This window comes from Rhipicephalus microplus, chromosome 7 (assembly GCF_043290135.1).
Source record: "Rhipicephalus microplus isolate Deutch F79 chromosome 7, USDA_Rmic, whole genome shotgun sequence".
Lineage (NCBI taxonomy): Eukaryota > Metazoa > Arthropoda > Arachnida > Ixodida > Ixodidae > Rhipicephalus > Rhipicephalus microplus.
Window position 1 is genome coordinate 12,485,380 of NC_134706.1, and position 110,237 is coordinate 12,595,616.

Below are 110,237 nucleotides of genomic sequence, written 5' to 3' on the forward strand. Positions count from 1 at the left end.
CTATCTGACACGCTTTAGAAGTGCTGTGCTATTATTGGATGGAGCATTTATGCAAATCACCTGCGGGACGGATACTCATGGCTGCAGGCAGAGCTGACATTTGCTTTGCAGATTGCAGCCGAATATAGTACTCTAGGCTCAACATCCACAGTGAACTTTTTTTTTGCAGCTGTGGGCTTTATGCCAGCTGACTGACAGCATGCACGTGTGAAGAGGTACGGTGGAACTTTGATTATTCATCCCCCGGTTTCACAACGACCCGCATTTTTCGATTAATTGGCTTGGTCCCGGCAAAACCCCCTAAAAATAATGTATTAAAATTGGTTATAAGACGCAGTTTTATGCCGACTCCGCATCTTACGACGACTTTCAAGTTCCGCCCGAAAAAAAAACAACAACCTTCACTAGAATCAAATGTCGACCCAATATTCACGAGTGCGAAATTTGAACTTGCACTTTCCTCAGCTGACATTTGCAAAAGTAGCGAGTGAGACATCAGAATAGTAAGTCTATTCTTCTGGAAGCTCGTGTGCTTCTACATACGCCTCGATCGCGTGCATACTTATACGGGGTTGTTATCTTGAAGACTTTTATCCACATATATAGTAGCTTCAGCCAGCCGAAAGGCTGATATTTGCACATTTTCGGTTCGTGGAAACATTTACTGGTTGACATACAGCTGTTCTCCTGCCTTTGTCACACTCGCAGTCAGAGGCTTCCGCATGCATAAAGGCGCGGCGTAGCTGTTTTCACCGTGCAAAATGACTTTCACATGACGTGAACGTTCATAATAAAAGCGGGATACCACTAGTTGCACTTGACAAGGAAACAAATTACAATGCGCACAGCTGAGTTGCGCATGATGCCAATCAGTTACGCATGATGCGATCATGCCAACTCGTGGTCCGTTGCTATTATGTGATAGCGATGACACCGCGCCTGACTCTTCTGATGGGAGGCTACTTGCAATGCGGTTTCGTTTTCATTTTCACCTGCAGGCAATTTTTTAGACTATGTGTTGGTAAAAAAATGTGCATTAGATTCTTTTTTTTTTATGGTTGAGAAAAAAAGGTGAGCTCGCACCTCCTTCAACTAAGTAATGCTATCATTAGCTGCCACTGCCAAGAATAATTTAACCTGCCTTACTTGGAGAGACATAAGATTGTGCCGTGTGCTTATTCAGGCAGTTTGCGTTGTTTTTTGGCAAGGCTGAGAGTTCCTGCCCATACATTTAGTTTTTCAATTATATGACGCCTGAATTATACGAGGATTTTGCGTGGTTCCTTGAAAGTCGCATAATCAGGGCTCGCAAAGACTCGCAAAAGTACTCAACACTTGTGAAGAACAGGTGGCGAAGCGGGGAATACCATACCTTCGCAATTTTCAAACTTCTCCCTTACTCGGTTTCGACAGCACGGCTTGCAGAGAGCGTAGACACACTTTGTACACTGCAAGGGAATGAAAATTACCATTTCAAGATTGAGCGACTCTCACAACCTGCCTTATGAAACAAACACGCAATGAAGCAGGTATAGAGAAAGTAGCCTCTGCCTTGGGGTCATTGTCTACTGGCTATTTTTTTCTATCAAATAAAAATTTTTATCTCGTATTATAGATACAGAGAACTATAGCTTATTTATTTCATTAGGTTGTGTCTCACTTGTAACGAGCCTCCCATTAATCACCCCCCATTAATTCTGATGAACTGCGCTATATTTAATAGCAAAACTGTTCAAGGGGCCCAGCAACACTTTTTGAGCATGGTCAGAAAACGCTGCTGATCGGTAGTAGAGGCTCCCGAGAACACGTGAGCCAAATATAGAGCAGCACGCGACCTGCGATCCACAACAAACAATCGGTCAGCTAAAAATTACTTTCCCTTCTCTCGAAAAATGACGGAGCAAGCTCAAAAATCACTCATAAAATGCCTATCAGCCATTGGCTGACTTCAACATAGCGCACTTGGTCGTTACAGGGATCGCCACAAGAGGCCGCAACTTGTCCACACGCAATTGCACTAAACAAAGCTGTGTATTCGAAGAAAAAAAAGAGAAAGAAGTGCTCAAAGTCATGAGGCACACATCACTTATTTTCTTTGCCCCTGCCATCTCCCTCTGCTTAGCTTCCAGTGCTTTCGTCGGAACGAGAAAAGGGAGAATGCAATTGCAACGTGCGATAAATCTTTGCAACTTCGTTTGTACTGCACGGATTCCTAAAATTCTTGCAGCATTGAATTCGTGAGGCAATGAGCTCTTTCAGTGAATCCATTCCATGGTTACTTCGAAAAGTGTTTCAGGGCCCATTTAAAATTGGAGAAACCCTGTCAGTCGCGAACAAAAATTATCATTATGAATCAGCGCACTCTCTCTCAACCCTCTTCATCTTGCCAGAACACGTGCGCTAATATGTCCGGCGTGATGTGCTATTTTATTTATTCTCTGCAAACCTCGTTATTACAAAGTAGCATATTAGATAAAAATACATTCATTATATCTGAAAATTTGTTATAAAGGTATATTCCTGACATCACTATTTTAATACTATTTTCCATTTTGTTATAACCAATATTTCATTATATCCGAGTTCATTATATCAAGGTTGGAGCGTTACAATCAAACTTTGCTTTAACTAAGTCGCATCCAACTATTTTTTATGTATGTTCATGTGTGTGTGTAGATATGCTCATGCAAAATTGAAAAAAAATTTGAAGGTCGTTAAAACCCTGGAACCGAAAGACTGACACCGTCTTCCCATCTCCCAGAGTTCGGTGTCAATTCCAGTCAGCTCTAGTATGTACAAAGGAAAGGTTCCTGCCAATGCTTACCCTTGGGTTGGAGCACTTGGCACAGGGCACGAACTGCTCGCGATTGGCGAACGCCTTGCGAGGGTTCTTGCGCAGCCGCTTGAGCTGCTTCCGGGACAGGCTGAGCAAGTCCAAGTCGGCAGGGCGCTTGATGACCGCCGTCATCTCCAGCAGCTTCTGGTACTCCGCATTCAGGTCTCGCTTTGTCTCCTGCGACACCTCGGGGCTAGTGGAGCGAGAAAAGGAATGTGGAGGAAATCGAGGAGACTGTACAAAAATGCAGCACGCTTGCCGCTAACTTGTGCGAACGTCTTGGCACGAAGAAGATGGAGACCACTGTGAGCAGCACAAGAAGAACAGACAACCGAATGACTGTATTCTTTGCCAAAGCGAGTGCATATACACTTTGTGACTGGATGAGTCATGTCTCACAACCGTAACTCAAATATTCTCTCTGCTCCCTCTGATACTTATGTGTGGAAGGACAGCTGATTCTGGAGCTTGATCTGGAATGACCTAGATAGTCCACTTTACATCATAAGTACCGTAATTACTCGAATCTAACATGCACCTTTTTTTCCGGTTGAGCGAATTCATAAATCGCATGCGCGTTACAATGGAGTACGAAAAAAAAATGAATACGGTCATTTTATTGCCATCAGCATTTCAAAAATGGCTGCTCCCTACGTGCGTCGGCATGGCGCGTCGGCCATTTCTGCCTGTGTTTCCCATGTGCGGCACTTTGTACGTGTGCTGAGGAGTTCGTCATCTTGTAGTGCATTAGCATCGACGGCGTTGAAGGGCCGACTCCAAAAACTTGAGTGCACCACAATGCCGCTTTTAAAAGAAAAGTCATCGCGTGTCCAGAAACTGACGGAAATCGGGCCGCATCGTGGTCATTCGGAGTTTCCGAAACGTACGTGTGGGACCGGCGGAAACAAAAGCAGAAGATTGTCGACAGCAAAGCTTCACGCAAAGGCTTCAGTGGACCACAGCAGGGTCAGTTTTCGCAAATTAAAGAGCTGCTCGGCAAGTATGTGCTTGAGCAGCGAGCGGCACAGCGGTCCGTGACGACAGAACTGCTCCAAGTGCGGGCTATGCAATTAGTCTTGGAAAAAGGTCCAATGCAGAGCCAGTTTAAAGCGAGCAGGTGCTGGCTAACTAACTTTATTTAGAGGAAAGGCTTTTCCCTCCGAAGGGGAACATGCATATGCGAAAAGTTTTGCGGAAGAGTACAATGAAAAGCTTCACAGTTTTCAGAAGTTTGTCCTAAACTTGCGGCGCAACAACGGCTACCTGCTTGGGCAAATCGGGAAGGCCCATCAGACGCCTCTTTACTTCGACATGCCTGGCACCACAACCGTCGAGAAGAAGGGGGCGAAACAAGTTCGCGTGCTGACATCGGTCCACGGTAAAACTACCGTGACGGAAAGCTCTGTTACACGTCAGATGGGCACAAGCTTCGCCCGTACCTCATATTTAAATGGAATACGCTCCCGAAGAAGTCGTTTTTTCGAGTGGTGTGATCGTGCGGGCCGGCGAGAAAAATGGGTGCGCGTTGCAATCGATGTCTTACGTTGTTTTTTTTTCGTCATAGAAATCGGGTGCGCGTTACAATCGAATGCGCGCTAGAATCGAGTAAATACTGTAAGTTATCTTTCTATTGGCATTAGTTTTTTTTTATGTTGCCATTTTCTTTCTTAGGTTTAAAATCAGAGGGTAGATTGTCCTAAGCTTCCCTTGGCTTCATGTGATCGTTCTTTTCCAGCTGTCCCTTGAGTGGTCTCAACATAAACGCCCACATCTGTACTTTGGAACAACTGTGTGAACATCTCATGGCATGTGCACCTCACCTGGGCCTAACGTACGGCTGGCAGATCCACGGCGGGAAGGGAAGGTCGGCCTGAGGAGAGTCGGGATCCGGGTCCCACGTTTTGTCCTGCAATGAGGCAACACATTTGCAACGTTGAATGGTAGATCAGCATCAAAGAGCATCCAAAAACAGAAGGGCCGGTAGTGAGCCCTCAAATTATGCATAGAGATAGCTCCTCATGGTGCATGAGAATTGATGCCACGTTTAGATGCATCGCTTGTCCAGAATAAATCGGTATCTCCAAACTTCTGGAAGTTATGAACTTCTTGTCCAGAATAAAAATGTTGATGGATTGATATGTGGGGTTTAACGTCCCAAAACCACCATATGATCATGAGAGATGCCGTAGTGGAGGGCTCCGAAAATTATGACCACTTGGGGTTCTTTCACGTGCACCCAAATCTGAGCACACGGGCCTACAACATTTCCACCTCCGTCGGAAATGCAGCCGCCGCAGCCGGGATTCGATCCCGCGACCTGAGGGTCAGCAGCTGAGTACCTTAGCCACTAGACCACCACGGCGGGGCCAGAATAAAAATGTGCAAATTGTATATTTTATGTTCAAAGCGAATAATTTCAATAGTATAATGACATATTATAAATAAAGACCATATCTGTCATGACCCAGCTGACCTACACACCATTTTTTTTTATTGGAACAAGGCATGTGCGAATATTATCCTCCTTTGGTTTGAAGTGAAATGAATGCAGCACTTAACAGTAGCACGACAACTGGACGCAAGTGATAATCAGTGAACACTCAAGTTTTAAATTTAGCACACTTAGAGCATATATTTTCACATAACAAGCTTTTCAATTTCAAAAATATTAATCTATGTGAGGGCAATATTACAAGTATGCTTAAGTGACGATATAGTCAAGTAACATTGAAGTGACACATTGTGGAAGTGTGGATCTTTTTAACATGTGTTTTCTTGGCATAGCAATCTTGAGCTGCAGAGTAACCACCTTTACAAGCAGTTTTTATGTCTATTCATTTATTTCAAGTTACTTGAAATTTAGAATAGTTTAAATTCATGTCAAAGCAAATTCAAATGCTGTAATATTCATTCAAACAATAAAGTACTCAAATATTTGCACATGCCTAGTCCAAAATAAGCCAGAAATAGTGTGTTCAATCTGCAGCAGTGCCACACAGAACAATATTGATTCCTGCGGGACAAAGCAGTGGCACCTTCTTTCATGTTAGGGCAAAATATGATGGATGCAGTGTTTTGCTCTTACTGTGAGAAACTGCATTACTGCTGCATTACAGGAACATCCACGTTTATTACACTCCTTGTACAAGACTTGCCAAAAAAAAGGAGCTCAATAATTTGATGAGGTTTTATGTCCCACAACCAATAAGGGATGCCATTGTGGAAGGCTCCTAAAATTTTGACCACCTGATGTGTGCCCGTAAATTTAAGCACTAGTGCCTCAGGCATTTTCTCAAAAAAAAAAAAAGTGCTTTTACATAGCTGTGAGAAAAACAGGCAAGCATTGAGATAAAACATCATAGTAACTCAAATCTCATTATAACAGTTGCATCTTCTGGTAAAATAAGTTTGCTATATTCGAAAATTCAATATAGAGGTATATTCCTAACACTATACTGCAAGAGTTTGCTGTATCTGAAAATTCATCATTACAGAGTTATATTCCCAACACTATACTGCAAGACCATTCTTAATTCACTTCATTATTACGAATATTTTGTTGCATCCTGATTTGTCATGTCAAGGTATGAGTGTAAATACACTACAAAATATGCCAATTTGCAAAAACCCAAAAACTCTATGAAAACGAAATCAATGATAAGCTAGGAAAGTTGTGCGATGCTACTGCACATTACATAATTATGAATGTCAGTCATGATGTTCAGCAGGTTCAACACAGGACGTAACGTGCAATCGCCAGCAAGCAACACGTTAGGCCATGCTCTGGACGCACCTGAAAACGATCCCTCAGCACCTTGGCAACCTCTTCAAACGTCTCGACCAGGCTCGCCTTGGCGAGTTTCTCCCTCAAGTCGACGTTCTCAGGCATGGTCATGCTAAAGAGGACGGAGAACCACAGAGTAGCAGAGTTAGCTCTGCAAATTCGAACAATGCACCCGAGTGCAGATCGTGGCATCTCACATCACTGTCATCATCACCCGTGAAGAGTTATTTCCCACCTGCTACGAGCAGCCTCCGGTTCACCTGGCTCCACGCTTGTGTGGAGCGAGCTGCGTTCCCCAAACATTCTACAGAACGAGTGTCAGGCATTGTAACTTGGGTGACTGGTGCAACGTTCACGAAAACATTACACAGTATTCAGTAGTCTGAAAGCATTGCAGAGCATTTCCACTGCAAAGGTGCAGCCCTTCATAATAGGACGCATTGAGCCAGCCTCAATTAACTGCAATGGCACGTCTCGCCTAGCGACGACTACATGGCCAGCCATGAATCTAGTATTTGGAAATTGCATGATGCGATTTTTCTATTCAATTATTAAGACACTGTCAATACACTATGAGCTTATGTGATGCCTCAAATCCACAATCACATCTCGCAGGTACCTGCCAAAAACATTGCATTACGGCCTCCCAAAGTCAATACGACTGAGTGACCGCCCAAAAAATAAATTTTTTGAGCAGAAAAAAAAATGTGGTTTTTTATACATTTGTCGAAGATAACTCAAAGGCAAAAGCATTCTTTTTTTTTTTTCACGTTTCATGTGGTTTTGCAGTGTGTGCTGGATGAGCTGACCATTGAGCAAGCAACAATGACATCAGTTGGCATCATGATGCGACACCACATTATGGAATGTCATAATGACATTGCAGGGTGACCACATAACATCATGATGATTTTTCTCGTCACTCGTATTGATGTTGACACCACCTCAAGTCACTCTTTGCGTTTGATAAGGCATCTTGAACTTTTGACTCAATAATGAAGACAATCGCTGTCGGTTCAGAACTGACAGCCGGCTTACCAGTGGTGCAGTAGCTTGAAGCAGTGACCTCTGATGTACGAGGTTGGACACGGATATTGGCGGACCAGCTCTAAATATTCCAGTGCTGCGTCCCAGACAGGCCGTTGAGTGCCGGTGAACAAGTACGGATTGTGAAGGTTGCCCTCTGCAAAGGAAAAACGTTGCCATATGTAGGACATTTAAAATAGCTGCAATAGAAAACATACCAAGAGAGCAGCACTGAGAATGCACACACACACACACACACACTTGAAAAACTGCCAGGCCTGCAGGGAATGCGCAGCACAGTCATAGCATAAGCTGGAAGAGCACAACCTTTTAGAGCCTTTTCTTAAGAACTCTTTAGGTAACTACTGCAAGCAAACTTGCAGGGTATTTTTTGCAGTAAAGAGACATTCACTATGCCATCCTTCGACATTTTTCGAAGAAGTGTGGCACCCGCTACATACTTGCAAGAAATTTTGTGCAATCCTTGATGCTGTGGCCGACGAAGATGAAGAATCAAGCCTGAAGCTTCTGTAATAGGTTGGAGCATACGATGACCCACTCGTTGCGCAATTCCCATTGTGTGAGGTCTGGTTGTTCAATGCTGTCCTAAAACACCGTTACTCGTAGTAATGCGATTACTTTCCCTACATAAAGCCTGCCTAAGGCCAGTTTGCAACAGAGTTTGAAGCACAGGTGTGGCTCTGTGGTAGAATACTGGGCTGATACGTTGGGGACCTGGGTTCGTTTGAGTGCCATTGTGTCCTTGGTGTTTTGCCATTACATAGTAATTTTTTTCCTTATTTGGCGTGGTAGTGATTACGGACCCTGCCAACGGCAGTGGACAACTACGGCACACGTGACCCTTGTTGTAATCCCGTAACAGCTTTTGCTGTAGTATGAGCGCCTATATGAAAGAGCAACAGGTGTGGCTGGAAATGCTGCATAATTCTGGTACCGCATGTCAAAATGTCATCAGGTACCCCAGCCTCACAATGTGAGCAAGTAGTACTGCATTCAGCGATGCAAAAAACCATTCCAATGGAGCAGCAGATGATTTAAAGCTCCCAGAATGCCTCCATCGTTACAAAGGAAATTCTGCATAACTTTCGCCATTTCGGAACTGATACTACAGGCAAAAATGATGGCAGCCTGCAGATAAGATGAGTTGAAATAACCACTAAAGTGAATATCACTTTGCTCAAAACGTTACAAACCACCTAAGCATCCCTAAGTGCATTGAATGCCGTACAACATCGACATCAATGTCAAGCGACCTTACTTCAGATTCTTGTCCGGTCACTCCCTCACCTGATGTCATCGCTTGGTTATGTGACCCTTAAACTACGGTTCTTACATGATCACGTGACTAGGCCATCTGACATCACCACTTAGTAATGTGCTCAAATTGTATTAAATAAATTTTCGAATCGGGAGCCAAAACCCGCATGACGCCATCACTTAAGCACACGAGTTTTCTTGTTTTCGAGTGTCTACGCCAATGAATGCAGAATTTGTTGCTTCATGGGGCATGTAATGCTTTGGTATTAAGGTATATGCTACTTCCACCACAAGACGACCACTGCTCGAGCTCTAATTTGCTTGGCAAAGTTGATGCTTTGGGGAAAAATACAGAGCAAACCAATCAGAGGATCAACACCTCACCAGCTGACATGACTGCATCAACTCCGGTCTCCTCCAGGCATCGCAGAGCGTCCTCCAAATACTGGATGTTTCCATTGGCAATGACAGGGATCTTGACATTCTGCCTGAAATTACAAACAATCAGAATGTCACGAAAATTGCACAGGACGCTTATCGCCACTCAAACTAATGTCATTGAAGTGGCGCTCAGCCATTAACACAAAGGAGCCATGTCACAGCAGTCTCTCCTGGCAAGTGCACCTCTTTTATACAGTGGACTCTCAGTAAACGAGAATCTATTAAACGGAACAACTACCTCTGATACTAGGTGTGGTTCAATACTAGTATTATGCACCTTTTTTTCATCTCCCATTATATAGGACTCTTGTAATATGAAACATCTTTTCTGGGTCCCTTCAGGAACCATTAATTGAAAGGCTACTGTATTTGACATTCATTGTAAGCATCTGTTAGTAGAATGTTGACAAGGGGCAAAAATAATTTAGGGTTTAGTTTGTTAAATCCGATAATTTGTCATATGCGAGTTCACTTGATTTCGGGCCTGGAAATGTGGGGTCCTCCATCAGTGATGAGAGTGGACAGTTGGAACACGTCATAGTTACCACGTCATTTTATCACAGCTAGTTATCACAAACTTGCCTTAGCCACCGGAGGTGTCAAAGTTTATGAGCAACAATGTTAACAGAAGACTTTTCTACTAAGCTATATTCAGATCAAATTAACAAGTGCCATTTGAAAGTGGCATTTACGTGAGTAAGCTACTAGTGTGGCTCGGTAATTGATTTGCGGAGTTTCAACATCCGCATACTGTGACACCAATATTAAAAAGCACTGACACAAAAATTTTTTATCTCGTTTAATCTGTAGCAATAAGTAGCTAACGGCCCACGAGCAACTGAACTGGAACGCTCATTTGCTCGAGCACACAATGGTTGATTATTCTGAGACTGTTTGATAGTGCCCCATCGTAGTTTTGGTTTTAGAGAGGGCCGAGTGAGGTGGGACAACCCAGAACGGGTTTTATGTTAGCATAGCTGGCTACATGGGCCCACAAAGCCTCATTCACTAGAGCACATTGACAAATTTCTTCAACAAAGGCTCCCTCAAGGTATTGTAAATGTGTGTGAACGCTCAAAAGTGCACTTCTGAGCCAAGGACGTCAGATTTTGTACTGCCGTGCAATTCCACAAAGGAGGGGCCGCTCCGTCTTTCTGTTGACAAGATTTGCAAACAGAGAGAGTTCGCAATGATTGTGGCAGCCAACCCAAACTCATCATGCAGGAGGCTGGTGGCTATTTGCATTAAAATCAAGTTGGTGTCCATGTATTGACATGGAGTGTTTTGTGTACACTTGTGTGACGCACACTCGTAAAGTTGCCTTTACATATATTCAGCTAATTAGCCACTGATAACTTGTAGATGACGTGTGTCACAACAAATATATCCCAGAAGTTATATTGCCAACAAAATCTTTTGTCAGTACAAAAGACTGCAGTAGTGAGCTACGGATTATCTTTGATCACTTGTTTCCTTACAGAAGAACAGACACCAAAAGCTTCGAGAAAAAATTTCAGGTGCCCAAGCACTACCTGAGGAATGACGAAGCACAGGAAAATAGTGTTTGACAATCTTTTACTATGCTTCACCTTCTTTTGGTGGTGCTTAAGTGTATAAAATCTTTTTCCTCAGAGTTGTGGACCAACTAGCCCAACAAGTTTTTTTAAGACCAAAAGCTTAAGACGAAAATTTCAAAAACGCCTGCCAGGAGGCACAAAATCTCTGTGTGAAAACATATTTGAGTACTGAGGTAACAGTAACACCCCGAGGAATACGAAAGCGGTAACATGAGCAAACCAACAAGCCATTTAGTACACTTCACACATGCGCCTCCGTTTTCGGCACCAGTTGTGCCGAATTGTGTAGCTGCGTCGCCTCGTAGCAGGACCATGATGTCGTTGGTGTCGGCGTTGGCTGAATCCGACTATCAACATTCACTCGGATGCGAGCAAGTAAATATGTGGAAAACCGTTTCATTTATTACCCATTGGCATCGAACGTTGAAATGTTTTCTACACGAGGTCATAGTCATCATATTTGCTGCACCCTTCACCAGTGCCAAAGCTTTTTTAGCTCCTTTTGTAGGCTTCTGCGAGGGTTCGAAGCAAATAGTAATTTTGATGAAATAATTTTGAATTGAAAATCGAATTCGTATAGTACATATCACATACTATAAAAAAATGTACATATTTGTCAGGCCTGTGCAAATGCAGTTATTTTTAATTAAAAGAAAGTAGAAACAACTTTGAAATGTAGCAGCATTTTACTTTCAGTCGAATGTAAGTGATAATCTGTAAAATATTACGTTTTAAAATTTACTATACCTAACGCATATAATACTTAATGCATATAAACTGGTATGTTCAGCATATAAACTTGAAAACAATGAGTCGTCGTGATGGTAATATGTTTATTTAAACTTGAAGTGGAGCTTCCCGGCAGTGTAGATTTCCCCTGGATATGTGTTTTCACCAAATACTTTACTGGAAATACTTCGAAATATTTAAGGCAGGAAACCCGGGCAACGAAGCCGCCCACAGACAAGCTCGAGGACTCGTATGCCGAGCGGTGGGCCAGACTTCGGACCACGATATCGAAGCAACTGAAGCACTCATCACCTTTCACGACATCACACAGTACTACAAGCTATCAAGGCAAACCAGACCACCCCCGCACCCGGAACTAAACAAAGCTCAACAAATCACTTGGCGGCGGCTTCAAACGAACTCATTCCCTTCCCCGTACATATACAGGCACATATACCCTGCCTTATTCACATCTACGTGCACCCTTTGCAAGACCCAGACCGCAACCTTGGATCACATCATCTGGGGATGCAGCAAGGACCCTCCCCCACCAAACCTCCTAGGACAGTCACCTTCAAGTGAGGCCTGGGAGAGAATCCTCACGACCACAAGCCTGGACACCCAGCTCCGGGCCATCAAACGCGCTGACGAGGTGGCGACCAGGCATGGCCTGACAGCCCTCGCCACTTAGGAAACCGTCAGCTGCCTTAATAAAGTTGTTTACTACTACTACTTCGAAATATTTAACAATTTAAATTAAAGCAAGTTCAAATACAGCAATATTTGCTTTAATATTTGACACATTTGAATATTTGCACAAGCCTACTTCTCGACATTTCTGCTCATATTTATTGCGATAAGTCTGGAATAGGAGCCACGCCTATTTTATAGACAATGAAATTCAAATGAAGTATAGCATTAAAGTCATCTGTTCTCTGTCAAAATTGGTCACAGCATTTCTCGGAAGAAGGCAAAGCTCGCGCTACAGAGAGTTCTATTTCGACGTATCGACTTTTTTATCACGCACAGTACACGATTACTTTTGCCTTTCCTTTTTGTTAGGATGCAGTCACTGTGGCTGTGATCGAACGCATGGCCTCATGCTCAGGAGCACAACGCCGTGGGCACTGGGGCCACAGCAGTCGGCATCTTGCGCGAAAGAGAAGAACAAAGGCACTCACTTCACTGCCCTGATGTGTTCCCAGTTTGCAAGCCCCGTGAACGGCCCCTTCTGGTCTCTCGTTCGGCCGTGGACAGTCAGCACCTGAAACCGAGAACAGATATAATCACTTCACCACGACCACACTCCCATGTCGTGGCCTAGGGAAAATTTCAAGGGCTGAGGTTAGAGCCCTGCGAAATATTTTTTGTTGCTAACAATGGCATCCCACAAAAAAAAAAAAAGAAAAAAAGAAACAAATTCTAAGGGTCTCTTACATTGCCACTCAGATGACTCAAAGGGGGCAAGCATTAGTGGAGATGTATTGTATATATTCATTTATTTTATTTAGAAGTACTGCCAATCTCAAATGATATATAGGCAGAGAAAGGGGGGTTACAGCAGAATACATAGAAACAGTAAACAAATTACACTAAGCTGTACAACAATACACTAAAAATACATAAATGAAAACATACCTACAGGTTACACAATATAAAGATCATTCCAATGAAAAGAAGAGTAACAGAGAAAAAAAACAGTACATAAAAATAGTTATGTTCATAAATAAATGAGGTAATAACATAACTCAACCGTGCTGTGTTAGCAAAGCTTCCTTTATTGCCGTAGTAAGCCTGTTTAGTGAGTAAGTGTTAGAAGTTGATGGGTATAGTTCATTCCAGTCTGTTATCGCTTTCGGGAGCGGGAGGTAAGAGTATTTAAAGCAGTTAAAAGGGCGTGCATATTTGATTAGTGTCATGGAGTGCGTGTTATGTGTAGGTCTAGATGAGGTTACTGAAATATATGTAGTGGTGTCAATGTTGACTTGGTTGTGTAAAAGCTAATGCATGAATTTTTGATCAAGTTAGTCTGACTCTATTTTCAAGGCTAAGAAGGCAAGCCCTTTCCAGCAATTCAGTTGGTGAGTACGATGTTTAATTATCGCATAATTAGGGGGCGACACCGCGTCGCTTCTAAGGTCGCTCGTAAGCAACGTCTCTGTTATAGCAGCGAAGTTTGGTTTGAGGCGCAGAAGCAATGATTCAAGGGCATCCATTTTGTTGACAATACTGCGAGCATTGATGCAGCTTATTTGACCCGTCGTGGCCATTGCACCGATGCAGGGTTTTGCTGGTTCACCTGATGGGTGGACTCGTCCTTTAGTTGAACTGCATCATTTTAAAAGGGATGCAATGACAAAAGTGGACACACGGCTCATGCAGTCATGCGATACGTGCCGTGTTGCTTGCTTTCCTCACGCCAGTTTTTCATCCAGGGTCACATTTCCACGAGGCCCATACAAAGACTTCACCTTAATAACATTTCGAACTTGAGAACTGCCAGAACAATTGTTTTGTCGTAACAAAATACAGCAAGCAACGTATGCAACACATACCTGACACCCAGCAGCTTCCAGCATTTTGGCGTACTCAACGGTCTTGTCAACTTCGGGGAAGACCCGAACTTTGCACGTGATAGGAATCTCGAGCTCCGTGTGCAACTTGTTCACTGCAAGAGCAATTGAGGACAGAAGACACAACTTTGAGGCAAGCAAAAAAGACCATTTGTTATTCCCTAGGAAATAGCTGCAGCAAATGTAGAAGACAGTAATACTAGTGCTAACAGTGATTAGATCTGTGCAACAGGTGGAACCACAAAAAAAAAAAAAAAATGGCTGCAATCGCAACATGACTTGTTGAGAACTGTGAAATGTGAGAAAGCTTAGTGAGGGTGCGAAACGAAACTACCAATTTTCCGACTGGGTCTAATTGATAAATAGACAACCATGACTAACTGTTAAAGCAACCAGGTAGCAATGTTAATTTAATTCATCCTATCTAACGCTTAAAAATGGATAATATTGTACATACTCCTCGAAATTCATCATGTTTATCAACATTTCAAACTTGGAATAAATTTACTTTCTCGCTAGAAAGAGATCAGTACATCAGGGACAGTATGAAGTAATCGTAATGTTGTTTTTATTGCAACTTCACACCATTGACATTCTGTGAACGAGCCATAACTTTGAGGCCGTGCACATTTCGCTCGTCAATCACGTGGCGACTGAAAACCGCAAATACCTATGGCGTCAAAATGATGAGCATGTGGAGATTATGCTAAGTTATGCCAAGCAAACTTGAAAATGCAGAACAGCCATCCTTTAAGAAATGTAATAGAAAGCAGCGGTAAATTTCATTCCAGAAAAAAAATAAAACTTTTTTTTAAAATTTTAATGAGATTGTAATCACAGTTGCAATATATGTTATGGTGACGACAAAAAAATTATAAGCAAGCTACGCTGTACCCATCCTGGAGAGAAGATCCCACTCGTCCTGAAGGAAGGCCCCGTAATGGCCGGCACGGGCAATGGCCTGGGGGCAGCCAAGGTTGAGATCGACGGCGCAGCACTGTCCCACCACCATGCGGGATGCCTCGAACAGCACGTCCGGGTCGTTGGCACAAAACTGCGCAGAAGGCACGAGACTCAGATTCTAAAATGAATCTGAAATCAGAATCTAAAAGATGAAGACAACATTGTCGACAGAGGCCAAATGGAAGCCCTAGCAAAAGAAAGATTGGTTGCTAGAGGAAAGGGCCGTTTGGTAACTGCACTGTTGTCAAGCACTTGGCTGTGTGTTTAGTAAACACTAATGAGGCTAAAGAAACAGCACAAACACACCAGACACCCCACAAAGAAATGTTGTGCCTTCTTTGTGGGGTGTCTTGTGTGTTTGTGCTTCTTTGACATGGTGTCTTAATTGTTGTGGGGGGCCTCGCGTGTTTGCACTGTGACTTTAACCGCATAACTATAACGAATAGGCCTGAATGAAGTTTTACTAAAGGACATAATGCACACAAGGGTTAACGGCAGGCACGAAATGGGCAATGGCAACTGAGTAATGGAAGAGATAGAAACAGTGGAACTGCTTGAGAGAAGGAGCAAAGCCTATAACTCACAATGCACAGCATGTTTACGCTTGAACATTGGCTAGCAGTGTGAGGTGTGGAAGAAGGAGAGCAGACATAGAGATAAAAGAGCCAAAGTGTCTGAGGCTGACAGCTCGGCTGGCATATGGTGCTACGCAAATGCTAAACAAGCTCTTTAGGAATGCGCCAATTCATATTAAACGTTTCAACGAGGGTATTCGTATTCAACAAACGTGCTGCACAGCAAAGTGATGTGCAATGCACTAAAAACTTGCAGAAAATATAGACAAATAAACGAATTTGTCTTTCAAATGAATTGTTATTCTTTTTTATTGGTAAAGAATTGTGGATGTTATGTTTGTTACCACACTTGAGCTTAATCCACTAACTTGCGGTGCTGCATTGTCAAATAAATCTGACAGTAAAACTGATTTTTCATGATGACTACCAAAAAACTAACTGTTATTGCTAGAGGAATCAGCGATCTGACAACATTTCAATTGAGTCAGACTCAAGTACAATTTGTCTTTACCGATATCTGTGTACACAGCACGAATTTCCGAGACTGAATACTTATTGAAACAGAACTGTCAATAATGCTCACTCTTCCACGCCCAACCTCTACTCGCGGTGTTTCGTTAATGGTAACATATAGCACACATCAAACTGAAAATCAATGCGAATGAACATAGACCCACACAAATTGGCGGCAACGCAAATTGAACTTGACGATGACGAACGACACCGTGAAATGCTAAATATAGTCAACAAGTCGAAACCAAAGGACACGTTCAGGGTGGTTTTGGGAATTAACTGAACTACAAAAGATAAACATCAGCTTAGAGCGGCACTACGCACAAGACCGACGAACTGAATAGGATCGCGGCGTCGGCAAGGTTCCTTTTGGCGTTGCATAAGTCTCGCAACAACCACCCCAAAGTCTGGCAACAAACTTATGCAACGCCAAAAGGAACCTTGCCGCGGCGTCGTTTCCAGGTCATTCATTTTAGCGCGACGTCGTGGGAAGGGACGTTGCACGTTCTTCGCGCACCTGAACTATGAGCGGGCTGTCTTCGTCACAGGTGGCCAGGGTTTCCTTGCGGTACTTGGGGTCTTTCAGGAAGACGGCCGCGTGGAGCATGGGCGTGTAGCAGAGTTGGGCGCCGTGCCTTCGACTCAGCAGACGCCAGGCCAGCTCGCTCTGGTCCACCATCGGTGCGACGACGAACTTTGGGCTCTTCAGAACTTTCGTCCAAAACTCGTAGCCCGACAGTTTCTCGGGCATGGCGGCGGACTGCTGCGCTGTGACGAAACGAAAAGGCTAAAACTTCTAGGCGCGTGCGTTTACTTCGCAAGCATACACGTATGTACAAAGCACGAGCTTCCACACAAGTACAGTGAACTAGAAGGTTTATTCTAGTTCACTGTAACACAAGCGCGTCACGCCAAAGAGGTGCAGATGATGGGAAAGAGAAGTGGATTCCGATGACTGGATTGTACCGGATCGTTACTGGATCGCAAGAAATCTACTGCGTCACACTATAGTGGCCATTACGTCATTCGGTTTTCTGCGGTGTCTATCAAGCTGTATGCCAAACCGCATGACAAACTCATAAACTATACAACCTGTACAATATAACGTTAGTTGTACAGCAAGTATAACAGTAAAGTTGGCGTTTGTCTATTGGAATGCATGGGTGCAGTTGATGGTTCAGTGCAATGATTGCAACCTATTGAAACTCGTTTCGCTTTCGTAAAACAAGCCAGATCCAAAGTGATCCAAAGCTCTTTCTGGTCCACAGTAATGGCAGCGCACGTGGATGTCAAGCGGGTACGTGATGTTTACAACAAGATAACGCGTCGCTTTATTTCTGATGCTTCCATAACTGATCATTACTCAGGATCAGAAGTGTCGCCATACCTACAGTCAAAGCGATCGCGCTCTATTAGTCGCGTTCTGACGTTCTTTGCTGTCTTTTCAGGTGGTGGAGGCCATAAAGGCGCTTCGCACCGTAGAGCGCAAGCACCTCACCAAAAAGCCTGTCAAGAATATTCTGGACGAAGACACAGCGCTGGAGCACGACGTCTACCTCCAGTTCACCCTCAAGAAGATTCCCTACAACAAAAGTGCGCAATGGATCAAAATGTGAGTCCCATCAGGCAGGCTTTCGAGGGATCTGCGAAAGAGTTTTCAAACGGTGCCTACTTCGCGTGGAATGACAGCCTGCGAGAACAGCTGTGAACTTTTTTTTTTTTATTTCAGAAATCTGCCGCACAGCCTAACGAATGACAAGGCCGAGATCTGCCTCTTCACTGGTGACCTCGACAAAAAGGACAGGCGAGCCGACAGCGAGCTGACGGTCGATCACTACAAGGAAGTTCTGGCCGATGCTGGCGTCACTAGGAACATTGAAGTAAGCACTCTTCACCCCCCCCCCCCCCTCTTCCCGCCTTCTTTGACCAAAAAAAAAAGGGGGGGGGCTGAGTTCCACACACACAGACACACAAAAAATAGAGAATAGAAAGATGGAGACTTGGTCGCAGCACTCCAGCACGTTGCGCTTTTGCAGCAGCGCTTTGTACTTGTGTATGGCCGAAATTCTGCAGCTGATATTGCAGTTACTCATGGCTGCGTGATAAAGGCATGAAATAGCGCTCAGACACAGGACTCGCCTAATCTGCTTGTATGCTTAAGTGTTCTCTTGGCTGATACCTGTCGTATTTGTGTGTCAGGAAATAGTTTATTGATTGTATCAGTTTATAGTTTTTTTTCTCTTTTTTTTCATTTTTGTTGAGCCTTAATATAAAGCAGCCATCGCGTCCTCACCATAAATGTTATAGAGTTGGAGTACGTCTATGATATTGTACAAACTCGTTTCCTTTTCAGATCGTACCACTGCGTCAGCTTAGGACGGAGTACACTCCGTACGAGAGCAAACGCAACCTCTGCGCCAGCTATGATGTCTTTCTCGGTGACAGCAAGATCCTGCCCCTGTTGCACCGCCTGCTTGGAAAGACGTTTTTTGCCAAGAACAAGTATGTTTGATTTCTCGCTTCTCTGCTGGCCTGTTGCCAACGTGAACCTGGCTTGTCCACATATGCGCCCTGCACAAGGCTGCTCACTTATCCGAATAATGTGAGCAGGGACGGGGCTGTACTGTATAGAATTTAAGTTAATCAACTGTACACTCCCAGCTGCACTTGTAGTGCTTAAACCGTGCGAGTGTATGGCAGGGTGAAGCGAGTAGATCTTCAGCTACAACTGCTTCTGCTCCTTTAATATCCGTTTGTAAATGCATTTGTAAAGATATATATTAATAAATCCATTTGTAAAGCGCTCTAGTTTTGCAGTGCAACAGCATAGCCACCAAGCTGCAACAGTGAATAAATGAATCTTGGCAAGACATTATAGCACAACCACAAAATGAGTGGCACTCCCGTTTTCAGGCTACCAAGACGCGTCGACTTGTCCTCCAAGCACCTCAGGCGTGACATCGAGGCGGTATTGTCCTCCACCGAGCTTCCACTTCGGGGAGAGGGAACAGCGAGGTGGGTGTTCTAAATATTTGACGTAACTGAATTTGTTCAGTGTTTAGCCGCTTTCATCTTATCCCTTGACGCCGAAATCCTGCGCAGCACGGTGAAGGTGTGCAACCTGGCCATGAGCGACGCCGACGCAGCCGAGAATGTGATGGCCGCCTGCGAGGCGCTGGCTTGCCGCTTGCCCGGAGGTTGGCAGAATGTCCTCTCACTGCATATCAAGACCCAGAAGTCGCCCAGTGTTCCCCTCTATATGTCTTTCGGTAGGTCACCAATGCCGTCACATCTAGTGCAACCGACCACAACTATGTTTTCAGACAAGATCAGCAAAAAAAAAAAAAAACTGACAAGGACGAAGCAAGACTAGGACAAGTGCTGGACAAGCTTATCTTGTTTCGCTTCGTTGATTATTTCGTTTCATCCCTGTCTGTGGCGCTGGTGTTACTTGAAAAGGTTTACCTATGTGCTGAGCTTGCCACTTCAAACAGTTTTGTTCACCCAGTCGTGCATTGCACTTTCCAAGAATCTCAATTTTTGTCGCCTTCTTTAGAATGGTTGCAGCTTTGGCTCCCCATCTGACACTGGTGTCACATGGTGCATTTGCACCACGATCGAGCCAGTTTGGGACTGAGCGTCTCGTTTGTCATCGATTCATTTTGCACAAACTGCACGGATGAGATCCAATAATTGCACTTGAGAAGGTTGATCCAGATGAGCCCGGAATGCGACGAGAAGTGCACCGTGCAGCACACGTACGAGTTAGCTTTCGTGAGCACACTGCACTACCCACTTATTTGAGAGCGTAGAACTAATCAGCCCATCTTTACTCAGGTGTGTCTGGCATTACATACAACATTGCTTCTCGATATCATTTCAGTCTTTTTAACATCTGCCACCATTTTACTGCTGCCGTACAGGTTCGCGCAATGCGATTCGCCTACCCAAGCCGCGGGAGCCGGACGACGACGTCGAGGGCGACTTAACAACCATCCCGGGAGCTCGCGTCACGGTCAAGCGTTCGGGCCAAGTGACGCTTCACAAGGCGGCTAAGGACCTCACAGACGAGACGCTCGGCGATAGGAGACTGAGGCGCTTGCTCGAGATCCAAGAAAAGAGTGCCGAGGAGACCACACACAAGTGAGTGCTGCGTAAATGTTGCCAGTATGGCAATGTACTGGGAGAGATTAGTCTGACCTTGTTGAAAAAACTTTGGGACAATGAATTAGCTGTAACAGGTTGCCCAGCTAATTGCAGCCAGAGTTTAGAAATGTGCCGACACACTCAATGATGACGCAACCTAATGCAAGTTGCTGACTGTTGCCTAGAGTAAGCCAGACTGTTGTGATCTAATTAATTGCTTAATTAGGCCACTTAAAATTGACTTGCTTTTTTTTTCTCGTACATACATTGTGTCGAAGTAGTGTCGTAAAATTGTTTTGTCGACTTAAAAGAAAGAACGAATGCATTTCTCTGAAGTACGAAGCGAAAACAGGAAAGTCAACTTGCATCCATGACTCCATTCTGTTTAGGTCTGAGTGTATATATGTAATGTTGTGCTGGAAGGAACTGCTTTGTTCCGAGGAACTTTGAGTAAAATCGACACCTCTTCTATAGGTTCGACAAGAAGGCCAGGTGCCGCAAACTGCTCATTCAGAGCACCATGCGGAACAAGAAATCGCGCAAGAACAGACGACTCAAGGCTGTCAAACGTCTGGCACCTCAAACGAAAACCGCAAAGACGAAGAAGCAAGCCACAAAACCGAAGAAAAAGGCTCCCAAGCAGAAGTGACCGAGCAATAAAGATTCTATCTAGTTACAGTCGTGACTTCAGCTTCTATGTTCCGACACTGCATACATAGTGACCAGTAGGTGTTCTTGGTTGATACAGTGCATACAAGACAATGAAGAGAAACACAGACAGCGCCTGCCTTTGCTTGTTTTCTTTGTCGTCGTCTCGGTTGCACTCTTACCTACCAAGATGAATGCATAGCAACTCGCTCAAGCTTCCATTCTTATGCAGTATTTCTTGCACAAGTTCAAGCATCAACAAAATACGCTGGGACCTCTTCCCATGGCATCTAAATAGCATCAAGAAGTCATCGTCGAATGCACAATGAAAACTGCATGCTCCACGGCCATCCACCAATTTGCCGTCGGAGGTTATCAACAGGTTGTAAAAACGAAAATATTGTGAAAGAATAGTTCCTTTTTTCTTCTATTAAAGTCCACGTGTTCTTTCACATGTAAAGCATGTGAAAAAACCATTCTTAATTCACAGTAGTTTTATGCAACATGTGCAAGAGGGATCTGCAGTGTTTTTGGACACCTAAGTTCGTCAAAATATTTGTAATCTAGAACCACCAGCACTACAATTTTTACAGCGAACTTATACTAGGTTAGGAGGTGTGAAAATGTCGTCCGTAAGGACGCAGAAATTGCTGTCGACTGCCGATTATTCGGGCATGCTTGAAATTTTGACGTTTTCACGGCATCGTCACAAGTCCTGTAGATGACCAAAATTTTGGACGCGAAAAATCTTCGTGGTATGATTTCTCTTTTTTTTTCTTCCCAAACTGGAGGTCCAAAATGGCATTAGTTGATGCCCCCTACCTCTACTGTGTCTATGACTTCAGTTCAAACCAGCTCTTTCGAGAGTTGAATTTTCACGTAGCAGAGTTCGAAATGCAGCTTTGTTGCAGCTTCATAATGCAATGCATTTATGATTTACCGGACCAGACAATATTTTGCAATACTCTAGACTACAATAGCTAAAGATGAAGCCAAGACTGAAGCATGCATTTCTCAAATGCAGCAATAGAGAAATCAAGCTTTTGAATTTTTTTTATATACAATATGTGGTAGTTCTTTCTATTCTCTGTATTAATTCACCTAGAACAACAAATTTTGCAAGTTTTGAACTTGGCTGAAAAGCAATATGTACCTCCATCGTGCTTGGCACGGCTGCAAAGTTTAAGCTTCAAAAAATGCCTAAAGTAGACACTTCAGGAATTCACACAAAACTTTCACATGTGGAAGTTTTTCTAGATCATCATATAAAAAAGGGACACTGCACCATTGCTGTACAAGGTAATTGAAAGGGCCAAGACGGGAATGTCAACAGCATTGCAACTTTTTTTACTGCCAATTATTTTCTGTGACACAATGCAGGCATTAGATTAAAACACTCTGCATTTCTAAGCTCACATGTTCCCTGTGAAAATCGCAGCCACGTCAGGACACACGCTCACTCGACAAGCATGTCATCCGCCTATGTTTCTCTCAAGGTGCCGGGGTTGGAACTGTAGCCTTCACAAGTACACGCAGAAGTGTGTACAAAGAAAGAAAAAACTTGACACTGAGGCATGTAAAATCCTATAGTTGATTTTATTTACATAATTATGCCTAAATTTTAAGAAATATTTCAATTACACAAAGAATTTCTCATCACAAGAGAAATGAAACAGAAAACAAAACACAGAAGAAATAAAAGCCACAATAAAAACATCTAGACTATGATTTTTAGGTGAACACAAGAGTCGTGCACATTTTTTTTTTTTCCTTCTCTGTATGAATTTTTCGTTCAACTTTGATGTCAGAGTATGCACAAAATAAAATGACTCGACTCAAGAACAGTTGCACAGATGCGAGAAAGTTACACCAGAAAGAAAACGTTACCACAAAAGAGAAAGAACATTGTTTGCCTCGAGAAGCACGAAAACGAGTGGGCATCACATGTGCAAGAAATAAGTAACAACAATACACCAAAGACAAACAATCGACATTTTGAAACACGACTTGGTCAGCAACACAACAAAGCTGAAGCATACTGTGGGCTTTAATTAAACACTGGATACGTGGCATGGTTGAACACCTTCGTTTAAAAGAAAAAAAATTGTACTAAGGTTCATCGTAACCCAGGACACCATAAAAACAAGGTACGGGAGATTCGTAGAAACATTCGTCATCACCTCGTAAAATTTTTTTTCTTGAAAATGTGATAAAGGACAGAATGCCAACAACGAGCAGTAGCACTGTGTCCAGCAATTCTAAGCCCTCGAGCCTTTGTGTTCCCCTGTAACCTCACTCATTAATGATTGCGTGCAATCGTCCATCTCCATAGCAACAGCAGCTGCAGCCAATTGCAACATCTCACCGACCTGCCCCCACCGAAACATGTCGTAGCCCTTTGCATAGACCCTCTAAACACTATGAAATCCCAATTTCATGAGAAAAATAGTACTGCCCCAGCAAAAATATCTACCTATGACGAGGCAACGCATCTTTCCGCGCCCGCACCAGAAAAATTTGACTTGCCACACAAGACAGCCTAAGCACAAGGGTAATACGCCTACTCTTATGTACACATGTAAAAACGTCCATAAAACACTGGAGGTTGCGGTACTGGTTAGTTTATGTATTACAGAGAACGTCGCATCGGCCGTATCAAATCAAATCATCATCACAGTGCGTCGACCGGCTTGGAAAACAAGACCACACAACCAGCGACTTCCTTTTCCCAGCCACACGAAAAGGTCTCGCGACAGTTGAATTGCTCGACGGCTGTTTTTTTTTATTTATCATTATTATTATTATTCCTTAAAACCTATGGCTGAAGACTCCGCAATAAAGCTCCTCCAAAAATGTTTCACAAGAGAACACCGACATGTGAAGCTTCATCTGCACAAACGACACGTTGCCGTGAAAGGCCGCAGCTCCGTACACATTTCAGACGCACACGCATACAATCTGTGCATCTCCCAGTTACTTTTTTTCTTGTTTTCTTTTCATGTGCCCCACCAAATGGGGTACTTAGACTGCCATTAGACAGACTACATTCAATGGTCTGTAGACGATTGCCCCCTTACAAATGTATTTGCCACATGCAACAAACAAAGCTAACAGCTAGTCGTAAACAGGTTATAAATACTAATCATTAAAGCAACGAAACAAGCATTATAAGCTTTCTATAGTCCAGGTACAAGTAAACAAAACGTACAGAAAAATGAAAGTACGTCTCGGTTCATTCGCGACTGCCACAGCCGAATAAAACCCACTAGGGTGCAATAAAACTATTGTATAGCTTTGGCAGATAATCTTGACAAGATTTTAAAAAAAAAAACAGTGCCACAATCTCGAGCTCCGAAAACTTATGCGCCAATTGATCTCAATGCGAGCGATCAAGAAAAAAAAATAAAAGGCATTATCTTACACGTAGCACCCTATACGCATTTTATCACGTTGCCAACTCGGCCTTTGATATTCTCTTATGCCCGGAGAACTGCATTCACTGCAGGACGCGAACTCCTGAGCGAGTTGATGGACGCCCATGCGAGCAAAAAGAAAAAAACTAAACTAAAATATATTTGTTTAACCACACGTGCACCATACATACGCACACACACAAAGAATTTACAAGTTGCCAATGATTGCCCATTTTATAACGATTCTAATTTGCTTGAATATGGCAGCATATTTTTATATTAAAAACCCTAGTCAACTACTAACCAGTAAAGAGGAAACCTGAAAACGTTCGCTTTGCACCTTTCGAACGATTTGTGCTAAAATAAGCTTGAATTGGGCTTGGCACAAACAAAGCTGTTATGTGACATAAGCAGCGTTTTTAGGTTAAGATCAGTTCTTATTTCCATCATTTTCTTTAGTAAACACACATTTTAAGAAAGCATTTTGTCATATTGTGCTAAGCAGTCATTATAAAGGACACATTCCGAGTTAAGAACTACGAGTCAGAAAACAAAATACGACTGTTGACTGCACATGGTTCCGCCTACACATTTCAAAGTCCGGACGATGAATGGCGTGAAGCAAACAATCTCAAGTTTCCTCTCTCGATGCACTTAGAAAGCTTGCACAAGTAACTCTGATAAGGAGATAAAAGAAAAACACTGATGCACAAACAGAGACGCAATAATGCACAACAAAACACATACACGCAGCAACCGCCACCTAAACGTGATCAAGCGTGATGTAAAAAAAAATGTGATGGTCTAAAGAAAAAAAAAATGGGACAGGGGACAAAAATATAAAAAAGCCTAGAAAAACTACTACAAACGCGGCATTTGCAGATAACCGGTTTTGCACAACCAGACTGGCGCGTGCGAAAGAACCGCCCACAAAGGGGCGCAACAAAAAATGGCCTGTCGTCTACCTCAGCTTGGCACGACACAGGCCTGCCAGCGATGCTATCAACACTGTCTCGGCAGCGATGTCGCGGAGAAGATGCGGTTGGTTCTACAATGTTGAACTACTCAACAGCTCGTGCACAGCCAAAAAACAACTCTGACGGCACCTGGTTCAAAGTCCCGATGATGACTGGCGTGAAACGAACAACCTCGAGTTTCCACTGAGAGATTCTACCTGCAGAGCAGGGGGAGCCCCTCGCGTTATCAGAAAACATAAATTTCACACGAAGTTTGCTTATGTTAATTTCACACGGAGGATCGTTTCCACGTAAATTTTCCCGACAGCTTCGCCTACATGCATGTCCTGCATAGAGGTTTGCTTTCACACAAATCTTTCGTGATGACCCTATGCATACTATTTCTGCAGCAGCTCCCAATTGCACATAAATTTCACATGGGAGATTCACTTGCAACCAAAGTTTGCTTGTAGTTTTGCTTACACAATAATTTCGGTTTATACACAAATTTCACACAGATCTTAGCTGGCACACAAGCGCGCTACAGATTTTTACTTGGGAATTTAGACAACGGCCCGCTTAAAGAAAAATTTTACTAGGGGCACTGTTTACGCCAAAACTTTGCATGGAAGTTCGCTTACACAATATTCACTGCTGTTAGCTTACACACAAATTCATGGTACTTGCATATCAGATACCATGCTTCTATGCATAATAAGCCAGTTTCATCGAAAGTAGATCAGAAACATGCCTCTTCTGCGATGATGGCTTGGACAGAAAGTGCCGATTTTCCCACAATGCAGCAGTGATTCCAACTCGTTCTACTAATATGAGTGCAGGACAACGCTACCATTCCATTTCTATAAACCCTTGCGGCAAGAAAAGGGCTAGCAACGAACAATAAACATGGCGTCAGAGAAGACAGACGCGGCGATCTGCAATATCTACGTCAAATTTAAAGTAAGCCCGAGACTTGGCTGGAAAGGTTAACGTTTACCCAGCGTCATCATTCACACAACATTTGGTATCGTTAACGATGAGGAGACCAAGACGTACTGAACTCTGCTACAGTTGGCGAAGAACGCACCATGTTTCTATTTACACTTTCAGCAATCACATGCGGCAACGCAAGAATACGTCAGAATCTGCACGAGACTGTGTTGACGGCACGACCGGCAGGGCCATGCTGCGAAAAATACCGGTAGTTCAGAAGGGCATCATCCCCACCTCTTTTTTCTCCCCAACGAACACCAGACGAACACAGCCAATGCTAGATCTGCACTGGCTGTAAGCAACGCGCCTACCCATTTTACGATGCACAACAACCTGCCCCCTTTCTTAAAAAATTGAAAAAAAAACTTTTTCCCCTTTTATACGTTTGTTCCTACAAGATTACAATAATGACCTAGCTTGTGCGTAATGCCAGTGCGAGTGTCGCTACACTTGTTGCTTCTTTCAGAGAACATGCGCGCAAACATCGCGTGTTGTCGCGCATTCGTTCAAGCCTTGATGTTAGCAACAACAGGTTAATTTAGTGCGTTTGTTGTACGAAAGGATGTAGCAGTGTTGCGTCATTGTCACAAGAGGAAACGTCACGCTTGCTCTCCTATTTACAGCAATAACAATAATAATGGCAATGAAGTGGCAATGAAGAAAGAGCAAAACAGGAAGAATGAACTTGTCCACCCTTTGCTTCCGTTCAGACCGAAGGCACCACCTACACGCTCCGAGGGCAGCTCCTTTCGGTATGCAAATCTCTCGAACCACCTCGTATAGTCGATGCACGCGACACCCTCAACTTTGATCTTTCTTGCTTTCCTTGCCGTCCCCCCGAAATTGGGAGCCAGCCAGTCACTCCTTGTTCAGCAGAAGAACCAAGTGAAGCGTCAATCACTTTTGCCTTGGAGCCATTACCACATCCATAGAGGGCAGGCAATGCTGAACAAAACCGGACAAATTCAGACAAGAGAGAATTCGAGAAAGCCATGCAAGAGAAGACGCAGTGCGAAACCTCTTGTAGTTAGTTGTGCGTTTGGTAGTACGAAGTCGAAGCCTTCGAAAGTTCTTCGGGAGTCACAAGGGGCAAAACTGGAATAGAAAAATAGCTTGGAGAAGAAAAAACAAAGACGAACTCTATATAACGACGACAAAAAAAAAGTTTAGAAAGTGCGACTCCGCGCCACCGCGAGCAGTCGACCTCCGCGACCGGTTGTTCTCCATCTCCCCAATAAAGAGGGAAGAGACCATCGGCAATAAACGGAGCATGCACACACACGTGCAAGCACGTAGCATGTGAAAATAGCCTTTTGGACTCTCTCATGAATAAGACGCACACTGTTGATTATGAAAGGAAAAAAAATATATAGAGAAAATGACCTATTTGTGCATTCAATTTGTTAGTTTAAAATTTACACCTAAGCTTACCTGTTTTTTTTTTTTCCTTTTTCTCAGCTCTTGTGAAAATTCCTATAAATTTATTTTTTTTTTCCCACCAGGCATTACAAAGTTGTTCCTGCAGCCACAGAGTGACCACAACAGCAAGCCTCCGACGCAGTTTACGGGAGACCAGAGATATTATATATATATATATATATATAGAGAGAGAGAGAGAGGGCCTTGAAAGAAGAAAAAACACGACAGAAAACTACAACGACCTATTAACCCACCCACCAAGGCAGCCCGCTCTCCTTCTGTGGATAGTACATACAATAGATATACATAAATACGTCATACTACTATATAAACTATGAATATCTGGTTACAGCGCTAAGTCCCCCGGCTGCAAAGAAGAAAAACCCTCTACCCACTCAAGCACAACAACGGGAAGAATTTTTTCGCTATTCAACCTCCACTAAAAAAAAAACGTAAGGGAAGGAGGTGGCAAATGTGTACAAGACTAAAAAAACGTAAGGGAAGAAAGATTGAAGGAACTGGCTAATGCGCCTCACCCCACAGCCTCACTTCCACCTCACTCTGGGGAAAGAACCGAGCAAAAGTGCCGCCACGATGCAACCTGTCAGCATGACGTCACAGATGAACAGGTTTCAATGAAAGCCAGAGGGCGAGAGGTTTTCAGGAACCAGGCAACGCTAATCCTACGAAGCGAGAACAATAGCTATAGACAATACGTCAAAAAGACGGCACGAAACCTTCGCTAATGCTGGTTGCCGATGGGAGGGACGTCGCACTGCAGCATACAATGAACTACTCATAGCGTGAGGCGAGGTACATGACACACCTGCCAAGCAAAGGGTGAGAGCAGGAGAGTAAGGATGCGAGACGGCGTCGCACATGTCTTGGTATTTAGGCAGGAAGAGGCCGAGCTGTCCTGTCATTACTGAAGAAGGAAACAAAAACCGGTGTCTACACGAACTTCTACAGCGTCCCGAGGATGCCATGACCAAAAAGTAGTACAAGTAGCTGGTAGCCGTTGTATGTTTCATCCCCTACCTGCCTCAACCTCTCAAAACAACCACCACCTGGACCAAATGCACTAAGCATTCTGCCCCATGCACAAGTGCACACCTCAACACACACAACACAAACACCCCTGCTGTCCCACCAGTCGTACGTAGGCCTAGATGACAGCCATTTGAAAACCTCCTAACAGTCTCTTTGCATCTCGCATATTGCGACACACCAAAAGACTCTTCAGTCGCAGTGCCTACAAAGCGTTTCCGTTCGCCTTGCTTGTCTCACTGAAATCTCTTCACAAGAGCAGAAGTAGTGGTACAAAAAAAATTATAATAAAAGGAAATGCCTTGCGGAAAAGACACGCCACCCATTCAAATACTGCAGCCCTACTGAAAAAAAGTCGCAGCTATCAAACGAAAAAATAACGCCCGCGCTGCGACATCCAGTGGGTCCCTATTCATGCCAGCGAACATACAGAGGCGACATTTCTCGACGCTGCAGCGAACACCTTGTCGATCTGCCGTCTAACGTACACAACACTCAAAAGGTTCACTTCCGTCATGCTGCGACACGTACGCAGCAATGCAATCCACAGTTCCACCGTCTTTCACACAATGGTCTCGCCACAGCGACGAGGCCAACGGCCTCGCTACCGTTCACATCTCAACATCCTTCACACCTTCACATGCACGAGACAGATGCTGACACTTTCATTACAATCTAAGAGGACGGGGAGAACGGAAAAACTTGCTACACTCCCGAGTTATTAGACAACTGTAAACTGTCAAGCACGCAAATTACTGAAGCAAGACGCTACCAAGAAATGAGGAGAAAAAAAAATTTGGAAGAGGACCTGCTGAGACTGTTTCTCTATTTGAGAGCTCTGCTCATCCTACCACACACCTTGCCTGCACAGCAGCGGCACAGTTTCAGTCAGTACATAATATAGCAATTTTTACCTTGACGTACCATAGTCTTGCACAGTTAGCATGGAACACATTTGTGCAGAAAATTTTAAATAATAACAAAAAATTTAAAATGCACCAACGTCACTTCAACCCTGTAACACGCACTTCCTGGAGAACGGGGTCCATCAGACGTTTTGTACGCCGAACACTATTCCTCAATCTGAATCTCTGGGACAGCTACTTCTCATGAACTTGGCCTGGAAAGTTTTAAAACAAGTTGGCATTCACATTTTTTCGACTGTTGCCACACCATAAAAACACTCGAAATGCACAAACAGTATCAATACTGTTTCCAAATCTATACAGACACATTGAGACAGGGACATGCCTTGAGACTTGTCAGGAACCCACTCTTGAACGCACAATATGCATATAACACTAGGATCTGGAGTGAAAACGTCAAGGTCGTCATTTCACTGAAAATTGAGAGTAGCGTACCCAGCAGCACAACAGACTACTATCTTTAGTTTGCTGCCATGATTTAGCATGTAAGGAAAACAATGGACATAACGTTATACTTCCAATAAGTAAATGGCTGCTTGATTTTAACATTGTATAATGATAACACAATTTCTTACCTATAAACGGCTGCTTGATTTTAACATTGTATTATGATAACACAATTTTTTACCTAATGCGGCCAGCAGCGTACAACTAAAAAATAAATAAATAAGCGGTAACACAACATTTCACCAACGGCTGCTTGATTTTAACATTGTATAATGATAACACAATTTCTTACCTAATGCGGCCAGCAGCGTACAACTAAAAAATAAATAAACAAGCGGTAACACAATATTTCACCACAACGGTACCAGCACTCTACAGAAACAACTCAACAGCGGGAAAAACTTCTGGTGCTTTTAACACTGGTTAACAATAATAACAGTTTTCCCATCAGGCTAAAACCAGTGGACGTTCAAATGTTTTTTCTGCTGTTAAGTGTGATGACATCTACCTGAGACAACGAATGCAGGTAGGCATTGACTGACAGTGACGGAGTGCCAAATGAACAGCATTTTCCTTGCAGTGCCCTAACCGGCATGTCTTTAGATGTAACCGTCCACTTTTGAAAGAGCGTTCCTTGCTAGTCATCACCAGTCGCAGACACCGGCCCTGAACGCTTTTCATTTTTCCCTTTTAAGTTACCATCCCATACAAAGTTCGCTTTGTGCTTCAAATGACCAGACTTCGGCTGCGATGGCGGTTCAGATTCTAGAAGCACGTGACGCAGGCAGCGAGCCAAAGTGCACAGCAGTGGCAGTAGTCCCTCAAGTATGTCCTGTACATGATGGTTTGCACAACTTTGTGGGCAGTCAACTGTAACGCAAATTCGTCAACACGTCACCTACAGCACAACCTAAACGACGTCGGTTAACCAAATGCAGGCACGGTACCGCCACCGACAGCTCAGCGGACGTAGAAATAAACAGGGTCGGGGAGAAGTTACAGTTTGCGCCCAATGCGAAACAATGCCCGTTCACATACATCGTCGCAGTCGAGGGGCGGGCGTATCAAAACCTCAGCCAGAAGTGTGCATCGAATGTCGAGTTCTTCCATCATCTCCAGAAATGTACTGTCAAACTGCTTGGCACGGTCGACAGTCCCGCTACAGACTCCTGCAGGCTGCCCAGGGGGCGTGACTCGCCAGAAAAGCCCTCATCCCGATGGGGAACAAGGAGAGAAGAGAGAAAGGAAAAAAAAGTTCTATAAAATGGAGAGGAAGGAGCCAAAACGGATTGCACACCTCCCCCAACGACTACTCGTAAAGAGACCCTGTGCATTCTACAGGGACATGGGCAGGCTGTTGCGCGCGATGTCGCAGCTGCAGTAGGGGCACTTGGTCGTAACGGTGGCACACGTGCCGCACAGCACCAGGTGATTGCAGGGAAGCACCGCCACACTGCGGTTTTGCTGTTGGCATACCAGGCACTTGCTTTTGCACTGTTGCTGGTACAGAACCTGCAAAGAAGGCGCGACATGGCACCGGAAAGTGAAGAACACGCAGGAGTGAAAGGTGGGTAAAGTCTTTTAGCAAATAACAGAAAGACAATACGGTATTGCCGTACTGCTCCTTTTTTTCTCTCGGATTGTGCTTTCGCCACTGTTAGTGAGGCCGTCATTCAGGTGGTGCATTGTCACTGGAATTGGGAGTTGCTTAAGCACAACTAGTGACAAGGAGGTGCTCTGTGGTGATATGACACCACATCTCCATAACTTGCTAAAAGACTCCCGATATCAAGCAATGAGTGGGTTCAAGCAAGGAGAAGAGGCGCACCTTGTCGACGGCGTCCAAGTCGGCACGCAGCTGTTCCTGGAGCAGGCGCAGCTGGGAGGCCGGCAGCTTCTCGAGCTCCTGCAGCCGCAGGGGCCCGAAGCCAGTTGCCCGCCCAGACGCCAGGGCCTCCAGCTCCTTCTGCAGCAGAGCCATCTGACCAAGGGCCTGGGAGCACGCGATTGAGGGGAGTACCCAGTGTAAACATCCAGGACGCTTTAGGGGTTTACGCTGAGGCTATCCCCAATAGTTATGGGGGAAATCCTCATTTCGATTATCTGGGACTGTCTAGGCGAATACAACTGCAATCATTTAACACACTTGAGGAGAACGAACATCCAGTGTGATCCTCCAGCACAATTAAGGGAAACAATGCCACTGTCCATAATCATTAGCGAGAAAATCACGTTTTATCTTGAGTATCTAGGGGAATACCGTAAGCAAGCATCTAGGATGACTAAGGGAAATATTAGTATGAAATTCGAGACAATTAGGTAGAATATCCCATGTGAACATTGCAGACAATCAAGGAAGGTATATTACAATTATACACAATTGTTATAAGAAAAAATCCTGTTTTTGTTACCTTGACTGTCTGGGGGATTATCCCATGAGAACGTTCAACATGATCAAGGCGACTATTTAGCCTGACCACCCAGAATTATTCAAGTATTTTAATAAGAAAAAAAAACTCGGTGTGATTACCTTGAATCATCAAGGAGAATATAAGTGTGAATATATAGCATGGTAAAGAGGGATATACAAGATGATCATCCGGTCGATTAAAAAAACTTGAAAAAAGGCTCTCTTAGCCCCCTAACTGCTCTATTTTTTTGTAAAGTTTCCCGACCAAAAGGGCATATTTTTTATTGCCGATTTCGTATCCGATTGTACTAAAAAGTAGCTAGTCGATGTTGGAAAAATATTTGTACCACATACTTGGTCAAATCAACACAATGAAGTTTATTTCTGAACAATACATAGAAAACCAGCCACATGCTGCTAAATATATATAAACCTCATATTCAAAAAATGTTCCAGGCGCCACATCTCTTTTCCCTTGAGTAGGCTAAGCACCCTTGGGCTATCTCCCTCGTGAAGATTTGGGACTGGGTTGTAAATTTCACAATGTGGAATAACGCAAAGCGGCTTCACTGGCGGGCACTCGTGATGCTCACTTCCCAGCTGTCTTCATCATCACCAGAGAGGCCGCTCAGTTTGCCGTCATCGTTGTGTTTACTTGCGGACGCAAGATCTGTATTCGAATAATCACTGCTCGAGGAGTATGACGAAAATGAGAAGCTTCTTTCTAGTGTTCACGGGCCAGCTATGCATGGGTTGCTGCCACCGCATGCAGTCCTTCCGGACGAAAACCGCGTTCCTGCCACAGGAGAAAACTAAATCCATGAGCAAATGCTGCCATCTAGTGGATGGCATGCAATGTAAGCCGTAAGCATGCGCTTCTCGGCCTGACCACAAGGAGGAGTACCTATTCTGCAAGGATGAGTTCTGCTCATCTAAAGCATCTAACTCTTTCGCTACCGTGGGAAAAACGTTTTTACTAGGTGTAAAAAACATTTTTTTTAGGCTAGATACTAGTGCTTTATTTGAATTCTTGGATACTAAACTGTAGCTAAAAGAATGTTCTGTCCAAAAACATAAGCATTGCATATATATTTATTACACATATTAAGAAAAAAATGTTTATAGTGAAAAGTTTATACAGTAATTATACAATTAACACTTTAATGGGACCCTGAAACAGTTTTGACGATTTTTTTACAAACACATTGGGCCAGTTTAGAGACTGATTTGAGTTCTCTGCAGAAGCTGTGTAATTTATTACAACACTGCAAAGCTGCGAATTGCTTCGGATCGCTGCGATTCGGCCAAACACGTTTTCAACCGCCCATACACCAAGCGACAAGCTCTGCCCCACTGACGTGATCGTTTCCAGCTGATCCGATTGGCTGTGGAACACGCAGCAGACTGCCGGTATCGGATCGGCGGCGGGACTTACACGTATGCGGTCTCGCGCCACATCGTGACGCAGGCACCGTGAAGGCGGAGCTTAGCCCCCAGCGCTCAGAGGAAGAGTTGAGGGAAGTTGAGGGTGAAAGGTGGAGCGGAGGAGGAAGGTACTTTTTTAGTACTCGTAGCTCCGTTAATAATGAGTGTTTCGATTGAACTCTGGTGCCAATAATTTGTTCCAGTAGTGGTCTAATCAAAAACGGAATGTGAAAAAAACCGTTTCAGGGACCCTTTAAAAGGGAGGTCAACATAAAAATAGAGATGTTAAAAATAATTCCAGACATACAATTTGTATCTTCTTATGTTGGAAAAACGTAGTGCAAGTTAAAAAAATTATTGCCAAAAACTGTTCTTCCCACAAAAAAACAAAGTGAGGGTGCAGCAGTAGATGGGTAATCCTGTGCAGCTCGCCATCACAGACGGGGTCTGTCAGCTCAGAGCCCATGACACTTGAAAAAATAAAGAACGAAAAAAAAAATCGCTTCTGGGCATAATCTTCAAAGAAGTAAGGTATTCTACATTTTGTATTTTAGTCTTATTGATGTTTATTGTTATATTGTTTATCGTTTTCTCTTTACTTATGATACCCACCCCTCATGTAATGTCCCTCAGGACCCTTGAGGTACCAATAAATAAATAAATAAATAAATAAATAAATAAGTATTCAAGGCGAGATGAGGGTTCCAATGCACTTCATCACTTGATTGGAACTGAAGTTCCCCCACGAACCATCTTTATCCGTGTATGTCTGCCTCTCAAAAATACGCATCCACACATATTTGTTGGTGTAGTCGCAGATCATGCTAGTCAGCTGTGTAGTGAAAGACAGCTGGAAGAAATAAACGGCCCGAACAAAGCGCCGTGCGTTATGCTGGAGCGCACCTCCGACTTTGACCCCCGTGTTTCGTCTCGAAAGAAACTGCACACGCTTGATAGATGCCGGCAAGGAATGATGTCCGTAGGACGTCGAGACCCCCAAAATGAGTAAAATTGCTGTGAGTACACGCTCCATCACCTATTAATCAGACAACTACTAATTAGACAACAAAATGGGCACCACACATACAGTTGTCACTCAATCGCTCATAGTTGCAGTTTGACTTGCCACATCCTAGTCATCTGCGCGGAAATTTGATGTGTCAACATCTTTTCCCGGCTCCCTGCTGCCAATTTAATCTTCAAAATGTGCTGTTGATGCGCCTAACTCTCGAGATATGCGTTGTTTTTTAGGAACGTCGACAGGCAAAAACGATGCCATGATCGTGGCGCTCACACAACAACCCAAAACTTTAAGGGGGGGCGCGGCAAGTAAAGTGCCGATTTTGGTCAAAATATGCGATTTTCTGATTTATTTTTTTTCGTAATCTTCAGACCTTCAACTTCCTTGTTCTAAAATATTACAGCGAAACGTGCGCTACAAATCCCGCAAATAGTGTTTTTGCCGAGGCTAGTCGCCGAAAAGTGCGAAAAAAAAGCCCCTGAAACGGTGTTGTTCACGCCGCACAAACGCGCCAAGTTGTTGACCGTGGGCCGCCATTTTGGTAGCTTTGGAAAGAGGAGAGAGCCGGCTTCCCGATGGTCGCGGTCTCGTATTTCGCCGAGTGAAAATAAAAGCGCGAGGAGCAAGTAAAAAAACGAAAACGAAGAACGGCAATTGGCTGCGCGGGTCACGTGGTAGCAGGCGCGACCTCTTACTGGTCAAAGCTGCGCCGCGCACTTTGGCAACCTTGGAAGCGCGAGCGCATCTGCGGCCGCCGTGTCGAGAATCATCCGGCGTGCGCTTCGTTTTTTGCCAGTTTGCTGTTTTTGTGATAGTTCGCGTGCTTTTTTTACCAAGCTTTGTTTACATCGGTGGTCTCTTCTGAGTGCTTGCTCATACTGCGGTGCTATGTTGTCGCAAAAAAAGTTCCGGAGCGTCCACAAGTACGGCAAGCGTCGGAAAGCTTGGAACAAAGGGCAGACGACTGCGGCTGCCGTCCCAGTCGCAGTTCCGGACGGAGCATGCTCTTCAAGCGTCACGGAGCCTCTACTCAGACCCTTCGCTGATTGTTGTGAGGCCGAGAGTGTGGAAGGTGCCACATCGTCGTATGTCAGACCGCCGGATGCCGTCGACCGTGATGGACGCTCTCGCGAACCCGATTGCGGTGGCATCGCGTCGGCAGCCGTTGCAACTCCGGGCGTGCGCGCGTCGAACATTCTATCGCGAGTTTCGGCCCAGATTCCGAGCAGTGAAGAAATCGCGCAGCGGGCGCAGACAAGGCGGGATGTTTTGGATGCCGTAGCATCGAAGTCCGCTTCAAAGCGGAAGCTCGAGCTTCTGAACGAAGGCTGCGACGAAAATGACGGCGGTAAGGACTCCACATTCTTCATTGTAAATAAGAAGATGCTGAACGGTCTGCTTTCGTCAGTAAAGTGCAACAAGTGCGACGAAGGGTCGATACGCCTCGAGACTACGCACTGCCTTGGACTCGCGGCGAGGATGGAACTTTTTTGTGACAATTGTGACATAGTGAACAGTGCGTGGTCGTCCCCGAGGTGCTCCGGGCAACAAAAAACGAACCCCTTTGAGGTAAACGTGCGTGCTTTGAGGGCTGTGCAGTCAGTTGGCAGAAAACAATCTGCCATAAATGACATTTTTTCTGCGATGGACATTTCGCATCGAGCACTGCACCACAATCCTACCAGAGACTGCAAAGGAAGTACAGCCACCCTGCCACCACATCAGCTGCCACCCGCATTGAAGCAGAAAGTGCACAGAAGGTGCATGACATTTACAAGGACCTAGGAGGAGTGCCAGGCAACATTGACGTCATTTACGACGGCACGTGGATGACGAGGGGGCACAGAAGTCATATTGGCGTGGGCTGTGTAATCGAGTTGTACACAGGCTTGGTCTTGGACCACTGTGTCCTGTCCAACTACTGCCAAGGCTGTGCTGTTGGCCCCAAGCCTGGTGACGACAACTATGAGGAGTGGCTTGAGAAACACAAGCCACAGTGCCAAAAGAACACCGATGCTAATGCAGGCCAAATGGAAGTAGAAGCAGCGAGGATCATGTTTGAAAGATCGTTTACCAAGTACAAGCTTCGATACATCAATGTGCTCTGCGACGGTGACAGCCGTACGTACCTTGCCCTCACGCAAGACAAGGTGTATGGCTACATGTTGATTAAGAAACAGGAGTGTGTGAACCATGTGAAAAAAAGAATGGGCACTTCCTTGCGCAACCTTCTTGATGAGCACAAATCCAAAGGCCGAGGACTGAGCATGGGTGGCAAAGGCCGGCTGACGCAGGGCCTTATAAAGAAGTTGACGAATTATTATGGCTGGGCCATTAAGAGCCACCCCAACGATGTTCCTAGCATGGAGAGGGCCATCATGGCCACTTATTACCATGTAACATCCACAGACCAGGATCCACACCACGACCTGTGCCCAAGTGGGACTGACTCCTGGTGCCCGCACAATCAGGCATTGGCCAAGGGAGAGCCGCTGCCGCCTCACAAACATAAACTGCCCCCTCACGTGCGAGTGGCACTGCTGCCAATCTACAAGCGCCTCTCGAACAAAGAGCTCCTTGAAAGGTGTGCGCAGGGAAAAACCCAGAACGCTGTGGAGAGTATGAACAGCCTCATTTGGTCACTCCAGTCCAAGAGCCAGTTCGCCTCCCTTCGAAGTGTGGAAAGTGCAGTTGCAGATGCAGTCTGCCGTTTCAATGGTGGCTGCAAGAGTGCGCTGCAAGAGATCACTGCTCAACTGGGCTTCAATCCAGGAGACTGCTCTTTGCGGCGAGCAGCCGAAAAGGATGCCAAAAGGGTAAAGAGGGCTCAAAAGGCGCATTGTTCCACGACAAAGAAGCGCAAAACTGGGTTGCGCTCTACAGAGGCCAAGGCCACAGCATCTCAGGATTACTGCCCAGGAGGATTCTGAGTGTTTTAGGCATGTTGTGAACTTCCAAACAAGAGTGAACTTTCAAAGTCAGTTTTCTCAACTCTTGATTTTCGCCTATGTGCCTTCGCTAGAACATCTGTCATTTTCTAACAAAGACTGATAGAGTCGTTCCGTTTTTTGCACTAGGCTCAGGAGGCCTTTAGCAGTGCAATAAAGCTTTATCTCTCTTCTTACTCATCATTTAAAATTTTTAGAACACATTTTATAATTACTGCGATGTGTGCGCAAAACAACATCCATGTTTTGGAAATTTTATTTATGGTTACAAGAACTAGAAAAATCAACTAATAGCTTCTTTGCACAAGTTGATGCTTTGGGAACATAATAATATGAAAAAATAATTTCATTTAGCAATAATTATCTCTTTAAGTGTGAAGAGCATTAATTAGTATAATTATGCTTGTAACTCAAAAAGTACAAGAGGTATTTGAAAACGGTTTTCATATTTGGAATCCTCACAATCATCCACATACACACACCAAGTTTCATCACAAACAGTACATTAATAAAAAAATTAGTTTTACTTGCCACGTCCCCCCTTAAGCGACCAGGGACGAATCTCGTGCGTTTTGTACTTTCTTACCTAGATGGCGCTAGGAAACCCCAAACTCCGCAAGCATGCAAAATTAAACTTGAAATGCATCTTCCAATGTGAACAATTTGAATAGGTGCAGTAGCAAAAGAGTTAAGGGGTTAACATAAGCATTATGTTACTTGTATAGTTCTTTCACACTCTGAATGTTTTTGTTTATCATTGAAAATAGTACAGTGCTCAATGATTGAAATGTGAAAACTTGAGGGCTAAGTAATCAGCACAACTCGTTTTCAGCATGTACAGCTTGAGACTGATCAGTTTTGGCACGAACCTTACATCAGACCAGCATCACATATAGCAGTCAGATTTGCAGGGAAAAGACGCAGTTATCACTAGCAATAGCTCATAGCACTCAGTCACACTAATAAAAACCATGCTTAAGCCTCTGAATAGCGTACATCTGAAAGATTCTAAATGTTTACAGGTAAACGAGTTTGCTAGAAGCAGTTTGACTGACTTCACAAAAAAATAAACGCACCTCATCTCGCTGGCACTCGGCCATCTTTTCCCTATGCTTGGCCTCTTCCACTTCTCGCTTCCATGCCTCGTACACCTGCCAAGAAAACAAAGCAGGGGCAATAGGTTACACTGCGTCAAGACTGAAACATCTACCCCCACCAGCATTGAGTTCAGGATATTGACGTCTTAATCTCGAAAGAAGCCGCTAGTATAATACTGACCCACCCAAACCCCATTTAAAACGAACAGTGGGGCCCAGCACCTCACAAAGTGGTTCAGATGGCACAGGCAAACTGAACGAACCTGATTTTGTGCCGGCCTTTGATCACAAAGTACACTCACGGCTCGCGCCTGCACCAGGCCTTCCTCCCACGACCCCGGCATGGGCTGGTGCAGCCCCGGTGGCGCCTTGGGGGCCATGCGGTCATCCCAGAGCAAGTGTGACGACGATGGGGAGGACAGCGCCCCCTGGCTGAAGTCGTACATGCCCGGGAAGCCCGAGTATTTAGGTCCTGAAAAGGAGCCTGGTCCACCCGAGTGGCTGTAGAACGCAGCAGCCGCCTGCGCAAGAAAGTTTGGACCGTGTGATTGCATGATCGACCATGATACACGTATACAAACAGCAAGAGAAAGACAGAATGAAATTGATTGATGAGATATAGAAGGCTGATACTGACTGGTGGATAGACAGACTGAATGATAGACGTATAAACAGATGGACAAACAGTTTAGACAGGTTCGCTGAGATTGAAGCATAGATAAATGGCTAGATAGATCAACCAATAGCGACTAAAATATAATATTCAGATAAAATATAATATTCAGATAGATGAATAAATAGTGCAGGTACACAACAGCGGACCACAATTAAGAAAACACACACCAGCTGTTTTGTGAATCTTTGCGAATTCCCGGCCAAAACACATCTCTAGTAAGTTCTATGCGCTCTGTCCTATCTCTCTGCTTTTTCTTCCTTCTAAAACATTCCCTCGCACAAAGAAAGAATATTTGTTTCAAAAATTTCTAGAATAACATCACATATGGGATCTTTCGTGCACTTGGCCGTGATCTCTCCTACAAAATAGGCTGTGTCAAGCATTATCTTGGTCTTTGGTAGTCTCCTTTTTGACCAATCTGCAAACATTACTATCCGCTTCTTCCCATAAAATCTCTCACTTTCACTACACTCTTCCAGACTACCGTCGTATCTGCATCATATTCTCTTAACACAATTGCTCGTCGGCTATTTACTTTCCCTTCTACTATTGGCACATTGCTATCTGTCCACATGCCCCTCGCTATGCTAACGACCTCTACTTTCTCTTCCCACCTTACTCACATGCACTATTCTCTTTGCCGGACCTCGACTTGCATTAATTGGCTTTGTGTCCTCTTTTCTCGCATAGCTAGCAGATTGCAGCTGTTCCCTGTCGACTGCCACTCGTTCGGCAATTCATGGCTACATGCCCTAGTCGATTGCACAGGAAACATCACTGCTGTGCTCTTGCCTTACTCCTCGGAGCTTCAGTTACGTGCTCTCTTTCCTCAGGGTTGTCGCTCAACAATGGAACGTCCTTAGAGTTCGCCAGATTTCCGCGTCAACTCAGTGCCCTGTGCTGTGTCGACACTTGGTCGAGTTCTTCGACAACGTTCACCTTTGGATCCTAGAGTCATGTCCTTTTCTGCCGAACGAGCCGCTCGGCCTCATTGCCAGGATGGTTGTGGTCTTCGTCGTCTTCTACCGCTCAGTTAGGCTTCGCCTAACTCATCAATGGCGTCGTGACTGTGGTGCGGGTTGCATCCGTTCTGGCTCGAAGTGTAAGAGCTGTAGGCCCACGAGGAACTGCGGTGAAACGTTGCGGCAAGTCCAGGCAGCCTCACTGGAGTCTTCCAAGATAGACAGCCACTTCCCGAGCGTCTTCGCCGACGGCCTCGGAACCGGGCGGCACTACTGCTTCCATCACTGACCTTCCTGATCTTCACAGTTTCCACAGGGAGCGGGAGTGACGTTGACCTCTCAAGCCCGGATGTCGACTGTGGCGCTGCGCTCAAATCTCTTGGGACATTTCACGCGCGCGCGTTGGGAGTCGGAGATCTCTTCGGGACATCGAAGAGTGAGCACATGTTTTTTTTCGTCCGTCGGCTTCCTTTGTTTGGAGCTCCCTCGGACTAGTCAACGGCGCCTTGCGCTCGCGGCGAATGCTCACCTTTCGTTGCACGTTTCAAACGCTAGGCCAGAAAGCGGTGCGGTGTCTCCGCGCGTGGTCCTACTACGCTGACCCGTACCTCTCGAAGCCAGCGCGGGTGGATTTTACCCTCGCTCGAACGATCGGGCCCTGTTGCCCCCGATATTGAGAGCAACGCAGCATAGTCGCGAGGGTCCGGTTTCTCTCAGCGGCGTGTCACCATGAATCTATTTTGCCCGCGGAGACGTGCTCGCGGCACCGTTGGTGTTGTACTTTTCCCCCATGGCGGGGATAAGCCTCGTTTGCTTTCCCGCCGACTTTTGCAATGGGCGCTGTACTGCATTTTGGTGCTGCAACTTGTTTGAGAGCCGTACTGTGTACTTGCTAGCTGCGCTTGGCGCCTTGGCTGTTCGGACACTCGTGTGTAGCGGCGTTACGTCACGTGAGGCAATGGTGAACGCAGCCCTGCGGCTTGCTAAGACCGAACTCACGCTAGTGGCCGTACTCGTTTGGGATACGTGTACACTACAACCTCACCTTGTCCATCGTGTGGTCGTGACTGGACTGCAGGCCGAGGCTGTGGGGAAGGGATCCCACGGGGGGCGACAAGTTCCCCAATCTCCGATTGCAGTGCATGCCGCTCGCCCCCGGAATGTTCATAGGCGCTGAACTTCCCAGTAAACCTGCACAAATAAGATGAGGGGCCCATCGTTCCCTTGAAGTGAATGCTTTGAAAGAAATCCAGAAAGAAAACAAAAAATCAGTCTAGGGTATGAATGAAAATAGCATTGCTGTGCTGTACTAACAATAGGATTGCCAACACAGGAAAACACTAAACACTCCCCCAACATTGACCATCATTTAGCAAACACTAACAATAGTTATACACTTAGACCTCATAATAACAAAGTTGCATCTGATGCGAAAATAAGTTCGTTACATCCGAGAATTCGTAGTAATGAAATATTTCTAGTCCAATCTATTGCAAGAATATTCTTCATTTACTTCGATATAACCAATATTTCGTTACATCCAGATTCATTATATCAAGGCCTGAGTGTAGTGGTGCACTTTTAATGCACTTTTAATTGTGATAAGGGCCTGCTTTAATTGTGCTTTAATATTTGCCTACCTGAACTTGTAAGTCCTTGCGTTATCGACGTGCTCACAGGGTTGGAATCATTTTCTAAATCCTTGTCTATAGAGGCCTCGACGTTGATGTCTTCCAGACTAAGGTCGTCAAGTGCTACACCTGCAACGAGAACGAGAGAGACATTCTTGCATTCTTGGGTGAAGCCACGCGAGTGAAACGGTTCAACTGTCCAACAAACGATTCAACTCACCGACGACGGATTCTACAGTGTTTGTCGAGTGGTAGAAAGAGGACGAGGAAGAGGCTGTCGACGTCATCGGTGGCGGCGTGAGTCCGTGCACGAGCCAGACGTCCTGTTTGAGTCGCGCCTTTTCCAAGGGGTCCGCCATAGGCTCGTTGTCAATGGCCTTGAGCTGTTTCCGAATGCTCGCCTAGAAGGCAATAAGACACACCACTCAGAATATGGCCCGCGTTCCAACACTGGTATGAACCAAGAGATGGATTTAGAAATGCACATTGGTGCAATGTGCACTCTTAGTATCCATAGCCCACAAAACAAAAAGGCTCCTCATCTCTGCATCCTTGCTTTGTATGCGGGGCTCCGAGGTCAGTCTTCAGCAGCTCTCTCTACAGTAGGCTTTTCTTTCCATACAAGATTTCCACCATCAATAGCAATCTCACCAAAACTAATTACAGTCCTCGTCAGAGCTCGACAAAGCTAATGTTCAATTTCTGTTGGGCTCCATGCTGTCAAATGCCCGAAAACCTGGATAATCTGGATTTGGTATGCCATCTGAATGCACCATAACTGATGACAAATATCCAAGTGTATACTACTAATCCTAAATTAATTAGAGATTATGATCTGCTAATCCTAACAAATTAAGAAGTGTGTTCTCAACCAGTGATGGATTAGCGTGTGTGCCCTGCTAATAGATGATAGATTAACAAGTACATCCTGCAAATCAAGAATGAATCAGCAAGTATGCTCTGCTAATGCATGATGGATTAGCACGTGTGCCCTACTAATTTATAAGACTACCGCATATGCAGGAGAGTGGTAAATTGGGCCAGTTGGTGCTGGTTTGCGGTGTAACTGCATGAAAAACGGCCTTGTTCTTGTTTGTGATTTTTTTCCTACCGTGTTCTCACCTGTTTTTTGCACAGTTACACTATGTACAACAAGTATATCCTGCTAATACAGAATGAATTATCAAGTACACTTTGCTAATTCCCACTATATTAACAGGTTGTGCTAATCCGTGATGGACTAGCATCTTTGTCCTGCAAATCCAGAATAAATCGGACACTGGCAAACGTCCTCATCAGCAAAGAGAGGACTCACCTCGCGGTCCTCTCGTTCGGAGCCCGGCGCCTTCTGGTGCAGCGGTAACGACTCGGACGAGTGGTTAGTGGAAGAACTATACGAGCGCGGCCGGCCAATCGGGTTGGGCAATGGGTTGCTACAATCATTCGCTTGCGCGGCATACCAAGCCTTTTCCCCTAAAGATGCCTGAAAGAAAGAAAACGTCCTTGGCTAAGCACTCAGACCAGCCCATTGGCATATAATGTTGTCCAACTTCTCTTTCTTTTACAAAGGTACCTCTTACTGGCCAAGTGTGTGATCAAGGCACATTTACTAAGCTACATAACTCTACACAGCATTTCTTCTGCAATATGGTGCATCGTGCATTTGAATACAACTGCAGAGCTATAACATACAACGCTTGCGCGGCATACCAAGCCTTTTCCCCTAAAGATGTCTGAAAGAAAGAAAACGTCCTTGGCTAAGCACTCAGACCAGTCCATTGGCATATAATGTTGTCCAACTTTTCTTTCTTTTACAAAGGTACCTTTTACTGGCCAAGTGTGTGATCAAGGCACATTTACTAAGCTACATAACTTTACACAGCATTTCTTCTGCAATATGGTGCATCGTGCATTTGAATATAACTGCAGAGCTACAACATACAATTAATTTTTATAATAAGAGCATTAGGCACCATTTGCAGGCCATCTTACCCAAATTACTTAATATAAATATAATCACACTAACATACTATTCCTAACGTGTTTGCACACTTATTATGGTCTAGTGCAGCCTGAATTCCGTTACCATGTGCAGGGTCAAAATATGCCCCTGCAACATTACCCGGACCAACCAACACAAGAAAGCTCAACCATGAAAAGAACACGCATTCTCATCATAATGTTACCACCCCTTACAGAATGTTAACACTGTCAGGTTGGAGGACATTTCATCCCATGCCCCCATAAACCTAATTGCTTCCATGACGGAGTAATTACAGTTAGACGTGTCAAAATAGAAAAGCTGTCTTAACGTACCTTGAATATTTGAAACCTCTGTCCTATTCATATTGTCGATCAAGAACTACACTGTTACAAACACTGCTGCTTCTCTTTGCAGCCCGATAAAATTGGCTATGTTTTTTTCCCACCCGTGGCTTGATCGTTTCTACTGTCAGCGGTACGCACAAGTTGCGGCTGTCCCACATTTTCAAATCCAAGTTGACCGTCAGCTTCCCTCAACTTAATGTTTTTTTTAAGGCTGAAGGCAATTAAATAAACATTTATCCCTCTGCTGCAACATCAAATAAGAATGTGATGTTTTAATTATTATTTGCAAGGTTGCCATTAGGCCAGTTGCAGTTTACTACCCAAAACAAAGAATGCATCACATTTAACTAAACAGAAACATTGTCGACGAAGTATGGAAGCAAGTCAATGAGTATTGCAGAACCATTGATGATCAATACAGTCAATCATTCGATCATAGTGCGACAATGGAAAGTAAACAGTCATTTTCATAAGGTATCATACAGGGATTAAACAAACAAGCTTCTTTCATTCAATGAAGTGCAATAAAGATTAGTAGAGCAGTCCATGTATTGAACAGGGTAACTTGATAATGATAAAAGCGTACCAAGATACGTAAAACGAAACATCACCGTTTCCGTTATGTTACCAATTACGTAAGCAAGGCTTAGCCTCCCTACCAAGTACCGCTCCACGTTACTCCCACTTAGGAAATTGACTTGAAGGTGCACTCTCACGAGGTTTGCTACAAGGAAGGAGCAAGAAACAAAAAAAAGGAAGTCTGTTACTTTTAACGGGTCAGAGCTCTCAGCTCGCTGGGCATGCACGGTTCAACGGCAAAAGACGGCCGGACGACTGGGGGGAAGCGCTCGCTCACCGCGTGTTGTTGCTGCTGCTCAGCCATGTGGTCATGAGAGCCCACGTGCGAGAAAGGGTTGTCATTCTTGCAGGCTGGGGAACCGGAGCTTCCCTGCGAAACAGCCGAGTGCAAAAGGGGCTTCGCAAAGCGCTGCATTTCGCTACTCGGTTTGCACGACATTGCTTCAGTGCTCGGATGGGGACACAGGCTTACGGAGCACTGTGAACCAGGAAATTCCGGATAATTCAGAGTGCGATATTTGGTACTCTCGGTTAATCTAAGCAAACTTCACATTTTCAGTTGGCCTGTCAGGTTTGCATGGCTCACAGAATGTAACACAGCATGAGAAGTTTTAGTATAATGATTACCACACGCTAAAGGCAATGTTGGATCTGATGCAAGAGTCAAAACTGCGCTGATGTGACACAAACTGGAAATGATAAAAAAGAAAGTATGAGCACTACTTAGCTTAAGAATGATGCGTTGCAATCCATGAGCAGTGTGCTTAATAGCTGCTTAATTTAAGCTGCACCAATCAGTGACTCCTAATATTTTTTGCTCATGTTTACCGGAAATGGTAGCTACCCTCGTTCCTTTTTTATAACACTTGTACCCACATACGTGCAGCAAAAGAGAGAGTCGGACTAGTTGGCTTGTGTTCTTATCTCACCCACATATCCATCATAACGGCCAAAAAAATAAAACTAATTTCCTGCCTGAACTTGTGAAACCACTTAAAACCAGGAGCCGACATGGCAGCAATACATGCAATGATTGGCAGTCTCTGTAGTTCCCCATATGCTATACAGAGACATACTTATGCCGGCATCCAATGATTCATACTTCCCACAATTCAAACGAAATTCCGAGCGTACTCAAGCTTGAATTATCAAAAGTCTTCCATAGAAATACGGAGTTTCTAGACTAACCAGTGCTTGGTATAAGCAAAGAAATTTCCCTCAATGCACATTACGGGATGACGTTATCAAAACTTTCTAGAGCTCCTGTCTACCCAGTTACAGACACACAGTAGCACATTCAACTAGAATTCTCGCCATTCAAAGAAACATAAGAGAAAAAAGGTGTGAAACCAGCGTAGCTCTCACCTGGTGGTTCGCCGAGGACGAAGAGGAGGGCAGGGCGCTGGACAGGATGGCCGCCAGGTTGGTGGAGTAGTCTGGCCCGAGGTCCCGCACGGCCGAGATCTCCTTCTCGACGTGCGCGAACGCGCAGAACGGCCCCCGGGGGCAGTAGTTGGCCTGCTGCATGTCGTTGCACTTGGTGGACTTGTAGATCTCTGGGTGGAACTGCTGCTCGGTGCGCGTGTGGCAGTAGGAGCAGCTGTCGCCGTTCTCACAGTTGGCCGGGTCCCCCCACTCGTCCCCCTGCTTGACGTTGGGGCATGGCGTAGACCTGTCCAGGAAAGTGGGTCTTGATGGTTGCGGAGATGCTACCACTCCTTGAGTCGTCATGCACAGCCGTTAACTTATCACTTTCGTTAGTTCCGTCATCGTAGAAATTGGTGAATGTTCAGGCATTTCAAATATTAGAACAAATATTACAGTACTTTAATTAGCTTTGGCACTAATTTAGATTATTTGAAATTTCGTTGTTTGCAAAATGAGCGAATATGTGTAAACTAAAATCCTAATATATAAAGTAATAAATAATATAACAAACCTAAATATAATGAAACATTGTTTATGATGAAGTAAATTGAGTCTTGCAATAAATACAGTGTCTATATCTTTATAACAAGTTCCTGGATATAACAAACTTATTTTGCTGTAAGGTGCAACTTGTGGGAATTGAGGCTGGCCCGCTGCCTTTAAGCGGGCTTTCCCGCCTTTTCTGCCGTTCTCATGTCCCGACATGTCTGCCCTCCTTGCTGTCTGCCGCGCTGGGAAGGGCGGAGTGACGTTTAACTCCCTCACCCGGAAGCGGATGTGGACTGTGGCGCCGCGCGCGGGGACTCGCGAGAGGTTTTCGCGGGCTGCGCCGGGAGCGGTCAGATACTCTCCGGGACAGCAAACGGTGAGCCACGCTATCTTTTCGTCCGTCGACTCCCGTCAGTCGGGGGCTCGTCGGACTTCGCTGACGGCGCCTCGCGCCCGATGCGAACGCTCACCTTTTGTTGCCCCGCTGCGTACTCACGGCCGAAGGGCAGTACGGTGTCCTAGTGCGTGGCCTAGCTACGCCGACCCGTCTCCCTTCGAAGCCAACGCGAGCGCCTTTGCCCTCGCTCGAGCAACCGGGCCCCTTTGTCCCGGTGTCTCCGTGGATTACCTTTACCGCGGAGACGTGCTCGTGGCACCCTGTGTAGTACTTTGTGCCCGTGGCGTGGATAAGCCTACTTGCTTTCCCGCCGCGCCTGTTTGCAACGGGCTGTACTGCGTTTGGTGTTGCCACAATAAAGTGTTGCGACTTGAGCAGTAGCGTGTTTCCCGCCACGGCGACGGTTAACGCGTGCCCTGCGGCTCGCTAAGACCGGACCCACGCTGGTGGCCGTACTCCTTCGGGATACGTGTACACCACACTGGCGCCCAACGCGGTATCAAAAGCTCTAGCTTTTGATTGCTCTTAGCGAGTCAGTTCGTCTGCGCGATTCGGGCTCGTCGCAACATGGCTGCTTCGCGGGACTTTTGTCCGCTGTCCCTTTTAGCGGATGCCGCGTTGCACACGGAGGCCATTGCCTCTATGGACGGGAACCCTTCTGCACCCGTCCGTGTCGGCACCCCCTATTGCGGTGACGACACGAGGCGCCTAGCCGCTCCCTTTGGAGATGGCGTGTCGCTTCGGAATGGGCCTCTTGCCCTACCCGAACGTTACGCACAAGCGCCTCCGACACCCGTCCGTGTCGGCACCCCCTATTGCGGTGACGACACGAGGCGCCTAGCCGCTCCCTTTGGAGATGGCGCGTCGCTTCGGAATGGGCCTCTTGCCCTACCCGAACGTTACGCACAAGCGCCTCCGACTGCTAATGCGCCCTTTGGCATGCATGGCAGTTCGTCGGCGCAGCGCTCGCAGTCGGTTCCCTGCGGAATTGACGGGGCCCTCGCCGACTTTTGCCCGCTATCAGCCGTGCAACCGACACTTCGACCGCACGCTGAGCAGGCGCCTGAATTGTCGATGGTAGCCGCACCAAGTGCGCCTTTGGTTCGACAACAGGCAAATCCCACAAGGAGCCTATTTTGCTCTGGGAATGGCGCGCAGGGCGGTGGTCTGTTTGAAACCGCCCCACTGATCGAGCTGGGCGACTGCTCGCCTTCGCTCGACCGCGCCGCTAACGCACCAACGGTTTCCTACGAAGCCGGTGCGACGACGCAGACTTTGCTGCAAAACGCCGTGCAGATGATCCAAGCACTCTCGGGAGCTGTGCAAACGCTTTCGGCTGTTCCGAAAAGCGGTCACCCCGCTGTTATGTTGCCTATGCCAACCTACAGCGGATACGGTGATCAGCTCACCGCCCGAGATTACCTCGACTCTCTGTCACGTTATCAGAGAGCGATGGGTTTGGATGATAAGGTGGTGCTCGAACGTGTTGTTCCAGCTGCACTGACTGACACGGCGGCGAGATGGTATCGGCTTTCCGGTTACCGTGCAGCAAACCTCGAGGAATTTCGTGCGGTCTTTTTGCGCGAATTCCTACCCGCTGACTACGAAAGTAGGATGCGGCGAGAGCTCGAGCTCCGTACACAAGCTCCTGACGAGTCTTTACAGGAGTATGTACGGGCGATGGATGAACTTATTTCTATCGCTGAGCCCCGAGCCTCGAACGAGGAACGCGTCGAACGGGTGATACGGCAGGCACATCCGACTTTTTCGGCATACCTGCGCGGCGGCCGCTTCAGTGATTTGGAAGCGTTGGCCGCCGAGGCGAAGCGCATCCAAGGCGACATTCTCGCCGCGCGTGCCTATCGCCCGCCACCGCCAGCCAGCGACGCCCTTGAGCCGCGCTGCGCTTGGAGAGGGGCCATGACCCTTCCCCAACGGCAACAGCCTCTCGGCGCCGCCTTTGCGGCTGCAACCGGCTGTGCGTGGGAGTTGAGCGATCGCGCTCTTGACCCCTTTACGCATGAAAGGCGGGCAGCCTGCGCTGCTCCACCTGAAACCTCCATACAGGGACGCTTTTCGACCCAACGTAATGTTGGAGGTGCGGCTCGCAGAAACGTATCCTACGATAACGTAGCGAGCCGATCACGACAGCTCGAAGCTGCTCCGTCTGGGAATACAGACCGTGATGGAGTGCGCTGTTACCGCTGCCGTGAAAGAGGGCACATAGCAAGGGAATGCACCGGATCCAGGCCTCCTGCGAGGCAGGGAAACGGGCTTCCGGGTCGTTCGTGAATGCACGACCGACCCAACCTTTGCTTCTTCCCTCTGCGTGCAGGGCAAGCACTTTTCTTGCTGATACGCACGCGCCGTTCATTCCGGTCACCATTGCCGGCCGTGAATTTTCGGCTTTGCTGGACACGGGCGCTAGCGCCTCGTTGTTCGGCGAACAGGTGTTGTCCCACTTGCAGAAGCACTCGGTGCGCTTGCGGGACAGCCGAACGACATTCACCCTTGCGAAAGGCGTGGCCCATTCGGCAGGCGCTGCAAGGTTGACTGTCCGATGGGGAGATCGAATGAGACGCTGTCGTCTTATTCATCTTCCAGGGCTCAATGTTCCAGTGATTCTCGGTCGGGACTTTCTCCTTAAAACCGGTATCGTTGTGGACATTGCGAATGGCGGCTATCGTGATGGCCCATTTTGCCAACTCAAGCCGTTCATCAGCCCGCCGGCGCTTACCGTCGCCTTTGCGGCAGAAGCGTCGGAAACGTGCCTTGCGCAGAGTTCGGGGCCAAGCCCCCGCTCACCGCATTTGCCCTCTCACAGTCCCCTTCGGGAACGAGAGGCGCGGCACGAACCGTGTCGTGCGCCAACTCCGGGGTCGTACCCTGGCGTTCCGCGCTCGTCGGCTCGAAACCCCTGCTTGGATCGACCGGCACGACACGAAGAGGCACTACATCCTTTGGTCGCCTGCGCGACTCAGTTGGATGAAGCACAGAAGGCTCGTCTGTCGACACTGTTACGTCAGTACGACGAGCTCTTCACCGATCAACCTGGCTGCACCGATTTTGTGAGCCATGTGATCGAAACTGGTGACGCGCTTCCTTTGAAGTGTAACCCCAGGCCCGTCAGTCTCGCCAAAAGGCAGATTATCGATGGGTTGCTAGATGATATGCTTGCGGCTGGCATTATTCGCCGCTCGTCTAGCTCCTGGGCGTCTCCAATTGTGCTAGTGCATAGCCTCCTATATTTTTTTGTGCCCGCGCATTAGCGCTAAATACATACGCGCCATCCGTCCCTTATAGTTTTGGCGCTCGCCGCCAGATGCCGCACCGATCCCATAATAACAGCAGACGACGCGGCCTATGCACGCTTGCGTTTATGACGGTCTAGAAACCGTCTACATTGCATTGGATTATGCGTATACGTTAAGAAGTGCGCACACACCAAATTTTTAACACAAGCACTGTATGCAGAATGCAATGTGAGCTTTGTTATTTGATTTCGCGCTCAAAGCTTGAGCACTTTTCGAGACAATGGTTTGACATGAAAATCTTTTGCCAAGTCGTGTTTGTCAGTCACACTCGTCGCGAAGTTCAGAAAAAGTGGGCGGAGAAACTTCACGAGCACAACCTCCAAAAGTTTTTTATGATGTCCCGGGGTCGAGCACTTGAGTTTGTCACGTTTCTGTAGTATTTGCGCGGCGTTGTCAACGGCAGCCTTCAGTGGCTGATTCATCTTTCTCGCTCTTGCGAGGAAAACTTCCGCGTAATTCTTTAGAGAATTTAGAACCATTACGAGCTCAGTTGACGGATACAGGAGTCCACCTCTGTCCTGGTGCCTAATTAATGCATCCGATGGCGCAGAGGTGTTTGGTTTAGTCACCAAAGTGAAGCATTCATCACAGGAAATGGTTTCGTGGACTGTTCTTGCTTCAAACCCGATCTCGCTTCAAACAGTAAAGCGCTTCCCCTTGAATTATCGTAAAATGCCTCCCTCCTTATTTCATTTTTGCCCTTTCGGTAGTTACTCAAAGCCGGTTTTTTCTCCATAGCTGCCATCCATTCTCTCGTTTTGCGCCTCGGCGCTCCGCCAGGAGCGCTCGCATCCCATAATAGCTCGGGGGACGGCGCTGAGGGACCGACCGCTCGGGCACAAAGTTATAGAGGAGGCTATGGCTAGTGCCTAAGAAAGATGGCAGTCATCGCCTGTGCGTCGACTATCGCCGTCTGAATGGAGTGACTCGAAAGGATGCCTATCCGCTCCCCACGATAAACTCCATCGTAGGTAACCTGGGTGATGCACGGTACTTTACCACGCTTGACGCCTCTAAAGGTTATCTACAGGTCCGGATGGGTACCCGTGACCAGTGTAAAACTGCGTTCACGTCCCACAGAGGGTTGTTCGAGTTTACTCGTATGCCCTTTGGTCTTTGCAATGCTCCTGCGACGTTTCAAAGACTCATGGACCGCGTCCTCGGGGAAGCAAAGTGGTCATACTGCATGTGCTACCTCGACGACATCGTGATTTATTCACGAACCTTCGAAGAGCACTTGGCCCATGTTGCCGATGTACTCGAGAGGGTGAGGACCGCCGGGATGACACTTAACCCCGCTAAGGTCCAATTAGCGCAGACCCGTGTTCAGTTGCTCGGGTTTACGCTGGGCGAAGGCTCCATAGAGCCGGATCGGGAGAAACTTCGAGCTATTCTCGAATTTCCCGTGCCCAAGGACGTACGTGGCCTTCGCCGCTTTCTAGGAATGGTCAACTTTTACCGTTCCTTCATTCCGTCCTGTGCCCGACTGCAGGCGCCCTTGAGCAAACTCTTGGGTAAGTCCGCCGAGTGGCAATGGGGACTTGAGCAGCAGGAGGCGTTTTGCCGACTGTCTAACGCCATAGCGGAGACAGCGCAGCTCAAGCTCCCCGACCTGACCAGACCGTTCGTTGTACAGACTGATGCGAGCGATCTGGGTTTAGGAGCTGTTCTCCTACAGGAATACGATGGCGTGTTGCAGCCGTTGGCCTTTGCCAGCCGCTCCTTGGTCCCTGCGGAGAAAAATTATTCCGTGACCGAAAAGGAGTGCCTCGCCATCGTGTTTGCACTGCGGAAGTTTGACGTCTATCTTGATGGGACGAAATTCGTAGTGCAAACGGATCACAGTGCGCTCAGCTGGCTGATGCGGCTCCGTGAGCCTGCCGGCAGGCTGGCGCGCTGGGCTCTCCTGATACAGCACTATGACTTTTCGGTGCAGTATCGAAAGGGGAGCACCAACGTGGTAGCTGACGCGCTATCTCGTGCCCCACTGTCGACCGAGGACCTTGATCCCGGTGCGACCGCCGCTAGCGGTGCCTTAGCACTTGCAAGCGTCGGGGGCGAAACAGCAGCTTCGCCGCCGTTCGGCATGAAGGGTGAGTCCCCATGCGGACAAACCTTGGCTGCTAACCAGGTAAGCGGCGCACCGCGAAGCGGCCGAGCGGGGGAGCTCTCCGAAGGCCACGAGGCCGAGAGCGAACCCGTAACGCCGACTCAAGCGGTTGTTGCTGCGGTCCTGAGTGGGCGCGATACAAGACTCCCCCATTTTGGGAGAATGGGCATCGCTTTCAGCAGAGAAGAGCTTCTGAAGGCCCAGCAAAGTGACCCGTTTTGTCGCGAAATATGCGACGGTCTCAGAGAGATGGAGCGCCGTGACGCTGCTTGTCCTGCAGCGGGCGCCGATAACGACTGTCTCGACGAGACGGATCGCCGTGACGCTGCTTGCCCTGCAGCGGGCGCGAATAGGGGGCTCGAACAAGCGTGTGTCGCTGAGTCCCCGGCGGATTCATATTTGCTGGACCATGACGGGCTCCTGCTGAAGTATATAGCCACTGACGACGAGTCCATAGACCCGTTTAAGGTGGTTATGCCCAAATGTCTGAGAGCCGCACTGTTGCGATCCTCTCACGACGAACCCATCGCCGGTCACCTGAGTGGCTCGAAAGTTTTTGCAAAACTGAGCCGCGTTGTGACTTGGCCCGGCATGAAGCGAGACATTTTTCGCTATTGCCGTTCTTGCCGCGTCTGTCAAACGGTGAAATCAAGGGGTGGCAAACCGCCCGGTCTGATGAAACCGATTGTCAGTGAGCGTCCGTGGCAAGTGGCCACCTGCGATCTAATGGGACCATTTCCCAGAAGTAAGCAGGGGTTCATTCACCTGATGGTAGTCGCTGATCACTTTTCGAAATGGGTGGAACTTTTCCCACTTCGGAAGGTGACAGCGCGAGCGGTGCTTGAGAAGCTGCAGGAAGTGTTTTGCCGGTTCGGCTTCCCGGAAAGGCTCATCACTGACAATGCTTCGTATTTCACCGCTCGGGTGTTTGGTGTCACGTGCCGTTCCCTCGGAATTGATCACTGCACCACTTCACCCTACCATCCCCAGTCCAATTTGACGGAGCGCGTCAATCGTACGCTCAAACCGATGTTGGCGGCCTTTGCCGAAAGTCAAAGGGACTGGGCAGACCATTTGAGTGAGCTCGCGTTCGCTATTCGAACATCCGAGAGTCGCTCAACTGGTTTCTCGCCCGCCTTCTTAAATTTTGGAAGGGAGTTGGCAAATCCGGTGACCAGCGTCACTCAATGCCAGCTCGAGGACGAGGAGGCGCCGGCAGACTGCTCTGCTTATGCGTCGGCACTTCGGGACAGGCTTTGTCGAGCTTTCTGCAAAGCAAGGCAAAGTTTGGCATCGGCCAGGGCTCAGCAGAAGGCCCAATATGACCGCAAGCATCGCGACCTAGTTTTTGAGGTGGGCGATCTTGTCCTGAAGCGCAACCACGCCCTTAGCGATGCCAGTAAGGGGTTCTCAACCTCGCTCGCTCCTAAGTGGCTTGGTCCGTACCGAGTGGAGAAAGCTTGCACTCCACTCGCGTACTTGCTGAAAGATCCCCAGACGGGAAAACTCAGCCGTGCCCATATCGCAGACCTGAAACCCTTTGTATCACGGTCTGACGAGCTCGCGCCAGAGCCCTGCGGCACTGCGCGCCAGCAACGGGGCACACCCGGAGCGGCGGACCGCATTCGGACCCCGCGCCGGTATAATCTGAGGAAGCGGTCACCTTTGTGATCTCGCGCCGGACGGCGGACTTCTCCGCAACCGAAGGCCCTCAGTTTAGTCTAGCCTCAGTATAGGTTAGCTTCTTTACGGCCTTTTCTCGTAAAGAAGTTGACCCCGCCCTGTCTGCTGCCAGTGTTTATTTTTTTCAAGTGTTCATGTGTATTTTATGTTTCTTTTTCTAATATTGAGTGTTATCTGTGTTTTGTGTTTTTTTTTTGCCAGATCTTGAGTGTCATTTTGCTCTGTTTTTACTTTTTTTCTCGCGTTCGTTTCGTCTACCGCGAAGGGAGCTGTGTGTGACCTTGAGTGTCGGTGCTTGCCGAGAGAGAGAGAGAGACGAAGGACGCTTTGCGCCTACGCTCGCGCAGCTGTCGGCGGTGTGTGTGCGTGCGTGCTTCCGTGCGTGTGTAAGTGCGTGACGCTTCAGTGCGAGCCCGCGAAGAGTGCGTGATGGCTTCCCCCATCAATGCGGACGCTGGAGGTGCTGGGGGGTCATTGACCCACTGACGCCAGACCGTCTGGCTGTGCTCTGCTCTCGGCCGTCGCCGGAGAAGCCACGCTGCCTTTTCCCACCATGGCTCCTGCGCGAGGCCAGCTGAAAGCAGCTATATGCTGCCGGCCAACGCCAGGGCGCCTCGCAGCCACTTGTGGTTCGGCCTCCCTGACCGCTGGAGAGGCCCGGCTTCGTGCAACGTCCCAGCTCCATCATCGAGCCAGAAATGCGGGGCCTCCAAACAACCGAAGCGGCTTTCGTCGGACTCGCTGCTTATCAAAACCCGCAACGAGCCATCAGTGAGCCCCCTCCCGTACCTCTGACCTCGCACTCGGGCATCGCACCCAGCGGACACTGTTACGCCCTTTTCCGCCCCTCCGCGCAGTGGACGCTATTCCCGCTTCAGCACCACGAACACTAATCCCACTTTTCTGTGCTCCCTTTCGCAACTGTTTTATAGTGTTATGTGTTTATTTTGTTATTTATGTTTATGTTTCTCCTTTGCAATCATTTTTTTTAGCAGCAGTAGCAGGGCTGGACTGAGGTTAGCTGTCGCTCATAGCAGTGTCATTTTAACTGCATGGGTGACGCCCGGCTGCCTTTTGCAGACCGGTAAAGGGCAAATTTAGGAGAGGGGGATGTGGGAATTGAGGCTGGCCCGCTGCCTTTAAGCGGGCTTTCCCGCCTTTTCTGCCGTTCTCATGTCCCGACATGTCTGCCCTCCTTGCTGTCTGCCGCGCTGGGAAGGGCGGAGTGACGTTTAACTCCCTCACCCGGAAGCGGATGTGGACTGTGGCGCCGCGCGCGGGGACTCGCGAGAGGTTTTCGCGGGCTGCGCCGGGAGCGGTCAGATACTCTCCGGGACAGCAAACGGTGAGCCACGCTATCTTTTCGTCCGTCGACTCCCGTCAGTCGGGGGCTCGTCGGACTTCGCTGACGGCGCCTCGCGCCCGATGCGAACGCTCACCTTTTGTTGCCCCGCTGCGTACTCACGGCCGAAGGGCAGTACGGTGTCCTAGTGCGTGGCCTAGCTACGCCGACCCGTCTCCCTTCGAAGCCAACGCGAGCGCCTTTGCCCTCGCTCGAGCAACCGGGCCCCTTTGTCCCGGTGTCTCCGTGGATTACCTTTACCGCGGAGACGTGCTCGTGGTACCCTGTGTAGTACTTTGTGCCCGTGGCGTGGATAAGCCTACTTGCTTTCCCGCCGCGCCTGTTTGCAACGGGCTGTACTGCGTTTGGTGTTGCCACAATAAAGTGTTGCGACTTGAGCAGTAGCGTGTTTCCCGCCACGGCGACGGTTAACGCGTGCCCTGCGGCTCGCTAAGACCGGACCCACGCTGGTGGCCGTACTCCTTCGGGATACGTGTACACCACAAACTCCGTTATAACGAGCTCCGAGAGTATATTTGAGCCATATTGAAGGAAACAGGAAACATCACAAGACACGAGACAATGACAGAGACTGAACAAGCGCTGGCAGTTTGTAGTGAAAAGATGGTGCAGTATAGCACGTGGCGAAAACGAGTGGTTGTTGCAATGACGCTTCAGTTGTAAGTACCGCATTTACTTCGTCCTTGACTTCTTGTGCTGTATTTCCGCAGCTGAGCTTTTGCTGTACTCCACTTACTGCAAGAATGTCGCAGGCAAACGAGAACTCCCTATTGCAGGAATATGCTTATAGTGAAGCCTGTGTTGTCGAGCGACAAGTCGACGGAAACATCCCACATATTGACAAAGTACGACCAATTCACCCAATAAACGAAATTCCAAGCAGACTAAATTTCAACCAGCTTTTCTTTTTCGGCAATACACAAAGAGTCACGAACCCATCGTACCTGTATTTGTATTTCTTTGGGCTTCTTCGTTTATCTCGGCTGTTGTGGTACTGGGGGCACGCGTAACCTTGTCGGCAGAGTCGAGGTGGCCGCTTGCATGGCTCTGTCTTGTAGTTAGTCAAAACATACTTTGTATCTGAAAAAAAAAGAAGAAGAAGAAAGAAGGCATGGGTCAGCGAAGTTCTCAGAAAAACAAATCTCAGTTTAATAGCGAAGCTCTGATTTCAAGCAACCCTCAATTGAAGGGAAAAGTTTCCATTACCCAACACATTTTTATAGAGCAAAGTGAATCGAAAATGTTCGCGCAACTAACCGATTCTTGTGGCTGCAAGTTCTTATTGTCAATTCATTCATACATACGCTTTTATCTTTTTTTATTTTCAAGAAAATACCACTTCCTCAGTGTTGACTAAGACTGCAGTAGGGTTGACAGGCGGGCTAGTTGGTACAAATTCATAACGGAATAATTGGAAGAACAAACCAATGGGACACAAGAGAAGAGAAGAGTTTGTCTCTTCTCTTGTGTCCCGTTGGTTTGCGCTTCCAATTATTCCATTATGAATTTGACTAAGACTGTTTTTCTCGGCACAAGAAGGCACACTTGCAAAGTCATTGTGAACTGATGATGCAAATGAATGTGCAAATTCTCTTGAACAGAGAGACAGAGGTTATAAAAAAACTGCGCGATACCAAATATAACAATGTTTTAACTACACAGGTTTTGAACAATGTTCAAAACCTTTGCATACTACATAACGGAACTTCGAAACAATTGAGTAAGCTAGAACAAAGTTTTTTTTTTAACTTATGACAGCGAAGCTCAACATTGAAAATTGTAAATTTTTAACCAGATGCCCCCTTGCCAGAATAATAGCCAGTTTTAATGTCTAAATTTTAAAACTGGCCCTACCGGGCTATAACTTTAGGTGACAGTTTTATATTTACGAAAACTCTCAATGTTTTGGTGCCAGGCACGCAAGCGCCTAGGAATGATGATATTGTCATGATGAGCACAGTTGGCCGAGTATTAATCACTGTGACCCTTGGATGCCAGACACATATTGCGTTATGTCTGATATAACTTGACAATAAGTCTGGAAAGGCACAGCCCCCACAACCGAAGCGTGGCAGCGGATCGTTTCCGCAACTAAGAAAATAATCAATCTCGCGCACTCCGCAATGATCTCAGAAGGGGGGAGTCAACAGTTGCCCAGCTCAAGACGTTTGTCCAAAGCACAGTGCAGGCTTGTGTAAATACTGAAATTGTGAGAAATAAATGCTTCGGACTTGTGAAGCTGTGCCCAAGAATAGTCACGCGAAACATTGGGCAAATCAGAACACCTCAAAGCAATTGCCTAAGAAAGCCACCCCTTGATAACGAAGGCAAACAAGGGTGCAATCTTGTACACATCCTGTGATAGAAAGGAACGCATTGTCACAAAAGAACAGGAGGGAGCAAAGAGCCAGCATCTGTGAATCATCTGAGCGAGAATAGTATCACGAATTCAGAAATGCTTTCCACGCATCACTAAATATAGATTTATTATAAACGGATATCAATAGTCAGGGACATTGTTTTTCAAAGCATAAAACTGAAGACTACGACGAATAACAATTCACTTGCGGTATAGTCTTGGACTGGGCACTAGATTTTGTCGCAATTTCTCGAAATGTTTATTGGAGGCCACTGGCCATTTTGACAAGTGAAGCGGAACGCTCACCCTGCCAATGAGGGTCCTCATTGAGCGCGTTCCGCTCCTTGTCCAAGCTGTTGGGTCCGCCATTGGTGGCATCGTCGGGGCCATTGGCCGAGCTACCATCGCCGGCCAAGCACGCCTGCTGCTCCTTAGCGTCATAGACCGGCGAGCGCAGGTCGTGCAGGCCATGTGCAAAGGCGCAGTGTGGACCGTTCTTGACGCAGTTGCCCCGCGCGTCCGTGTCGTACACGCAGATGCCCGTCTTGTAGTAGCGTAAGTGGTAGCGACGTTCCGTGTCCCCCGCCGTGCGGTGCAGAAATCGGCACCTGTCAACGACACGTGCAGTCAGGTCAAGCGAGAGTTAAGGGGAGGCGAGTGCCTTGAAAAAAAAAGAGGTGTTTGTTTATTATCCTACCTAAACGAAATTGACCTTGCATGTGTATCACTGAATGGAGATTTCAAATACCTCGCTTGGAAAAGAAGAAATTACAAATTTCCACATTGTAATATAGTTAGATCATTTTAAGGGTCGTTGTGGTAACTTACAATACAAACCACAAAAAAATTTACAATAGAATAACCATGGGGTTTTTCCAAAAGGTCCACACCACAGGCTAAAGCTAATTATATGTCAAAACAGCATTTTCTCTGATCAATTATAATTTTCAAACTTGGAAGGTAAAAATGAGCTTCCAGTAATTAGCTGTTACTTATCAAATATTTGCAATTCCATCGTGGTTACAAAAAGCTTTGTTGCAAAAAAAATGATACCGAGTTTGTTTAAATATGTTTAAATCACTAACGATAATGATGTACAGCTGGCACTCACTATATATATATATATATATATATATATATATATATATATATATATATATATATATATATATATATATATATATATATATATACACACTTTTTTTTTAAGCTAAGCTTTTATGTGAATTGAGTCGTTTGGAAAATGCCGTTAAAATAAATTTTCGGACCCATGCAGGTAATTTTACAATTACAAATGCTTAGATACACTCTTGATCCTGCGAGTCAATTGACTTCCTCTGTAGCTACCAAGATACACAAAGCTGAAAAATATATTTCTTTCAGCACAGATATTACTCACATTAACCTTTCCTTAATGATTAAAAATAGTGCAAAATAACATAGAATGTGCACTTGTCCAGTATATTTCTTAGTCCATGCATTGCGAACTGGCCCTCCTTTTCTAAGTGACTTTTCACTGCAACACAAAAATTGCATGCTGTAGCCTAGTCGACAGTTTATGATTTTGTTTTTTGTTACTACAACACCACCAATACTTGTAGCTATGGCTGTCACAAGCTTGCAGCAATGCGTCGAACAAGCTCAATCGTTTGCAGCCATGCATATCGCAACCTCAATCATAAGTCGCTAAGTGTTTTGTAATGAGCCCAAACGAATAATGCAACCTGCTTGTTTGTGCTTGAAAAGCAAAGAAATAGGTGTTTTCCAAACATTCGTGATGCTAATAAGGCTTTAAAAAAAAATGTGTAGCACACTGTCAAGTTGTATCATCATTACCACCCGAGGTTCGAAGAAATAAGGATGAAGTGGGCGTTCTCGGTAGCACACACACACACATTCAAACACTCAATTCATGAAAAACAAAACAACAACTATGCATGTCACTCGTGTTCTATGCAAGAAGAGGTCAGTGTTACTAGTTATAAACTAATCACCAGTTCACATCAAAAGAAGCAAGAAAGTCAAGGACCGCACTTCACCATGGAGATTGGCTGGAGACATACTGAGTGTTCCAGATGTGACGCCTCGCAGCATCGAATGAGAATCGATGCTTCGCTGGGAGTCAAACGATGGGTCGCAAACGGTTGTCATCGGGGTACCTGTGGCGACACGTTCGGGTGGACTCTGGGGCGGCCCGTAGACTTGTTCTTCACGATGTCGAGGCACTAGGCGTCGACAGAAACCCCGGGAACTCTTCTACCAGTTGCTGCTTCTTCCGCTGAACTGCCTTCTCCAACGCACTGCTTCACCGCCCTCTCATTTTCTTCTCCCCAGTGCTCGTGCCACGAGGGTTTACCGCGTCTATCATCTTCTTCTTTTTTTTTCGTCTGTGTCACGGTGTCTTAACAGTCACTTGCGTTTCCTCTTCGGTCATCTGTTCACTAGGCCCAGGCTCAAAATCCCTTAGTTGTGCCGTATACTTGGCCGTGGAATCGGAGGTTTCGAAAAGACAAGACACCTCGTCCCTCGGTGACTCTTTCTCAGCGCGCTGTTTTACCTCATGACCAGGTCGGCGACATTTCACACAGCATGGTGCGTTTGTTTTGGCACAGCAGTTTGGAGCCGCATGCCCTGGTCTTCCAAATAAAAAGCACTTTACGGTGGCAGTTTCCCCATCTCTATCAGGTTTTCTGTTGAGAGTGTCGCTTGCCTCCAAATCTTCCTTAAAGAATAATAAATAATTCTGTTGCTGGGCATCCATAAAGATATCAGCTGCTTTTGTAGTAGCGCCCAACATGCAACGTTCTCTCCCGCGGAGGAAAGTAACTAATTTCCTGCTGCAATCAGATAAAAATTGCTGTTTAATGACCAACTCGACGAGGCCATCGTACGTGTGGGGCACCTCCGAGAGCTCAATCCACCTATCAAAATATCCTTTAATTCTAGCTACGAACTGTGTGGCTGTCTCTCCGTTCTCTAGTTGCAACGCTCGGAAACGCTCACGATACCCTTCAGCCATGAAACGGAAACACCGCAGAAGCACTCTCTTTACATTGGTATAATCAAGGCATTCATCAGAAGGCAGTCTTGCATATACCTTCAGAGCTTCTCCTGTGATGCGCCTGCTCAAGGCGATTGCCCATTGTGATTTGTCCCAGCCTTGGCTAGTCCCCACACATTCAAACCTCTTGAGGTATGCGCCTAGGTCGTCTCGGGCGTCCTCAAACTACGGCAGAAACTTTCACAAATTTATTGTAGGGGAGCATCCTGCTTGTACTTCAGTTGGTTCTCCCGGTGGCGTTTCGTACGCTCGAGCTGCATCTAGCTCAGCAAGCCTTATGCGTAGCTGAAGGCTGCGTTACTCTGCTTCGGCTCCAGCTCGCTCCGAGACCGCACATTCGACCGCTATTTTCTCCTGCTCAATTGCCAGCAGATAGCGTTCCTTCGCCGCTTCACCCTCAGCTTCCCTATCATCTCGCTGACGATTCTCCTGCACTCTCCTCCACTCTCTCAACTCTGCCTCTGACAAGCCTACATGCTCCTCAAGTTCCCTTGACGTCTGCGTTTCCATAGCGTCTAAGATGTGCCTGTGCCAAAGAGAACAACTTCGTCCTGTCCCGCGGATGCCAAAATGTCACGGTGTACTATCACCACCACCTGAGGTTCGAGAAATAAGGACAAAGCGGGAGTTCTCGGCAGCACACATACACAAATTCGTGAAAAACAATACAACTATACATGTCACTCGTGTTCTATGCAAGAAGAGGTCAGTGTCACTACTTATAAACTAATCACCAGTTCACATCAAAAGAAGCAAGAAAGTCAAGGACCGCACTTCACCGTGGAGATTGGCGAGAGACACACGGAGCATTCTAGATGCGATGCCACGCAGCGTCAAGTGAGGCTCGATGCTCTGCTGGGAGTCAAACTATGGGTCCCGAACGGTTGTCATTGGGGCACCTGCGGGGACTCGCGTTCGGGTGGACTCTGGGGCGCACCGTGGACCTCTTCGCGATGTCGAGCCACAGGTTACCAGGCACCAGGCGTCGACAGAAACCCCGGGAACTCTTTTACTCGTTGCTGCTTCCTCCGCCGAACTGCCTTTTCCAACGCGCTGCTCCACCGCCCTCTCGTTTTCTTCTCCCCAGTGCTCGTGCCACGAGGGTTTACCGCGTCTCTCATCTTCTTGTTTTGTTTTTTTTTGTCTGTGTCACGGTGGCTCAACAGCATTGTCGTCTTTGTCGACATCACTTCACCGGAGTCCTTACACTCAACACATGACACACACACATTGGTGCAGCCGGCCGCTTTCCTAGGAAAATGTCACAACTATAACACTATGCTGGGCGTAACACTGCTTATTTCCTTGCATTAAAATCTCTGCATACCAATTCTTTCTTTAGGGCACTGACCCAATATGAGGCGCACAGGACAAGAGCACTGACACACTGCAACACCAGTGTAGTTGCCACAATGGTTGAACAACTAATAGTTGGAACACATCAGCCTTATTGTAAACAGTATTAGTACATATTATTCTGGTGCAAGAGTTATATTGTGTGAACAATCAAGTGAAATAAGGAAAGTTTAAAGCTATGGGCTCGTTCCCTTTTGTTTCTTGAGGAATCTACCGGTTCCAGCTGACGGCCCCCACCTGATGACTTCGCGGTTATGGCACCGAGTTTTTTAGCATGCATTCGTGGGTGCCCAACCGTGACAGGTTGGACATGTGCTTGAAACCCAGTAGCTAGTTAAGAGCGCCAGCACAATTCCATAACCACTATTTCACTTAAGGATTGTGAAATCCAGGACGAATAAACTGAGAGACTATATTCCCGTTCAATGTCAATGAGCCACTCTTGCACAAAAAGGTGTCCTATATTACGTTTTAATATCTTTCACCTCATTCTGAATGTGCGTCAAAAACTACTTTGCTTACTTCTACGATTTACTACAATGTACTATGTACCGTCCTTTTCATAAATTAATGGACGATTTCAAGAAGCTTTGTACGAAGGAACAATAAACGCTCGCACTTGAAAGCCGACGAAGGCGTTAACAGATGCCGTCGGAACAAAAGCGTTAAATAAAACTACCGCAATCTTGTCTACAGCTACCCGTACCCACGTAGGCCCAAGCACGCGCGCCGTAAGTAAAAAAAAAAAAAAATCTGGGCGAAAACGAAACCGGAAGTAGTATTGCCACAGCGCTTACTTTCGGTCCAATCGCGCGCTTGCGCACTAATAAGATCACCAAATTCCACGCCGATATTTCGAATGACACATCTCACGATAGTTAAATCTCGGATTTAATCCGCGAACGATTAACCGAACATTCCGGGAGGCCCGGATGTGTGACGCAACCGGTCCCATCCTAGTCTCATCGGCAAGACATCTAAAGCACGCCGCCACTTTTTGTAACTTTGTTTCTTTCATGCAGCGCGCGTTCCAAGGGAACGATAAGCGACAGGACGTTAGTTGGCAACGCAGCATAGCAAGCGGGCGAAGTGGCGACGTAGCAGGGCTCGGTCGCCACTTTTTAACGACAGACCTCCGCGCGCGGCTCGACTGAAATCGTAACGCTGCCCGCCCCGCTTAGCAACAACAAAAAAAAAAAAAAAAAACGCCAGCGACAACCGACGCGGCGGCGTAGCGAAATGGATTTGTTTCGGAACAAATTCGCGTCCCATGTCGCACAAGCACAGCTTTTCCGTGCCCGCTAAGGCGGAACTAACAGGTGTTGTTGCCATGCGAATAGAGGCACCGCCGAATGAGCGGAAGGCGAAGCAAAATTAAGCAACGCCCGCAAAGAATACATAAAGCAACGCTACAACGGCGACGAAGCGCTCAGCCCGCCAACCAACATCTGAACAAAAAAAAATTAGAAAAAAAAAACACGATCGAGCGTTGGTTCGAACAAACCCAGGAGACTACCGTTTAACGCCAGCCCGCAGGCTTAACGACGAGGCGGCAAAATCGTAATTACTCTCGCGTAATATCAGGGTAAGCCAGCGTTTACGAAGTCGTCTTTTTTTAATTCTCGCATAAGAAAAAAAAAAGGATGTTTCCGGAGCACGAAAAACGGGGAGGGAAGGGCCCCCACGGATTTGGGCGCACTCGATTGGCCCGCCGCCACGTTACGTCACCGTTCGCGCCAACATGGCGTAGTCAAACAATATGGCCGACATTGTTTACAAGTGCTTTTAGTACGCACATGTCCACACTTAGGAGCGTTTTTAAGGCGACACGCGAGCGACGCGCGCGACCGATACTGACGCCCACGTGTCCCAGAAGAACCGCCCGAGCCGCTGCAAGCAAAACGTGTGCCGCGAGAGGCCGCGTCCGCGCGGCAATGCAACCGTCAAAACAAACTCGGCCCGAGCGAACGCTGCATAGATGGCCGCGCACGCGAAAAACGTCAGAACTCACCCGTCTCCGTCGGGGCATATCCCCGTCGTCTCGTCGTAGTTTGTGCAGTACACATCGGGGCTGTAGTTGAAGGTGCCGTCCCGCGCGAGCCGTATCGGTCTTCTGCGCCGTTGGTTCTTGAAGTGCCAGTGAAAGCATGTGAACGGCTTGTGCTGTGTGCACTTGTGCTGTACGAACAGCGGGCACTGCTCGACACGGAACTCCTTCAAGTAGCTGAAAACACCCGAGAGAGACGGCTCGGCGTGAACACACGGCGCTCCAGGGGTCGTGCGGACTCCGTCAGAGCCCTGACAAGGCGCGGAACTTACTTGTAATGGTTTGGCTTCTCCGTTTGTGTAGGCAGCGCAGCCTTCTGATCAGCAGTCGACGGCATTTTGGATGCCTCTTGCCAGCCCGCGCACTCGGGTTGCGCATGTGACGTCAGGCTCGAAAGTGCCGCCATTGGTCAGTTTGCGTCACGTGGGCGCGTTTATTCATATTTTTTGGTTGGTTTCGCATGGCATTTACACACATACTGGGTGGCAGTGGTTTTTCGCTGTGTTCCGCGTTGTCCCACGCAGAGGAAAAAGTGCACTGCCTGCGATGCCAGGCCCTCACGTCCCGTACGGAGTGGATTGGCACGTTGGTGGGGACACGTCACGCGCGTTGTGAAGGCGGCGTGCGTGCCTCGCCTCTGACGATGGCAAAACAGCGGCCGACATGTCACCTGTCAAGTCACCCAGCTGATTTCAAGTGCCCGGCCCATCGGCATGTTATGTGCGCCATCCCTGGAATTTCTCTCGAGCGACCTGTGCGAATGTCCGCAAGATCGATCGACGCGTATCGACTTTGCTGTCTGCGAGAGACTGGTAACGATGCTTAAGTACAATACGAAATGCATTACCTGCCGTTTTTACGTGGTCCCAAACGGGGCCACGACGCGGTAGCGTCCTAGCGAATGCATCTTGTACGAGCTGCAGATACAAGTACGTGTTTTCCATCCTGTTTTTCGTTTCGAGACCGATTTTGTGCAACAGGTAGCGTGTGGCATCTCGGCTCGATGTTAACCCCCCCCCCCCCCCCGGGGCTTCTAGTGCATGCAGAATATTTCGCTTTTGTTTTATTTTTTATTTGCCCCTCTAATTGACAGGGCAAGGCAGACTCTCGTGTTGACTCCCTCGTAATCCGCATCGATTCAGCTGCCGTTCGATGATCTTGCCAACTCCGAATTCTCAACATGACCTCCGAAAATCCTGTCACTTTCCGCTACAAATTTAATTTCCGTGGATTATGTTTTGTTTATCCAGTCAGCTTGCGCGAGATTGTCTGAACGCTGACGCATTGCTGATACGGATCAAATGTTGTTGCACCATTTCTGAAATAAAAAAAAAAAAGAACAGGATCGAATTTTACGGACTTGCCAAAACCACGACGCGATTACGCGAGGCACGTCGTAGTCGGGTGAACTTGGCTCCAGATTAATTTTTGACCCCCTGGGTTTCTTTAGCGTGCACCCAGTGCTCATTAAACGATTGGTCTTTTTGGTATTCCGTTGTGGCCTGGGAGCGTCAGGCATCGAACCCGCGACCTTCATCACACGTCATGGTTCGGCCATTGTACGTACATGAGCGAACTGGAATTTAAATACCTTGCTTTCGCTTTTTTTTTTGTGCCTAATAGCCTGTAGTTAAACATGTGAGTGGTGAAGTCGTTTGTTGCTGTGTGCCCATTGCATAAAGATGAAAAATTCTTGAATAACGCCTGTACCTGGGGCCATAGTTTCCCGATAATACACTAGAGGGAAATATGACAATGGGATCTGCACGGCATGGCGCTTCAGTCGCCATAGAAATCATGGGTAGTGCACAGATTTGTCCGATACCATTGTCACACAGTCATCTTTGTGATCACTATTGGTCCCGATCGCGGTTCGGCTTCTTTACGTGAGATGCGTATGGGAGCCGATCATTTGTTCATAGGTCTCGTCCCGATTTGGTTTAACTAGCATCGGCAGTGCATCATCAGACATTGGTACAAGGTTCGTTTGCTCGACTCCGCGTGGCCTAGAGCCAATTGGTCACAAGGCAACGTTCGGCAATTCTATTTTGCCACCTTAACCTTCTTAGGCTCAACGATGCTAATCCGCGCACGAAGTCCACAGTGATGCATTATTCTTTTATTTGAAACAAATGCCAAAACACAAACAAAGTCGTAAGCACGAAGATTAGGTAAATCTGTCTACAACCCGTCATTTCCATGTCCGCTCTACGATTGCAGCGCCAGAATTCTCTTTAGTAAGTATTGTAGGAAACTGTGGCTGAAGCCAACATTTGGAAAAGTGTTCTTGTCTCTTTCAAAGGTATCAGCTACTTGCTGTCTTGCAAAAAACAGGAGCACTAGTCAAAATGTTCGCTCTAGCAACAGCCTTTTTCAGGAACTTTTCATCTCTTAATTTAGCCTTCATTTTCTCGTGAACTTCCTTGTTTGAATTTCCATTGAAATAAAAGACATTACACATGTTTGTAGGTCGGTTGTATCGGCATTTATTTTACTTGTTCAAACATTTCCTAGTCAACATCATTTTTTTTTACATCTTGTACGTGAAGATGACGAAATAAGAAACACTGTCAACATACGATGTGTCAATAAAACAAATGTTCTGGTAACGCATCACATACACATCACGTATTCACTACACCTTATCTACACAGTTAAATTGATCATCGCTATTATGCAGACGTTTGGAGCTTAACGTCGGAGGAGTTCGTCGAGGCGTTGAGCAGAGCCTTTTGGCGTAGCTTCTTTGCCGTCTTCTCTTGCATCTCTTCGTAGTGTTCGGCGAATAGACTTTTCAATGCTGGGAAAAGCAGTGGAAGCACGGGCAAATCGCTCGGCCGCACCTGAAACAGTTAGCACGTCACGAAACATTTGCTGCGCCGGGTCTCGAACTTTACCCTTCAATGTGGCATCCTATAATCACAGCGATGAGCGGCGCAAGAAAAAGCCAGACAGAGACAAAACAGGAGAAGCGCGAGGAGTGTTGGAAGAGACACACACACGGAAGATTCTGGGAGCTTGAGTCGTGTGACTAGAAATCTGCGATATTGGTGGTGTTGTCACAGATGTTGGGTCACTTTGAATACTCTCTGGGCATCTTTGTCATCATCTTTTGTCGTGTGGCTCTTATTCACGACAATGGGTACATGTAATTATGCTTGCACCTTAAAACAAGCAATATTTTGCTTAGGAATAAGGTTTGTACTAAAGTCAGAAATGTCTCCCTGCCAGAATGGCTACGTGTAGCGCTGATCGGCATTTCCAAGTTTAAATGCGCACATATGCCCGATCAAGTGAACAGGAGCTTGACTGCCGCCATAGCTAGATCGGTAAAACATTGGACCGGTTACAGCTTTGATCCTTCCCGACGGCACGTTGCCTTTTCATCCACCATAATTTATTCACATTTATGTCACAATTATTATAACTAACATCCCCAATACTTTCCTTAATTACAAGTTGGTATTTATAATTACTAGTTAAAAAGAGCCAAAAATGTCAACCAAGTCTAGTCTAATGCAAACCTAAGCCACTACAATTCAGGAAGAGAGCGAAATACAGACATGCCCAGCACACAAGTGTTTCCTTTAACAGTAGACCTGTCTGCACATGCATTAAAATTGTGACAAATTTGAAAACAATGCTACGCTATTTAAATGACCATTCTCCGGTAGAGTGTTCCTGTCAATTTTCCCCCACATTTCACAAGTTTTATTGATTAAAACTGCCAGAACGGTTGGGTTTTTTCAAGTGTGAAAGGGCCTCAATGATTTCGTACGACTCCACAGTACTGATATTCGCAGTATCGTTATCAAACAAAAGAACATGATGCTTTAGTGAATTCATATTTTGCGTTCGTTCAGGTAGTAAGTTTCCTGATATCACTTCAAGGTGTACTGATGCAAAATTTCGTGGCCGAGATTGCCTGTGGGATCGATTTTTGTGAACATGAGTGTATAATCTGCAAAATATGAACAGTGAATATAGCTTAGAAAGTATTTTAAATTAATTTTGAAGTTTGCGGGAGCAGTTGTCTCCATTGCTTTGTTGACAGCCTCAAAGAGGACCCTTGGGAACCCCCTACTTCCCTCATGTGACCACGCTACATCAAGTTATGACGACGTCGTAAACGCCATTTTTCTTTGGTTGCGTTTGTTCCAGCAGATCATTACTCAGCAGCTGCTCGCGAGTCCGTGGCCGCAGTGCACGAGTTGAAAGTTTCGTGTTTGATGACTTTCCAGTCCAGTTTCCCGTCCGTAAAAGCTTCTTGATGCAATCCGCGCGGAATGCGTCATAGTTCTGTGTGCTGACATGGTCGAGCGCTGCACCCGCGAGGTGGCGATAGTTGCACCCACAGGCTTGTCGTTCTTGAAACCAGAACTGACACAGGTCAGTAATAACGAGCCTGTAATAATGATCTGCCACGCGCTGCAGAAAACGGTTGTGGGAATTGAGGCTGGCCCGCTGCCTTTAAGCGGGCTTTCCCGCCTTTTCTGCCGTTCTCATGTCCCGACATGTCTGCCCTCCTTGCTGTCTGCCGCGCTGGGAAGGGCGGAGTGACGTTTAACTCCCTCACCCGGAAGCGGATGTGGACTGTGGCGCCGCGCGCGGGGACTCGCGAGAGGTTTTCGCGGGCTGCGCCGGGAGCGGTCAGATACTCTCCGGGACAGCAAACGGTGAGCCACGCTATCTTTTCGTCCGTCGACTCCCGTCAGTCGGGGGCTCGTCGGACTTCGCTGACGGCGCCTCGCGCCCAAGGCGAACGCTCACCCGCTGTTTGCCCCGCTGCGTACGCACGGCCGAAGGGCGGTGCGGTGTCCTAGTGCGTGGCCTCGCTACGCCGACCCGTCTCCCTTCGAAGCCAACGCGAGCGCCTTTGCCCTCGCTCGAGCAACCGGGCCTTTGCTCCGGTGTCTCCGTGGATCAGCTTTACCGCGGAGACGTGCTCGTGGCACCCCTGTGTAGTACTTTGTGCCCGTGGCGTGGATAAGCCTACTTGCTTTCCCGCCGCGCCTATTTGCAACGGGCTGTACTGCGTTTGGTGTTGCCACAATAAAGTGTTGCGACTTGAGCAGTATCGTGTTTCCCGCCACGGCGACGGTTAACGCGTGCCCTGCGGCTCGCTAAGACCGGACCCACGCTGGTGGCCGTACTCCTTCGGGATACGTGTACACCACACTGGCGCCCAACGCGGTATCAAAAGCTCTAGCTTTTGATTGCTCTTAGCGAGTCAGTTCGCCTGCGCGATTCGGGCTCGTCGCAACATGGCTGCTTCGCGGGACTTTTGTCCGCTGTCCCTTTTAGCGGATGCCGCGTTGCACACGGAGGCCATTGCCTCTATTGACGGGAACCCTTCTGCACCCGTCCGTGTCGGCACCCCCTATTGCGGTGACGACACGAGGCGCCTAGCCGCTCCCTTTGGAGATGGCGCGTCGCTTCGGAATGGGCCTCTTGCCCTACCCGAACGTTATGTCTGCTTCGTGGCATGCCGCGTTGCACCAAGAGGCCACCGCCTCTATCGACGGGCGCCCTTCGGCGCTCGCCTGTGTCGTCACCCCTTTTTGTGGTGAATACACTCCTACGTGGTAGCCGACGCGCTATCTCGTGCCCCTTGTTGTCTGCCGAGAACCTGGATTTCGGTGCGACGGCCGCTCGCGGTGCCTTAGCACATGCAAGCGTCGGGGGCGAAACAGCAGCTTCGCCGCCATTCGGCGAGAAGGGTGAGTCCCCATGCGGACAAAACTTGGCTGCTAACCAGGTAAGCGGCGCACCGCGAAGCGGCCGAGCGGGGGAGCTTTCCGAAGGCCACGAGACCGAGAGCAAACCCGCAACGCCGACTCACGCGGCGGTTGCTGCGGTCCTGAGTGGGCGCGATACCAGACTCCCCCATTTGGGAGAATGGGAATTGCTTTCGGCAGCGAAGAGCTAGTGAAGGCCCAGCAAAGTGACCTGTTGTGTCGCGAAATATGCGACGGTCTCGGAGAGATGGAGCGCCGTGACGCTGCTTGTCCTGCAGCGGGCGCCGATAACGACTGTCTCGACGAGACGGAGCGCCGTGACGCTGCTTGCCCTGCAGCGGGCGCGAATAGGGGGCTCGAACCAGCGTGTGTCGCTGAGTCCCCGGCGGATTCATATTTGCTGGACCATGACGGGCTCCTGCTGAAATATATAGCCACTGACGACGAGTCCATAGACCCGTTTAAGGTGGTTATGCCCAAAAGTCTGAGAGCCGCACTGTTGCGATCCTCTCACGACGAACCCATGGCCGGTCACCTGAGTGGCTCGAAAGTTTTTGCAAACTGAGCGATGTTGTGACCTGGCCCGGCACGAAGCGTGGCTTTTATCGCTATTCCGTGCCTGCCACGTCTGACAAACGGTTGAGCCAAGGGTTGGAAAGCCGCCCGGTCTTATGAACCGATTGTCAGTGAGCGTCCGTGGCGCGTACTAGCTGAAAGATCCCCTTTGGGAAAACTCAGCCGTGCCCACCTCGCAGACCTGAAGCCCTTTGTCATGGTCTGACGAGCTTGCGCCAGTGCCCTGCGGCACTTCGCGCAAGCAACGGGCACACCCGGAGTGGCGGACCGCATTCGGACCCCGCACCGGTATAATCTGAGGAAGCGGTCACCTTTGTGATTTCGCGCCGGACGGCGGACTTCTCCGCAACCGAAGGCCCTCAGTTTACTGTCTAGCCTCAGTATACGTTAGCTTCTTTACGGCCTTTTCTCGTAAAGAAGTTGACCCCGCCATGTCTGCTGCCAGTGTTTCTTTTTTTTTTTAAGTGTTCATGTGTATTTTATGTTTCTTTTGTCTAATATTAAGTGTTATTTGTATTTTTTTTGCCAGATGTTTAGTGTCAGTATGCTCTGTGTTTACTTTTTTTTCGTGTTCGTTTCGTCTACCGCGAAGGGAGCTGTGTGTGACCTTGAGTGTCGGTGCTTGCCGGGAGAGAGAGAGAGACGAAGGACGCTTTGCGCCTACGCTCGCGCAGCTGTCGGCGGTGTGTGTGCGTGCGTGCTTCCGTGCGTGTGTAAGTGCGTGACGCTTCAGTGCGAGCCCGCGAAGAGTGCGTGATGGCATCCCCCATCAATGCGGACGCTGGAGGTGCTGGGGGGTCATTGACCCACTGACGTCAGACCGTCTGGCTGTGCTCTGCTCTCGGCCGTCGCCGGAGAAGCCACGCTGCCTTTTCCCACCATGGCTCCTGCGCGAGGCCAGCTGAAAGCAGCTATATGCTGCCGGCCAACGCCAGGGCGCCTCGCAGCCACTTGTGGTTCGGCCTCCCTGACCACTGGAGAGGCCCGGCTTCGTGCAACGTCCCAGCTCCATCATCGAGCCAGAAATGCGGGGCCTCCGAAGCACAGCCGACGCAGCGTTCGTCGGACTCGCTGCTTATCAAAACCCGCAACGAGCCATCAGTGAGCCCCCTCCCGTACCTCTGACCTCGCACTCGGGCATCGCACCCAGCGGACACTGTTACGCCCTTTTCCGCCCCTCCGCGCAGTGGACGCTATTCCCGCTTCAGCACCACGAACACTAATCCCACTTTTCTGTGCTCCCTTTCGCAACTGTTTTATAGTGTTATGTGTTTATTTTGTTATTTATGTTTATGTTTCTCCTTTGTAATCATTTTTTTTAGCAGCAGTAGCAGGGCTGGACTGAGGTTGGCTGTCGCTCATAGCAGTGTCATTTTAACTGCATGGGTGACGCCCGGCTGCCTTTTGCAGACCGGTAAAGGGCAAATTTAGGAGAGGGGGATGTGGGAATTGAGGCTGGCCCGCTGCCTTTAAGCGGGCTTTCCCGCCTTTTCTGCCGTTCTCATGTCCCGACATGTCTGCCCTCCTTGCTGTCTGCCGCGCTGGGAAGGGCGGAGTGACGTTTAACTCCCTCACCCGGAAGCGGATGTGGACTGTGGCGCCGCGCGCGGGGACTCGCGAGAGGTTTTCGCGGGCTGCGCCGGGAGCGGTCAGATACTCTCCGGGACAGCAAACGGTGAGCCACGCTATCTTTTCGTCCGTCGACTCCCGTCAGTCGGGGGCTCGTCGGACTTCGCTGACGGCGCCTCGCGCCCAAGGCGAACGCTCACCCGCTGTTTGCCCCGCTGCGTACGCACGGCCGAAGGGCGGTGCGGTGTCCTAGTGCGTGGCCTCGCTACGCCGACCCGTCTCCCTTCGAAGCCAACGCGAGCGCCTTTGCCCTCGCTCGAGCAACCGGGCCTTTGCTCCGGTGTCTCCGTGGATCAGCTTTACCGCGGAGACGTGCTCGTGGCACCCCTGTGTAGTACTTTGTGCCCGTGGCGTGGATAAGCCTACTTGCTTTCCCGCCGCGCCTATTTGCAACGGGCTGTACTGCGTTTGGTGTTGCCACAATAAAGTGTTGCGACTTGAGCAGTATCGTGTTTCCCGCCACGGCGACGGTTAACGCGTGCCCTGCGGCTCGCTAAGACCGGACCCACGCTGGTGGCCGTACTCCTTCGGGATACGTGTACACCACACGGTGTGCCATGTGATGACTGACAGGCTCCCAAGAACACATTGCAGCAAAAAAAAAACGCGAGGCGAAAATTTTTTGTGTCAGTACCTTAAGGGGCCTGGCTTGTTCATTCATATCGTGTGGCGTGATTAAACTCACAATAAAGCGCTCAACAGGCCATAACAGAGCTAGCGACGCTCAAACCTGAGTTAAAAGAAACGAACAAGGTCTAAGACTACAATTAACAGGAATAGCCAAGAAGTTATTGCACTAATTAACCTAAAATCGCTAAAATGTTTTGGAAACATGGGGCTGACTCAAGACAGGGTGCCACTGCCTAACCAAGCGAGCGAATGCCGCTCCCCCTGTGTTTCTTTGTGACTACTTTTGATAGGGGAACACAACCGGATAGAACATGCTGCAGACGATGCTTATCTCAACGGCCGTAACAAACAGAAAGTCGGTGAAGCGCAGCAGAAAGTCGCACACATGTTGCACTCCCAGTTTGTGAATCTGCCTAACAAGATACTACTTGTGCCAGGGAAAGATCGACGTCATTGGCACTTTGGTAAAGCGAGCAGTGGAAACTCTACGAACGAGAATTGCTGTGTGCCCGTGCAACGCAGTTCCTCGGGTTTCACAGTAGTCGAGCTACTATACGTTTTTTGTTGTTGTTTTTTTCTCTATTAACGCTTGTGGGAGTGCTGACACCCCCTGTAAAGTTGTTTGCGCTGCATGGCGCTTGTGTCTCGCACAGAAGCCGTATTTCGGGGGTGACAAACGGCCGGACAATAGATGGCGTTGTGTTCGCGTTGAGTACCACTGTTGGTAGAGTGGTAGCGCCGGTGGTGACCCCTGGCGGAAGCGAGCCTTGGGGGCGGGCGAGGGTTGAGCGAGTCTCTTCTGCGCATGGCAGTTGCCGCGAACGGTTGTCTCTAGTGTGGGTCCTCGGCGCGGGGCACCACGGGCCTACGCGCCCGGGGGGGGGGGGGGGGTCCACGTGGTAAGTCAAGCGTTGGCGACGCCGCCTTTTGTGTGCTATTGTGTTCTGTTGTTTGAGTGTTTGGTAATTTTGTGTAATGATGATTTAGCGTGTTGATAACGCTTTATGTACCGATTCGGCAGACGATATCATTGTCTAAGTTAGTTAAATAAATGTATGCATGCTATTTTGTTTGTACCGACCACGTCTTCTGTGTCCGTTCACTCCAAGAGCGTGGCGTGGCGCTCGCTCGCCAATTCGAGACCCCACATGCTTGAACGAGATTCTACTGCAACTTACATATGTGGAGCAGCCTTTCTAACTTTACAAGATGAAATGATGTTTTGAATTCAGGTGTGGAGTTCACTGCATTTTGCGGAGACAACTAGATGCAAAAGGACGAGCAGCCGACATTCTGAAACAATGAGCTCTGTCACTTGTGGAGATGATGCGACACTTCACTTCGTTATGGAATGCAAAAATTGGTGTGCTCACCAGCATATGGTCAAAAGCGCAGCCCACAGTGCCGTGGAACTTGTCTGAGATGAGGGGCAGCTTGGCGTAGCGCTGGCTGAAGTGGGTCAGCAGGGTGAACTTGGCTCCCATCCGCTCGCCAACCTCGATCGCCTGGCTCGTTGTGCTGCGTGAACAAAGCAACGTTCAGTCGGGTTTCGTAATAAGTAGCGCTCGTCATCATCCACAGTCTGCTCTTTGTCCCTTCCAAGACAGTGACCTCTCCGACAAATCTCATTCGGAGGGGCAGAAACTCGAAGCACGTGTGCCACGCGTGCCTCGACATGTCCACTCTTGTCTTGCTACTCTCGCGACACCGCCCATGTGGACAGAGCGCCGCTGCCTGCCGTGCGGAAGCTCCGACGAGTGAGATGCCTCCGTGGCAAGCTTTCCGCCAGTGCGCACGTACCTTATCTCTGCCACGGTGGTGCGGTGGTTATAGCGCCTAGCTTCGGACCCAAAGATCACAGGATCAAGTGCTGGCTGCGATGGCCGGATTTCAATGGAAGTGAAACTGCTAGCTGTGTGCTTAGATTTAGGTGTACATTGAAGAGCCCCAGGTAGAGGAAATTTTTGCAGCCCAACACCACGGTGTCTCTTATCGTGATATTGTGCTTTTGGGACGTAAAATCGCAACAATTATTATATTACGGATCCACTAACTATGCCTTGCAACCCATTCCATCACTCCAACTAACCAGCAGTTATCTGTTGTATGTACTAACTGACCGGCAAGCTTCATTTTCTTTTTTTTCTCTTTACATCAAATACAGTGTCAGCCACTCCTGGGCGCTCTCCACCCCCCCCCCCCCCCCCCACTGCTGTCTTAACGTCACGTAATCTTATACATACTATATTCCATTGCGTCATTTGCTGAGTAGTCCTTAGCATCTTCTGAGCTTTCTTTGCTACTCTCCAAGTTTGTGCCTCATCATGATCAACAACTTATCGCCATCCCTGAAAGAAAACTACAGTGCAATCTTGTTAAACAGAACCTGAAAACGGATTGTTTCCCACTGAACTGCGCGTAACGCAGTACTTGCAACTTCACAATGTGTCCTTTGTCTGCCTCGCTATTTTGCCATTATTCATGGACTCTCTTAAAGGGATGCATTACCAATTTTTATAGCACCCGTTTTCTTTAGCATAACCGAAAGCTTAATGGTCGGAGGCCTAATCATGGAACGGTATGCTCCGTGTTTCTTCCGTTTAATGCCAGTCCCATTTACTGAGAGATTACCGTGGTATCAGAATTCGTAGTCTGAAACCAATTCGTGTTATGAGAAATTTCTGTGCTAGCGATGCATGTAAACGCTGTTTGAGACATGTTAACATTTTTATTAAGGACTACCTCATCAAATAAAAGGTTGCACTCACTACAACCAAGGAAAGAATTACAAGCAATCAACAAAATCCTTAGCTGCAAATTCAGAGTGGCAGAGTCACTAATTATCCACTTTCTTTGGAGTCCAAACTCATTTAAAGCTCCTGAATCTCTTCACTTATCGAATAGTGCAAATGTGATACGTTGGCTTGTCATGGCTGCACTGCTCGGATGCTGGCAAAGAAAGGCAAACCGGCACACTCGTAAAAACACGCGTTCTGTTTCGCGTGATAGTTTTACTACAAGTTATTGTCATGCTTGCATGTTCAAACAAAGGTGTCCCTTTGAGCAGCAAGAAGCAATTTAATGAGGCAAAGCCAGTGTACCACGAATCGGCAGTTGTCGGGAGTGTGTGTCGCCGCTTCAGCTTTCTTGGGATTGGCAGCGAGAGAGTCGATTCCCTGTAGCTAAACCGCATTCCTTAAATCTGTGCAGTAAGTTCACCTGTGAGTCTTGATAACAGCTTCCTCGGCCAAGTCGTCCTCCATCGTTGCCTCGTGAATGAGAATGTCACTTCCCTTCCCTGCAAGAGCAGAACCAGAACACGAAAACAAACATGATAAACACATACGTAAAGCTAGCTTTCAGAACATCGGAAAGAAAACAGTGCATCAGCAAAAATGCTAAATGCGTCCACATGCATCGTGATTTGCCTTATCTTCAAAGGCATTCTCGTGCAAGCCACAAGACCTCTGCTGCGTGTGCTAAAAAATATAACGCCAATGTAATTCCACACAAGTACTCAACTTCTAACCATTTTTAATTATTAAGTATTTTACTCTCATGCGAGGGCTGCATGAAGTCACCGGCGCCACAGTTCAGTTGTTGGGACAATATGTTTGAATACGTTGACATCTGCAAATCGCATCCATGAGGGATAGGACAATACAAGATGGGCCATTTATATTTACCTACTTCTGACACCAAGTCTCTAATCATTTATCTGTTCCGGCTCCTGCCTGATCGGCCAGCAAGCCCGACGTGTTCTGGCCAAGTGGAAGATTACTTGTTTCATAAATTTACTGAATGATGTCAATGCTGCTGTTAAAGGTGTCCCACCTCACTTGTGTGAGATGGAAACAGTTCTGTTGATTGCCATCGTGCTCACCCACGGTTCAATTTCGCATCAGCAGTTGGCTACACATTCCAAAAACAGCAGAACCCAGCCCCGGTCATTGAATTTCATTTCGATCAGATTCGGTCACTAGATACTCTAACATGACCAGGGCAAGTGTCGAAAGCTAAGCTTCATGCTTCGTTTTTGTCACCGTCGTTCGGGGCTTCTCAATGTAACCATCAGATTTTCACAAAACGCAAAAAAAAGTGAGCCCACTGACCGGCTTCGATGAGGGCGTCGCATGGCATGGTGTCGCCGGAGTAGGTCAACTTCCAGCCCGTCTCTGCAGTGATTGTGACACCGTAGGCATTCTTGCAATGCAGAACCAACACAGTGCTGAACTGCACATGTGAACAAAGGAAGAGGCAAAAAAAATATAGTAAAAATCAAAAGTTAGCAAACCTCATCACGATAATATCCATCCGACACAAGAATAGCTTCAATGTAAACAAGTACTAAGGCGCACCGTGTCAGAGGGGTTATGAAGAGAAAACGATGCTGCCTGGTTATTATTTTTGCTGTTTCAGTAAGCATCGGGTATGTCAAGTCCTAAATATTTCTGCACAATATTTAGCCTTTATTTAATAATAGTCTATAGTTAATAACGCCCGTTTGAAATCCTAGCATTCTTGTGCTCCTAAAATGACAATGCAGCCCCACTTGCCACCATAAGCGCTAACAAGACATCATTTTAAGACATTTGAAATCGTAAGTGGATCATAAACCTTGGTTTGCACTCAAATAATAGATTTATATGAAATCCAGGAAGTAATACGCTCATACCTCGTTATAACGAAGATGCACCTTACACAAAAATAAGTTCATTGTATCTGACATTTTGTTTAAATGTATATTCCTAAAACAGCATCTATTACAAAAGTTACTCTTCATTTACTTCGTTATAACTAATATTTTATTGTTCACAGATTGTTATATCGAGGTTTGAGTGTACAGAAATTTTTTATTTCACAGTGGTGCTTAAAGTCCAAAAGCCGGTGGTATTTTAACCCTAATGGAGAAACATGAGAGGCGTGTGATGACAGCTTGTCTAGGCCCCTTCAATTGAGAGCAATATACGAGGAAAAATGCAACATATGCTCATTTGATAATTTTGTATCAAATAAAATTGTCCTCACATGTATTAGGACCCTGTGCACGCCATCTTTCGTCCTATTTCAAGGCAGAAAATTATGAATACTTTCCCCGACACAACTTATACATGGTTTGCAGAGCAGTGAAAAACTTCTCTTGCTCTTCACATGTTCAGAAATCTATTCATTCCACGAGAAACCACGCAAAAGCAATGCACATGCTCGAACAGAAAGAACAAAAGTTCTCGCAATCTACAAGCTGCCTTGGAAGGAAACACTTCCTGCATCACTGCAAGAAAAAAAAGGGGGGGGGGGGGGACTCACGTCCTTGAGCTTTAATTTCTGCAGCAACTCCAACTTCTCAGGAGACGGTGACTCTTGGTCGTAGAGCAGCGACGCGTTGTCCACATACCTTGGTGAAAAAGGACAGGAATGAAAAATAATGATGCACAGTACGTTGTAGCACCTCAGGAAGAATCTCATTACAGATCAAAATCATCTTCAACAAGAAAGACGCTACAATCAAACCTGCATATACTGAGCCCGCATATAATGAATCAATACTGTCATTATTACACAGTTGTCAAATTCTGTTGAAGATACTTTTAATACATAAAATACACATTGAATTACCTAATTATACAGAACTTTTTCATGATCCCCTTCAGATTTAACATATCTGGGTCCGACTGTAAAATACATCAAACAGCACTGACCGATATGCCTTTCCATACGTCGTATTCCCTACAACCATTTTCTAGCTCACGTGGTAAGTTTGCTCAGCTCCTACCATGCGTCCTTAAACTTGGATCTCCGCAATGTGAACCTGCTACAGACTGGGGTACCAGGAAGCAAACTTGAAAGCATAGCACGTTAAAACTTCTCCTGTCATATACTATAGCCACCCGCCAACCCAGCCAATGTAGCCAACTGCGCTTTCCCCAGTTTTCTTACATACTGCTAGTTGCTCCGAACGCTTACAATCGCATTTAGTATGTGAAATTTCGCATTCAGCCCATTTTGTAGCTGCACTATCATTGCATGGTGCTAAAATAGACGAGTTTATTTTAATGTCTACAGGTGCTTGTTACAATAGTTGTTTACGAAAATAACCAGCTAATAACCAAAATAAGCAGCTCACCTGAAGAGCTCCATCACCGTGTCGAAAGCCCGGCTGCAACGGCCCATCCATGGCACCATGAACCTAGGGGCCACCACGAGAAGAGGCTCGTACGGGACGCCCAGTATTTCAAAAGCAGATTGTCTTTCTTTCAATACCTTGACCAAACCCTGCAAAAGATTGTAGGAAAAGTGTTAGCTCACTTGCGTTTAATACTTCATGGTGACAATGTTACAAAACTCTAAATGTTCTTGTCACAATAACAGGCTCTTAGATCAGAGAATGACGTCAGTGGCGAATCCAGAGGGGAGGGCGGTGGGTGTAATTGCCCCCCCCCCCCTCCACCCTAAAGTCTGTCAGCACTCCTTCCTACTTCTGCGCGCTTGTAGTCACTCATTTCAAGAAGAGGGGGTAGAGGGTCGCCTGAAGTAATATTGGAGAGGAGGGTGTGCTGATGACTTTCTGTTTTTGCTAGCAAAAAAAGCATCTCAAAGCATAAATACTGTACCGGTGCACATCGTCGCCAGCTCTGTGCCAGCGAGAATAAAGACGACCATGTTCATGTGTCGCGCGCTCGGCGTCTTGTTTTCCCTGCTGCAGCTGTTTTGCTTGCCATCGCATGTCTCTTGCTGAAGCTCTTCCGATGAACACGCTCATTACAATACTCTCAATGTGTGCTCCCAGTGGCTTCGCTCATTAGTCCTAATTGGTGATAGTACGTTGTGGGGGTGGTGACACCCCTTGTAAAGTTGTTCGTGCCTCGTGGCGCACGTGTCTCGCGCAGAAGCCGCATTCAAGGGTCGCAACTATCGCGCACTAGGTGGCGTGTTTGCGAGCGTAGATCACCGCTATCATCATCAAGGTTGTTAGAGCGGTAGTGCCGGCAGCCAAGCCTTGGTGGTGGCAGAGAGAGTTGAGCGAGTCTCTCTCTCTGGTGGCGTCTGGCGCGAACGCTTGTCTTTGGCGGTGTGTCTACGATGCACAGCACCGCGGGCCATCTGCCAGGGGGCCACTGTGGTGAGTCAGGCATTAGCGACACCGCCATGTTTGTCATGTTGTTGTTGAGCGCTGTTTAATATTGTGTAAGGATGTTTTAGCATGGTAATCACAACTCATGTTAAATAATTCGGCTGACGATATCGTCGTTCTAGATGTAGTTAAATAAATGTGTATTGTTTGGCTTGGTTCGTTCTGACCACGTCTGCTTTGTCCGTTCACACCAAGAGCGTGGCGTTCTGTTTGCCATTTCGAGACTCCGCAACGTGGACTACAAGAGCTGAAGTGAAGGGAATGGGGGTGCTGACATAGACCTCGGGGAGGATCGCCCCTACAGTCCCCCTTCTGGATCCACCACTGTGATGAACACGCCCCCCTCTCCAATGTTACTCCAGGCGACCGCCCCCACTAAAATGAGGGGCTGGATCTGCCCCTGTATGACATGCCAAATGCATGCAAGCAAACAGCACTGTCAATGACACATTGTTGCGTAGCACACAGTAAACTATGGTTGATAGGTTTTGAGTTTGCATCGAAATCAATCGTAGCTTAACCCTGGGTAACAGTAAGAGCCTCTCTCATCAAGCCCCACTTCAATTTCGGTTTTTCACCGTAACTTGCAAGGTACTGTCTAGAAAACATCTCTCGAATAGAAGACAATGTTATGTTGTCATGACACCAGGAGGCACACTTCCCTCAATGTCAATGCTTTCATCTTCTACCTCAACTAGCTTTCCTTGGTAACATGGCATCCACAGCTACCACATCGCAGCTGAGAAAGCATATAATGTAATGTCACGACTAAGAAGCCCATGCTATCTATTTTTTTGCTTCCTCCGTTTGCAGTCCTTATGCAGACCACAACCCTGGTACTATTGCCCATTTTACGTGAGAAGATTCACCAAGGTCACATGATCTCACGGCCCACATCCCAGGCATCAAATCTTGCATAAGCTGCATAAGAACATCTGTGTGTGCAGTTATGGCTCTCTGGCTGGAATGGGACCACTAGAGAAGAAAGGCACATGGGCTTGTGCCATAAACTGCATTCAGCGCTCAGGAGGTAAGACAAGTATGGAATCGGACGAAACACCGGCTCTTGTGGTAGAGCATGCGCCTCCGTGCTTCCTTTTTCTTGAAAGTAGCACGGCCAGTCTGGCAGCGAGGACAAACCAGTCTCTTTGGAGAGGCCCTGTAGCCTCTTTCAGAGGGCTATTAACTATGCTGTTAGCATGCAATATCCCCCCCCCTCCCCAGCTCATGGGACAGGTTACTTTTCCTCGGCATGGAAAACAACCCCCGATTGGGAGAGGGAAACCGGAATTGTGGAACAAACTGACGAGTGGAAAGGGTGACAGTCTCTCTCGTACCAACCAGCGGCCACAGACGCTTCGCGTCCGAGACCTCCGTAAGCCACGACCGTCAACTAAAAGAGTAAGCCATGCCGTTTGTTCTCAGCGGACTATCCCTCTACGCAACGTTTACGCGTTCATGCCATCATAGCAATGAAGTGTTGTTTTGTTATCTAGCCTGTTGCCTTATTCGTCCAAACCCACCATAACTGCGATCACTCGAGCTACGGGAAGGGGCCGTTGATTACGCTCAATGGTGCGACTGTGAGCAGCTGGACCCGGAGCGAGGCTTCGGCATCAGTCGTGCATAGAGCGAACCCCCTTCGCTCTCAAATAAAAATTATTTTAAAAAGCAAGAAGAAAGAACAAAAACCAGATTATCATCAGTGCACTTTTTATATCTTGTTTTACAAAATAAACTTCACTTGAGAGCCCAAGCTGTTCTTGCTGTTTTTCCTACTTTGTCAGACTCGTGAGCACTACGGGAAATTTCGTCAACACCAACCAACTGGCTCTGCTCATTACCGTGATTTCGTTTGAAATTTTGGCTCTTTTTTTGCACGAAACTGTGCCAAGTGGTACTGACTGTGCTAATGGTGCGACAAGAAAGAGAAGGCGTTCCACTTTTATACCATGGATGAAAAGGCGGTTGGTTGACTCACCAAGTGATGGTCAGCGTGGAGGTGCGAGACAAAGACGCAGCTGAGTCGAGTCAGCACGTGCCTAGCCCGCTCGAGGCCGTAAAACCTAACCAGCTGATTATATGTGCCTTCGCCACAGTCGAGTAGCACGGTCATGTCTTCGCTGAAATCACAAACAAAAGAGAACATGGTAAATGAGGCAGAAGTTCAGGCAAAGATGGAAGCGTCAAGCAATGAAAAAACGTCAAATGCGAGACGTCACTGGAGAGAACGTTTCGACAAGCAGTCATGTCTTCTTGAAGCAGGGGTTTCTGCCTTGGAGAAGACATGATTGCATGTTCAAAGAACTCCAGCAACACCCTGTTGTTCAAGGATTATTCAACACAGAAATATAAGTTATTCAGCTCAATTTATTCAACATAAATTAACTGTAAGAACAGCATTACATAACTATAAAAACAGCTGCAGATCATCTACAAAAACGACATAACCGTAAAACTGTTCATTAACTGTAAAAAACAGTAACTGTATGAACGGAATAATAGTGTGAGGTGCATCTATGTGCTAGGAGCTTCCATAATGCATTTCATAGCACTATTAAAGCAAGTCATCTCTGCACGAACAGAGCACAATATTCTTCATCCCAGAACACGGACACACCTGACATTGATGAGAATGGCACTGACGTTGCGGTCTTTTCCGGGAATCGCAGACGCCGTGCCAAGGAACAGAATTTCCGGGTGAGAGGGCTTGCCTACGAAAAGAGCAGCAACATTTTCAGTTGTGTTTAACAGATGTTCGGTCATAGCTCATCGTCGGTTAACACTTGTGGAAGTGGCGTTAACCAACAAAAAGCACAATGAACGCAGTGGGAAAACTAATCAGCAACTACAAGAACTCCTATTAATTTTTGCAAGGAAACTTTCACTCCTAAACCCCATAAGAACCTGGGCTTGGCATTGAACCAAATATTGACAAACAGCGTACCGAATTCAACAGAAAGTCATTAGGCAATGGGATACGGATAACAACTGTTGTAAGAGAATGGCCCACCCATAAGACTGTCTAAAAATGATGCTTTATAAGAGGACATCAACAGATATTGTTAGGTGGTTGGGACAGTACAAAAATCTACAGCCAGGCTAGGAAATGCGGAACTATTTATCGGGCAAACTTATGCCTGAAGTAAAGGTAAGTAATGGTACAAGCCATTAATGCCGTACACTGATACTGACATCAACAGTTGTCGACTGTTGAGTAATCTGATCAGTGGTAAGGTGGGTCGATATTCATACAGGAAGCCTCGAAAACTTCAGCCTTATTACTGGTGGCCACGCTAGCTCCGGAATAATGTTTAGATTGTGCGCTCGAGCTCCGACCAGTTTTTAAAATATTCGGGAATGGTCAGCATCCCAACGCAACACACATAAGGCCACTGCACGTGTAGCTGTTTAGTTTCACGAAATGATAAAAGGAACAGCAAGGAAACGTCCGTCACGCGCTTGAGGCAACGGGCACGCACAACATGCGAAATTAAGAGCTGCGCCTAATAACATAACGCTTACCAGCTGCTTCGTCTTTCTTCAGTGCAGCAGCAGCCTTCAGCTCCTCTAGCTTCTCGGTGAAGCCATAACTCGAGTGGGCTTCCTGCACATAAGCCTCAGGGTCGACGCAGACGACAGAGTCCCTGAAGTCATGAATAACAAGGAACACAGAAGCCGTTCCAACAGATGTAGGCACCAAAAACAGAATGAGCAGCTTATGCCTGCTGCTGCTGAATTATGAAACACACTACACCAAAAATATCGCGGGAAATTTAAGTAGCTGCGACCATGTTTTTTCAAACCCTTAATCTAGCATTACTGCACTGATACTTCGTGCCTGCCACCTGTACAACCTTCATGTTTCAGTTTTGAGATCACGTATATTGTATTTATAAAAATGAAATTACCATTTTATAATAATAACCCTAGCATTCATCAACTATCGTTAATAATTACCATAGCATGCCTTAGCCCTCCCCCCTTAAGCAAAAGTACCCTGAAAGGGCTCTTTAAGGAACAATAAATGATGATGCTGTTCCACCTGTATTTATGTTATGACTGCGCACTGGACATTGCATTAGAGAAGTACGCCTTTACGGAAGTGCCTCAATCTTAAAGCAGTGGCAAGAAATCCAGCGAGATTGCCTCCTACTCCAAGGATGAATCAAACAATGTATGTGGATCGCAACAAAAAAATGGCAGCATATCTACGGAGTGAATGATGGAGAGTGGAGCGAAGCATTCGTCCGTCCATGCGTCCGTCTATGTGATCGTCCATGCGTCTGTTTGTGCACCCGTCCCTGCGTTCTTTCATGCATCCGCCCCTGCGTCCGTTCATGCGTCCATCCATGCATCTGTTTGTGTGTCCATTCGTTCATCTATTCAACACTCCAAGTCCCACCATCTCGCATCTTTTTATCATATATTCCCCATACAGAAGCACCGCCATCCAGCGGACATTCCAAGGACTAAACGAGAGGTGGCACACGCACACTTTCTAACGGCCTGCGCTTTGGGTCCACTTCCCACCTTTAACCACCTCGAGTTCATGGTATATTCTAGTTCACTGTATTCATGGCACTGCGACCAAACGCACGCTAAACCTTTCGAAAACCAAGGAGGTTATGCCCAGCGAGTATAACGTAGCAACCTTTCCCTGTCAGATAGGGCTCAATTTACATGCCAATGGCTGCTAATGAGAAATGAGAGACAGGAGAATTCGGCTTTTACTTTCTTACGGCTTGCGCTTCGTATCTACTTCTCATTTTTAACCACCTTGAGTTCATTCATGGTATATATTAGTTCATTGTATTCGAGGCACTGCGGCTCAACGCTCGCTAAACCTTTCTAAAACTAAGGAGGTTACACCCAGCGAGTATAACGTAGCAACCCTTTCTTGTCAGATAGTGCTCAATGTACATGCCAATGCCTACTAATGGAAATCGCAGCATGCGCGTTAACTAAAAGCCGAATGCTCATGTCTCTCATTCCCCATTAGCAGCCACTGGCATGTACATTGAGCACTATTTTTTATTGTTAAACAACGCACAGAAGAAATCTCTCACTGGCACCACCTTGGAGGTCAAGTGTTATACCTATTTCGGGTATGTGCCACTGGTGGTTACATACTAGGGATGCCCAAGCCACGCCATAAGGAGCTTCGCCCCTAAAAAAGCACTGTACAAATCGGGTAATTGTTCAAGGGAACACTCTAATGAGCAGGTGAAACAACACAGGCCGCATGTGCCGACTGTAAGTACATTAATTCACGATGCATTGTCGAAAAAAAAAAAAAGTGTCATTGCAGTAGGAACAATACAACTAGAGTGTTGAGACAGGAGAAAGAATGTTTGACATACAAAGACACAATGGCTTTGTCAGTTACAAGCACTTGATGGTTGCAAGACGACAAGAATTCATAAGAACAAACTGACAAGCTATTTGGTAGTGCATTGTTCAGAACAGTAGTACAAAGATGCAGGCAGCGACAGATCAAAATAGCACACAGTGACAAGAATTTACACTTCCATTTCAATTCTTGAACAAAAAATGAATGAGAATTGCAGGAAGCAAGGCTTCGTTCCCCTAATAAGCATTCACCGTTTTTCTCTAACCACTCTGTGACCTCAAATTTGGTTAGTAATCCACTTTTTACTGGTCTTGTACAATCCTAATTGGTTACCACGGTACCTAAAATACGTGCGAGGCTTACCTCTGAAGTCCGTGAAATGGTCGAAGCTTGTACCTTGACAACGTTTCACCTACAACGCAATTGAGTTCGGCAAGCTCCTTCGGGAGACCAGAAGACTCCTAAAAATAAAATAAATGAATTGTGAGATAGCCAACCCCTCGGAGTTTCTACACATGCCACATTGTACCGAGACAAAAAGATCCATCCAGACTCTCCTAGTCACGTCACGAAACCACGTCCCAGTCGGTCACAAAGCCACATATGATCATGTACAGCTAGTCAAGTGACACGTTCCTGCCGTTGACTAAGCAGCAATCACTCATGTGACTGAAACAGCTAGCCGCGTGACAAGTTCCAAAATATCGATCTAGAATCTCTGTGAAATGGCATGTAAACGCTCACGCTTGACTCTTTTGGGACCACCCTGCGGAGCGGGATCATATACGAACGACAACTTTTTGCACGCTGCCCAGTTAAAATTTTCATGCATTTCTACATGTACTGCTATTTCGGATGTAGTTTCGTCACTAGACCATCAGTTTCGGCATAGTTTGCGATTTTTGCAGACTATGGCAACACGTGAGGAATATTTGTAGGTTTTATTTATTATTTATAACACGGATTTTATATCCGAAAGCCATTCGGGGTAAAGGTCAATTGCAGGTTTCAGCCGGTACTAGTCGACGAGTGTAATTTCACATACGCTTCTCTCATCAGTAGCCAAAGGAGCTTGCTGTTTTAAAAATGATAGTCTTTCTTGGAATGCTTGAATGTATAAATTCTGATCTGTCTGTCTGTCTGCCACATGACTCAGCCACCCGGAAAAAGTTTAAGAACTTGCTCAACGCCCAGCCATCTTGATCGGGTGGCTGCGTCCATACTTGTGAACATTACAAATCAAAAAGCAAATATGACACATATCTGAGGCACAACATCAATACGTAAGTATTAGGTGGTGTGTTCCTTTACTAGAAAATTCAGAGATGCGTAATTCTAAAGATCCTAGTGTTTCTTTTACAGCGCTGACAATGCAATGCTATGCACAAAGAAGCGCTCTGCCGACAATACGGTGCTGCCACCTGCCAGTGGCTCTGGGTTCTGCACAAGCTCCTGTTTCCCGACAGTACTGCCAGATGGCATCCACATCTCGCACAGTGCCCCCAGACAGAATACTAGTATAGTCTTTGAAGCTATTTGCAGCGAAAAGCACGCAGATACATAGCCAATTTTTCATGTTGTTTTACATTTGTCTGGCAGTCTCAACAAGGCTTTAGGGAAGAGCTCATTCATCAGCTGCACTATCTCCATGATGCCAGGCCAGCTTGCATGCTCTGCCTCTTCCCCTTTCATCCACGTGGCACGCGCTCCAGAAGTTAGAAAATTAGACAGGCGCAAGAACTGACAGCTCTATTATGAGCACGAAAAAAACAGAGCTGGAAAAAAGCATTTTTTGCAGTACCTGTGGGGTAAATTTGTGTTTTACTAGTGCACAGAACTGTTCCACTGAGTAGCACAAGAGCCATGAAGCATGGGTACTGTACTTATTTAGAAGCACTCAAAATAAGTGTAGATATGTGCAACAAGCTTTTCAACAGCAAGAAAAGAGGCAATGCTTTGTATATATCAAATATTTTTAGTCATAGTATTTTTGCTCAAGTAGCTATGCTTATTCCAACTTTTTATGTTGTTCTTGCAGCAAATGTTTAACGAGAAGTAATTTTTATTATTATCTGTATACTTTAGGGGTAATATTTTAATTTGTATGAAAGACTATTTCATCAGATTCGTTTTGATGTACTTAACAGAAATATAGTGCTCCAACTTCATTTAATAAAAACAAGTATCTGGCACCACTCCCAATTGTGGTCCCCAAACAGTTAAACGTGGTCCCCAAACAGTTAAAGGGGCCTTGCAACACTTTTTGAGCATTCCCCAAAAAATGCTGCCTATCGGTAGTCGAGACGCCCGAGAACATGCGAGCTAAATGTAATAGCACGGCACACTGGCCTGGAATTCACAATAAATTCTCAAAGCCAGCTAAAGATCACTTTCTCTTCTCTCAACGGACGACGCTGCAGGCTCAAAAGTTGCATCGTCACGGGTCAAAGCGTCGCCGTTGGCTGATTTGAGCATGGCGCACTCGGGAGTTAGTGGGGCCACGACCTGCCTATGCGTTCTAAAGCTGCGCATTCAATGATAAGAAAAGAGAGATAAAGTTCTCAAGGTCAAAAGGCATGCGTGACGTATTTTCTTCCCCCACGCCATTCCTCCCCTGCTTAGATTCCAGCACTTTTGTTGGCACGATAGAAAAGAAAAAGCAATTGCAGCGTGCAAGAAATCTTCGTAACTGCGCTCGTACAGGACAGATTCTAAACATTTCTGTGGCGATCTATTAGTAGTCAGGCAATGAGTTCTTTTACTGAATCCATTCCACGGCTACTTGTAATGGTGTTGCAGGGCCCCTTTGAAAGGAAACGAGGTCTCACCTCTATGTTTAACAATGGGAATATGGAGGAGCTCAGAAGATGGAGACGATGCTGCGCTCGATGTAGTGCAACGCTACCCAGAGAGCTGGCGCTCTCATTCAAGACCAGGTGAGTCGTGCTTGCAGGAAACCTGTGATAAAGAATCGTGAACCACGGTTTGAGGTGCTCAAGTTCAAGCATCAGGCACAGCCACGGAGAAGGCAGATTCAAGAGAAGGCAACCGACCAATTGCAACAAAAATGTCAGCTGCTACTCCAAGACATACCAACAACATTCGATAGACACACTCAAAACTCTTGTCATATATTCATACGAGTGTCATTGGTCTGGCTTTTAAGGATAGGAACAAGAACCGAGTCAAGTTGCTACATAGCAGCTTTTCGTTCCTGTCCTGCACTCATCATGTCGCTAAGACAGTAATGAATGTGAAATAAATTGATTCATTGATCGATTGAGTCAGTGCTCAAACAAGTGAAAACTGCTGCTGCATATCTTTATTTGCAATGTCAAATGCTATGCTATAAAACTGCTTGTTCTAGGTCAAAATTCTACGCACAAATGGTGCCACAGCTCCGCAGTAGACAACACCTTTGACAAGAAAAGAATAAAAGGATTCCTTCAGAATTGGTGATGCTGCAGTTTACTTTTAAAAGCAAGTTATGCATAGTGTTCAGGTGGATCTGCTTCTTCGCTTTTGTTTCCTTAAAGACCCCCCCCCCCCCTCATCAGAGGGGCATTATGTTACATTTGTCTGAAGCCCCTAGTGTGTCGTGCGACTTTATGGTCTGAGGCTAAAGGTGCATAGATGACAACAACAACAAAAAATACACACACACCCACAGGCCACAGCTTCTAACAATGTTGCTGAATCGACACACCTATTTAACTATCTGATAATGACATAACTCAAAATGCAAGCAACAAAAGAAAAGAAGAGGAGGCAAAAGATGCAAAGACGCCCACTAAAATTTACACACTGATTGGCGATAGCTGTGATTCACCAGATGCACGCCAAACAACACCGCAATACCACGCAGCAGCAAATGCAAAAGCATCAAGAAAGCTTGTGTAGTATCCTCACCTTGCAATCAACATGCAACATCGATGTGCAAGTGCATCACTTGCGCCTAAGACTACGGTTGATAAACAACAAAAAGTATGTGGCGGCAACATGTCTACAAGGATATGAGAACACTGTCTCACAGCCGTATTCTAGAACGTCCCTTCACTCAACGCTTTTCTCCTTGACATGAAAAAGTCGATGCGAGTACCGTCTCTTGGCAGATCGAGTCACTGTATATCGGCAATAATCTGTAGCCATTCTTGAGAAGCGCAGTGTCTGTTTAAGTCGAGCAGTGGGGCAGTGCTCAACTCAGTCAAGTGAAGGACGAAATTCGAGTCGAGGAACGTTTGTGAATATGGGGGTCAGTTTCATGCAACAACCCTTCATTTTTCTTTCGTACTGCTGTTCAGCAGTATTAATAACCATCTTTGATTTGCAATGGTCGAATATAACATCATGTCGATACGACATTGGAAGAATTATTCTACAGAAGACAGTACAGCATGTTTTTAAATTTATTCCGTCAATAATTTGTCATATCCCTCAACACAAAGTCTCGAACACAAAGTCGGTGAACTTGACAATTCGGACAGATTCAAACACTTTTCCATCATTTAAAGGAACACTAAAGGAAAAACAATTATAAAGGGCCAGTCAACAGGTTTTGACTTTTATTTACACCCCTCAAAGAAGCTCGGCAATTCGTAGAGTAGACCGCAGCGGTCACTTTTACCGAATATCACAGCGCTCTGTGCCACGCAGAGCCTCCATTTCGGAAAACGATTCCCGCAATCCTTTTCCACGCCGTATCGACCTTCCTTTAGCACACAGTGACACAAAGTAGCAGATCGGCACCTTGACGTAGCACACAGCTCATCGATTGGTCTAAACCAGTCACGAAGACGTGCTAAGCCTTTCTCTTCTTCTGAAGAAGAAGGGTGGTGAGGCCGCACGAAAATTTCGAACCAACCGACACCGATGTTCTAGACCCTGTAACTTCCTTAATATAGCTCATGTTCCCAAAATTCTTGCGGCAGCATATTCACAAAGCAAAAGTGCACATATTTTTCTTGATAACAATTTTTGGACCTCGAGGTTCTTTACTGACCCTTTAAGGCACCTTTGCACCAGTAGTGTCATGCTTTAAAGAAGTGGGGAGCTGGGCAGCCCTATTTCTTACGGTTTTCTCTTTCTCTATTCACCTCTTTCTTTCTTTTTATTTTTAGATGTGTTCTTCGTTGCTGTTTACTTCTATTTCTTCCTTTTTATATACATTCCCTTCCATTTCTCATTCGTTCAATCCTTCTCTCTCTTTCATCTCTCGCTGTCTCTCTTTTTTTCTCACTTCTTCGTTTTACTAGGGGTGTGCAAATATTTGAAATTTCAAATATTTCTCAAATAGTTTTTGCTATTCAATTCGCACCGAAATTTTGCCATTCGAACTTCCCAAAGACAAACACAGTCAACGTGCGATTAACCGTGGCTCCATCAAATTATCAGTTTGCTTCACCCCATCACCCACTCGTACTGCGGCAAAGCGGCCTTTCAAGCTCTGCTACAGTGGCATATGAATTTAATCAGGGAAACGCTGGTCCTGACATGGAGATGATAGATGTGGCAGAGGTGGGGGGCTTAGGTAATGCTTTTTTTAACCTGGAATTTCAGCAGCAAGTACGAAGAGGTCGAACGCCGAAAGGTATTTCATGCAAGACTTCAGATGTTTTTATACATTGACGTACATGAAGCAGATTTAGGACTCTAAAACTCGAAGGCAGTAAGATCGCGATGGTGACAATGAATACCATCTGCGAGTCATTCAGCCCAGACGAGACTTGAACTGCACCTTTTGATCCATTCCATGTACAAAGGGTGCCTCATGACAGACGATGGTGTGAAGTGGACGACCACTTTGGCTGCGTGCTCTTCTCGGCTAGCCGTGACTTGGTGACCTTTGAACGGCTCCGCTTCCAGCAGTGACTGCAGGTAGTCTTCGGAAGGGACTTCGACCACTAGGAACAACGCACAGAGAATCGGTCAGTCAGATGCGAACTTAAGTCTAGCAACAAAATATGTACTCGACACTCTCTCAGGAACTCACCGATAAAGACAGGGCCCGCTTCTTCGGGCGACACCACGTCACGCGACTTGACCTGCGCGCAAAAAGCAAGTGCGTAGAATGGACGAAATGCGTTAGACAAAGCAGACCACCAGTTTACACTACAGTAACATCAGTGAACTTTCAAGAAAGCTGAAGTGGATGTTTGGATGGGCCAGTACGTATTTGAAATAGAAATGCCAGAATCGACAGAGGACTAGTAAAACTGAAGAACACAGCCATATAGGGCGAGGTTGCTGCAAATAACCAAGTTGGTAGGATCCGACGACCAGATAAAGAAGGAAGGAAGGACACTGCTAGGAACAGTACTGTGCTGCGTGAAGCACTGTTGTCAGTGCACTTTTGACAATCATCTGTCGCTTCTGCTGCTTTTATTGTGAGCTTTCAAGAAAGACTGCTCGACCTGGCACACAATATTCTCATAGAAACAACGTTCCTGTGACTATTAGCATTATGGTTGAACTCCATCGCATGCTGCTGTGCAATAAACAACACTGCAATACCACAAAATATACAATGGGCCGTCTTCGACCGTATGACACCATGCAAACGAGTTACAGCTTTCGTTTTTTTTTCTACAGCATTTCTGCTGCAATAAAAGTGTGACATCTAGTGATGCTCTTTTTTCCCCCGGTAAGTACAGATCACATTATACAAACACGTTCGAAATGCAACGCAGCCATAAGTGAATAACTGATATTGGAAGCGCTTACTCGGCACATTGCAATGTACGTGACATCAAAATTTCTTTCATGGCCATACAATGAGCAAGCAAGCTTAACTAGAGTACAAGTTTTGCAGACACTAACAAGATTAATCTCTGTGTGAATTACATCAAGAGACTACTTACGACTGTGCCATTGGGAAGCGTCACATCTCGGCCAGACTTCAGTTCTCCCAGCAGAGGGCCACTGGAGACAAATGAAAAATCAAAATAGCAGCAAATATATGCATAACTTGCCCATAATTGCCGATTGATTAAAGTTGGCAATTAGTAACAGTGTGCTGCTTTCTTTATTCTCTTTCTCTTTTAATCTCATGAGCATAGTCATCTTGCAAAGTAAATTGAATCCAAGAGATTGTCCTTTAAAAAGTGGCGACTTGGTGTGTTGATCTTGATACAGCGCGATGTGAAACTGACCAAGTTGGTTTTGACTCGTGACATAGAGGCACAAGAAAGGCGATGATACGTAACGAAAATTTTGTATCAACTTTTTTTTTTCGTGTCGTGAATCTAATAAAGTGAAACTCTGATTATACGACTTCGAGGAACCACGCGAAACAGTTGTATAATCCACGGGTCACATAATAAACAAACTAAGAATAAGGAAACTGGCGTTCTGTCTTGCGCATACTACGAGTAAAATCTGTCTGAATAAGCCTTTATAATGACCCCAGATTTCTCAAAAAAAAATGAATTATATTATATTTAGAAACGACAACTAAGCATTTATTATGAGGCGGTGCGAGCGAATGTTTATTCTCAACATTAAAGAAAAGTTTGAGTCTAACACACATCTTCCCAAAATAAGTCCGAAAATTGCATGCGCATAAAAAAAAAAAAACAAGGCGAAATCGTGTTTGCAACAGTCTCTTGTCAAAAGAATCCGATAGAGTGTCATTGCCATTGCATATAACAATGGAGTGCATTTCGTCGCCCGTTCTAGTAACATGATGTTGTACGCGACTGAGCTGCGCATGTCATATTTATTCCAATGTGAGGTGAAATTTGTGCTACGCCGCTTTTATTATGAACACTCACGTCGAGGGAAAGTTATTTTACACGCTGCAGATAATGGCTTCGCGTCCCTTTTGTGTGCTTGAAGCTTGTGACGATGAGTCCCGTAAAGAAAGGGGGATCTTCCACCGCATGTTGACTAGGAGAAGTTTCGGATGGATGAAAACATGAAAAAAATCCGGACCTTAAAGATGACCTTGTCAAAATAACAGCCCTGGGATACACCCATGATTGAGGTGTATCTTGGAGCAATCTTAAGGTAAGAAAAGCTGAATCACAAAAAAAATGAACTGCTAGGGAAATAAATATTCCATTTTAAGAAGGCATAATGTAACTGTCTTACTCCCCCCAACTCCCCCCCTTTTTTTTGTAAGCGTCAACCTAGGGACACCTAAGTCTCTCTTTTGCATTCGTAAATATTTTCTGGGAATTAGAATCAAATAAAAACACATTTTTTTTTTCTTGAGTGGTATCGAGGGGTCGACGTACAGCTTGTGTTCAACAGAAAACTTTCACGTATAATTTTTCGCTTATAATTGAGGTTTTTGATACATTATATGTATGGGAGTACTGTCGAAACCGAACATATTCATTATAAAATATGGGTCGTCGCAAAAACTAGCGACGTATAATTGAGGTCACAATGCACCTTGAGTGCACAATGCACGCTCGTGTGATAGTTTTCATGCTTGTAACTTCCTTGAGTTGCGGTGACAGCATGATGCTAACAAAGCTAGCCAAGAAGCATCACCATCAGCCTATTTCTGCTGGTCTTCGGGGAAGCCTATCACCATCATTCCACTATTTTGATCTATCACCTGGCATTAACAACACCTAATTCTTAGTTTCAAGTCGCTGTTAATAAAGACAACGGCAATGTCTTGTTGCTAAAGTTCTACCCATCTTCCCTAATGGGGCACGGCATCGATAATTTTGATAATTTCTGACCAAACTCGACTATTGCTAGTGCTACTTACTATACTAGGGTCTGCGGAATCGTGCTTAATTTCATCTAATTTTCACTACAGTTGTAACGTCAACATTTTTGTTTTTTCGTGCAACTTCAATCAAATAGTTGAGCTGTATTCATGAGCGCGAGACAGCTTGAAAAACGAGGCCACAAAAAAGAAACGTCAGGGATCAAAGTGCTGATGCATTAATTCATGCAAACATGAATAAATAAGCTTCTCACATGAGAGAAGAAGGACGGGTATTGAAAAATCCACGCATATCCATCAATAGAATGCTGGCAATGGCACGAAGCACCGGGCAACATACCTTGAATCAGCCGTGAAATGACAATGTTTGATAAATCGTGCCATCCTCCTTCATAAAATAGTTCACACCAGCTTGAATGTTCATTGCAGCTCCTGCGCGCCATACCCGGTGATTCGATCCCTTAAATATTACGCCCTTTAGAGGTAGTCTTATTTGTTTTATGTTTGTCTTTTTTCCGTGGACCATTGATCTATGAAATGAACTTGATGAAACTCTGCGCAGACTCTATGCTCAGCAATTTGAAAAATAGTTGTGTAATCATGTAGTATTTTGTTAAATGTTTTTTTTTTCTATGTTGAACTTATGTATCCACTCCTGCTATGTCTCAATTATTGAGACAGTAGTATTTGCAAATAAATAAATAAATAAAATGCTTCCACGCTTTCAGCTCCGGGTCTGCCTTTCTACATTGCTATATCGCTGCAACTTCTCGAGCTCTCAGCTTAGAGTTAGACTGGTGGTGTTGCCGCTGAGCCAATGCATGGAGCATCTTCCAATCACTTTCTTCCGTGGTGGCAATCACTCTTACATCAGTAACTCCTGGCGGCATTATTCTGTAACGAAGTCGGTCGAAGCGGTTGTTTTTCGCACGGCATCACACAAATGACGCACCTGCGCTACATCTGCTTTAGACGACAGCGGTTTACAGACAGACATTGCGGGATCTTAGGGTGCTTCGCCCCTAAAAGCATATGCATCCTACCTTACACAAAGCATCAGCTTAACGATGTAGATAGCTAATATCTTCGTTGGTTAACGCTATTGAAGGTGGACTGCCACATGCCGACTTAACGTTATGCATTATGAAGGCTTCATAGACTTCTCGAGCTCAGAAATCCCGGTATCAGGAAACGACGTGTCTCCGCTGAAAATAGTCCTGTCATTCCACCTGCGATAGCACTAACCAACGAAAAGCTTAGCTATCTGCATTGTTAATTTGATGCTCATAGATTAGGGCCCATATACTTTTATGAGCAAAGATTCTTAAGGTTTAGGGTTGTCCATTGGCAGCGTTGGCGTTCGCCGCAGTCGAGCACATGCAGAGTACCCGCTATACGCCATGACGATAACGCCAACGATGTTCATCAGAAACACTGACCGTGTTGTGCGGTATATGAAGTCTCGTTATACTCTACGATGCACTTCGTATGACTGGAAACAAAAGGAACGTGCACAGACCCCATATTTGCCAACTTCAGGCTATATACGATACCAGAATGCAGCAACAACGCAGGTAAAACGAAATTCACAACTCAACACAACATACCATTTACGACCAATAAATATTGTATGTTACTGTGCACCACTTTGTCACTCATTTACATGCGTGAGCGGTCAATGTCGTAAGTGATTTATGGCAACCCAGAATGATCTCGCCACTGCTTTGCCCACTCATCATCACTCACTTTATGGATATTCAATATTTTCTGCCCCTACTCTCGTGTGAAAAGCATCGTTTACTTGTGTTCACACAAACAAATGTATAATCGGTAGTTCAGAGCTCAGTCTTGCCTGTTTCTTTCTGTTACCCCGTTTTTCCAGCTGTTTCACACTCATGAAGCGTTACCAATAAGCTCAGGCCTCATACCATTTTTTTAAATTGAACTGTCTAACCATTTTTTTTTTCCACGGTGAAATCTCCACCCCTGGTCTGTATCAGCCTATCTCCCTCTGCTATCAAACTATCGTTTGTGTAGCAAAAGCTCATTTACGTAAATTCTGTTATCCTCAAGTTCTCTGCATTGGCTTTACAGGGACACATTTACGGTCAATGACTTACGGTGGAACGCCGAAGCTCACGCACTTCTCCAGGTTCAATTGGCCGGGTCTGCTGTGAGGCTGAAATGAAAAAACGACGTTGAAGGTACAGCCGTGCTAGCGGCAGAAATGCGCTCATCAAGTCCACGCGCATCATGAGCAAGCGCCATCGAGAAACAGCACTGTTTTCTGTTGGCCAGTCGAGTTTTTCTTGTGCAGCAAGATGTCTGGGCTTAAAACTTGGTGCAGAGCGGTGGCAGTCTGGTCACCGCGGCTACGCGACGTCGCCCTCATCATTACTGATAGGTCATTCGCCACACAGGACGCGTCATTTGCTGTAGAATTGGGTCTTCATCGATTTAATTCAGCATGCAACAAAACTCCCTATTTCTGCCGCTAGGCGCGCACTATGCCACTGTGGCATGTACACCATGATGAGTGCATTTCTTGCCCTTACAATCATCATCATCATCTGCCTGACTACATCCACTGCAGGACAAAAGCCTCTCCCATGTTCCGCCAGTCAACTCGGTCCTGTGCTTGCTGCTGCCATTTCATACCCGCAAGCTTCCTAATCTCATCTGCCATCTTAACTTTCTGTCTCGCCCTCACCTTTAGCATCGCCATACCCTAAACTTCAGTCAAATATATCAACAACAAAAATGTTATTTACAAAAGTTAAGTGAATAATAAATAATGAAGTTGGATATCTAAAACTAGTACTCACTAGTGACAATCATTCAATGTAAGAGGAACAGACTCAACCAGCAAGCTAGGTAATTCTGATTTTAGGCAACATTTCTTGGTGTGATAAATGCATAAACCTCAATCCATGCACTTATTCCGATTCAATCTGTTGAAGCGGTGAACTTGTTGTGCATAATGTTTTGGTCTTTCACAGCACATGCTACCATGAGTCAACACTGCCAAGTTACATGCAGTAAAACTTCACATGAAAGAACTTCAAGGGGCTTTGAGGGAAAAAGTCTGTTAAGAAGAAAGTTCGGTGAACTGAAACAGCTATGCTGAAACTCGTTATCAGAAGCTAATGAAAATACCAGTTGCTCAAATTAAATTTGAACCCTTTAATCTACAAGGCTGCTTATATGAATGTGAATTTCTGCTTATTTAGCATGTTCTGAAAAACATAGTAATTGTTTGCGACACTTGTACACTTAGAACTGCAGTGATTACACACCGAGTCATTGTGTCCAAGCTTCCATAAACCTTCTCCGGCACTACACTGCTAGGCAGCATAGATTTCACCTTTCCCAAGTACGCCAACATTTCTTTAGACTGAAACTCTCGGTGTTTCCTCCACAAAGGTTACGTCCTCCTGCTCCTCTTCTTCCCGAGATAGTGTGCTCGCTGCAGTCTCTTCGATAGACAGAGTGGTCCATGTGTCAATGCCAGAGTCACGGGTGACATATTCCTCAAAATGCAAACTGCTGTCTGTACCCAGTCTTCTAGAGGATTCTGATCAATATCACGTGATAGGCATTGGACCGTACTTTTGACGTGAGAGGCATTAGACGCACTAACTTTTACTGAACGGCATAAGCATTGGGTTGATGACACTTCAGCGGGGAATTCAAATAAGTTCACCCAACTAACTATACTATATCAAAGCGGACGGTTGGGCCAGTTGGTGATACATGATCTAAGTGTAATACGCAGTAGAAAACCCGGACGGGAAAAAGACAAGGACTGCGCCTGTCCTTGTCTTCTTTCCGTCCGTTTTTTCTACGGCGTAGTACACTTAGATAACTATACTATAGTTTGTCTAACCGGTGTTCCTTCAAGTGGTACTTTGCTGTACTGAGTACCAACATTCTTTCGGTCACACTTTGGGCAGAACGGCTTACCTAAATCACACAGCACATGCAAGAAATGCATTAGCACTCACCATACAACTCGGTAGGCCCGACAGAATTTAAATACTTAAATGAGAAAGATTGCATACCCAGTGCAGCCACAAGTGCGGGGGCAGAGACCTCTATTGGGCAACTAACTTTTTACTCTCCATCTTGTCTAAACGTTGTGAGAAAATAAATTTTAATTTCAGGTTGTCTTAATTCTAGGGTTTCAGACACCAACATCATGACATGATAACGGGGCACATTGTCATCAGGGACTCCGGATTAATTTCGAACAGCTGGAAGTTCTTTAAAGTGCACCTAAATCTGAATACACACACGTGTTTTTGCATTTCCCTCCTGCTGATGTGCAGTCATCATGGCTGGCAATCACGCCCGTGCCCTTATGCACCAATGCTGCAGATGCTAGGCGACTATGACAGGCATGCGTTAAAGAAATTAAGTTCGGCAAAGATTCTTGACAACATCTGCAGTAGATAAACTTCTGCCTAACCTTTCACTAATTCTTTGGTTATCTACAGCCTTTGCTGCCCATACCCAGAGATGGCGCTTTTTTTTTGAGGTTACAGCCAAAGCACAATACACTCAAATGTCCAACGATTTTGCATCTTACACAAAAATAAGTTCGTTATCTCCAAATATTCGTTATAAAGGTATATGCCTAAAACTGTATCTAGTACAAGAGTATTCTTCATTTGCTTTGTTATAACCGATATTTTGTTTATTTGGGTTCATTACATCCAGGTTTAAGGTGTATCTGTGGAGCGTCATTCCAGTAACTACATGTATTACTAAGATCAAAATGGTAAGCTTAGGCAAATATTTGAGCGCTCAGACTATTCAAACAAATATTACAGCATTCACTTCAACAAGAATTTCGGTTATTTGAAGCTTCGCAGCATTTAGAGTGAACAAATAGATGTGTATTTCACCACATGTGAGACACCCGGAAAAATGTTTTCACTATAGCATGGGGTCGCTACGCCGTGAAACCAGTTATCCAAGTGATATCTGCACTGCCACAAAGCCACACTTCAAGGTTAAACACACTTATGTTCACCGCAAACTTTATAAAATTTAAAAGCGTGGTATACGGGCTTATTTGCACTATGCATAGTCAAATTTAAAATGCAACATGTTCTACCACTTATAATTTGTACTCTGCTGCTGTTCAGTAAATGATGATGAATTATGGTCATTTCTGCAGCCCTTCCCTTTGTAGCTGGTGAACGGTGTCACCAGACCGTGGCCTATTCTTTCTACTGTTCAATGTTGCTTACACCTCACTTCAGACCAAAAGTGTAACATTCGAATATGCCTAGTTCCAATACTTAAAAACATGGTGACATTTAGTTGAATCATAATGAAAAGGATCATTTTTCTTTAAAACATGTGATAGTCAAACTAATCAATCAGAAATGATTTAATAAAATCATTGCTTGCTCTTTTCTACAAAATGCCCTAAGTGTGCAGTAGGCAAGCTTACCTTACAGATGAAGGCAACCACAGGAGCACTGTCAGGGTCATCTTGCGAACATCTTCGAGGCCTTTTGGCTGCAAACCAGTCACAGTCATAACCAAGAAATTTTCAGAAGTTTTGTCAAACAGCAAAAAAAAAAGTGAGAGAGAGAGAGGAAGCACTTTGAGCAATTACCTCGATCCCAACGTTAAAAAATGAGATCCAATTCTAATGGAATAGTAATGTTTAATATTCTAATCTGACACAATGCCATGGGCAAGACAAAGAAGTAGTGGAGTAAGCACACGTTTTGACCTCCTAGGATTCTTAACATGCACCCAACATATAATTACAAAAGTGTTCTTGCACTGCACGCCCTATTCGAATAAAGCCACAGCTGCCGGGAGTCGAACCAACAACTCTGTTCTCAGCAGCTGATTGCCGTCGTAACTGAGCCACCGTGGCAGGTGAAAGTTCCTGCAGAACACTTGTCACAAACTGTTGCTAGATTTCTATACACAAGGTGATGACGTATATGAAAGTATCCACATAAAACTTGCACCAGGTTACATGGTTAGCACAGTGGACGAGCTGAACTTTTCGGCTTTGCATTACGCTAGGAAAGCACAGCAAACCATGTCTATTTACCTAAACAGATTTGGTATGCCAAGATGTAATGCAATAGAAAAGTCAATGCTCAATCACTTCTCGTCACTACCGGTAATACAGCACCCCGTTTCAGCTCTGTGCAAGAACCAAAATGTACGTAACCCTCACCAAGCATATATGATCAATGCACTTGAATCAGTTCAGCATCATGCCACAAGATTCATCCATTTTTCATATTTATATAACGTCAGAATTTTACTCTTGAAGAATCACATTTGTCATTTCTCGCTTTCAGTCCCCATGTTGCCATGGTATCTCCTTTTTCCAAATTCTTTTAGAGCTCACTAAACTGCCCACCTTGCATCACGCCATCATCCTCATGCACGTCACGTTACCCGTGCTCGAAAGTGAGCCGTAACATTTCAAGCCTCTATTTTCCTTGGGCTGCCAGAAATGGGAACCACCTGCCTTAATGTGCTGCTGTCGTAACAAGTCATTCTGAATTTCTGGACATTGTGTAAACATGTACCACACCCTAGCACCTGATCTAATTGCATGCTAATCACCCCTTATGTAATACCCCTCACGAGGTCTTTCAGGTAATATAATGAACTTAAATCTCCTACAGCTTTAAATTATGATCGACTGTCTGCAACGTGTCAAGTTTGCACATTATTCTAAAGGTACTAAATACTACAATTCAAGCAATAATAAGAATCAATATACTGCTTCAAGTGAGCTTTACTAATTATCTCTAGTTAGTATCTCACTAAATACTTAAATTACTCTGCAGCCAATCATGTTATTCGAAGGCTCAAATTGCAGTGTGATATGCCTTTGGTTGTATTCGTTTCGAGCAAATAAAAATAATAATAATTTCTACAATGTTCTTTGAATGTGGCACGACAACCAAGTAGAACCTAGCAGTTCCACCCACCACAGAAGTTGTTGGCTGCGATCACATGCAGCACGTAGAGGTCAAGTAAGGACATGGTGGTAACGCAGAAGTTTCTATTTATCCTATGCGTGACGGTATCCTGCTGTGTTTTGGCAAACCCTACAAAAACATGATGTGGGAATCAAATTTTGCCCATATGTATGGACGTTGGGTCGCAAGGGGATATCTCAGCTTTCATATCATGTGGTCAGCTTTAAACAGTTTTGCGTTCTAAGTTCTATGACAATGATGTCACAGGACACAATAGTTTGTAAAAATGTAGCTATAATTGCAATAAACGCGTGTGAGATGGCGTAATGCATATCTGTGACATCCTCCAAAATTTATGCATCCCCCAGTGTGTTTATTTTTTATTTTTTTAACAATGTAAAATAAATGAGGTTCATTAATACGGTGTGGTGGAGCATTTTGCGCAAAGTGAAAAAGAGCGTTGGGGAATGCCCCGGCAGCAGAAAATGAACTCACCACCATTTTCATCTGATTCCGACGAATCTAGGGCTTCGTCTGGGAACAAAGGAACGTAGACAACCTCCATGCAGTTGTCCGAAAACACCTTGTCCGAAGGGTTTCGCTTGGCTGCACGCAGAAACAAAACGAGACAATATTTTTTTTAGTGGCAACTTCAGGCAGAACAGAACCGTGTTGTTTTCGATGCATATGCAAGAGCTATGACAGAAATGGCAAACTTAGACTAAATCAAGTGAATGTTTTTGTTATGATAGTGAATAGACATCATAAGCCAACACTGGCTGACGATGAACAGTAAGAAGAAGCAATGGCCAGTATTAGCAATAGTTTAGCCAACGTAAACCAATCCAAACCAGCCTCAGCATTACGCTAGGGCATACGTTAGGCCAGGACACCACTAATAATGAATCATCAAAGGTGGTCGCTAACACATGCTCTCGCACACAAAATGTGTCATCAAAGCTAACAACAGTTTATGGACCTAACTGTAAGCACAAATTGCACTTTGTCCACATAAAAAGCACGCAAGCAAGAAACCTCCTTGAATTCATCGAATGAAGCAAAGGGTTGCAGCAGAGGTCTAAAACATGAAACTTTGATCATAAGAACGTAAGAAGTTTTAAAACGTACTTATCGTTATATTCTGCAGCATCATGAATCCTTTGGTCATTTCAAATAGCTGCTCCTGCAAACATAAGATATGAAGATTCAGGGAGAAATATATGTGCATATACACTGTTTCAGCGACAATTAAAAACAGACAAACATTGAAGATGCTTTCGTCGCTGAATGAAAGTCTTGTTCACAGTGAGGATCAAGGCCTTTTAATTGTGTTGATGCACATTTCCAATAAGCAGGTTTATGCTGAACTCTTGACTTTGTATGCAGATTTATCACCTTGAGGAACAACCGGGCAAGTCAATTTAGCAGATCAAAGGGTTGGTCAGGGCAATGATATTTAGCATGCAGTCTGAAAACACCACAACTGTCTTTATAGTTTGAATAATACGTGTAAAGTGCTTTAAGAAAACAAATAGGAAAGCAGGAAAGATGTTTGATACCAGTTGTCAGTATGATCTGATGTCACAGGCTCACTTCATTGTATATATCTTGTGGGGGTGCTGACAACGCTTGTAAAGTTGTTTGCACCGCGTGGCACGTGTGTTTCGCACAGAAACCGTATTTTGGGGTCACAACTATTTAGCGGTAGGTGGCGTGTTCGCCAGCGTAGATCACCGCTGTCATCATCATGGTTGTTAGAGCAGTAGCGCTGACGGTGACCCCTGGCGGCAGGCAAGCCTTGGTGGGGCAGAGAGAGTTGAACGAATCTCTTTGGCTGGTGGCGTTTGGTGTGAACGGTTGTCTCTCGCGGTGGGTCTGCCATGGACGGCACCGCGGGCCGCCTATATATATCGTATATCGTTCTATATATCGTCTTTCTAAATTAGTAAAATGTGTGTTTGGCTTGGTGGCGCTCGCAAGATGGCGCTCGCTCGTCATTTCGAGACCCCACACTGGATGCCCAACGTGGAGCTCTTGGAGCGTCGGACGACAGTTTTTGCGGTTCGGTAAAACCTTTGCTAGAGCCGGGGTCGACCGATGGCGTTTCTAAAAGTAATTAAACAAATGTCTGTTGTTTGGCTCATTCCGACTGTGTCTGCTACGTCCGTTCACTCCAAGAGCGTGGTGCTCTCGCTCGCCGTTTCGAGGCCTCACAATCTGTAAACATAGCAATATGATTAACACTTCATTCCACAGTGTGTGTGTTTCATAATTCTGAAGATGCAAGAAACAAGATAACACTGAAGTTTCAAAAAGAGGATTGAATGGCACCTCAAAACGGTATAACTGAAAGAACAAAGTCAAACTAGATCAGTGGGACAGAGGAATCGTACTAACCTGGGTCAGTAAGTATGTTGGCACACCATCTTTTGTATGTGCATCATTCCTTAGCCTTGTTATATTGTAATAAATTAATTTTGCACCATGGCAGAGCAAACATAATTCTCTTTGCCACTGCCTTTTTAGCTCAATTTAGCAAGAATCACCAAGGCAAGAATGAACACAATAATTTGATTGTTATCTAAGATGGCTTCCTAACACCTGGCTTAAATAAAAGAAAAGCTTTCACCATCAAATTATGCTGCCATCTTTAGTAATGCAGTAAGTTATTGTACGAGATCAAACTAAACGCTGCGTCCTGCTAAAGTGTTTTCTACAACTAAATCGACATTCCAATCTCTATACAGTACACACTAGTAGCACTAATTGTTGATGCAAAATTTCAAATGTTGCCTGAATGTCAAGTGCCAAATGTTGCTGCAATGTTAGGGGGCAATGTGTGCTGCTAGATAACTGCACGGAACTTAAGAGTTACTGTATATGCCCTAAAGGTAGCATATAACCAGTAACTCTAGGGAACCTGCTTTATGAAGGCCATCTTTTGGGCGAGCCGGAACAATTTAACAGGCGAGCAACAAAGAGCATCAGCTGTTACCATGTTGGCTGGGCCGTGGATGAAGAATTCTGGTATACCGATGTCTTGCACCGTCAAAGCCAGCCCTGCGGTGACAAATGTATGCAAGCTACAATGCAATATGCTGCAAATGTTTCCAGATGAAGGAAAGTAACAAACTTGCGTAACATACCGTTAGCTGGTTTCAGTCGTGTACGTTTTGATGGGGGAGGTCAAGAAAAAAAATAACACTTACCAGGGAGCCCTCCGATGTTCTTCCATTTATTGTGGGTGAAGAAGAGGTGCTCCAATTTGGACAGCTTCATTCTGAGCAAATTAAAGCATGTTGTTGTTGTTGTTGAAAAAACGCTCACGACAGCCCACACGACAACGCAAGCGCTCACGACAGCCGGTGTCACACTTACTTGTGTTCGGTCGCCAGCCTCTGCGTACCCTCTCCACAGTTGAAAAGGTATCTGTAACGATAAAATGTGCCCCAGTTTCATTCGCTTTCAGCACTTCGACGTGCATCTACACTTCGCCGTCTGGTCGCGTTATTCCGGGCTCTAACTATCGCCAGCCACAAAAGGTAAGCGGCACCCTCATACTGCATGCGAGGACAACGAAACAAATAATTACCGATAGCTGATTAAATGTGGCCCTCACTAAAACAGAGCACGAGCGGCCGATTTCCGCACCTTTCATTTAACATCAAAGCGCACAATCTTTTGTTAAGTTTTAATTGACCGTTGAGCCACCGATCAAGCGTACATCAAGCACAAAGGTGAACTAGCTGAACAAAGTAGTCGATTTTCTCGAAGCGATCAAAAATGTTGCGAAGTTGGGTCACACAGCGCCCTTGATTTGAGCAACGTCCACGACTTACCTCCCTTGATCGGTACTGACATAAAGAGATTGGGGGTTTGCCGGTCCCCCGTTGCCCAGGACCCACAGCGATATTTCGGACGGCCTAGGCTTTGGCTTGTTGGCATTCTTGGCCTTGGCGTTGATGCGCTGCGCTCTCAGCTGTATCGCAGCGGTCGGCACTTTCGGCATGCTTTCTATGATCTTGAGCAGTCGCTCGGTGGCATCCGCGTTTGACTTGCTATAGGCGCGGCTAAAAACTGCTCGGGGGCAGGAAAGGAGTCTTTGCACAAAGGCGAGCGAGGCCGTCATTTGAGATTTCGCGACTCGGTGCCATTCATCGGACGGTGCTGCATATGCCGCACTGCGTTACATGGGCGCCGCCATGTTGAATTGCCCGTAGCGCCCTCTCGCAATCAAACGGTTACAGATGCCGCCATTTCGCCTTTGACACGACGTTTTTGGTGCTTTTGCCGCCAAATTTTTGCGCACACCACCGTACAGAAACTACATCCTCCGCTCCCTCCGAGATTATGCCAATCATGACACGACAGCTTCAAAATGAAACGTTCCAAAAATGACTGGAAGCAGCATTTGATCTGCATCGACTCAAGCTTGCTTGAAAGCGGTCGGATCCGAATTAAAGGCGCTAATCCTCCCTAGACAGGATTTTTAATTCGCCATCAAAAGCGCACATCGTCACCGGTGCCTTCGGGCAATCCAAGAGGCCCATGATGCGGCGGGCAGGTACTCCCTGCCTGTTCCTACGTGGCAGTGGCCCGCAAGAGATTCGGGGTAAAAGCCAGCTCCTCTCCGTCGGTGCTCAATAAAGTTCGTCCGTCCGTCCGTTTATACATCCATCCATACATAGTCTAATTTGTGACTGGTCACCGAAAGGAAGGGTCGCTATAGGTTGATCATTCGTAGGCACCAATAACCGTACAAGACTCATTCGTGCTAATGGTTAGCACCACAAAGGTGTTGATGCTCTAGATACCATTACATGTGTCACCTAGCTCCCAGAAAACAATTGCACACACCCTTAGGGCAGCTTTCATGCTCAGTCGACTTGCCCGTGCACTTGTAGCGCAATGTCGTCAAGCATTGTTTAATATTTATTGACTGAGGAGCATTCTTGCGCTCATTATAATGGAAGCCTTGAGTGTTACAAGACACCCATTTTGAAAATGTCGTTTCTTCATCGCCACACCCCATCAGGCACTATGTTCGCGTTAGGAGATGCAACTTGTTTTTGCCAGTTCGGATGACTAAGTGGCCAGGACAGAGCAAAGTACCTCCTGCATATAGTCTGTATACATTCACTTCACATTAGTATACTGCATATATACGACTGAAACCGATCACATTGGCGAAGACACAATATTCGACGGACCATTCGAAGCTCCGTCTTACAGGAGCAACATTGAAACTATAATTTTGTTTTGTTTGAAGCTATATACAACCAAAAACAAAATGTACGTAAATGCATTTCGAAACTACGCTTTGGTTCTTTTTATGCAAAAAAAAAAAAACTGACGGCAGATCCACGAGGTGAATGATGATGAGATTGGGCGAAGCTCCTGGAAGTAATACCATAGACAACCTTTTTTTTTTATTTCTCTATGGTGATACCGTGAAATTTTCTTCCGTTAATTGGGGTTTGGCACTGCAGGAGACGCTGTGCGGACGTGCCTCGCATGAACTCCGGCCCGGTGGCCGACTATCGGCGGACGCGCTTTGTTATGGACTTGCTGTCAGTGGGCTGGTCTGCAGGAGGTTGCCCTGTACCTACGGACGCCACTCGTATAGGCAAGTTTGTCCCCGTTTTCGGAGTTTCCAAGATTTTCCTATCTACCCCGCGGTGGCAAGGCTAGGCCTATCTCCTAGGCCAAGCCTGGGCCGCGTTGTTGACCTAGTTTGCCATGGGGCAGCTGCGTACTACGTCTGCCGCAGGTCCGGATGGGGTTACTAATAAAATGCTGAGAAACCTAGATTTCAAATCGGTCGGGGCGATGGCTGACTTGATAAATGAGTATTGGGTGGCCGGGGAGATCCCAGCACAATGAAAGCATGCTAGGATTATATTTATTCCTAAACCTGGCAAGAAACTCTGCTTGGAAAACCTGCACCCTATATCGCTGACATCATGCGTGGGCAAATTGATGGAGCACGTGGTTCTCAACAGGCTTTAGAATCATGCAGAGGACAAGGTCATTTTCCCCAACTATGATAGGTTTCAGGGCCAATGTGTCCACAGGATGTCATGATACAGTTGAAACATGATGTAGTCGATCCCGGGCATGGCACGGGCACCAAAGCTGTATTGGGGCTTGACCTGAATAAAGCTTTCGACAGTGTTTCGCATGAGGCAATATTGAATAACCTATCGGAAATTGGCCCAGGGGTCAGGACATTCCGCTACATCAGATCATTCTTGGAGGGCCGAACCGCAGAAATTTCAATAGGAGATATCAAATCGGACTCATTCGCGTTGGGAGGCAAAGGGATCGCCTCAGGGTTCTGTTTTGTCGCCGTTCCTGTTTAACCTCGCCTTAGTTAAAATATTACCGAGGCTGGAGGAGATACCGGGACTCAAACACACATTTTATGCAGATGATATTACTCTATGGGTAACCAGGGTTAGTGTCGCGCATCTGGAAGAAACACTACAACAGGCAGTTAATATTGTCGAAGAGTTGGCAGGGGAGGCGGGACTTTCATGCTTTCAGCCCAAGTCCGAGCTCTTTGTGGTTCGGGACAAACCCAGAGGGCTACATGCAAGGCACTATATTCCGCCACCACCATTAGAGGTAAAGGTAGGGGGTAGGCCGGTAGCTGAAGCTCAAACGATTAAAATTCTTGGCCTATATCTGCAAACTAACAGGAAGAATAGGGTGGCCCTTGAAAAACTTAAGACCACGGTTAATGCTACTGTCAGGCTTATCAGAAGAATTGCTAACCATAAGAGTGGGGTTAAAGAAAAAGAACTCTGTAAGCTGGTACAGGCATTTGTGCTCAACAGGATTACTTACGCGACACCTTATTTGAAGTTGGATGCTGCAGAAAAAGGCAAGGTCGAGGCTATGATCCGGCAAGCTTACAAGGCAGCGCTTGGGTTGCCTAATAACGCGCCTACAGAAAGGCTGTTAAAACTAGGGGTACACAACACCCTGGATGAATTATGGGAGGCGCATCTGGTGATGCAGCACGCTAGCCTTTCGACAACCAAATCGGGCAGGATCATATTGGAAAGGATAGGCATCGGAGCAGAGGCTCCCACTGGGGACACTAAAATTCAGGTGCGGCGAGAGTTACATAAGGCCCTGTACATAAATGCCCAAAAATATGCATCCGATTCACCATACGCAGCGCAGGCAGGTAAGAGCCAGAGCTTTACACGTTGAGTACGGCGAGTACAAAGCGGCAGTCTATACAGATGTTGCGGAATATAAGGACAAAGACGCTTTTGTGATTGTGGCAGTGGACAGGCGGGGACGCTTGGTCGCCTCTGGATCGGTCAAAACCCGCTCCTCAGAAACTGCAGAAGAAGCGGCAATAGCGCTAGCTATAACTAATTCGCGGTCGGATCTGATTTTCAGTGATTCAAAGACAGCCATCCCAAATCTGGCGAGGGGCAGAATATCGGCGACCGCTGCACGATTTCTGCATAGGGCCACGGGACGAGAAATGAGAGAAATAGAAATTGTCTGGGTACCAGCACACTCTGGGAACCCTGGCAACGAGGCGGCCCATCTGAATGCTCGAGGCTTTGTCAGCCGGGTAGGTGAGCCGCCAGTTCCGGGGAGGTCCGCGAGAGATGGGCTGGTGTCCTTTGATGACATAACGAATCATTATAAACTAGAGTGGAGGTTTTATCCGCCCCCGCACAAGCGGTTGACTAAGGCGCAGGAATGCGTCTGGAGAAAACTGCAGAGGCGATCTTTCCCCAACCCTTACGTGTTGAACAAAATGTACCCGGAGGAGATAAAGCCGCAATGCAAATGGTATCAGGCTGTGGCAACATATGATCACATACTTTGGGAATGTAGCATATTGCCGCCGCCGGTGGATATTATGCGTGATCCCTCTCTTGAGCACTGGGAGGCCGTGTTGACCAGCTCAGACCCAGTCGTCCAGTTAAGGGTCGTGGAGTGGGCCACACAGGTCGCCGCCAACCTTGGGTTGATGGCCATCTAACACGGAATCATCCGCAGTTGCTTTCTGACGAAATAAAGTTTTACCATCCATCCATCCATCTTCCGTTAATTCGCCCGATAAAAAAAAACAACAACAAAAAAAAACCAGGCTTCTTTCGTTAAGCAGCTGGCGTCTTCTTTTTGTTTTGCTTTAGAAACATCTGGCGTCTTTTTGTTTTGCTTTTAGAAAACATCTGAAGTCTTTCGTTGGTTTATTTTATCAATCAACGGCGTCTTGAACAAAAATTTTTTATTGTTTAATCACGCACAGGAGAAATCTCACCAGGCACTACCTTGGAGGTAAACAATGGCTGCTACTGGGAATGAGAGACAGCAGAAGTCGGCTTTTAACACTTCTACTAACGTTTCCTACTGGAACATGCCAATGGCTGCTATTGGGGAATGAGACAGGAGCATTCGGCTTTTAGTTAACGCGCACGCCGCGAACTTTTTATTGTTCAACAAAGCACAGGAGAAATCTCCCACCAGTGCCACCTTGCAGGTCAAAATGTAACACTTGTTACACACTACGACTACG

General features: G+C 46.3%; 4 protein-coding genes across 8 annotated transcripts in view; 1 reads left to right on the plus strand and 3 right to left on the minus strand.

The window, feature by feature from the left end:
• The window catches only part of Dus1 (Dihydrouridine synthase 1), an 18,424-nt gene extending 1,203 nt beyond the window's left edge, over positions 1-17,221 (minus strand). The window contains exons 1-10 of the mRNA XM_037430857.2: positions 16,813-17,221; positions 15,139-15,298; positions 14,227-14,339; positions 12,853-12,935; positions 9,309-9,412; positions 7,659-7,803; positions 6,630-6,732; positions 4,657-4,742; positions 2,825-3,029; positions 1,373-1,448 (exon numbers count right to left, since the gene is read on the minus strand). Coding sequence (XP_037286754.2) covers positions 1,373-1,448; positions 2,825-3,029; positions 4,657-4,742; positions 6,630-6,732; positions 7,659-7,803; positions 9,309-9,412; positions 12,853-12,935; positions 14,227-14,339; positions 15,139-15,298; positions 16,813-17,046 — 1,309 coding nt within the window. The 5' untranslated portion in view covers positions 17,047-17,221. The remainder of the gene's footprint in view (positions 1-1,372; positions 1,449-2,824; positions 3,030-4,656; positions 4,743-6,629; positions 6,733-7,658; positions 7,804-9,308; positions 9,413-12,852; positions 12,936-14,226; positions 14,340-15,138; positions 15,299-16,812) is intronic.
• A 219-nt stretch (positions 17,222-17,440) lies between these two features.
• LOC119179910 (ribosomal L1 domain-containing protein 1) lies at positions 17,441-21,119 on the plus strand. Its single transcript, XM_037431030.2, has 8 exons — positions 17,441-17,592; positions 17,744-17,907; positions 18,025-18,175; positions 18,649-18,797; positions 19,209-19,310; positions 19,398-19,564; positions 20,219-20,438; positions 20,916-21,119. The coding sequence occupies exons 1-8, from the start codon at positions 17,566-17,568 to the stop codon at positions 21,088-21,090; spliced, it is 1,155 nt and encodes a 384-aa protein (XP_037286927.2). The 5' UTR covers positions 17,441-17,565; the 3' UTR covers positions 21,091-21,119.
• Positions 21,120-31,212: 10,093 nt separating this feature from the next.
• On the minus strand, positions 31,213-65,395 carry unk (RING finger protein unk). Of its 2 annotated transcripts, XM_037431028.2 has the most exons (14): positions 65,247-65,395; positions 64,939-65,151; positions 58,817-59,118; positions 57,096-57,231; positions 46,733-47,039; positions 45,645-45,737; positions 43,776-43,943; positions 42,681-42,861; positions 42,470-42,589; positions 41,875-42,020; positions 39,494-39,712; positions 39,171-39,245; positions 32,119-32,283; positions 31,213-31,802 (listed from the first exon to the last, which is right to left on the minus strand). In XM_037431028.2, the coding sequence occupies exons 1-14, from the start codon at positions 65,378-65,380 to the stop codon at positions 31,626-31,628; spliced, it is 2,436 nt and encodes an 811-aa protein (XP_037286925.2). In that variant the 5' UTR covers positions 65,381-65,395; the 3' UTR covers positions 31,213-31,625. The 2 variants fall into 2 exon arrangements, with proteins under 2 accessions (XP_037286925.2, XP_037286926.2); XM_037431029.2 differs by lacking the exon at positions 45,645-45,737.
• A 2,041-nt stretch (positions 65,396-67,436) lies between these two features.
• Positions 67,437-109,711, minus strand: RNaseZ (ribonuclease Z). Of its 4 annotated transcripts, none has more exons than XM_075868672.1 (22): positions 109,540-109,711; positions 105,061-105,115; positions 104,896-104,966; positions 104,682-104,746; positions 102,815-102,869; positions 102,182-102,292; positions 100,177-100,244; positions 96,836-96,894; positions 92,890-92,950; positions 92,022-92,073; positions 91,767-91,932; positions 88,861-88,990; positions 86,396-86,493; positions 84,205-84,326; positions 83,300-83,393; positions 82,661-82,802; positions 79,672-79,820; positions 78,855-78,942; positions 77,660-77,780; positions 76,767-76,845; positions 74,921-75,065; positions 67,437-67,817 (listed from the first exon to the last, which is right to left on the minus strand). In XM_075868672.1, the coding sequence occupies exons 1-22, from the start codon at positions 109,694-109,696 to the stop codon at positions 67,647-67,649; spliced, it is 2,259 nt and encodes a 752-aa protein (XP_075724787.1). In that variant the 5' UTR covers positions 109,697-109,711; the 3' UTR covers positions 67,437-67,646. The 4 variants fall into 4 exon arrangements, with proteins under 4 accessions (XP_075724787.1, XP_075724786.1, XP_037286362.2 ...); XM_075868671.1 differs by lacking the exon at positions 109,540-109,711 and adding an exon at positions 105,526-105,899 and having other exon boundaries at positions 102,185-102,292; positions 105,065-105,115; XM_037430465.2 differs by lacking the exon at positions 109,540-109,711 and adding an exon at positions 105,526-105,899 and having other exon boundaries at positions 105,065-105,115.
• Positions 109,712-110,237: the final 526 nt, after the last annotated feature.

Excerpts from the sequence above, each read along its gene's own strand:
- LOC119179910 (XM_037431030.2), top strand. The coding sequence starts at position 17,566 with ATGGCAGCGCACGTGGATGTCAAGCGG. Across the intron at positions 18,176-18,648 it reads GCGTCACTAGGAACATTGAA|ATCGTACCACTGCGTCAGCT; the intron begins GTAAGCACTCTT and ends TTTCCTTTTCAG. Across the intron at positions 20,439-20,915 it reads GCCGAGGAGACCACACACAA|GTTCGACAAGAAGGCCAGGT; the intron begins GTGAGTGCTGCG and ends CCTCTTCTATAG.
- unk (XM_037431028.2), bottom strand. The coding sequence starts at position 65,380 with ATGGCGGCACTTTCGAGCCTGACGTCACATGCGCAACCCGAGTGCGCG. Across the intron at positions 45,738-46,732 it reads CGTCCTCGGCGAACCACCAG|GGAAGCTCCGGTTCCCCAGC; the intron begins GTGAGAGCTACG and ends GCTGTTTCGCAG. Across the intron at positions 43,944-45,644 it reads AGCAGCAGCAACAACACGCG|GCATCTTTAGGGGAAAAGGC; the intron begins GTGAGCGAGCGC and ends TCTTTCTTTCAG.
- RNaseZ (XM_037430465.2), bottom strand. The coding sequence starts at position 105,815 with ATGACGGCCTCGCTCGCCTTTGTGCAAAGACTCCTTTCCTGCCCCCGA. Across the intron at positions 88,991-91,766 it reads TACATGGAATGGATCAAAAG|GTTTCCTGCAAGCACGACTC; the intron begins GTGCAGTTCAAG and ends TCTTTATCACAG. Across the intron at positions 75,066-76,766 it reads GCTGTTATCAAGACTCACAG|CACAACGAGCCAGGCGATCG; the intron begins GTGAACTTACTG and ends TTGTTCACGCAG.